Source organism: Pan troglodytes, chromosome 2 (genome assembly GCF_028858775.2).
Source record: "Pan troglodytes isolate AG18354 chromosome 2, NHGRI_mPanTro3-v2.0_pri, whole genome shotgun sequence".
Classification (NCBI taxonomy): domain Eukaryota; kingdom Metazoa; phylum Chordata; class Mammalia; order Primates; family Hominidae; genus Pan; species Pan troglodytes.
Window position 1 is genome coordinate 80,013,769 of NC_086015.1, and position 113,735 is coordinate 80,127,503.

Below are 113,735 nucleotides of genomic sequence, written 5' to 3' on the forward strand. Positions count from 1 at the left end.
TATATAATAACAATGCATGCAATTATATATATATATATATTTTTTTTTTTTTTTTTTTTTTGAGAGAGTCTTGCTCTGTCACCCAGGCTGGAGTGCAGTGGTGCAATCTCAGCTCACTGCAACCTCCACCTCCTCCCTGGTTCAAGCAATTCTCCTGTCCAAGCCTCCCGAGTAGCTGGGACTACAGGCGTGTGCCACCACGTCCAGCTAATTTTTTGTATTTTTAGTAGAGATAGGGTTTCACCGTGTTAGCAAGGAGGGTCTCCATCTCCTGACCTCATGATCCACCTGCCTCAGCCTCCCAAAGTGTTGGGATTACAGGCTTGAGCCAAGGCACCCAGCCAATTACATACTTTAATATATACAAGGCTATGTATGCTTACAAATAAGTGAAACAAATGGCAACAATAACACAAGACATAGGAATATGAGAGAAACTGGTATTACATTTCTATTAGAAGGCAGTCGAAGTAACTGAACTGGTATAGTGTTATTTGAAGGTGGACTTGGATTTGTTGCAGGTCTATACTGCAAACTCCAGGGCAACTAGTAAAAACCAAAGTATAAAAATGCTAAAAGAGAAAACAGGCCAGGTATAGTGGCTCTTGCCAAGGTAGAAAGATGGCTTGAGTCCAGGAGTTAGAGACTATCCTGAGCAATACAGTGAGACCCTCTCCCTACAGAAAAGAAAAGGCCAGGTATGGTGGTGCATACTTGTAGTCCTAGCTAATTGCATACTTGTAGTCCTAGCTAATTGCATACTTGTAGTCCTAGCTAATTGCATACTTGTAGTCCTAGCTAATTGCATACTTGTAGTCCTAGCTAATTGCATACTTGTAGTCCTAGCTAATTGCATACCTGTAGTCCTAGCTAATTGCATACCTGTAGTCCTAGCTAATTGCATACCTGTAGTCCTAGCTAATTGCATACTTGTAGTCCTAGCTAATTGCATACTTGTAGTCCTAGCTAATTGGGAGACTGAGGTGGAAGGATCACTTGAACCCACGAGGTTGAGGCTGCAGAGAGCCATGATCACACCACTGCACTCCAGCCTGGGTGACTGTCTCAATAAAAAAAAAAAAAAAAAAAAGCAACGAGAGGAAACAAAAATCGTATAAAATCATCAACTCCATAAAAGGCAGAAAAAGAGTGGAGGACAAAGCAAGAACAAAGAACAATAGGAGTGAATTGAAAATGATATGGCAAAATTAATCCAACTGTATAATCACTTTGAATGTCAATGGTCTAAATGCACCAATGAAAAGACAAATTGTTAGAGCCCATCAAAACAGAGGCACATCTCACTTTGAGCTTCACTTTATTTTGCTTGGCAACATCACCTTTTTAACAAATTAAAGATTTGTGGCCACGAAGTGCTCGGCAAGCCTGACCAGCACCATTTTTCCAACACCATGGGCTCACTTCACATCTCTGTCACATCTTTTGGCAATCCCCACAATCTTTCAAAGATTTTAGTTATCACATCTGTTATGATCTGTGATCAGTGATTTCTGATGTTACTATTGGAATTGTCTCAGCATGCTGGAACTCTATGGAAGATAGCAAACGCGATGGAAAAATGTTGTGTTTGACTGCTTCATTGACTAGTCATTTCCCTGTCTCTATTTCTCTCTTCCAGCTCCCCATTCCCCAAGATACAATGAAATTAGGCCACTTCACTCTGCAGTGGCCACCATGTGTTCAAGTGAAAAGAAGTGTGCACATCTGTCACTTCAAATCAAAAGGTAGAAATCATCGAGCTTAGTGAAGAAGGCATGTTGGAAGCTAAGACAGGCCAAAGCTAAGCTTCTTGCATCAGCTACCCAAGTTGTGAATGCAAAGAAAAAGTTCTTGAAGGAAGTTATAGGTGCTAATCCAGAGAACACATGAATGATTTTTAAAAAACAAAACAGACTTTTTACTGACACAGAGAAAGTCTGAGTTGTCCACATAGAAGATCAAACCAGCCCCAACATTCCCTTGAGACAAAGCCCAATCCTGAGAAAGGTCCTAACTCTCTTCAATTCTATGGAGGAGAAGAGAGGTGAGGAAGTTGCAGAAGCAATGTTTGAAGCTGGCAGAGGTTGGTATATGAGCTTCTAGGAAAACAGCCATATCTGTGACATTAAAGTGCAAAGTGTGCTGTAAAAATGAGAACAACAAAGCCTGCGTGATAGGACTTCTGTTACAGCATGGTTAAGACCTTCTTGTTGGTAGGCCAGGAGGTAATGGTCACCATTTGTGTCCATATTCTCCTAGACTGAGCATGGAGAAATCTATAATAGTAGCTGGAGAGGTGTAGGTTGTGTGTTCAAGGGAAAAAAGAGTGATTTTGAGGGAACACATAGCCTGCCTCAGCTACTTCAGATTTCTCTCCTATATGGGTTTGTTGATGCCTGCTGAGGTGTGACTTCTGGCAAAAGGTTTTCCCACATTCCTTACATTCATAAGGTTTTTCTCCTGCGTGTGTTCTCTGATGTATACTGAGGCCTGACTTCTGGGAGAAAGTTTTCCTACATTCATTACATCTAAAGGGTTTTTCCCCTGTGTGAGTTCTGTGATGTACAAAGAGTTTTGACTTCTGGGAGAAGGTTTTCCTACATTCTTTACATTCAAATGGCTTCTCACCTGTGTGAGTTCTCTGATGTATGGTGAGAACTGTCTTATTGTAAAAAGTTTTCCTACATTCATCACATTCATAGGGTTTCTCTCCTGAGTGAGTTCCCTGAGGCGTACTGAGGTTTGACTTGTGACAAAAGGTTTTCCCACACTCATTACATTCATAAGGTTTTTCTCCGGTATGGGTTCTATGATGTACAGTGAGGACTGACTTCTGACTGAAGGTTTTTCCACATTTGCTACATTCATAGGGTTTCTCCCCCGTGTGAATAACTTGATGCTTCTGAAGATTTGCCTTCTGATGAAAGGATTTTCCACATTCATTACATTCATAGGGCTTTTCCCCGGTGTGAGTTCTCTGATGTATAATAAGGTATGATTTCTGACAAAAAGTTCTTCCACATTCATTACATCCATACGGTTTTTCCCCTGTGTGAGTTCTCTGGTGTATGGTGAGGAATGACTTGCGATGAAAGGTTTTTCCACATTCATTACATACGTAAGGTTTCTCTCCTGTGTGAGTTCCCTGATGGGTGCTGAGATTTGACTTCTGACGAAAGGTTTTTCCACATTCATTACATTCATAGGGTCTTTCCCCTGTGTGAGTTCTCTTGTGTATCCCAAGGTTTAACTTATTGATAAAGGTTTTCTCACATTCATTACATTCATAGGGTTTTTTGCCAGCATGAGTTCTCTGATGTATAGTTAGGAATGACTTACAGTGAAAGGATTTTCCACATTCATTACATTCATAGGGTTTTTCCCCTGAGTTCTGTGATGTACTGTAAGGTATGACTTGTGGCTATATGTTTTTCCACATTTGTTACATGCATATGGTTTTTCCCCAGCATGAGTTCTCTGATGGACAGTGAGGAATGACTTACAGCAAAAGATTTTCCCACATTCATTGCATTCATAGGGTTTTTCCCCTGTGTGAGTCCTTTGATGGACAGTGAGGAATGACTTACGGTGAAACGTTTTCCCACATTCATTGCATTCATAGGGTTTTTCCCCTGTGTGAGTTCTCTGATGTATCCTGAGGTTCGACTTATTGATAAAGGGTTTTCCACACTCATTACATTCATAGGGTTTTCCCCCTGTGTGTGTTCTCTGATGGACAGTAAGCCTTGACTTATGGCTAAATGCTTTTTCACAATGGTCACATGCATAGGGCTTTTCCCCTGTGTGAGTTCTATGATGTATTGTGAGGTATGACTTCTGGCTAAAGGTTTTTCCACATTCACTACACTGATAGGGCTTTTCCTCTGAGTGAGTTCTGTGATGTAAAGTGAGAAGTGACTTATGGTGAAAAGTTTTTCCACATTCAATACATTTGTAGGGTTTATCCCGTGTGAGTTCTCTGATGTAAAGTGAGGAATGACTTACGGCGAAAGGTTTTTCCACATTCATTGCATCCATAGGGCTTTTCCCCTGTGTGAATTCTCTGATGGATAATGAGGCTGGACTTATAGCTGAACAATTTTTCACACCAGTTACAGGCATAAGGTTTTTCCTCAGTAGGCATCTTGCACTGTATCATAAGGTCTGATTTGCTAATGGAGGGTTTCTCACATTCAACACATTCATAGGGTTTCTCTCCTGTGTGTGTTTGCTGATGTTTAGTGAAGTCAGACTTTCTACAGCAAGTTGGCTGTCCTACCTGAGTTATCCCTTGGACAATAACAGCTGAGTTATTATAGGCTTTCTCATGTTCATTATATTTACCAAAGGTCTGTACTATATGAACCCTCTTATGTATAAAGAACATTGCCTCCGCGTTGAAGGTTTTCCCTTGTTCATTACATTGAAAAGGCTGCAGCAGAGTTTGAATCTTGTGATGCTGAGTAAGATGTTCATGATGTCTGTGGGATCTCCTGGTTATATCAGGGACATGAGGTTTCTCTCCAGACTGTGTCTCCCCAGGCTTAATAGGGAAAAGCATGTTCTGGCAATCATTAAACTGCCCAGGCTTCATTCCTGAACTGTTTCCATTATTTATAACCAGATTTAAAACATGGTTTGTGTTCAAATTAAATGTTTTTCCTAATTCAACTCTCTCCTGAGTTGATGTGTTGCTGTTGGTGATTACAATTTGCCAGAAAAATCTATCATGACTTTCATGGCTCCTTTCAATAAGGTCATCAATGATCTGGACAGCTGAAATGAGAAAAAAGGTATCCATGAACCACACATGAGCATGTCTTACAGAATGCTTGTGTAAAGGTAAAAAAAATTACTTCCTATCTCAGTGGAGTAAGATTTGACAAAAATAAATATGGGTATTGGTTTTATACGCATATGGTTTCTGTTCCTACTGACATAATGTAATAAATCAGTATATTTTCTAATGTTCAATTGAGTTTTTCTTTGCATTTTGAAGTTTTCCTGTTTTTTATTTCACAAAGAATTATTTGGTAATAATATGCATCTACTTCCTACTCATAGGTTTTAATAAGTGCTCATTATTGTCATTTGTTTTCTCTCTTTTTTTCTATTTATTCATATAACAATAGTGGCTGTTTTAATAGCTGCTATTTTTTCTTTATTCTTCTTTGAAGATAGCCAGTTTTTCCTGGGTCAGCAACTGGCAGGTACAGGAGATGGCCATTTTTCTGTCTCCTAAGCATGGAAGTAGCTTGTGGACAGGATTTTGCCTATATGTTAACCTTTCACTCCTCCCTGAGAATGGTTAAATGTGTCTGGAGGTTTTCCAAGCAGAAAATCTCTTATTCCCCATGTTAAACAAAAACAGATCCTGGCAAATTCCTACTGAAACATGACATCCCCTGCTTCCCAGAACCATAATAGGCACAGAAGCTCCAGTCAAAAAACCACACTGGTGATCTGAAGGATTGGTTCTGCAACTCAGGCTGTGCCCGTCATCTTTGAAAAGTGTATTTCTGGTTCCTTCTGAGATCAACAGCCCTGCCCCTCTCCACTCACCAATCGCTGCTTGATAATTCACCATTTTTGAAGGGTTTTATTTTGTGTTTTGGAGTTTCAGATGTCACACAGTTTTATATAAAAATGAAGTTTCCTGTACATTTCTCATCTTCAAATGGTAACTACAAACTCCACTCTCAAACAGAAATCTGAGCCCTTCAACAGGAAATAATTGGTTTCTTTGGACTTGAGACCCAGAATCTTCTGGTTCTCCTCCCAAGTCCAGCACCATCCCTATCCAGGCCCCTATGATGGGTCCTCCTCAGCTTCATAATTTCCTTCTGAGACAGGATCTTACTCTGTTACCAAGGCTGGAGTGCAGTGTTGCTATCATAGCTCACTGAAACTTGAAACTCCTGAGCTCAAGCAATCCTTCCATCTCAGCCTCCCAAGTATAAAAACTGGGATTACAAACCCTTGTCACCATACTCAGCTATTTTTTTTTTTTTTTGTAGGTGGGGGTCTACAAGGATCACTTAAGGCCAGAAGTTTGAGACCAGCCTGGGCAACAGAACAAGACCTCATCTCCACAAACAATAAAAAATTAGCCGGGTGTTGTGGCACACACCTGTAGTCCTAGCTACTTGGGAGGCTAGGGTGTGAGGAACACTTGAGCCCAGGAGTTCATCATTACAGTGAACTATAATCATGCCACTGCACTTCAGTCTGAGAAATAGAGTGAGAACCATCTGTTTAATAAAAAATAAAACAAGAATAAAGCTACGGCTTAAAAAGAAACACCATTTTCATCATCGTTATAATGACTGATTCTTAAAAATCGCTTAAGATACATTCAAAGGATAAATAAATGCATGAATGTCTAAAAAAATTTTTTAAGATACTACATCAGAATAGAGGAAAAGGGGGAAATAGAGAAAATAAATAGCAAAGAAAAAGGCCTAAGGAGAGGATGGCAGGGATTGGATTTGGGGTAAATAGAAGAAGATACTCAGAAAAATAAGAGACTGGGATATATGCATGAGAGTTACCCCTGGGGACTATATAATGCACATTTAATGCAGACCAACAGCCTTCAGGTTGAAGACCTAGGGAAAAAAGTGGTGAAAACAAGATAACACTACAAAAATTTGCTGGGCATTACTCCTCCAGGCCTCCCTGCCCGGTATTCACTGACTGACCTGAAAGTCTCAGGTTTGGGGTTTCTTCTACTATCCATGGCTCTGCTCCTTGCTCTAGCTTGAAGATCATCTCAGGTTTGGTAATGCAATGCCCTGGTAACGAGAAACAATGGAAGACTTTGTCAAACCACTAAGTCAAATCCTTCTCAGAATGACAACAGCTGGGTTTCAGGGACTGTGCAATGAAGGAGCCAATTGGAACATTTCATTAGAGTAGTGACACATTTTTCATCAACTGGAAGCTTACAAGTAAATATTATTACACCTTAAAAGGGTTCCTATATTTACCAGCAACAAAATACATTCCTGGGAGTTACTGGGAAGTTTCACTCATCCAATGATACCAGGCTGCTGTAGGTCTCCAGCATCACGTCCCTGTACAGGGTCCTCTGAGCGTCATCCAGGTCCTGCCACTCCTCCCAGGTGAAGTGCACAGCTACCTCCTCGAAGGACACCAACTCCTGTAATGATACCAGGTTGTTGTAGGTCTCCAGCATCACGTTCCTGTACAGGGTCCTCTAAGCATCATCCAGGTCCTGCCACTCCTCCCAGGTGAAGTGCACAGCCACATCTTCAAAGGACACCAACCCCTGTAATGGCACATTTTTCCTCAAGTCAAAGCATCAGCCCAGGGTCAAAAGAACAAGAATCTGGGAATTCACTCCTTTGTGTGTCCATGTGTCTTATGTATTTTACATAAGATGTAGTTTGTTTTGCACTGTTTATGGTGGGAGAAGGAGTAATCACAGTAGAAATATGCTTCCACTGTAATAACTTATGAATTAATAAAATTGTATTACAAAGTTCACCTTATAGATCTAGAACCACCCTTATTGCTAGCGATAAAAGTATAAACAAAATGCAAGACCCTCTCTCTACAAAAATAATAAAAAAAAATAGGCATAATGCTGCATGCCTGTAGTCCTGGCTACTCTGGAAGCTGAGGCTGAAGGATTGCTTGAGCCCAGGAGTTTGACAGTGCAGTGAGTTATGATCACACCACTGCACTCCAGCCTGGCCAACAGAGAGCCTACCTCTCAAAAAAAAAAAAAAAGAATAAAATTCTACTCCTCAAAGGAGCTCATGATCTGGTTATGAATATATAAGTATAAACACATACTGGGAATAATGTTTAGGTGAACTCATTGAGACACAAGTTCAATGCAGACTAAGATAAGAGAGAAGGAGAAAATAAGTTTTGTTAATTTTGCACCATGAGGTTCCACTTTACTGAAAAATCAGGTGTTTGGCTCTTCCACATGAACCATGAATTCTCATGACTATGAGAAAGTATCAGAAGTCTACTCACAAAGGCAAAGAGAACACACACCACTTTAATGGAACTCTGGACAGCACCATGCCTAGATGAATGATCCTGGGCAGTGAGGAAAGCTAAATGCAATATTTAAGGAACTGATTATGCAGTGATTCTGCATTTAAATATTTGATGCTATTTCAAAAATTCTTATGCGCCTATCGTTTTTACATTATATTACTTCCTCAGTATCCATGGGGACTGATTCCAAGATACCCCCAGATATCAAAATCCACAGATTGGATAACTCTGCTATATAAACTATTCTCATATTTGCATATAACTTATGCACATCCTCCTGCATACAGTCATGAGCTGCACAATAACATTTCAGTCAATGATGAAACATGTATATCACAATAGTCCCATAAGATGATGATGAAACATACACAGAAACCTGATACTGGCATTGCAGATGAAGTGCAGAAAATGATATTCAATAATGGCTCTGAGCCATCTGTTTACCTATATACCAAAAACATAAATAAAAATATACATATCATGTAGGTTTTCGTAACACTATGATGTTCACAAAACAATGAAATTACCCAAAGATGCATTTTTCAGAAAGTAATCCCATCAGTAAGCCATGCATGACTGAACTTTAACTCTTTAGATTACATATAATACTGAAGACAATGTAATGCTACATAAATGGCTGTTATACTGTACTGTTTAGGAAATAATGACAAGAAAAATTTCTGCAGATGCTCTGCACAGAGACAACCATCTATTTTTGTGGGAATATTTTCAATCTGAAGTTGGCTGAATCCACAGATGCAAAACCCATGGATACAAAAGGGTGAATATACTTAAATTAAAAGCATATACACTGGCATTTCAAAATTTCCTTTCTACGGGACAAAAAATTGCTGTATCCACCCAGGGTGAACACAGCCACTTCACATACAGGTGTAAATAAGGAGGTCCAGTAAGGACAGAAAAGTTACATGACCATATTGGCATTTTAACAGCCATCCCTGAGGAAGAGAATGGGAAAGGGCTTAAGGGAAAGCCAGAAGGGAGTAAAGAGGAAGACAGATGACCACCTACATCAGGACATGGAGTGTAAGAATACACAATAGGGAAGCAGTTCTTAAGAGGAAAAAAATGTAGAAACAGGATTTGGTACCAATTTGCTGTGCAGTGGGTAAAAAGGGGAGTTTTGTTTCCAAGTTATCTGCCATGATCCAGCTAGTTTGGTACTGGTGTTGTGAAGTGAAATTTGCAAAAAATAAAAGAATACAATAACCAGAAGTGACACAGGCTTGGACATATCATGTGTGAAACATCTGAGGTTCCATATGTGGGAATGTCCAACTGGCAACTGGGAAAATGGCTCCAGTGGTTCAGAAGAGAGATCAAAACTAAAGATAAAGATTTGGAAATTACCAGAATTTCAATGGTACCTGAATCCATCAGACCAAATGAAAATAAGAGAATGAAAGAATAAAAGAAACAAGTACAGAATCTACAGAAACACTAACATTTACACAGGAAGAGAAATAGACTGTGAAGACCAAGAAGGAACTTTCTGAGTTTATTCCACGAATAAAGAAAAGTTCAATATTCGGAAGTCTACTAATATAATCCATCATGATCACAGTCCTGTGGAAAAAAAATCCTTTAACTGTGCATATAGGCATTGAGAAGATAGTTTTAGAAACACATTCCAGGTTCCTATTTCTGCATGTAAGAAGCTTGGAAGTAACCAATAATTACTTTACAATAATTAATTTTAATAACAATCTTAACAAATTAATATGACACAATCTTAACAACAAATAAAAAGCTGAAGAGACTAAAATATCAACAGTTCTTTCTAGATTTGAAACTCAGGGGAGGACACAGGGCAAACCACTGCCCCCAGGACTGCAGAGACAGAGAAGTGAATATAGGACTTAATGGCTTACAGGAAAATGGACTCACTACTGAAACCAACTTTGGAACCAGTGCTGGAGTAGAAAAACTCAAACCGTAACTGGTGAACGGCTGGAGGATCCGTGTGGACAACTCTAAGTGTTAAAAACTACAAAGAGATAGAGTTATTGTGGGGGAGGGGGCACAATACTGTAAAATTGTCTCATGGAGCTTCACCAGGCTCCTGTGACAAATACCTGAGAAAACTCCCCTCCTGCTTCAACCTTTCGGAAGGAAAAAAGGAAAACCATTTTGAAATATGTCAGAGCACCCAGTTCTTAACAAGGCTTGTCCACAGGAGAAACTACTTAACTTCAGCCTAATCCGCTCTAGTATAATCAGAGACTAAATAACCTAGGGGAAGGGAATTATCCCCTTCCACTGCAGCCCATTCTAATCATGTTCCGCCCAAGGTGGAAAATTAATTAACAGAGGAACACTTCTGAGGTTCACAGTATAGACCCAATCATAGCATTCCAGAACACGGCTGCTGGGGTCTGCGTGTTTGTCCCTCACATATGATACCAAAACACTGCTCCTGAGGTCTGAATGTTTCTCCCTCACATAGAATTCCACAACACTGCTACGAGGGTCTGAATGTTTGTCCCTCACAATGCTGCTGTGGTCTGTTTTTTTTTTCTGTCTTTTTAAAATTACTTTATTAATATTTATTTTTAATTGACACATGACATTGCAAGTTTTTGTAATGTAAAATGTCAGGGACAAACATTCAGACCAATGCAGTAGCGTTCTGGAATCCTATGTAAGGGACAAACATTGAGACTCTCGCAGTAGTGTCCTGGAATCCTATCTGAGGGACAAACATTCAGACCCCAGCAGCAGTGTTCTGAAATCCTATGTGAGGGACAAAGTATGCATACACTGTGAAAAGGTCACATCTAGCTAATTAACAAATACATCAATTCACATAGCTATCATTTTTCTGGTGAATACACATAACATTAACTTTCTATTTCTCAAGAATGCAATAGGTCGTCATCAATTACAATCACCTTGCTCTACAATACATCTCCTGAAATTTATTCCTTCTATCTAACCCTAAGTATGTATCCTCTGATTAACATCACCGCAACTCCCCTTTACCCCTAGCTCTGATACAACCATTGTACTTTGTAATTCTATGAGATCAACTTTTTTATATACCAGTAGGAGTCATGTCATGATACATTTGTCTTTCTGTGCCTGGCTTATTTCACTTAATGTGTTGTCCCCCAGGTTCATCCATGTTGTTCAAAAATGACAGGGTTTTCTTTTTTTTTTTTTACTGCCAAATAATATACCAGATTTTCTTTCTTTTTTTAATATATTGTCCGTATTGAATTATTTATATATATATTTTTATCATACTTTAAGATCTAGGATACATGTGCACAACGTGCAGGTTTCTTACATATGTATACGTGTGCCATGTTGGTGTGCTGCACCCAGTAACTCGTAATTTACATTAGGTATATCTCCTAATGCTATCCCACCCTGCTCCCCCTACCCCACAACAGGCCCCGGTGTGTGATGTTCCCCTTCCTGTGTCCATGTGTTCTCATTGTTCAATTCCCACCTATGAGTGAGAACATGTGGTGTTTGGTTTTTTGTTCTTGAGACAGTTTGCTCAGAATGATGTTTTCCAGCTTCATCTATGTCCCTACAAAGGACATGAACTCATCATTTTTTATGGCTGCATAGTATTCCATGGTGTATATGTGCCACATTTTCTTAATCCAGTCTATCATTGTTGGACATTTGGACATTTCAGTTGGTTCCAAGTCTTTGCTATTGTGAGTAGCACCACAATAAACATACGTGTGCATGTGTCTTTATAGTAGCATGATTTATATTCTGTTGGGTATAATTCCAGTAATGGGATGGCTGGGTCAAATGGTATTTCTAGTTCTAGATCCCTGAGAAATCACCACACTGTCTTCCACAATGGTTGAACTACTTTACAATCCCACCAACAGTGTAAAAGTGTTCCTATTTCTCCACATCCTCTCCAGCACCTGTTTCCTGACTTTTTAATGATCGCCATTCTAACTAGTGTGAGATGATATCTCATTGTGATTTTGATTTGCATTTCTCTGATGGCCAGTGATGATGAGCATTTTTTCATGTGTCTGTTGGCTGCATAAATGACTTCTTTTGAGAAGTGTCTGTTCATATCCTTCGCCCACTTGTTGATGGGTTTTTTTCTTGTAAATTTGAGTTCTTTGTAGATTCTGGATATTAGCCCTTTGTCAGATGAGTAGATTGCAAACATTTTCTCCCATTCTGTAGGCTGCCTGTTCACTCTGATGTCTTTTGCTGCGCAGAAGCTCGTTAGTTTAATTAGATCCCATTTGTCAATTTTGGCTTTTGTTGCCATTGCTTTTGGTGTTTTAGACATGAAGTCCTTGCCCATGCCTATGTCCTCAATGGTATTGCCTAGGTTTTCTTCTAGGGTTTTTATGGTTTTAGGTCTAACATTTAAGTCTTTAATCCATCTTGAATTAATTTTTTTATAAGGTGTAAGGAAGGGATCTGGTTTCAGCTTTCTACATATGGCTAGCCAGTTTTCCCAGCACCATTTGTTAAATAGGGAATCCTTTCCCATTTCTTTTGTCAGGTTTGTCAAAGATCAGATAGTTGTAGATGTGTGGTATTATTTCTGAGGGCTCTGTTCTGTTCCATTGGTCTATATCTCTGTTTTGGTACCAGTACCATGCTGTTTTGGTTGCTGTATCCTTGTAGTATAGTTTGAAGTCTGGTAGCGTGATGCCTCCAGCTTTGTTCTTTTGGCTTAGGACTGACTTGGCAATGTGGGCTCTTTTTTGGTTCTATATCAACTTTAAAGTAGTTTTTTCCAATTCTGTGAAGAAAATCATTGGTAGCTTGATGGGGATGGCATTGAATCTATAAATTACCTTGGGCAGTATGGCGATTTTCACGATATTGATTCTTCCTATCCATGAGCATGCAATGTTCTTCTACTGGTTTGTGTCCTCTTTTATTTTGTTGAGCAGTGGTTTGTAGTTCTCCTTGAAGACCTCCTTCACATCCACTGTAAGTTGGATTCCTAGGTAATTTATTCTCTTTGAAGCAAATTTGAATGGGAGTTCACTCATGATTTGGCTCTCTGTTTTCCTGTTATTGGTGTATAAGAATGCTTGTGATTTTTGTACATTGACTTTGTATCCTGAGACTTCGCTGAAGTTGCTTATCAGCTTAAGGAGATTTTGGGCTGAGATGATGGGGTTTTCTAGATATACAAACATGTCATCTGCAAACAGGGACAATTTGACTTCCAAGAAATAACTAAGATCAGAGCAGAAGTGAAGGAGATACAGAGACATAAAAAACCCTTCAAAAAAATCAATGAATCCAGGAGCTGGTTTTTTGAAAAGATCAACAAAATTGATAGACCACTAGCAAGACTGATAAAGAAGAAAAGAGAGAAGAATCAAATAGACACAATAAAAAATGATAAAGGGGATAGCACCACTGATCCCACAGAAATACAAACTACCATCAGAGAATTCTGTAAACACCTCTACGCAAATAAACTAGAAAATCTAGAAGAAATGGATAAATTCCTCGACACATAAACCCTCTCAAGACTAAACCAGGAGGAAGTTGAATCTCTTAATAGACCAATAACAGGCTCTGAAACTGAGGCAATAATAGCTTACCAACCAAAAAGAGTCCAGAACCAGACGGAATCACAGCTGAATCCTACCAGAGGTGCAAGGACGAGCTGGTATCATTCCTTCTGAAACTATTCCAATCAATAGAAAAAGAGGGAATCCTCCCTAACTCATTTTATGAGGCCAGCATCATCCTGATACCAAAGCCTGGACGAGACATAATCAAAGAAGAGAATTTTAGACCAATATCCCTGATGAACATCAATGCAAAAATCCTCAATAAAATACTTGCAAAACCTAATCCAGCAGCACATCAAAAAGCTTATTGACCATGATCAAGATGGCTTCATCCCTGGGATGCAAGGCTGGTTCAACATATGCAAATCAATAAACGTAATCCAGCATATAAACAGAATCAAAGACAAAAACTGCATGATTATCTCAATACATGCAGAAAAGGCCTTCAACAAAATTCAACAGCCCTTCACGCTAAAAAACTCTCAATGAATTAGGTATTGATGCGACATATCTAAAAATAATAAGAGCTATTCTTGACAAACACACAGCCAATATCATACTGAATGGGCAAAAACTGGAAGGATTCCCTTTGAAAACAGGCACAAACAGGGATGCCTTCTCTCATCACTCCTATTCAACATAGTGTTGGAAGTTCTGGCCAGGGCTATCAGGCAGGATAAAGAAATACAGAGTATTCAATTAGGAAAAGAGGAGGTCAAATTGTCCCTGTTTGCAGGGGTCTCTTTGCCCTCACATAAGATTCCAGAACACTACTGCTGTGGTCCGAGTGTTTGTCCCTCACATAGGATTCCAGAACACTGCTGCTGTGGTCTGCTTGTCCCTCACATAGGATTCCAGAACACTGCTACAAGGGTCTGAATGTTTGTCCATCACATAAGATTCCACAACACTGCTGCTAGGGTCTGAGTGATTGTCCCTCACATAGGATTCCAAAACACTGCTACGAGGGTCTGAATGGTTTGTCCCCCGCATAGGATTCCAGAACACCATGGCGAGGGTCTGAATGTTTGTCCCTCACGTAGGCTTCCAGACCACTCCTGCTGTGGTCCGAATGTTTTTCCCTCACTTAGGATTACAGAACACTGCTAGTGTGTTCTGAATCTTTGACCCTTACATAGAATTCCAGAACACTGCTGCTGGGTTCCAAGTGTCTGTCCTTCATATAGGATTCCAGAACACTTCAACGAGGGTCTGAATGTTTGTCCCTCACATAGGATTCAACAACACTCCTGCTGTGGTCTGAATGTTTGTCCCTCACATACGATTCCGGAACACTGCTGCTGGGTTCTGAGTGTTTGTCCCTCACATAGGACTCCACAACACTGCTGCTGTGGTCTGAATATTTGTTCCTCACATAGGATTCCAGAACACTGCTACGAGGGTCTGAATATCTGTCCCTAACATAGGATTCCAGAACATTCCTGCTGTGGTCTGAATGTTAGTCCCTCACATAGGATTCCAAAACACTGCTGCTGGGTTCTGAGTATTTCCCCTCACTTAGGATTCCAGAACACTGCTATGAGGGCCTGGATGAGTGCCCCTCACTAGGACTCCAGAACAATGCTGCTGGAGTCTGAATGTTGATACCTCACATAAGACTCCAGAACAATCCTGCTGTGGTCTGAATGTTTGTGACTCACATAGGATTCCAGAACACTCCTGCTGTGGTCTGAATGTTTGTCCCTCACATAGGATTCCAGAACACTGCTGTTGGGTTCTGAGAGTTTGTCTCTCACATAGGACTCCAGAATACTGCTACGAGGGTCTGAATGTTTGCCCCTCATGCAGGATGCCAGAACACTGCTGCTGGGGTCTGAATATTTATCTCTCACATAGGATTCCAGAACACTGCTATGAGGGTCTGAATGTTTGTCCCTCAAATAGGATTCGAGAACACTCCTGCTGTAGTCTGATTGTCCCTCACAAAGGATTCCAGAACACTCCTGCTGTGGTCTGAAAGTTTGTCCCTCACACAGGATTCCAGAACACTCCTGCTGTGGTCTGAATGTTTGTCCCTCACATAGGATTCCAGAACACTGCTGCTAGGTTCTGAGTGTCTGTCCCTCACATAAGATTCCAGAACACTGCTACGAGGGTCTGATTGTTTGTCCCTCACATAGGATTCCAGAGGACTCCTGCTGTGGTCTGATTGTTTGTCCCTCACAAAGGATTCCAGAACACTCCTGCTGTGGTCTGTATGTTTGTTCCTCACACAGGATTCCAGAACACTCCTGCTGTGGTCTGAATGTTCATCCCTCACATAGGATTCCAGACCAATGCTGCTGGGGTCTGAATTGTTGTCCCTGACATATGATTCCAGAACACTGTTATGAGGCTCTGAATGTTTGTCTATCACATAGGAATCCAGAACACTCCTACTGTGGTCTGAAAGTTTGTTCCTCACATAGGATTCCAGAACACTGCTGCAGTGGTCTGAATATTTGAATCTCACAAAGGATTGCAGGACACTCCTCCTGTGATCTGAATGTTTGCCCCTCATATAGGATTCCAGAACACTGCTGCTGGGTTCTGAGTTTTTGTCCCTCACATAGGATTCCTGAACACTGCACCAAGGGTCAGAATGTTTGTCCCTCACAAAGGATTCCAGAACACTGCTGCTGGGGTCTGGATCTTTGTCCCTCAAACAAGATTCCAGAACACTGCTGGTGTGGTCTGAATGTTTGTTCCTCACAAAGGATTCCAGAACACTCCTGCTGTGGTCTGAATATTTATCCTTCACATAGGATTCCAGAACAATACTGCTGGGTTCTGAGTGTTTGTCCCTCACATAAGACTCCACAACACTGCTGCTGTGGTCTGAATATTTGTTCCTAACAGGATTCCAGAACAGTGCTACGAGGGTCTATTTGTCCCTCACATAGGATTCAAGAACACGCCTGCTGTGGTCTGAAAGTTTGTCCCTCACATAGGATTCCAGAACAATGCTGCTGGGGTCTGAAGCGTTGTCCCTGACATAGGATTCCAGAACACTGTTACGAGGCTCTGAATGTTTGTCCATCACATAGGAATCCAGAACACTCCTACTACGGTCTCAAAGTTTGTTCCTCACATAGGATTCCAGAACACTGCTGCAGTGGTCTGAATATATGAATCTCACAAAGGATTCCAGGACACCCCTCCTGTGATCTGAATGTTTCTCCCTCACATAGGATTCCAAAACACTGCTGCTGGGTTCTGACTGTTTGTCCCTCACATAGGATTCCTGAACACTGCGCCAAGGGTCAGAATGTTTGCTCCTCACATAGGATTTCAGAACATTCCTGCTGTGGTCTGAATGTTTATCCCTCACATAGGATACCAGAACAATACTGGTGGGTTCTGAGTGTTTGTCCCTCACACAGGACTCCACAACATTGCTGCTGTGCTCTGAATGTTTGTCCCTAACAGGATTCCAGAACAGTGCTATGAGGGTCTGAATATTTGTCCCTCACACAGGATTCCAGAACACTCCTGCTGTGGTCTGAATGTTTCTCCTTCACATAGGATTCCAGAACACTGCTGCTAGGTTCTGATTGTGTGTCCCTCACATAGGATTCCAGAACGCCGCTATGAAGGTCTGAAAGTTTGTCCCTCACATAGGATTCCAGAACACTACTGCTGGGGTCTGAATGTTTGTCCCTCACATACGATTCCAGAACACTGTTACGAGGGTCTGAATGTTTGTTCCTCACATAGGATTCCAGAACACTCCTGCTGTGGTCTGAATGTTTGTCCACACATAGGATTCCAGAACACTACTGTTGGGTTCTGAGTGATTGTCCCTCACATAGGACTCCAGAACACTGCTACGAGGGTCTGAATGTTTGTCCCTCACATAGGATTCCTGAACACTGCTACGAGGGTCTGAATGTTTCTCCCTCACACAGGATTCCAGAACACTCCTGCTGTGGTCTGAATGTCTGTCCCTCACACAGGATTCCAGAACACTCCTGCTGTGGTAGGAATGTTTGTCCTTCACATAGGATTCCAGAACACTGCTGCTAGGTCCTGAGTATCTGTCCCTCACATAGGATTACACAAAACATTACAAGGGTCTGAATGTTTGTCCCTCACATAGGATTTCAGAACACTCCTGCTTTGGTCTGATTGTTTGTCCCTAACAAAGGATTCCAGAACACTCCTGATGTGGTATGAATGTTTGTCCCTCACACAGGATTCCAGAACACTCCAACTGTAGTCTGAATGTTTGTCCCTCACATAGAATTCCTGAACACTACTGCTAGGTTCTCAGTGTCTGTCCCTCACATAGGATTCCAGAACAATGCTACGAGGGTCTGAAAGTTTGTCCCTCACATAGGATTCTAGAACACTGCTGCTGGGGTTGGAATGTTTGTTCCTCACATCGGATTCTAGAACAGTGTTACGAGGGTCTGAATGTTTGTCCCTCACATAGGATTCCAAGTCAATCCTACTGTGGGCTGAAAGTTTGTTCCTTACATAGGATTCCAGAACACTGCTGCTGTGGTCTGAATGTTTGACCCTCACATAGGATTCCAGGACACCCCTCCTGTGGTCTGAATGTCCCTCACATAGGATTCCGCAACACTGCTGCCGGGCTTTGAGTGTTTGTCCCTCACATAGGATTCCACAACACTGCTACAAGGGTCTGAATGTCCCTCATATAGGATTCCAGAACACTGCTGCTGTGGTCTGAATCCTTGTCCCTCACATAGGATTCCAGAACACTGCTACGAGGGTCTGAATGTTTTTCCCTCACATAGGATTCCAGAAAACTGCTTCTGGTGTCTGAATGTTTGTCCCTCACATAGGATTACAGAACACTGCTACGACGGTCTGAATGTTCGTCCTTCACAAAGGATTCCAGAACACTCCTTCTGTGGTCTCAATGTTTCTCCCTCACATAGGATTACAGAACACTCCTGCTGTGGTCTGAATGTTTTTCCCTCATGTAGGATTACAGAACACTTCTGCAGTGGTCTGAATGTTTGCACCTCACATAGGATTCTAGAATACTGCTCCTGGGATCTGAGTTTTTGCCCCTCACATAGGATTCCAGAATATGGCTACTAGGGTCTGAATGTTTGTCCCTCACATAGGATTCCACAACACTGCTGTTGGGGTCTGAATGTTTGTACCTCACATAGGATTCCAGAACGCTGATGCTGAGGTCTGTTTTTCCCTTACATAGGATTCCGGAACACTGCTACGAGGGTCTGAATGTTTGTCCATCACATAGGATTCCAGAGCACTGCTACGAGTGACTGAATGCTTCTCCCTCACATAGGATTCCAGAACACTCCTGCTGTGGTCTGAATGTTTGTCCCTCACACAGCATTCAAGAACACTTCTGCTGGGGTCTGAATGTTTGTCCCTCACATAGGGTTCCAAAACACTCCTGCTGTGGTCTGAATGTTTGCCCCTCACATAGGACTCCAGAACACTCCTGCTGTGGTCTGAATGTTAGTCCTCACATAGGATTCCAGAAAACTGCTGCTGGGTTTTAAGTGTTTGTCCCTCACATAGGATTCCAGAACACTGCTGCTGGGTTCTGCGTCTTTGTCCCTCACGTAGGATTCCACAACACTGCTACAAGGCTCTGAATATTTGTCCCTCACATAGGACACCAGTACCCTGCTGCTAGGGTCTGAATATTCCTCCTTTATGTAGGATTCTAGAACACTGCTACAAGCGTCTGAATGTTTGTCCCTCACATGGGATTCCAGAACACTCCTGCTGTGGTCTGAATGTTTGTCCCTCACATAGGATTCCAGAACACTACTGGTGGGTTTTGAGTTTTTGTCCCTCACACAGGATTCCAGAACACTGCTATGAGGGTCTGAATGTTTTCCCTCACATAGGATTACAGAACACTGCAGCTGGGGTCTGAATATTTTTCCCTCAGATAAGATTCCAGAACAATCCTGCTGGGGTCTGAATGTTTGTCCCTCACATGGGATTCCTGAACACTGCTGCTGCGTTCTGCGTTTTTGTCCCTCACATAGGATTCCACAACACTGCTATGAGGCTCTGAATGTTTGTCCCTCACATAGGATACCAGTACCCTGCTGCTAGGGTCTGAATGTTCCTCCCTCAAATAGGATACTAGAACACTGCTACAAGGGTCTGAATGTTTGTCCCTCACATAGGATTGCAGAACACTCCTGCTGTGGTCTGAATGTTTGTCCCTCACATAGGATTCCAGAACACTGCTGGTGGGTTCTGAGTTTCTGTCACTCACAAAGGATCCCAGAACACTGCTATGAGGGTCTGAATGTTTGTCCCTCACATAGGATTACAGAACACTGCTGCTGTGGTCTGAATGTTTGTCCCTCACATAGGATTCCAGAACTATGTTATGAGGGTCTGAATGTTTGCCCTCACACAGGATTCCAGAACACTCCTACTGTGGTCTGAATGCTTGTTCCTCACATAGGATTCCAGAAAACTGCTATGAGGGTCCGAATGTTTGCCCCTCAAATAGTATTCCAGAACACTGCTGCTGGTGTCTGAATGTTTATTCCTCACAAAGGATTCCAGAGCACTGCTAGGAGCGTCTGAATGCTTGTCCCTCACATAGGATTCCAGAACACTTCCGCTGTGGTCTGAATGCTTGTACCCCACATAGTACTCAAGAACACTGCTGCTGGGGTCTGAATGTTTGTCCCTCACATAGGATTCCAGAACACTGCTGCTGGGTTCTGAGTATTTGTCCCTCACATAGGACACCAGAACACGCCTGTTGTGGTCTGAATGTTTATCTCTCACATAGGATTCCATAACACTCCTGCTGTGGTGTGAATGTTTGTCCCTCACATAGGATTTCAGAACACTCCTGCTGTGTTCTGAATATTTGCCCTCACATAGGATTCCAGAACACTACTGTTGGGTTCTGAGTGTTTGTCCCTCACATAGGATTCCAGAACAATGCTATGACTGTATGAATGTTTGTCCCTCAGATAAGATTTGAGAACACTGCTGCTGGATTCTGAGTGTTTCTCCCTCACGTAAGATTTCAGAACACTACTACGATGGTATGAATGATTTTCCCTCACATGGGATTCCAAAACACTGCTGCTGGGATGTGAATGTTTGTCCCTCACATGGGATTCCAGAACACTGTTATGAAGGTCTGAACGTTTGTCCCTCACATATGATTCCAGAACACTCCTACTGTGATCTTAATGTATGTTCCTCACATGGGATTCCAGAACACTCCTGCTGTGGTCTAACCCTCACATAGGACTCTAGAACACTCCTGCTGTGGTCTGAATATCTGTCCCCCACATAGCATTCCAGAACACTATTGCTGGGTACTGAGTGTCCCTCACATAGGAATCCAGAACACTGCTACAAGGGTCTGAATGTTTTTCCCTCACATAGGATTCCAGAACACTGCTGCTGGGTTCTGAGTGTTTGTCCCTCAGATAAGATTCCAGAACACGGCTACGAGGGTCTGAATGTTTGTCCCTCACATAGGATTCCAGAACACTGCTTCGAGGGTCTAAATGTCTGTCCCTCGCATAAGATTCCAGCACACTGCTACGCGGTTCTGAATGTCCTCACATAGGATTCAAGAGCACTCCTGCTGTGGTCTGAATATTTGTCCCTCACATGGGATTCCAGCACCTGCTACGCGGTTCTGAATGTTGTTTGTCCCTCACATAGGATTCCAGAGCACTCCTGCTGTGGTCTGAATATCTGTCCCTCACATGGGATTCCAGAACACTGCTACGAGGGTCTGAATGTCCCTCACATAGGATTCCAGAACACTCCTGCTGGGGTCTGAATGTTTGTCCCTCACACAGGATTCCAGAGCACTCCGCTGTGGTCTTAATGTTTTTTAATCACATAGGATTCCAGAACACTGCTACAAGGGTCTGAATGTTTGTCCCTCACATAGGATTCCAGAACACTCCTGCTATGGTCTGAATGTTTGTCCCTCACATAGGATTCTAGAACATTCACATTGGGGTCTGAATGTTTGCCCTTAACATAGGATTTCAGAACACTGCTCCTGGGGTCTGAATGTTTGTCCTTCAAACAGGATTCAAGAACACTCCTGCTGTGGTCTGAAAGTTTGTCCCTCACATAGGATTCCAGATCTCTCCTGCTGTGGTCTGAAAGTTTGTCCCTCACATAGGATTCCAGAACACTGCTGCCTTGGTCTGAATGTCCCTCACAGAGGATTCCAGAACACTTTTGCTGGTGTCTGAATGTTTATACCTCACATAGGATTCCAGAACACTGCTATGAGGGTCTCAAAGTTTGTCCCTCACATAGGATTCCAGAACACTGCTGCTACGGTCTGAATATCTGTCCGTCACATAGGATTCCAGAATACTGCTGCTGGGTTTTGAATGTCTGTCCCTCACATAGAATTCCAGAACACTGCTGCGAGTGTCCGAATGTTTGTCCCTCACATGGGATTCCAGAACACTGCCGCGAGGGTCTAAATGTCTGTCCCTCACATAACATTCCAGCACACTGCTACGAGGTTCTGAATGTTTGTCCCTCACATAGGATTACAGAGCACTCCTGCTGTGGTCTGAATGTTTCTCCCTCACATACAATTCCTGAACACTGCTACGAGGGTCTGAATGTTTGTCCTTCACATAGGATTCGAGAACACTCCTGCTGCGGTCTGAATGTTTGTCCCTCACACAGGACTCCAGAACACTGCTGCTGTGGTCTGAATGTTTGTCCCTCACATAGGATTCCAGAACACTGCTGCTGGGCTCTCAATGTTTGTTCCTCACATAGGATTCCAGAACACTCCTGCTGTGGTCTGAATGTTTGTCCCTCACATAGGATTCCTGAACACTGCTACGAGGGTCTGAATGTTTGTCCCTCACATAGGATTCCAGAACACTCCTGCTGGGGTCTGAATGTTTGTCCCTCACATAGGATTCCAGAACACTGCTGTGTGATCTGAATGTTTGTCCCTCACATAGGATTCCAGAACACTTCTGCTGTGGTCTGATAGTTTGTTCCTCACATAGGATTCCAGAACACTGCTACAAGGTTCTGAATGTTTGTCCCTCACATAGGATTCCAGACACGGCTACGAGGGTCTGAATGTTCTTCCCGCACACAGGATTCTAGAACACTCCAGCTGGGGTCTGAGTGTTTGTCCCTGACATAGGATTCCTGAACACTGCTGCTGCCGCTAGAGTCGTTGCGAGTGTCTGAATGTTTGACCTTCACCAAACACCAAATGTCCTGGCACTTTAGTCTTGGACTTTCCAGCCTCCAGATCTGTGAGCAATAATCTCTGTTGTTTATGAATTACTCAGTCTAAAGTATTTTGTTATAGCCACCTAAAGAGACGAAGAGAGCGTCACCTGCCCTGACACCTCATTACCACATTACTGAAGCTATATGAACAGCAGTCACTTTTAGTGAGTACTTCATGCCTGGAATTAAGGGGAAAAAATTACAAGGCATACTAAAAGGCAAAAAAAGAAAAAAAAATACAATTTGTAGCAACAGAGCAAGCTTCAGAAGCAGACAAAGCTATGATTTTGGAATTTTTTTTTTAAACCTCTGGAGAATATGCTAAGGGCTCTAATGAATGAAGTAGACAGCATGCAAGTGTAGATGGGTAATGTAATCAGAAAGACATGGTAAGAACCATCAACGTAATGTAGTGATAAAAAATGTGGTAAATAACTGAAGAATACCTCTGATGGCTTATTAGTAGACTAGACTCAGCTGAGTAAAGAATCTCCGAGCTTGAGGATTTATCAACAGAAACTTCAAAAACTAAAAAAGAAAAACACTGCAATGAACAGAAGATGATATCCAAGACTGTGGGACAACTACAAAAGGTGAAACAGGATAATGAGAATACCAGGAGGAGAAGAAATAGAAGAAAGATCTGCAACAACCATGTCTGAGAACTTCCAGTATTAATGTCAGACACCAAACCAAAGATCCAGGAAGCCCCGAGAACACCAGGCAGGATAAATGCCAACAACCTACACTTGGACATAAAATTTTCAAACTATATGAAATAAAAGATAAAGGAAAACTCTGAAAGAAACCAGAGGTGGGGCAGAAAACATCTTACCTACAGAGACACCAAGATAAGAACTGCATTCAACATTGCAGAAACTGTGAAAGCAAGAAGACAGTGAAATGGAAAATTCAAAATGTTGACAGAAAAAAACCCACCAACCTAAGTTTCTGTACCCACTGAAACCACCCTTCAAAAGTGAAGGAGAATTGGAGAATTAAGGCCTTCCTCAGAAAAATAAAAATTCAAGAAACTTGTTGCCAGGAGACCTGTCTTGCAAGAAATGTTAAATGAAATTCTTTAGAGGGAAACAAAAGATATAAAACTGAAACCTGGATCAACATTTTCTTAAAAAGAGCATTAAAGAAAGAATTGTGGTACAATAAAAACTTATGTATTTATTCTTAATTGATCTGACCAAGAAGTTTATAGATAATAATAAATACACACAGATAGATTATGTATGCTTATACACAAGTGAAATGAGTAACGCTAATACAAGGAATGGAATGGAAGGATGGGAGGGAGGAATTGTGGTACAATAAAAACATGTATTTATTCATAATTGATCTGACCAATAAGTTTGTAGATAATAATAAATACACACAGATAGATTATGTATGCTTATACACAAGTAAAATAACGAATAATAATACAAGGAATGGAATGGAAGGATGGGAGGGAGGAATCAGGTGTTTTCTTTGTTAAGCAGGTAGTCACCCGTGAAGTGGGACAGTGTTATCTGAAAGTGGACTTGAATTCGTTGTAAATGTATATTGAGGAATTAGGTGTTTTCTTTGTTAAGCAGGTAGTCTTATTTGTGGGACAGTGGGATAGTGTTATTTGAAAGTGGACTTGAATTGGTTGTAAATGTATATTGCAAATTCTATGGCAACTAGTTAAAAAAAGTTTTAAAAAAAGAAGTACATGCTAAGAAAGACAGGGAAAATGTAGTCATCTAAAATCATCAATGAAAACTGCAAAGGGCAGAAAAAGAGTGGTAGACAAGAGAATGAAGACTAAGGAGAATGAATAGAAAACAGTAACAAATACAGTAGATATTAATCCAATGATATCAATAATCACTTTGAATGTTAATGGTATGAATGTACCAATTCAAAGACAGAGATTGTCAGAGTCTATCAAAAGACAGACACATCTCGTTTCACTGCACTTGCTTTATTGTGTTCTGTGACCACGTTTTTTACATATTGAAGGTTTGTGGCCACCCTGCAATAAGCAGGTCTCACTGGCAACATTTTTCCTACAGCATGTGCTCACTTCACGTCTCTCTGTCACATTTTGGTCATTCTCACAGTAATTTAAGCTTTTTATTATTGAATCTGTTATGGTGATCTGTAATCAGTGATCTTTAATGCTACTATTGTCACTGTTTTGGGAACCACAAATCACACCCGGATAAGACAGCAAACAACTGACAAACATGTGTGTTCTGACTACTCCACCAACGGGCCATTTCTCTTTCTCTCTTTTTCTCAGGCTTCTTTTTATTAATATTAAAATGTGGCCAATTAATAACCCTACAATAGCCTCTATGTGTTCAAGTGAAAGAAGAGTTGCATGTCTGTCACTTTAAACCAAAAGGAAGAAATAATTAAGCTTAGTGAGGAAGGTATGCTATAAGCAAGACAGGCCAGTAGCTAGACCTCATGCAACAAACACTTAGCCAAGTTGTGAATGCAAAGGAAGTGTTCTTGAAAGAAATTTAAAGTACTACTCCAGTGAACACATGAATGATAAAAAGCTAAACAATCTTGCTGCTGTTATGAAGAAAGTTTAATTGGTCTAGATAGAAGATTAAAAAAAAATTCCATTAAGCCTAAGCCTAACTCTCCTTTTTCTTTTTTTTTTTTTCTTTTTTTTTTGAGACGGAGTTTCGTTCTTCTTGCCCAAGCTAGAGTGCAATGGCACGATCTCGGCTCATTGCAACCTCTGCCTCCCAAGTTCAAGCATTCTCCTGCCTCAGCCTCCCGAGTAGCTGGGATTACAGGCATGCGCCACCACGCCCGGCTAATGTTTTGTATTTTTAGTAGAGACGGGGTTTCTCCACGTTGGTCACACTGGTGTCGAACTCCCGAACTCAGGTGATCTGCCTGCCTCGGCCTCCCAAAGTGCTGGGATTACAGGCGTGACAGCCACCGCACCCGGCCTCTCTTCAATTCTATGAAGGCTCAGAGAGGTGAGGCAGCTGCAAAAGAAAAGTCTGAAGCTAGAAGAGCTTGTTTCATGAGGTTTAGGGAAAAAAGTCATCTCCGTAACATAAAAGTGCAAGATAAAGCAGCAAGTACTGATGGAAAAGCTGCAGAAAGCTATCTAGAAGATAACTGATTAAGATGGCTACACTAAACAGATTTTCAGTGGAGACAAAACAGCCTTCTGTTAGAAGGAGATGCCATCTAGGATGTTCCCAGCAAGAGAGGAGTTGATGCCTGGCTTTAAGGATTCAAATGACATGCTGACTCTTTTGTTAAGGGCTAATGCATCTGGTGATGTTAACTTGAAACCAATGATGATTTACTATTCTGAAAATCCAAGGGCCCTGAAGAATTATTATAAAACAGCTCTGCCCGTACTCTACAAATGGGAACAAAGCCTGGATGACAGACTATCTGTTTACAAATATGGTTTACTAAATATCTTAAGCCCACTGTTGACACCTACTGCTCAAGAAATAAGATTCCTTTCAAAGTATTACCGCTAACTGACAATGCTCCTGGTACTCAAGGGCTTTTACAGAGATGTATAAAGAGCTGAATATTGTTTTCATGCCTACTAACCCAACATTCATTCTGCTGCCCTTGGATCAAAGAATAATTTCAACTTTCAAGTCTTATCACTTAAAAAATATATTTCATAAAGCTATAGCTTCTCTAGAAAGTGATTCCTTTGATGGATCTGGGCAAAATAATTGAAAATCTACTCAAAAAGATTCACCATTCTAGATGCCATTGAGAACATTCATGATTTAATAAAGAAGATCAAAATAGCAACATTAGGAGAAGTTGGGGATGGGCATGGTGGCTCACGCCTGTAATCCCAGCACTTTGGGAGGCCAAGGCGGGTGGATCACAAGGTCAGGAATTTGAGACCAGCCTGGCCAACATAGTGAAACCCTGTCTCTACTAAAAACAAAAAAAAAAATTAGCTGGGCCTGGTGGGGGGTGCCTGTAATCCAAAATACGTGGGAGGCTGAGGCAGGAGAATTGCTTGAACCCGGGAGGCGGAGGTTGCAGTGAGCTGAGATCGTGTTGTCACTGCACTCCAGCCCAGGCAAGACTCCATCTCAAAAAAAAAAAAAAAAAGAGAGAGAGAGAAGTTGGCAACATTATTCCAACCCTCACAGATGACACTGAGGGGTTCACGACTTCTGTGGAGGAAGTTATTGCAGATATAGTGGAAATAACAAGAGCACTAGAATCAGAGACAGAGCCTGAAGATGTGGTGAGACTGCAGCAGCCTCGGGAGAAAACGTGAGTGGATGAGTTGCTTCCACGGATGAGCAAAGAACGTGGTTTCTTGAGATGAAATCTACTCGTGGTGAAGACAGTGTAAACATTGTTGAGATGACAACAGATTTAGAATAAACTCAGTTGGTACAGCAGAAGGAGGGCTTGACAGGATTGAACCCAATGATTTACAATAATACATAAACTTAGTTGGTACAGCAGTACGAAGGCCTGACAGGATTGAATCCAATTTTGAAAGTTCTACTGTGGGTAAAAAGCTCTCAAACAACATCGTATGCTACAGATAATTCTTTTGTGAAAGGGAGAGTCAATTGACACAGCAAACTTCAATGTTGTATTATTTTAAGAAATTGCCACAGCCACCCCAACCCTCAGCAATCACCACCTTACATTAAGGCAAGACCCTCCATCAGCAAGAAGACTGCAACTTGGCCAGGTGCAGTGGTTCACACCTGTCATCCCAACACTTTGGGAGGCCAAGGTGGGGGGATTGCTTGAGCCCAGGACGTCAAGGCAACATGGCAAAACCCCATCTCTACAAAAAAAAAAAAAATTAGCTGCACATGGTGGCATGCACCTGTAGTCCCAGCTAGTCAGGAGTCTGAGGTGGGGGTTTGATTGAGCAGGAGGTTGAGGCTGCAACTACTCCAGCCTGAGCCACAGAGTAAAACCCTATCACACACACAAAAAAAGACTGCAGCTTGCTGAAGGCTCAGATGACTGTTAGCACTTGTTAACAATAAAGTATTTGTAAACTAAGGTGTGTACACTTTGTAGACATATGCTATTGCAAACTTTATACAGCACAGTATAAACATACTTTTACATGCACTGGGAAACCAAAAGAAATTGTATAACTCACTTTATTGCAGTGGTCTGGAACCAAACCCACATATATCTCTGATGCATGGCCGTCCTGTATTGTACACTTAAAAAAAAACTTAAGAGGGTATATTTTAGGTGAAATGGTCATCTAATTTTTTTTTTTTTTTTTTTTTTTGAGACGGAGTCTTGCTCTGTTGCCCAGGCCAGAGTGCAGTGGCATGATCTCGGCTTACTGCAAGCTCCACCTCTCGGGTTCACACCATTCTCCTGCCTCAGCCTCCCGAGTAGCTGGGACTACAGGCACCCATCATCACACCCAGCTAATTTTCTGTATTTTTAGTAGAAACGGGGTTTCACTGTGTTAGCCAGGATGGTCTTGATCTCCTGACCTCATGATCCACCCGCCTTGGCCTCCCAAAGTGCTGGGATTACAGGCGTGAGCCACCGCTCCCGGTCTCATTTTTTGAAAAGGGTGAGAATGAGAAATATTTGGGGAGTAATGGTCATGTTTATGGCATTATTTGTTTTGATGAGTCCTTGGGTGAATACTTATCTCTGAACTCATTAAGACGTATATATTCAGTGTCAGACGCCTGTAATCCCAGCGCTTTGGGAGGCCAAGGCGGGTGGATCATCTGAGGTCAGGAGTTCGAGACCAGCCTGGCCAACATGGTGAAACCCTGTCTCTACTAAAAAAATACAAAAATTAGCCGGGCATAGGGGTGCACGCCTGTGATCCCAGCTACTCAGGAGGCTGAGGCAGGAGAATTGCTTGAACCCGGGAGGTGGAGGTTGCAGTGAGCCGAGATCGTATCACTGCACTCCAGCCTGGGCAACAAGAGTAAAACCTCCGTCACACACACACACACACACACACACACACACACACACACACACAAGGTATATATTAAATATGTGTAATTTTTGTATGTCAACCACACCTTAATTTTATTTTATTTTTTTTTTGAGACGGAGTCTCGCTCTGTCACCCAGGCTGGAGTCCACTGGCGCAATCTCGGCTCACTGCAAGCTCCACCTCCCAGGTTCACACCATTCTCCTGCCTCAACCTCTGGAGTAGCTAGAACTACAGGCACCCACCACAACGCCCCGCTAATTTTTTCTATTTTTAGTAGATACAGCGTTTCACCATGTTAGCCCGGATGGTCTCGAACTCCTGACATGATCTGCCTGCCTCAGCCTCCCAAAGTGCTGCGATTACAGGTGTGAGCCACCACACCCAGGCAATTTTTATTTTTTTGAGACAGAGTCTCATTCTGTCACCCAGGCTGGAGCGCAGTGGCACTATCTTGGCTCACTGCAACCTCTGCCTCCCAGGTTCAAGCAATTCTCCCGCCTCAGGCTCCTGAGTAGCTGGGACTACAGATGCATGCTATCACACCTGGCTAATTTTTTGATTTTTAATAGAGATGGGATTTCACCATGTTGGCCAGGCTGGTCTCAAACTCCTGACCTCATGTGATCTGCCCACCTCAGCCTCCCAAAGTGCTGGGATTACAGGTGTAAGCCACTGCACCTGGCAATTTTTAAATAGATATAATTAAAAATTAATGAAAAACAGGTATTTGCAAGTTTCCATTTTGGTATATGTTTATTTATCTTTATGTCAGGTTGCTGTGTCAATACACTTAGGAGATCATAGTTTCTAAATTGAAATACATATAAATATGTCTGAAATTTTTTCTTTCTTCTTTTTTTTTGAGACGGAGTCTCACTCTGTCACTGAGGCTGGAGTGCAGTGGTGCAATCTCAGCTCACTGCAACCTCTGCCTCCCAGATTCAAGTGATTGTCCTGCCTCAGCCTCCACAGTAGCTGGGATTACAGGCATCCGCCACGACACCCAGCTAACTTTTATTTTTTTTTTTCTATTTTTAGTAAAGACAGGGTTTCACCATGTTGGCCAGGCTGGTCTCCAACTCCTGACCTCAGATGATCTGCCCGCCTAGGCCTCCCAAAGTGCTGGGATTGCAGGTGTGAGCCACTGTGCCTAGCCTGGAATTTTTTTCTAAAGTTTACATTTCTGAGTTAAGAATGCTTAAAATATTATAAAAACAGAAGCACAATTCATTATGTGTTTCATTAATCACCTTTATTAAAAACAACACAATTGTATTACAATAGGACAAAAAATGTTTAAGCAAATGAAAACAAAATCATGACATACCCAAACTCAGGAGGAGGCAACAAAGGCAGTGCTAAAGGGAAGGTTACAGCTGCAGATGCTTAAATTAAAAAGAAGAAAGATCTCAAACCCATGCTAAAGGGAAGCTTACAGCTGCAGATGCTTAGATTGAAAAGAAGAGAGATCTCAAACCCATGCTAAAGGGAAGCTTATAGCTGCAGGTGCTTAAATTAAAAAGAAGAAAGATCTCAAATCAATAACCTAACATTACACCTGAAGGGAAAAAAAACTAATGACAAACCAAGCAAAAGGAAGAAAATAACAGATTAGAGCAGAGATAAGCAGAATAAGACCAGAAAAAAGAAAGGAAAAAAAAAAAACACTGAGTTTTTTTAAAGATCAATAAAAATTTTAAAACTCACAGCTATATTAAGAAAAAAAGAGAAATCTCAAATACTAAAATCATATATAAAAGAGGTGACAGTACAACAGATGCCACAGAAATGAAAAAGATTACAAGAGACTAATGTCAGCAACCATATGCCACAAAACTGGGCAACCTAGAATAAATTTATAAATTCCTAGAAACACAAACCACCATACTGCATCATGGAGAAATAAAAAATCCAAAGAGACCTGTAACTAGTAAGAAGATTCAACCAGTAATCAAAAACCCCCCAAAAAAGAAAATTCCAGGTCCAGATAACTTCACTGGAGAATTTTACCAAACATTTCAAGACGAATTAATGCCAATCCTCTGCAAAATATTCCAAAAATGTTCAAAAACCAGGAGGGGACATTCCAATCCATTCTATCAGGTCAACATTTATCTGGTTCCACAGCCAGATGAACACCTTTCATAATAAAAACACTCAAAGAATTAGTAATAGATGGAAACTCCTCAGTAAATAAAGATCATACATGAAAAGCTCACAGCTAACATCATACTCAATGGTGAAAAACTAAGAACTTTTCCTCTAGGATCAGGAACAAGATAGCAACATCTCCTCCTCTCACTTCTATTCACCACAGTACTGGAATTTCTACTCAGAATAATTAGGCAAGAGAAAGAAATAAAAAGCATGCGAATTGGAAAGGAAGAAGTACAAAATTTTGTTCACAGACAACAGGATGTAATGTGTAAAAATCCTGAAATTCCACAAAATACTGGTAGAATAATGAAATTCAACAAAGTTTCAGGATACAGTAACACACACAAGTCAGTTGCATTTCTATAAACTAACAATGAACAATCTACAAATAAAATTTTAAAAACAGAGGCCAGGTGCAGTGGCTCACGCTTATAATCCCAGCACTTCGGGAGGCCAAGGCGGGTGGACCACCTGAGGTCAGGAGTTCGTGACCAGCTGGGCCAACCCCATCTCTAATGTAAATAGTAAAACTCTGTCTCTGTTAAAAATACAAAAATTAGCTGGGCATAGTGGCAGACACCTGTAGTCCCAGCTGCTTGGGAGGCTGAGGCAGGAGAATTGCTTCTTGAACTTGGAAGGTGGAGGTTGCAGTCAGCTGAGATTGTGCCACTGCGCTCCAGCCTAGGAAACAGAGTGAGACGCCGTCTCAAAAAAAAGAAAGAAAGGAAAGAAAGAGAAAGAAAAGAAAAAAAGAAAAGAAAAGAAAGAAAAAGAAAACAAAAGAAAAGAAATTTTTAAAAAGAATGACATTTGGCCAGGTGTGGTGGCTCATGCCTGCAATCCCAGCACTTTGGGAGGCTGAGGCGGGCAGATCACCTGAGGTCACAAGTTCAAGACTAGTCTGGTCAATATGGAGAAACCCTGTCTCTACTAAAAATACCAAAAAATTAGCTGGGCGTGGTGGCGTGCACCTGTGATCCCAGCTACTTGAGAGGCTGAGGTTGGAGAATCACTTGAATAAGGAAGGCGGAGGTTGCAGTGAGCTGAGACAGTGCCACTGCACTCCAGCCTGGGAGACAGAGCAAGACTCCATCTCAAAAAAAAAAAAAAGAATTACATTTACAACAGCATTTTAAAAATTAGAAACAAGCTTATCCAAGAGGGCAAAAGATTTGAACGCCGAAAACTACAAAACACTGTCGAAAGAAATTAAACACAAATAAATGAAAAGAAAAGCTGGGTTTGCAGATTAGATGATTTCATCTTGGAATGATGTCAACACTAGTCGAAGTGACCTAGATTCAATACATTCCTTATAAAGATTCCAATGACATTTTTGATAAACAGAAAAACCCATCCTAAAACTCATATGGAATCTCCAGGGCCCATGAATAGGCAAATCAATCTTGAAACAGAACAAAATTAAAGGTATCAAAACAATTACAAAACTGCAATAAGCCAAAAAAAAAAAATGTGGTCATGACATAAAGACACACGACAAACTTATGGACCAACACAACAGATACCTCATAAACCAAACCTGGCATATAGGGTCCAATGATCTTCCACAAGGATGCCAAGACCACTCAATGGTGAAGGACAGTTTCTTCAACAAATGGTGTTGGGAAAACTGTATATCCACATGCAAAACAATGAATTTGGACTCTTACCTTACACCACGTTAAAATTAATTCAAAGTGAATTATAAACCTAAATGTGAAACTAGAATTATCAAACTCCTAGGGAAAACAAATTTGGAAAATGCTTTACGACAATGAATTTGTCAATAATTTTTAGGATATGACATTAAAAGCTCAGGCAGTAAAAGCAAAAACGTAGCAAACCTAAAAGTTTCTGTACCTCAAAGGTCACAACCAACAGGGTAAAAGGCAAACTGTAGAGTAAAAGAAAATACCAGTTGAGCATCCCTTATTTGAAATGCTTGGGATGTGTTTCAGATTTTGTAATATTTGCATTATTCTTACTGGCTGAGCATCTGAAATTCAAACACCTGAGTCTGAGATGCTCCAATAAGCATTTCCTTTGAGTGTCATGTTGGCATTCAAAAAGTTTCAGACTTTGGAGCATTTGGGATTTCAGATTTTTGGATCAGAGACATTCAACCTATAGCTGCACATCATGCATCTCATAAGAAGTGAACATCCAGAATATGTAAAGAACTCCTACAGAGAGACTACCAGAAGTAGAGAGGAGCAAACACATTTTCACACTAGGGCACCTCCTATCTCTCCTGGATTCCAATTAGGGCAGAGTAAGTGCTAGTTCTCTGCCAACCCAGGATTAGGCCCTGCAGCTGCAGTGAAAATAATCACAGAAGAAAACTAAGAAATAAAAAATGGAGAAAGTGAGACATCAAACTAAAATTACTAGAAACACCTAGGAAGAAGGAAAAAGAAACCAAGAAAACAGAAAAACAATCAAACCAGTCAATTAAACCTTGGAGTGACCAGAAGATCAGAGTTTCCTAAAGGAGTGGAAATTTATTGATTTGAAGAGGATTTATTGATTACTGATTTGAAGAGGAAGAAAAACCATTAATGGTCTAAAGCAACAGCCTAGTGTCTGAAGAAGTCAGTAGGGTGAAAACAAGAGCTGACCAGAATGTCCACAGATGGTGACGAGTTTGCAAAATCTTTACTAGACTACTCGTGAGGCTAACTAGAGGCCAAGGAGCCAACCCTGCCCCTGTCCTTACAGAGAGACCCTACACAGGATTCCCAGATACAGATGGAAGGACAACATCTTATCAGGTCCTCTCTGTGCAGATGTGGTTGTCATTCCAAATAATGAGCTCCAGCCCCAAGCCTGTTCCATCCTCAATTGCTTTTGAGTGGCCAATGTGGGCTCTCCGCATACGAGCTACATGTAGGTTCCTTGGGTACCCAGATGGGAGCCGTGAAACACAAACTCTCCATGGTCAGGTCCGTTATCTGTTTTCTGCCTTTTTCCCAGCAGTCCCCAGGCCTCAGCAGCAGTGGTCTACCTCTGCTGATTCTCATTCAGAATCTAAACTTAGGGACAATTAGAACCTGGACCCCAATTCTACCTGAAAGTAACAGAATAACATAATCTATACCATGCAGCATGACTGTTTGCCCAACGTAATGAGGATGAACTGTGATATAATGAATGATCATGACCCTGGCCCAACGTAATGAGAATGGACTGTGAGATAAATGAATGATCATGACCAAAAAACTCCGCTACAACCCAACAACAAAATAAAGTGATTAAAAAGTGGACAAAGAACATTTATCCAAAGATGCAAAGATGATATACAAATAGCCAACAGATATATGAGATATATGAGAAGATGCGTAACATCACTAATCATTAGAGAAATGCAAATAGAAACCACAATGGGACATCACTTCAAACCCAACAGAAAGTAACAAGTGCAGGTGAAACTGAAACCCTTGTACACTGTTGGTGGAAATATGAACTGGCTCCTCAAAAAAAATAAAATAAAATGACCATATGATCCAGCCATCCAACTTCTACAGAGAGACAGAATAACTAGTAGCAGGACCTCAAACAGATATATGCACACCTATGTTCACAGCAGCATTACACAGCCACAAGGTGGAAGAAACCAAAACGTCCATCCAGGAATGGATGGATAAACAAAAGGATATATATATATATATGTATATGTGTGTGTGTGTGTGTGTGTGTGTGTGTGTGTGTGTGTGTATGTACACACAAAGAAATGTTATTCAGCCATAGAAAGGAAGAAAATCCTGACACATCTGACACATAACATGAAACCTACTTAACAAAACAACAAATATTATATAACCCCAGGTATATAAGCCAAATTTTTAGAAACACAAAGTAGAATAGTACTTGCCAGGAGGTGGAAGGAGGGGGAAATTAATAGTTGTTGAATGGGTATAGAGCTTTCCAAGATTAAAAAAAATCTAGAAATCTGCTACACAACACTGTAAATATTCTTAACTCTACAAAACTGTATACTTACAACTGGTTATGATGGTAAATTTTAACGTATGTGTTTGTCACCAAAATTCGAAATAATAAATTATTTATAAAAAATGATCTTTTTTGACACAGGGTCTTACTCTGTTGCCCTGGCAGGAGTGCAATGGCATGATCACAGCTCACTGCAGCCTCGACCTCCCAGGCTCAAGCAACCCTCCCACCTCAGCCTCCCGAATAGTTGGGACTACAGGTGCACACCACGATGTCAGGCTAATTTTTGGTTTGGTTTTTTTGTAGACAGGGTTTTGCCATGTTGCAGGCTGGTCTCCACCTCCTGGGCTCAAGCAATCCACCTCCCTTGGCTTCCCACAGAGCTGAGATTATGAGCATGAGCCACCATGCCCAGCCTATAAAAAATTATTTGAAAAAGCCAAAAGATTAACCGAACTGGAATATTTACAAATATTTAATTAACCCAAAAGAAGTTAGGAAAGAATATATAGAAGATCAAAAGACAGACGAAGGCCAGGCATGGTGGCTCATGCCTGTAATCCCAACACTTTGGGAGGCCAAGGTGGGTAGATTGTTTGAGCTCAGGAGTTCAAGACCAGCCTGTGCAAAATGGCAAAACCCTATCTCTACAAAAAATATAAAAATTAGCCGGTGTGGTGCCATGCACCTGTAGTCCCAGCTACTCAGGGGGCTGAAGTGAGGACTGGTTGGGCCTGGGAGGCAGAGGTTGCAGTGAGCCAAGACTGCACCATTGCACTACAGTCTGGGTCACAGAGCAAGACCCTGTCGTAAAAAAAAAAAAAAAACAAACAAATAGAAAATAAGTAGAAAAATGGCAGACCTAAATCCAACCTTAGTAATGATTAGTTACAATGTAACTGGACAAATACTCTACTTAAGACAGAGACTGCCAGACCTGAGAGGAAAGCAAGACCCAACAATATGGCATCCACAGAGACACAATTTAAACACAAAGACACAAACAAACTATGAGAAAAAATATGCTATGCAGACACTAATCATAAAAAGATGGTATCCAGACACTAATCATAAAAAGCTCCAATGGAGATGTTAACACTAGATGAAAGAAGCTTCAGAACAAAATATATCACCAGAAATAAACAGGGTACTTTCATAAAAATAAAAGAATCAGAGAGGATGATATTAAAATTATAAATTATGCCTCAAAGTGCACATGAAGTACACACACACACAGAGCCTCAAAGTACGTGAATCAAAAACAACAGAACAAAAGCAGGAAACTGACAATCCACAATTATAGCTGGTGAATTAATACTGCTCTCTCAGTAACTGACGGAACAACCAAATAAAAAAAATAGGAAAAATACAGATCTAAATGACAAAATCCTGACCCAAATGGTATTTATGAAGCACACAGTTGAGCACTACCAGGACAGACTGTATGTCCATCTATTGAGAAAAGGTTCAAGCCTGAAATAGTATACGAAGTATGTTGTCTCAACGCTTGAAATTAAATTAGAAACCAACAACAAATAGATATCCAGAAAAGCCTCAAATGTCTGAAAACCAAGTAATAAACTTTGAAACACCCTGTGAGTCAAAAAAAGTATTCACAAGGGGAACTGGAATGTATTTGGAACAAACTTGTTATAAAAATCACATTTCTGGTAGACTAAAGGTGACAACTTCTTTCCTGCTCCTCTCTCTGTGAGAACCAATTCCCCTTGACAGTCTACTGACTTATTTGGCCAACAGAAGGTGACAAAGGTGGTATTTGGGGACTTCAGAAGCCAGGCTGAGAGAACGGAACACTTATCCAGGAGAAAGCCAGTCACCAGGCAGGAAATCCCACTTCCCTGAGACCCCCATGATGGAAACCATACGGCCAGTCCACGACTAGCTACACTCATTGACAGCCCCCAGTAAGCCTCCAGCAACACCCACTCCCAACAACTAGTGAGCCACCCTGCACGCCACACTGCTGTGCTTTCACACAATCCAGCTCGGCTGCTGCCCTGCTGCAACTATGTGTGAGATGTGCTGGCCAACAAGACTCTCTAAGCCAAAAAACAAGTAATAATGAGTTGTTTTAAGCTGCCAAAGTTTTGGGGATGGTTTCTTCAGAATAGATAACTGGAACAGAACATGGCAGCTGGAAATGAGCCGCTGTGGTAATCAGAAGCTACAACATGTGCCACGACTGTGAGGCTGAGCTGTAACTGGGCCTCAAGGAGACCATTCATGCAAGCTGGAAGGGCATCAAGACTCTTGGCGAGGGCCTGAAGGACAGTGAGAAAATGTCATTGGAAACTGGAGAAAAGGCCTGGGAGTTACGTGCTGAGGGACTGTGGGAAAACTACAGCCACAACATGGAAACTGAAAGGGCACTGTACCATCTCAGGGATCTGCCTAAGGAGACATCTGAGAAGAACGTGGAAAGTGCTACCAGCCTCCCCTAACTGTCACTGAATAAATATGACAGGAGAGGGACATGATCTAAAGAATGAGGTTCAGTTTTCAGACAGAATTTAGAGAAAATATAAAGAAATAATTTATTGTCTCAAAAGGCCAAAGTAAAAAAAAAAGGAAAGAAAAGAAAAGGAAAAAAAATGAAAAAGAAGCCACTGAATACTCTATTGACCATAAGAAAAAGGCAGAGAAAGTTGGTCAATGGCAACCCAGGCACTGAAGGAAAAAGAACATGGAGAATGACAAAAACCCAGAGGGAGGAGTAAAAAGGCACAAACGCCATTCTCAGGGACCAGGACCCAGCGTCGTTCTCAGGGACCAGGACTGGGCACTAATCAGAGACCTGCGACAGGTGCCCCATGGGAATGACCAACCGTTAGACGGGGCCTGCAGGGCAGCACCTACCTCCTGCCTCCCACCAACCCCATCTAAAGAGAAATGCCGACTGTTTTCACACCAGTCCCCTCACTGAGGCTGAGTGTGTGGGCGCAGATGACAGGCCACCACAGCCTGATTCAGTCCTCACTGTGGCTGAGTGTGTCGGGGGGCAGATGACAGGCCACCACAACCTGATTCAGTCCTCACTGCGGCTGAGTGTGTGGGGGGGTAGACGACAGCCCACCACAACCTGATTCAGTCCTCACTGCGGCTGAGTGTGTCGGGGGGTAGATGACAGGCCACCACAACCTCATTCAGTCCTCACTGCGGCTGAGTGTTGGGGGGGTAGATGACAGGCCACCACAACCTCATTCGGTCCTCACTGCGGCTGAGTGTGTCGGGGGGCAGATGACAGGCCACCACAACCTCATTCAGTCCTCACTGTGGCTGAGTGTGTCGGGGGGCAGATGACAGGCCACCACAACCTCATTCAGTCCTCACTGCAGCTGAGTGTGTCGGGGGGCAGATGACAGGCCACCACAACCTGATTCAGTCCTCATTGCAGCTGAGTGTGTGGGGGGGTAGATGACAGGCCATCACAACCTGATTCAGTCCTCACTGTGGCTGTGTGGGGGGACAGATGACAGGCCACCACAACCTCATTCAGTTCTCACTGTCGCTGAGTGTGTGGGGGGACAGATGACAGGCCGCCACAACCTGATTCAGTCCTCACTGCGGCTGAGTGTGTGGGTGAAGATGACAGGCCACCACAATCACAACCTGATTCAGGATTCAGTTGGGCTCCAGCCAGTGCCATAAGGAAAACCATTCTGGGGCTCTTGAGAGGGGCAAAGCATAATTTGCATGTGGGAGAAATGTTAATAGTTTGTGGCCAGAGGACAAGCTGTGGTTTATTAGACTGCTGCAGGTTCCTACTATGCTTCTCATCAAAAGGGGGAATCTAATCCCCTTCCCCACTTGAATCGTGGCTGGTCTCAGTGATGAGTATGACTGGACAGTGTGACAGGAGAGATGCTCTGGGACTTCTGAGGGGCGATCATGAGAGGCCTTACAGCTTCTGCCTGGGCCTCTTGGACACACGCCCTGGGAGAAGCCAGACAAACCTGACTACCTGGTGATGCCAGACTGGGAGGAAGTCTGTGCTGGCCACAAAGAGACGGCTGGGTGCCTACTCCACGTCCCCAGCCACTAGAGTCCTTCTGGGTGCCTGCTCCACGTCCCCAGCCACTAGAGTCCTTCCAGATGAGACCAGACACATCATGAAGCAGCCAACCCACACCACCCTGTCCAGTGTCTTGACCCAGAAAATTGTGACATATAAAAGGATAAATTCCTGGTTTAAGCCAGCAAGGTTACTGGTACGTTGTTACATCACAGATAATTAAAACGTTGAAAAACTCATGAGAGATCACAAGTAGAACCTTGATCTGAAACATGGCATGTGGAGATTTATATTGAGTATTAGGTTAAAAATGCAAGAATGGAGTATAGTTAATATTTTACGTTAAAGCTAAAACTACAATTGCCTACTTAAAATTTTCAGTTAATTAGGTTGTCACTTTTTGTTCTTAACCAAGAAATCAACTAGTTTTAGTCCATAAACAGAACTGATGCACACATCCGTTTTTCCTTACTCATTTTAAGCGGCTATCTGAAATAGGAAGCATAATATAACCTTTAAAGAATCTGAAAACATGACAGAAATGTTTAAACTATAAACATATATTGTATATGTTAGCATATTGTATACATTGCATATTAACGTAAGCTAGAATCATTGACATAAATTTATATAAACAAAAGGTAGAAAATATGACAATGTGCTTCTTGTTTTTTGTCTTTGCATATTTCTTTATTGGCCCTTGTCAAACGTGTCCCACTAACTCCTGAACGCTTTCTCTCTCCCCATGGATTCCTAAGGATGTCACCACAGTGCTGGCCAGATGCACAGGTCACAGGGGACTGAACCTCACCACCCCACAAACACCCCCTTCAGGTTTTGCCAAGAATGGCACTGTAAATGTAACAAAGCTTCTGTGCTTGTTAGTGAACACCAACTCAGCTCTTCTCCTGTATTCAGAAATCAGGATGAAATGAAAACAAGAAGCAGGCCGGGCATGGTGGCTCACGCCTGTAATCCCAGCACTTTGGGAGGCCGAGGCGGGCAGATCACCTGAGGTCGGGAGTTCGAGACCACCCTGATCAAAACGGAGAAACCCCATCTCTACTAAAAATACAAAATTAGCCGGGTGTGGTGGCACATGCCTGTAATACCAGCTACTCAGGAGACTGAGGCAGGAGAATTGCTTGAACCTGGGAGGTGGAGGCTGCGGTGAGCCAAGATCGCACCACTGCACTCCAGCATGGGCAACAAGAGCGAAACTCTGTCTCAAAAGAAAAAAAAATTGAAAATAAAAGAACAACCAAACAAAAGTAACAGGGCTTGACACCAGATGAGCCTGAATCTAAGCAAGAAAAGCCCAGAAGAAATCCCATTTTGGGTCACTGGCTGCATGGTAGTAATACCATACACATAAGGGAAGAGAGGAGGATATGGCTTTCACTTTGAATTTTTTGAGCTTAAGGTAACTTTTGGATAGCAACAAAAAGGCATTCAACAGAGAGTTAAACCTATGATGGAAAGACTAAAGAGGTCTAAGCTGTAGAGAAACAGGACTGCAAACCACAAAGGGCTGAATCAGTCAAGGAGAACTGCAGGGTGGGATGAACAGGGACCAACAGAACATTTGGATAAGCTGTTGAGAAGAAAGGAGAATTCAGAGAAAAAGAACTGTCAGTGAGGTCATAATAGGAACTGTTACAGTGAACTAAATATGGCCTGGGAAGGACTCTGTAATTCTAGATTTGAGTCCCTGTGGACAAACTGCAACCTAACTTAATAGGTAGAAACACTGAAAACCTAACTTAGGAGTATGTGCCTGTAACAACAGCTCAGTCCTGGCCAATCCCAACAGCCAAACTTCTGCCACTCACACACTGCTGAGTGTTCAGCTGTGTTCAAATAAGGCAAATGCTAAGCACTGTAACCAGTCCAGTTGTTTCTGGACCTCACTGCTGAGAACTGTAACGGACCCAGTTGGCTTCTGGACCTCACTCCTCACTTCAGATTTCTGTACATCACATTCCCTTTATTGTCTATAAATCTTCCACCATGTGGCTGTGCTGGAGTCTCACCCAATCTGCTGTGATTCTGGGGGCTGCCTGACTCCTGAATCATTCATTGCTCAATTAAGCTCCTTTAAATTTAATTCAGCTGAAGATTTTCTTTTACTAGATGGTGTCAGAAGTGGGATCTGCCGGAGCAGGACTGCTAGGGCCTCCGGAGCAATAGTGTGGTGAGCAGGGTTGCTAGGGCTTCTAATGACCCCCAAGAGTGCTGAGGTACAAGCAAGGCACCTGCAAGGACCCCTTTGTGATGTCAGCAGGCGCCCATGTGGAGCAGTCCCTACGGAGACACTGGCTGCAGTGGGGAGGAGTGGCTGGGGCTGTTGTGCGCTCCTCGAAGCTGGTGGAGCCAGGAACGGGTGGGAGCCCCGCCCCTTCTAAATTGGCAGGCAGGAGCCCCACCCTCCCAGGCACAGCTGCAGCCATGCAGCCATGACTGCAGACCTGGGCATCTCTGCACTCTCAGAGGCCCAGCAAGACCCCCTGCCCCTGCAGGCTCAGTCATACCTGGTCCTGCCACCTGGCGTGTCTCTGCTCCCAGAGCCCACTCCAAATTTGGATCCAAGTTGAGGCCAAACCCAGGCACAGTCGCAACCCGGCCCAGTGTGTGCAAGCTCAGGGCAGTGCTGACATGCCAGCCCCCTGTCACCTCGGCTCCCTCCAGACTTTGGGCACTGATGAGCACAGGAGGGAGGTTGAGGTGGGGCTAAGTGTGGCTCAGCACTGGCCTGCAGGCACTCCTCAGCTCAAACAGCCTGGGCACTGTGGGCACAGCTACCCACCATGGGTCTCCTCTCAGCTGCTGAGAGCTGAACAGACATCAGGATGACCTACCTGCAGAAAGGAGCTACCCACTGCAGGTCTCCTCTGAGCTGTACCGTTGCTCAATAAAGCACCTCTTCACCTTGTCACCTTCTACTTGCCCACATACCTCATTCTTCCTGGATGCAGGACAAGAACTCGGGACCTGCCAACCAGCAGGGCTGAAAGAGGTGTAACATAAACAGGGCTGAAACGTGCCCCTTGCTTGCCAAATTGCAGGCAAGAAGAAGAGAAAAAAGAAGGAGAGAAGAGCTGTGGCCCTTCAGGAAGCCCAGACCTAGGAGCTCCCCAAGCCAGGGCTATGACACCTTCTTTGGGGCTCTGCAGTTCCTGCATCTCCAAGCTTCCGGGCGCCACTGCATTCCCTGATACCCACAGTGGAAGCTGTTTGCAGTCGGCCTGGTCCAGCTGCAGCCTCACAGGAAGCTGGCACCTGTGTCAGTGCCTGGAACTGCCCACCCCACCGCAGCTGGCATGCTTGGCTGTGTGCAGTGGCCAGATCCCATGCTCGCTTGCTCACACACCCCTCACTGCTCTGTACCCAGCTCGCCCTTGGCAGGCGTGGGATCCAGACAACTAGCATGAGCCGAGTGGACGGAACGAACCCAGTGGGCCTGAGCAAAACACAGGTAAAGGCGACACCAGCCAGAGGTTTCAGGCAGAAAAGTGACACCCCAGGATTCAGTAACACTTGTGCCCTTTGACCTCTCAGAGCAGCTGGGGATCATGGTAAATTCTCTCTCGGATTTCAGAGCTCCATGGATTTGTGTTTTGAGCTGAGTTTCTTTGAGCAAATTTCTGTTCCAAATAGGCTTTAGAAGTTATGACAGAAACGGGACTGGGTCCAGAATCAGATTTGATCCAGTAGTTAACTGGCTTGAATCCAGTTCCAGTTAGAGGCCTCCTACATCTGACTGGGTCAGAAGGAAAGTGGAGTAAATGATAATATTGGAACGGTTGTAAAATTTGGCTTTTGGAAATTCACAGGGATTTTTGTGTTCTACCCCTTTGTTTCATTTTTCTCGCATGCTTAGGTAGGAAAAAAAAATCATTGGCTAAGTTAATCAAGGGAACCTAGGAGTAAAGCCAATATTTTAGGTAAAAATAGGATCCTTAATTTCTGGAAAACTAAGTTCCTTCTGGCTAATACATTAGGCCTGGGAAGCAGCGAAGTCTTACAGAAATGGCAAAATCTTACTAAAGATAACTTACAGTGGAACATTCCAAATGAATAATGCCCTGAAGTGCATTTAAAAATGAGGGCTCCCAAATTAGTCTCATCTAGGGATGCCTATTAATATGCAGAAGCTTCTAAAAAGATTTAGAGATGGCACGGCCCATCTGGGAGCAAGTTTGAGTCTTACCAGTTTGATACTGGATGCCAAGCAAAGTGGCTCATGTCTGTTTTGTCACATGTATTTTGCTCTGGACAGAATGAAAAATGTTAATTTGGTTACTCCAAGCAACCCCTTGAACAGCATCTTGCAAAGCTGAGTGGATTCTTCCTGTGGTTCCATGATTTTCCATTGTGATGCAGCTTGGACCCCAGAGCTATAATGTGGTGAGGAGGGCGACAGAGCAAGACGCTATCTTTAAAAAAAAAAAATGGGCAGGCGCAGTGGCTCATGCCTGTAATCCCAACACTTGGGGAGGCTGAGGCAGGTGGATCACCTGAGGTCAGGAGTTCAGGGCCAGCCTGACCAACAAGGAAAAACCCCGTCTCTACTAAAAACACAAAATTAGCTGGGCATGGTGGCGCATGCCTCTAATCCCAGCTACTCAGGAGGCTGGGGCGGGAGAATCTCTTGAACCCGGGAGGCAGGGGGTTGCAGTGAACTGAGATCACACCATTGCACTCCAGCCTGGGCAACAAGAGGGAAAATCCATCTCAAAAAAAAAAAAAAGAATAATAGATTTGTCTATAAGGTTTTATGAAAAATTGGGTGACATTTGGCTTTCTCTCTTTAAAGAAGATTTTCAGGTAATATTAAAAAATAATGAAAAATTTGTTTGCCTTGTAAATAAACTACCAAAAAAAAAAAACAGGAAAAACAAGAGGCAGATTGTTTGGGAAGGTAAGTCTTCCCTCTATCAATGAGTAAAGATTTTTGCCCTTTAAAAATTTTTTAAGTCATGATTTTAGGTAAATGAATGACTTACGGTGACCTGGAATTCTATTTCATAACATCAAGTGTTTAAACCTTTAATATATTTAATAGGCTTCCCAAAATCAAATTTCAACTTCAAAATTGTCTTCTCTGACCTCTAACTTTGGGATGCTACAGAGGCCCCTGAAGCACCCAAGAGAGAGGTAAACAGGACTATTTAACATGTTAAGTCACATGGGAAGCACTGTCAAAATAAAAAATAATGTTGAACCTTCTTCAGGTTATATTTAGTGTATGTCATCAATCCATTCTAAAATTGTATAGAATTTCTAAAATTCTTGTTTTTTTTGTTTGTTTGTTTGTTTGTTTGTTTTTTTCTGAGACGGAGTCTTGCTCTGTCACCCAGGCTGGAGTACAGTGGTGCGATCTTGGCTCATTGCAAGCTCCGCCTCCCAGGTTCACATCATTTTCCTGCCTCAGCCTCCCAAGTAGCTGGGACTACAGGCGCCCACCACCACGCCTGGTTAATTTTTGTATTTTTAGTAGAGATGGGGTTTCGCCGTGTTAGCCAGGATGGTCTTGATTTCCTGACCTCGTGATCCGTCCACCTCAGCCTCCCAAAGTGCTGGGATTACAGGCGTGAGCCACTGCACCTGGCCAGGATTTCTAAAATTCTAATATGTCTATATGCTATCTATCATAATTACCTGTTTTGTTTTGTTTTGAGACAGAGTTTCACTCTTGTCACCCAGGCTGGAGTGCAATGGTGTGATCAAGGCTCACTGAAGCCTCCACCTCCTGGGTTCAAGAGATTCTCCTGCCTCAGCCTCACAAGTACCTGGGATTACAGACACCTGCCACCACACCAGGCTAATTTTTTTTTATTTTTAGTAGGGACAGGGTTTTACCATGTTGGCCAGGCTGGTCTCAAACTCCTGACCTCAGGTGATCCACCTAGCTTGGCCTCCCAAACAGCTGGGATTACAGGCATGAGCCACCACATCCACCCTAATTATGGTTATTAAGTTATTGTAAACCACAGAAATAACCAAATTTCCTTGTCAATTGTCTTTAACTATAACTATTTAAAGTCATTTCCACAGTTAATTGCTTAATGGTGATGCAGTTTCTAAAAATTTCACAAGCATGCAAAATTCTAGAATATGGTGTCTCTTAGAAGATTCATGAAAGAATGAAAAGGACCCTGAAAAACACTCATGAACACAGGTTTCTAATAACTTTAATATCATGGGTAAATATTCCCCATAAGTTCCCCGATTCCCCAAGAACTGGACTGGTTAAGAATTCCCAAAAGTTACGCTGGGTGCAGTGGCTCACGTCTGCAATCCCAGCACTTTGGGAGGCTGAGGCCAGTGGATCACTTCAGGTCAGGAGTTTGAGACCAGCCTGGCCAATGGTGAAACCCTGCCTCTACTAAAAATACAAAAATTAGCCGGGTGTGGTGATGTGCACCTGCAATCCCAGCTACTCGGGAGGCTGAGGAGGAGAATCGCTTGAACCCAGGAGGCGGAGGTTGCAGTGAGCCAAGATCGTGCCACTGCACTACAGCCTAGGTAACAGATGAGACTCTGTCTCAAAAAAAATAAAAAATAAAAAATTCCCAAAAGTTTAATAAAAAGACCAACTGGTTTATAAAACTGCTAACCCAAGTAAAACAAAAATTGAATACCAAGGAAATATTTTGCCAGATTTGCATGCTAAATCACCAATACTGAAATTGTTTAGATATATAATTTAAATAAACTCCATGGTCTAAGTCAAATTACCTATAACTCTTCAGTTACCAGTGCCATGCACCTAATTTGGAGAAACAGCTGGTATTCAAGAGGATGTAAGTCTAATGTTAATTAAGCACGGACTTATGAAGAACCAGGATGGCTGCCTTGTCCTTCTTAAGTCCTTAAAGCTTCTGTTGTTAAAAGTTCTGCATTCCATAACTCATCATGGAAAAGATAAAATGATCCAAATTAAATATATTGCTGTGGTGATTTCTAAATTGCTAAAATAGTTTATAACCAATGTTTGGTTTGTCAAACCTATATTCCTAGGAAAACAATCAAAACTTCAGGTACATTTGGTTACCCGATGGGCCATTTAAACATTTTATAAAGGGATTTCATTCAGTTTTCATTTTCAGTGCATGTTTTCTGATTGTATAAAAGCTCTTCCATGCAAGAAGGTTGATGTTGAAACAGTAGATTATTATGCTGAAGTGTATTTTCACCAGTAAAGAAAGCCTTTTATGGTTCACTGAGGACAGTCAACCCCTTCACAATCTAGAATCTGATGACTGGATCTTCTGAGAACATCAGAGAAGGACTGCCCTTGCCATCCACATGACAGCAAAACTTTAAAACCATAAACTTTGGGTTCATAGTCTCACAATTCAGAAGGGTCCCTCCACACTCGGAACCGTATACCCATTGGAACCCTTAAGGTAAAGCTAACAAGGGCAGTTTCTCCCCCAGAAGAAGATGGCATCCTTAATGTGAACAGCTTTTACCAAGATCACAGATCAAGACTTCTCTACTATCATGAGACTCTTATCTTAAGTATCTGTGCAGCTGCTAACACTTATGGCATATGGAGAAAACATGGGGTATTATAAAGATTTGGTTGTAGGGAATTAACAAAAAACCAACTTAGTTAAGCAAGTAAACTCTTTATCTAACTCATTCTTTAATCTATTTGATTTTAGGTGGTTTGATTTACAGGGACCCTGAGTAAGGAGCATATGCCAAATTCTTGGTGATATCCCAGCAGTCATAAGAGTCTCCCTGGTGCACTGTACTTCCTCAAATGTTTTAAGAGTTTGCATGCAGCCATGTCTAAAATGTCAAATGGTATCTCTTCAACTGGAATGACAAGAGATTTTAAAAAATGTGCAACTATAAGGACACTGTAACCTATGAGTGACATGCTAAACCAGAAACCCAAAACAATGGGAGTGACGTGCTAAAACCGGAACCCAAAACAATGGGAGTGACATGCTAAAACCGAAACCCAAAACAATGGGAGTGACATGCTAAACCAAAAACCCAAAACAATGGGAGTGACATGCTAAAACCGGAACCCAAAACAATGGCAGTGACGTGATAAAACCAGAAACCAAAAACAAATGGGAGTGACGTGCTAAAACCAGAAACGAAAAACAATGGGAGTGATGTGCTAAAACCGGAACCTAAAACAATGGGAGTGACCTGCTAAACTAGAAACCCAAAACAATGAGAGTGATGTGCTGAAACCAGAACCCAAAACATAAAACCGGAACCCAAAACAATGGGAGTGATGTGCTAAAACCGGAACCCAAAACAATGGGAGTAACCTGCTAAACTAGAAACCCAAAACAATAGGATTGACGTGCTAAAACCGGAACCCAAAACAATGGGAGTGACTTGCGAAAACCAGAACCCAAAATAATGGGAATGACGTGCTAAACCAGAAACCCAAAACAATGGGAGTGACGTGCTAACACCGGAACCCAAAACAATGGGAGTGACATGCTAAAACTGGAACCCAAAACAATGGGAGTGTCATGCTAAACCAGAAACCCAAAACAATGGGAATGACGTGCTAAAACTGGAACCCAAAACAATGGGAGTGACGTGTTAAAATGGAACCCAAAACAATGCGAGTGACATGCTAAAACTGGAAACCAAAACAATGGGAGTGACGTGCTAAAACCAGAAACCAAAGAAAATGGGAGTGATTTGCTAAAACCGGAAACCAAAAACAATGGGAGTGACGTGCTAAAACCGGAACCCAAAACAATGTGACTGATGTGCAAAAACCAGAACCCAAAACAATGGGAGTGACCTGCTAAACTAGAAACCCAAAACAATGGGAGTGATGTGCTAAAACCGGAACCCAAAACAATGGGAGTGACGTGCTGAAACCCGAACCCAAAACAATGGGAGTATCCTGCTAAACCAGAAACGCAAAACAATGGCAGTGACCTGCTAAAACCGGAACCCAAAACAATGGGAGTGACGTGCTAAAACCGGAACCCAAACAATGGGAGTGATCTGCTAAAACCGGAACCCAAAACAATGGGAGTGATGTCCTAGACCAGAAACCCAAAACAGTGGGAGTGACGTGCTAAAACCGGAACGCAAAACAATGGCAGTGACGTGCTCAACCAGAAACCCAAAACAGTGGGAGTGACATGCTAAAACCAGAAAACAAAACAATGGGAGTGACCTGCTAAAACCAGAAACCAAAAACAATGGGAGTGACTTGCTAAAACCAGAACCCAAAACAATGGGAGTGTCCTGCTAAACCAGATACCCAAAACAATGGGAGTGACGTGCTAAAACCGGAACCCAAAACAATGTGAGTGATGTGTAAAACCCGTAAACCAAAACAATGGGAGTGCCCTGCTAAACCAGAAACCCAAAACAATGGGAGTGACATGCTAAAACCGGAACCGAAAACAATGGGAGTGCCGTGCTAAAACCGGAACCCAAAACAATGGGAGTGCCGTGCTAGGAATCCAAAACAATGGGAGTGATGTGCTAAAACCAGAACCCAAAACGATGGGAGTGATTTGCTAAAACCAGAAACCTAAAACAATGGGAGTGATATGCTAAAACTGGAACCCAAAACAATGGGAGTGATGTGCTAAACCAGAAACCCAAAACAATGGGAGTGATGTGCTAAAACCGGAACCCAAAACAATGGGAGTGACGTGCTAAACCAGAAACCCAAAACAATGGGAGTGACGTGCTAAAACCGGAACCCAAAACAATGGGAGTGATGTGCTAAAACCAGAACCCAAAACAAAGGGAGTGTCCTGCTAAACCAGAAATCCAAAACAATGGGAGTGACATGCTAAAACCGGAACCCAAAACAATGGGAAACATGTGCTAAACCGGAACCCAAAACAATGGGAGTGATGTGCTAAACTAGAAACCCAAAACAACGGGAGTGACGTGCTAAAACCAGAACCCAAAACAATGGGAGAGACGTGCTAAACCAGAACCCAAAGCAATGGGAGTGACATGCTAAAACCGGAACCCAAAACCATGGGAGAGATGTGCTAAACCAGAACCCAAAGCAATGGGAGTGACGTGCTAAAACCGGAACCCAAAACCATGGGAGTGTCGTGCTAAACCAGAAACCCAAAACAATGGGAGTGATGTGCTAAAACCGGAACCCAAAACAATGGGAGTGACGTGCGAACACCAGAACCCAAAACAATGGGAGTGTCCTGCTAAACCAGAAACCCAAAACAATGGGAGTGACATGCTAAAACCGGAACCCAAAACAATGGGAGAGATGTGCTAAACCAGAACCCAAAACAATGGGAGTGACATGCTAAAACCAGAACCCAAAACAATGGGAGTGACGTGCTAAAACCGGAACCCAAGACAATGGGAGTGACGTGCTAAACCCAGAAACCCAAAAAATGGGAGTCACGTGCTAAAACTGGAACCCAAAACAATGGGAGTGATGTGCTAAACCGGAAACCCAAAATAATGGTAACTAAGGGTGGTGCTAAGGCCCTACATTTTGGTCACACTCTCAACTAAGTGAGAACTTGACTAAAGAGGAGGAATTTTTTTTTTCTGAGATAGAGTCTTGCTCTGTCCCCAGGTGGAGTGCAGTGGCAAGATCTTGGCTCATTGCAAGTTCCGCCTCCTGGGTTCAGGCCATTCTGCCTCAGCCTCCCAAGTAGCTGGGACTACAGGTGCCCACCACCACGCTCGGCTAATTTTTGTATTTTCAGTAGAGACGGGGTTTCACCGTATTAGCCAGGACGGTCTCAATCTCCTGACCTTGTGATCCACCCACCTCGGCCTCCCAAAGAGCTGGGATTACAGGTGTGAGCCACCACGCCCAGCCAAAAGGAGGAATTTTTTAAGCAAAATTATGAGAGGCCATTGTTTTAAACTAAGCTCATGCAATAGGTTCCAACAGACCAAACCAAACCAAAATGGAGTTACTCATGCTAAATGTAACATAATCAAACTAAGACTTTAGGGAAACACATAAATCCTAGAACAAACCAGGTTTTGTTTTTCTCCTGTAAACAGGACGTTCCAGCATAAGAAGGTACCTTCTACTCAAGTCCTTGGTCCACCTTTTCAAAACTCACTGGTCTATTTCCCAGTGGGTTTCTAAAGCAAGTAAGTACATTTGCAATGGTAATAGTGACACCAGTGACTGAAGTTTTGGCCAATCTCTCAAAATTGAGAAAATAACCACAGGGAAGGAATTGTTAAAGTGAACTAAGTATGGCCTGAGAAGGACTCCATAATTCCATATATGAGTCCTTGTGGATGAACTGCAACCTACCTTAATAGGTAGACAAGAATGAAAACCTAACTTGAGAGTATGCACCTGGAACAACAGCTGCGTCTTGGCCAATCCCAGTGGCCAAACTTCAACCACTCAGGCACTGCCAAGTGTTCAAACTGTGTTCAAACAAGGCAAATGCTGAGTTGTTTCTGTACCTCACTTCTGATTTCGGTATGCCACTTCCCTTTTGTCTATAAATCTTCTTCCACCACATGACTGTGCTGGAGTCTCTGTGAATCTGCTGTGTTTCTGGGGACTCTCCGATTCATGAATCGTTTATTGCTCAACTAAACTCCTTTAAAGTTTTTCTTTTAACAGAACTAACACAGAAGAATTTCCAGATCATGAACAGACATTTTGTAATACCCAAAGTTGTGTTAACATGAATAGACTCTTCCTTAGATACCTAACCTTATTTTTAATATGAATAGACTCTCCCTTAGCTGAGAAAACCGGACAAACTCCATTTGGCTCCTTCATTTACAAGACATCAAGGGCTCCTTACCCACTCCTTTTCCTCAAGGACTTTAACTTGTGCAAGCTGACTTTCAACATATCAAAGACTGCAATTAACTGATAAGCGCTGAGGCAAGCGATGTCTGCAGTTCCCAGCAATTTACTCAGAGATAGTATCATAAAGCCCGCACATTTGTCCGGCAGCTAACGCCCAGAGCCCCCTCACCTATCACTTTGTGGTGAATTTAAAGCCCCTGCACCGGGAACAGTTTGTTTTCCTGTAACCATCTGTCTTTTTAACTTTTTTGTCTGTTTTTTCTTCTGTAAAGTTGCTGCAGCTAGAATCCCCCCTCCCCTCTCTAAACCAAAGTATAAAAGAAAATCTAGCCTCTTCTCCGGGGCCGAGAGAATTTCGTGCGTTAGCCGTCTCACAGTCGCCGGCTAATAAAGGACTCCTGAATTCGTCTCAAAGTGTGGCGTTTCTCTCTAACTCGCTCGGATACGACAGTTTCAACTATGGTAGAAGACTCGAGTAAGGCAAACACAGTCCCCCTAAATTTGACTATTATTTAGGTTAATGGTGAGTTTAGAAGAAATAAGTTAGGACTACACAGAGTGGGCTAAAGTGCAAATAAACACTGGAAGTATTTCCCAGAAAATATCACTTTGAACAGGCTGCTGCACACCCTGCATGTAGAGATAAACTAAGATAAAGGTGTGGAGAGTTATTTAAGGATCTGTGGTTAACTCAGTTCTCAAGATGTTCCGGGTTTCATCCATGAATCAAGGAGGACCTCCCAAAAGCTGTTTGGGACCACACTCTTTGAGCAAGGAGCATACCTTACGATGGAAGCTGTGCTTTAGCAGCAGATGACCATTTCCACTGCACAACATGCTGTGCTTTAGCGGAAGATGACTGTTTCCACTGCACAACACTACAAGTGTTTACTGCCAGGCTGGTGTGAAATATGTTCCACCACAGCAAGGAGCATACCTTATGATGGAAGCTGTGCTTTAGCGGCAGATGACCATTTCCACTGCACAACACACTGTGCTTTAGCGGCAGATGACCATTTCCACTGCACAACACGCCGTGCTTTAGCGGAAGATGACCGTTTCCACTGCACAACACTACAAGTATTTACTGCCAGGCCGGTGTGAAATATGTTCCAGCACATAACCTATGTCACCACTGAAGGTGGTGGTTCAGACTTGGTGCACGCAAGCTTTCCTGTCCCACAAGAACACAGCATGCTCTCTTCTCGGGTTCCATTCCAATCACGTAACAACCATGACTGCCTTTTTTGTCACTGCATCAGAAAGATCAGAGGAAAATTTGCACTCAACTTAGACAACTCTAAGCTCTTATAACCTGTCTATATCTACAGGTCAGCTTTATCTTAATTTATGTATATTTCCTTCAACCTGAGTTTTACTTATTTCCACTTTTCCTTTTTAATTCACAGACACCCATAAACTCAGAAAACACAGTGTAAAACAAAGTGAAGAAAAAATAAACAACTCACCAGAGATTTATTCGTTTCTTGTAGCTCTTGGAAACACCCAGAGGACACTGGAAACATAGCTGGGAGAGAAGGCAAATGACGTGAATTAAGGAGAGAACTGGTGTGGTGTGGTCCCAGATTCTTCTGCCCAACACTCTAGACACATTACCTGGAAAAGCCCTCCTCCCTCCTGAAAAAGAAAAACTTTCCCATGGGAGAAGAGTCCTTCAAGCCTCATTAGGGGCAGCAAAGACTCAAGATAAGATACATCTACAAGTACATTAATTGGTAGACATTAGATGCACAATTTATTTTGAATAAAAATATGTATTACCTACTAATTTAGCAACAATATTACCTAAAGATATAATCTAATAATTTAATACAAAGAAACATGATAAGTTCACTAAAATAAATGTTATAGAAATATACTGGGCTGTATTAACTATTTTCCTATTAATATGTGGATTCCACAAATAACTTCATATGAGTGTTCCCATGACAGTACATCTTGCTTTTCTATACCTGAACATCATGGAAAGTGCATCTTGCAACCCAGCAATTTTGGCCTACAATTACTTTTTTTTAAATGTACATAATATGTATTTCCTGCAGTACACCATTCTACTCATGTTTCCCAATAACACCTTTCCCTGTATCCAAGCCCTCATATTATGCTCTGACAATAAATTGGGCTTTTCCATCTGACTTGTCCAGTGAATGGACAATGGAAAATGTGATGCAAATATCCATTGGTTCTTGCCTTTTTGGACACAGTCATATTGTGAGGAGGTCTGGAGCTACCCTGGTGGAGACACAGGGCCTAGCCAAGAGTCACCACAAGCCGCCAGATTGTGAAGGAAACTATCTTAAACCAACCAGGCTCAGTCAAGGCACCAGGTGACCAAGGCCTCTTTTGTGATCCAGGCAACGTAAATATATCAACTACCCAGCTGAACCCACCACACCAAAATGCAGATCCACAGAACTTCAAACAAATAAAATGGTGGTTGTTTTTTATAAGCCAGTAAGGTTTAATTAGTTCCTTAAACAGCAAGTATTAACTGTTACACCTAAGTGAACAGAATTCAATATGTTTTTAACAAAATTACGTAGGGGGAGAAAGTCTTAAATTACAAATCAAATACAATCAACAGAACTTCACAATCTAATGCTAAAGCTAAATTTGGTGATGGACTAGGTTTAATATACCTCAAACGCTGGAAACAACGAGGAAAGGCTGAAGGAATGGGACCGTGTTTGGAGAGTATTTTAATCTTCTCAGGTATGACAGGTCACTCCTGTACCCCAGACCACACTTTCAGGCCCCTTCAAATAAGGAATATTTCCTAGGTCCTTGCCTGTTCTTCTCAGCCGAATTCACCTCAACCTTCTGAAAGTTCGTCCAAACCTTCCACTGTCACCTAGTCTTTGCAAATCTTGTGCATTCTAGGGAGTAGAATTAATATTTCCCGAGCGAGGAAAACTGAGATCTTCACCTGTGACCTTTTATCCTCCTCTGAAGCACCAGTGAGAGGTTAGACCAGAGGGCTGTTCTTTCAAGTGCGCTTCTTATTCATAGGGAACCCTCCCTTTCAAACTTTATAACACACGGTTAAGACTGAAGTACCCTTAAGGCTGAAGACCATCATCCAGTACCCCATCTCCCTCGCGGCATCAGTGAGTTCTTCCCTGGAAACTAGGTCTCGTATAAACTTCTGTAAACGCAACCCAGGAGGACTAGGCAGGTCACACAGTGAAGGAGGGAACCAGAAACTTCACTTGCTAAAGAGACACCGGGAAACCCAACTAATACAAACGCCCAGTTTAAGACTCGAGGCGCACGCGTTTCGCACTACTCCTCTGGGAATGGGGAACGTCTCCCGAGAACTGTGTGTTAGCACTGGGACAGATGGGCAAACTGAGCGTCATGCGGGTTGGTAACTGGGTCCCTCAGTGGCAGGACAGAAGCGCAGCCTGCAGACTCCGGGCCCAGGGCCACCGGCCTCGCCTACCCGCTCCTGCGCCTCTAGAACCCGCTTCACTGCCGGGATCCCACGCCTGTCCTCCCAGCCCTCGCCAGGGTCCGCGGCCCGCACCTGCACTTCAGGCCCTGCCCGCCCGCGATGCGCCCACGCGTCTGCTCCCACAACTGGGGAACACTGGTCCGGCCCCCCGGGATCCCTCGAGGCCCACGGGTTCCTCTTCGCCCTCGCACCGACCCGCAGGGACATAGAACCAAGCCCCAGGCTGGCCCAGCTACAAGACCGCCTCTGGGTGCCGCACTTCCGGAGGAAAATGGCGGAGTGGGCGGGGCGGCGCATGCGCAGAGAGAAAAGCTGGTTCCCAGGGTCCTTGATGGTAACATCATTGGAAGGTGACACTACATTTCCCATGAGGCTCTGCGGTCCCCCGTTAGGAACCCACGCCGGACATTCTGTTTTGCCCAGCAGTGAGTCCAGTTACCCAGAGACCCGGACTTAATGGATCAGGACTGGTCCCTACCCAGGTGACACAGATGTGGCATTCTGGTTCTTTATTAAATCCTGGTTTCACAGCCTGGGACATTGTGAAAATAATGGAGAAATTTCAATAGAGGCCAATTAGTCTATGCTATTAATGAGTAACTTTTTTTTTTTTTTTTTTTTGAGACGGAGTCTCACTCTGTCGCCCAGGCTGGAGAGCAATGGTGCGATCTCGGCTCACTGCAACCTCCGCTTCCCGGGTTCAAGCGATTCTCCTGCCTCAGCCTCCTGAGTAGCTGGGATTACAGGCGCGCGCCACCACACTCGCCTAATTTTTGTATTTTTATTAGAGACGGGGTTTCACCATGTTGGTCAGGCTGGTCTCGAACTCCTGACCTCGTGATCCGCCCTCCTCGGCCTCCCAAAGTGCTGGGATTACAGGCGTGAGCCACTGCGCCCAGCCCTCAAGTCTATTTTTTATAAATGCATTCGAAAGCATGAAAAAAATCATGTCTCTATTTTACTTTAAAATTTTAAAAACACAACTAATGAATATGGTAATTCTCTTCCAATCCGTTATCTTTTCTCTCACTAAACTAATTTATAAGCCTTCAATTTACACAGTTACAAAAAATGCTCTAGTGCATATACTGGGATAAAATAACAGGGTCATAAGACAGGTGCACTCCATAATCTTTGTGACAACTTACACTTCCAGTGTCTGATAAATATTTGCCCATAAACTCCCACGTTTCATCCATCCACCAATCAATCAAATCTAGCTATCTTTGTTTATTTATTGTGAGAAAGACCTGAACTTTGCCTTTCCTTCCCTGATTTCTGCCACAAACTAGGCAAGGATTTCTGCCTAGGGGTTTCTCAGAGCTCCGGCTACCACCGAGGTTCCTAACAGGGAAACGCAGGCTTGAATGCTCAGGGTTGATGTGGGAGTGCGTGTGAAACGGGGGTGGGGTGAAAGGGCAGTGAAGTTTGTAGGTGGGCAGATGGGGGTGTGAAGGGCTTTCAGGTAAGAGGCACGCAGGAGACTGGGAGAGGCAGCGAAAGCACCTCACGCCTCAGATCACCAGAAGACGCTCCCACCAGCGCCGTGACAGTTTGCCAATGCCACGGCAGCACGGGAAGTCCCCACCCCTTGCCATGGAAACAGCTGGAAGTTACTGCCCATTTCTAGCTATTTCTGAATAACCCGCCCCTTAATTAGCATGCCATTAAAAGTGAATTATAAAAATGACTGCAAGCCACCCCCAGGCTGCTACTCTGGGAGCACAACCCACGGAGGGCTCCCTGCCCTGCAGGAGTGGACGCAGGGCTGTAACACCGCCAGTGCCTCCGTAGAGCTGCTTTCTTCCACCACAGGCTTGCTTTTGGATTCCTTCCTGAGCGACGCCAAGAACCTGCCCTTCCTCAGTGTGACTCTTGCCTAAAACCTATCCTTGGTTTTCTCTTTTCCTAAGCATGCCCTGACTTGTTCTTTCATCTCCTCTGATCTTGGAATTGCTCCTCAGTGACTCTATTCTGCAGATCCAGAAAACTCAACCTTAATCTTCCCAGAGCCCTGTTGTCTCCAATATCGGAATCTCTAGCCTTGCTTTCTCAGACGCCTAGATTACAGGCCTCTCTCTTGAACACCTATTGGTATGGTATCTGGGGATCCTTTAAATACACGATGATTGGCAGGGGTTACATAGCGGAAATCAGTGCCTGACAATTTGCCTTCCAGGATATGGACTGTCATTCCCTCTCTTCGTGGGCCTCAGTCTCTTATCCATAAAAGTAGAGATTGTAATACTCATTTGAATTGCAGATACCTCAACTCGAACCCACCTAATATAATGTAAAAGCCAAGACTGCAACCCCTTTCCTCACCCCGTGAAGGTAAAGTCCTCAGAGCCAAGGAGAGAAGGCTCAGGGATGGTACCTGGGTGTCTCCAACGCTAACCATGTATTGCAGTTTTTAGTGTTCAAGTTTAAGCTTCCCCAGCTTTAATTCTATTGTAACAAGATTTATTTTTGTAATTCCATTTTTGGATTCTTGATTTCTTGGTAAAGAAATACAGTTATTTTTGTATACCAATCTTATATAGTGTTACATTCTTAAATTTGTTCATGAGTCCTAATACTTTTTAGTAAATTTCTTACGATTTTCTAAATGCAAGATCATGTCATCTGTACATAAAGATAACTGTACTTCTTCCTTTCCAATCTGGATGCCGTTTATTTATTTACGTTGCCAAGTTGTCCCAGCTACCACTGTTATCAAGTAAAAGGGTCTCACTGCCCAAAGCACTAGAAGCCGGTACCATGACACTGAGTTTTCGAGAAAAGAAAAAGTTTAAAGTCAAACCAAAACCTATGGGGTACAGGCCGGGCACAGTGGCTCATGCCTGTAATCCCAGCACTTTGGGAGACCGAGGCGGGCGGATCGCGAGGTCAGGAGATCGAGACCATCCTGGCTAACACAGTGAAACCCCATCTCTACTAAAAATACAAAAAACAAAAGTTAGCCGGGAGTGATGGCGGGCGCCTGTAGTCCCAGCTACTCGGGAGGCTGAGGCGGGAGAACGGCGTGAACCCGGGAGGCGGAGCTTGCAGTGAGCCGAGATCACGTCACTGCACTCCAGCCTGGGCAACAGAGCGAGACTCCGTCTCAAAACAAAAACAAAAACAAAAACAAAAACAAAAAACCTATGGGATACAGTAAAAACACTACTACAGTACTAAGAGGTAAATTTATAGCAAAAAGCACCTACATCAAAAAAAGTAGAAAATTTCAAATAAACAACCTAATAATGCATCTTAAATAATTAGAAAAGCAAGAGCAAACCAAAACCAAAATTAGTAGAAGGAAACACAGCAAAGATCAGAGCAGAAGTAAATGAAATTTAAATTTAAAAATATAAAATATCAATGAAATGAAAAGTTAATATTTTTTAAAAGACCAACAAAATCAACAAACATTTAACCAGACTAAGAAAAAAGAGAGAAGACTCAAATACATAAAACCAGAGATTAAAAAGGAGATACTACAACTGATACTGTGGAAATTCAAAGAATCATTAGAAACTATTATGACTGACTATATTCCAATAAATTGAAAAACTTGGAAGAAATGGCCAGGCACCGTGGCTCATGCCTGTAATCCCAACACTTTGGGAGGCCAAGGCAGGTGATCACCTGAGGTTAGGAGTTCAAGACCAGCCTGGCCAACATGGTGAAACCCCATCTCTACTAAAAATACAAAAATTAGCCAGGCATGGTGGCATGCACCAGTACTCCCAGCTACTCCAGAGGCTGAGGCAGGAAAATCACTTGAACCTGAGAGGCAGAGGTTGCAGTGACCTGAGATTGTACCACGCTCCAGCCTGGGTGACAGAGCAAGACTCCATCTCAAAAAAAAAGAAAACAAAGAAACAACCAAACAACAAACCTAGAAGAAATGGATAAATGAAATTGAAGCCATAATAAAACATCTCCTAGCAAAGAAAAGCCTGGATCCAATGGCTTCACTGGCTTCACTGATTAATTTCACCAAACATTGAAGGCAGAATTACTATCAATCCTACTCAAACTATTCCAAAAAACAGAGAAGGCTGTAGTATTTCCAAACTCATCCTATGAAAAAGACCATTCATCATGTCTAAGTGGGATTTATCCCGAGGATGCCAACATGGTTCAACATATGCAAATCAATCAATGTGACACACCATATCAACAGAATGAAGGACAAAAACCATATGATAATTTCAATTGGTGCTGAAAAGCATTTAATAAAATCCAACATCCCTGTGATAAAAAGAAACCCTCAAAAAAAACTAGATATAGAAGGAACATACCACAACACAATAAAAACCATATGCAACAGACCCACAGCCAGTATCATCCTGAACAGGGAAAAGCTGAAAGCCTTTCTTCTAAGATCTGGAACAAGACAAGAATGTCCACTTCCAACACTGTTACTCAACATAGTACTGGAAGTCCTAGCTAGAGCAATTCAGACAAGAGAGAAACAATAAAAGGGATCCAAATTGGAAAGAAGTAAAATTATTACTGTTTTCTTGTTTGCAGATGATTTGATCTTATATTTGGAAAAACCTAAGGACTCCACCAAAAAACTATTAGAACTGATCAAAAAATTCAGAGTCACAGGATACAAAATCAAACTACAAAAGTCGGTAGCATTTCTAAATGACAAAAATGAACAATCTAAAGAAGAAAATCAAGAATGTAATCCCATTTATAATAGCTACAAATAAAATAAAATATCTGGGAACAAACATAACAGAAGAAGTGAAAGATCTCTACAATGAAAACTATAAAACATCGATGCAAAAAAATTAAAGAGGACACCAAAAAAAAATGGAAAGATAGTCCATGTTCATTGATTGGAAGAGTAAATATTGTTAAAATACCCATACTTCACAAAGCAATCTACAGATTCAATGCAATCTCTATTGAAATACCAATAACACTCTTCACAGAAATAGAAAACAAATCCTAAAATTTATACGAAACCATAAAAGACCCAGAATACCGAAAGCCATCCTGAGCAAAAAGAACAAAACTGGAAGAATCACATCACCTGACTTTAAATTATAGTACAGAGCAATTGTAAACAAAACAGCATGGTACTGGCATAAAACAGACACATAGACCAATGGAACAGAATAGAGAACCCAGAAATAAATCCATACATTTACAATTAACTCATTTTCAATGAAGGTGCCAAGAATATACATGGGGGAGAGGACAGTCTCTTCAACAAATTTTGCTGGGAAAACTAGATATTCATTGGCAGAAATTTTTTTTTTTTTTTTTTTGAGATGGAGTCTAGCTCTGTTGCTCAGGCTGGAGTGCAGTGGCGTGATCTGGGCTCACTGCAAGCTCCACCTCCTGGGTTCACACCATTCTCCTCCTCAGCCTCCCAAGTAGCTGGGAGTACAGGCGCCCGCCACCATGCCTGGCTAAATTTTTGTTTGTATTTTTAGTAGAGACGGAGTTTCACCGTGTTAGTCAGGATGGTCTCGATCTCCTGCCCTCATGATCCACCCACCTCGGCATCCCAAAGTCATTGGCAGAATAATTAAACTAGAACCCTCTCTTGCACTATATACAAAAATCAAATCCAAATGGGTTAAAGACTTAAATCAAAGACACGAAACTGCTGAAAGAAAACATTAGGGAAACTCACCAGGAAATTGGTCTGGGCACAGATTTCTTGAGTAATACTCCAAAAGCTCAGGCAACCAAAGCAAAAATGAACAAGTGGTATCACATCAAGTTCAAAGTTTTCTGCATAGTAAAGAAAACAATGGGCAAAGTGAAAAGACAATCCACAGAATGGAAGAAAATATTTTCAAACTATATATCTGACAAGGGATTAATAACCAGAATATATAAGGAGCTCAAACAACTCTATAAGAAAAAAACTAACAATCCAATTATTTAAATGGGCAAAAGATCTGAACAGACATTTCTCAAAAGAAGGCACACAGCTCAGGTGCAGTGGCTCACACCTGTAATTCCAGCACTTTGGGGAGCCAAGACAGGTGGACCACTTGAGCCCAGGAGTTCAAGACCAAACTGAACAACATAGCAAATAATTTTAAAAACTACCTGGGCATGGTGATGCATGCCTGTGGTCCCAGCTACTCAGGAGGCTGAGGTGGGAGGATTGCTTGAACCCTGGCAGTCAACACTACATTAAGCCATGATCATACTACTGCTCTCCAGCCTGGGTGACAGAGTGAGACCCTGTCTCAAAAAATGAGCAAAAACAAAAAAGAAGATACATAAATGTCAAATAGGGATATGAAAAGATGCTCAATATCATTGATCATCAGAGAACTTGAAATCAAAACTACAACAAGATATCATCTTACCCCATTAAAATGGCTTTTATGCAAAAGACAGGCAATAACAAATGCTTGCAAGAACGTGGGGAAAAGGGAACACTCTTACTCTGTTGGGGGAAGGTAAATTAGTACATTCACTATGGAGAACAATATGGAGGTCCCTCAAAAAATTAAAAATAGAACTATCATATGATCCAGCAATCCCACTGCTGAGTATATACCCAAGAGAGGGAAAATTAGTATATCAAAGAGATATCTGCATTCCCATATTTATTTCAGCATTATTCATAATAGCCAAGATTTGGAAGCAACCTAAGTGTGCATCAACAGATGAAGGGATAAAGAAAATGTAGTACATATACACAATGGAGTACTCTTCGGCCATGAAAAAGAATAAGATTCTGTCATTTGCAACAACATGGATGGAACTAAAGGATATTATGTTAAGTACAATGAGCCAGGCACAGAAAGACAGACTTTGCATGTTCTCACTCATTTGTGGGAGCTAAAAATTAAAACAATTGAACTCATCAAGATAGAGAGTAGACTGAGAGTTTCCAGAGGCTGGGAAGAGTAGCGGTGTTACGGGATCTTTGGAGTGTTACTTTTCTGGACAGAAACCTCTATGGCTGGTGGCACCTTTGCCTGCATTTTGCTGGGCCCCGCCCACTCAGCCTGGCAGGCTGTGCTCAGCTCATGCTACCAGGTTGGATCCCATGCCTGCCAAGGGAGACTGCATGGAGTGGCAAGGGGTGTGTGAGTGAGCATGGGGTCTGGCCACTGTGCAGTCAGACTTGCTGGCTGCTGCAGTGGGGCAGGTGGCTCCAGGTGCCAACACGGGTGCCAGCTCTCCACAAGGCTGTGGCTGGACCACGGGCACCGCAAGCAGCTTCCACAGCTGGCACACTGGGAACACAGTGGCACCCAGAAGCTTGGAGATACCAGGAACCACAGGGCCCTAAAGAGGGAATCACAGCCCTGGCTCGGGGAGCTCCCAGGTCTGGGCTCCCCAAAGGGCCACAGCTCTTCTTTCCTTCTCTTTGCCCACAATGTGGCGAGCAAGGGGCATGTCTCAGCCCTGCTTGTGTTACAGCTCTTTCAGCCTCTTCCCTAGGATTTGTCATAATTAATTCCCATATCGTCTTATTTTTTTACATGTGTTTCAACTTCAGAAGATGTATGGATCTAAACACAACATGATGTGTTAGCTAGCTTCCATATGAGTTTCTCCCTGTTTCACCACTATGTAGCCTAAAGTTATTCCGTCATCCATGACTATCCTGGCTAAAGAGTCTGAAGATCTTTATTTGGTAGCTATGGCTTCAGCTAGTTCATTTGCTAAGTTACCTAGAGTGGTTGACAGATTTCTAATTATACGTTCATGAGAGGTTACTCCCCACCATTGCAAGAGACTTCTGCCAAACATAGGCCAAAATTCATCTCCTTGGTTTGCAGGTACGGTTTGTCTAATCCTGGAAAATAATTTCGATGAACTACTTCAGCGTTCAGAAACATTGGAGTTATAAATAGAAAGAGGAAGAGCCACATAACCTAATAGACAATTACCTCTCATATGCCAGTGGTCAACACATTCATAAGCCCATGGGTGCTTGATCCAGGGACCACACAGGTTCCCTGACGGATTCTGAAATTTAAGGCTTTGGTTTACTGGTAAAAGAGACAGGTTAAAGTACATGTCTTCAGTCTTGAGTAGAGTGTAATCAGTCTGATTTTTTTTTTTAATGAGATGAACATCAGGTAAAGACCTTGACAAGAAGGAACAGAAATCCCGAGATTCTATAATCATAATAATCAAATTGTAATTGCTAGTTTAAGTAGTCCTTCAAAAATACATCTCATTCCTGACAGGAAAAAGCAAGTTTTTAAAAATATGTTATATCTGGGTTAACTAGGGAACACTTGGAGCCAGGAAATAATTCAGGATTCAGCCCAAATTATAGGCAAATAATAAAAACTCGGAAACAATGATCAGGGCTGGAATCTAATAACATATGTCATAGTTTTCTTTTGGAACATAAATTTTCTCTCTCTAGTCCATCATTTTATCAAAGACAAATCATAGTAGGACAAATACGTGTGCAAAATAAGTTTTAGTCTTATCATGCCTGGTCTGATTATTTGCATAAAGTGCAGTAAGAATATTTATTGACCATATAGGCTTCTTAAAATTGGCTTTGTTGGAACTTTTTAATAAGGAATCTTAGACTTTTAAAAGCCTTGAGGCTAGCCAAGTCAAAGATTTGCATCAGACTGTGTCTGTAATACTTTTTTTTAACCTACTTTTTTTTATTATACTTTAAGTTCTGGGGTACACGTGCAGAACGTGCAGGTTTGTTACATAGGTATACATGTGCTGTGGTGGTTTGCTGCACCCATCAACCCATCACCTATATTAGGTATTTGTCCTAATGCTATCCCTCCCCCCGCCCCCACCCCCCAACACGCCCCAGTGTGTGATGTTCCCCTCCCTGTGTCCATGTGTTCTCGTTGTTCAACTCCCACTTATGAGTGAGAACATGTGGTGTTTTGTTTTCTGTTCTTGTGTTAGTTTGCTGAGAATGATGGTTTCCAGCTTCATCCATGTCCCTACAAAGGACATGAACTTATCCTTTTTTATGGCTGCATAGTATTCCATGGTGTATATGTGCCACATTTTCTTTATCCAGTCTATAATTGATAGGCATTTGGGTTGGTTCCAAGTCTTTGTTATTGTGAACAGTCCTGCAATAAACATACGTGTGCATGTGTCTTTATGGTAGAATGATTTATAATCCTTTGGGTATATATCCAGTAATGGGATTGCTGGGCCAAATGATATTTCTAGTTCTAGGTCCTTGAGGAATAGCCACACTGTCTTCCACAATGGTTGAACTAAGTTACCCTCCCACCAATAGTGTAAAAGCATTCCTATTTCTCCACACCCTCTCCAGTATCTGTTGTTTCCTGACTTTTTAATGATCGCCATTCTAACTGGCATGAGATGGTATCTCATTGCGGTTTTGATTTGCATTTCTCTAATGACTCATGATGATGAGCTTTTTTTCATATGTTTGTTGGTTGCATAATTGTCCTCTTTTAAGAAGTGTCTGTTCACATCCTTTGCCCACTTTTTGATAGGATTTTTTTTTTTTTTTTGTAAATTTGTTTAAGTTCTTTGTAGATTCTGGATATTAGCCCTTTGTCAGATGGATAGATTGCAAAAATTTTGTCCCATTTTGTAGGTTGCCATTCACTCTCATAGTTTCTTTTGCTGTCCAGAAGCTCTTTAGTTTAATTAGGTCCCATTTGTCAATTTTGGCTTTTGTTGCCATTGTTTTTGGTGTTTTAGTCATGAAGTCTTTGCCCATGCCTATGTCCTGAATGGTATTGCCTAGGTTTTCCTCTAGGGTTTTTATGGCTTTAGGTCTTAGGTTTAAGTCTTTAATCCATCTTGAGTTAATTTTTATATAAGGTGTAAGGAAGGGATCCACTTTCAGCTTCCTGCCCAAGGCTAGCCAGTTTTCCCAACACCATTTATTAAATAGGGATTCCTTTCCCCAGTGCTTGTTTTTCTCAGGTTTGTCAAAGATCAGATGGCTGTAGATGTGTGGTGTTATTCCTGAGGGTTCTGTTCTGTTCCTTTGATCTATATATCTATTTTGGTACCAGTACCATGCTGTTTTGGTTACCGTAGCCTTGTAGTATAGTTTGAAGTCAGGTAGCATGATGCTTCCAGCTTTGTTCTTTTTGCTTAGGATTGTCTTGGCTATTTGGGTTCTTTTTTGATTCCATATGAAATTTAAAGTATATTTTTCCAATTCCATGGAGAAAGTCAATGGTAGTTTAATGGGGATAGCAGTGAATCTATAAATTACTTTGGGTAGTATGGCCATTTTCACGATATTGATTCTTCCTATTTATGAGCATGGAATGTTTTTCCATTTGTTTGTGTCCTCTCTTATTTCTTTGAGGAGTGGTTTGTAGTTCTCCTTGAAGAGGTCCTTCACATCCTTGTAAGTTGTATTCCTAGGTACTTCATTCTTGTTGTAGCAATGGTGAATGGGAGTTCACTCATAGTTTGGCTCTCTGTTTGTCTGTTATTGGTGTATAGGAAAGCTTGTGATTTTTGCACATTGATTTTGTATCCTGAAACTTTGCTGAAGTAGCTTATCAGCTTAAGGAGATTTTGGGCTGAGACGATGGGGTTTTCTAAATATATAATCATGTCATCTGCAGACAGAGACAATTTGACTTCCTCTTTTCCTAATTGAATACCCTTTATTTCTTTCTCTTGCCTGATTACCCTGGCCAGAACTTCCAACACTATGTTGAATAGGAGTATTGAGAGAGGGCATCCTTGTCTTGTGCTGATTTTCAAAGGGAATGCTTCCAGTTTTTGCACATTCAGTATGTTATTGGCTATGGGTTTGTCATAAATAGCACTTAATATTTTGAGATACGTTCCATCAATACCAGTTTATTGAGAGTTTTTAGCATGAAGGGCTGTTGAATTTTGTCAAAGGCCTTTTCTGCATCTATTGAGATAATCATGTAGTTTTTGTCATTGATTACGTTTATGTGATGGATTACATTTATTGATTTGCATGTTGAACCAGCCTTGCATCCCAGTGATGAAGCCAACTTGATCATGATGGACAAGCTTTTTGATGTGCTGCTGGATTCAGTTTTCCAGTATTTTATTCAGGATTTCTGCATTGATGTTCATCAGGGATATTGGCCTAAAATTTTCTTTTTTGTTGTGTCCCTGCCAGGTTTTGGTATCAAGATGATCCTGGCCTCATAAAATGAGTTAGAGACGATTCTCTCTTTTTCTATTGTTTGGAATAGTTTCAGAAGGAATGGTACCAGCTCGTCTTTGTACCTCTGGTAGAATTTGGCTGTGAATCCGTCTGGTCCTGGACTTTTTTTGGTTGGTAGGCTATTAATTAATGCCTCAATTTCAGAACTTGTTATTTGTCTATTCAGGAATTTGACTTCTTCCTGGTTTAGTCTTGGGAGGGTGTATGTGTCCAGGAATTTATCCATTTCTTCTAGATTTTCTAGTTTATTTGCATAGAGGTGTTTCTTTATTAGTCTGCTAGTGGTCTATTTTGTTGATCTTTTCAAAAAACCAGCTCCTGGATTCATTGATTTTTTTGAAGAGTTTTTCCTGTCTCTATCTCCTTCAGTTCTGCTCTGATCTTATTTATGTCTTGTCTTCTGCTAGCTTTTGAATTTGTTTGCTCTTGCTTCTCTAGTTCTTTTAATTTTGATGTTAAGGTGTCAATTTTAGATCTTTCCTGCTTTCTCTTGTGGGCATTTAGTGCTATAAATTTCCCTCTACACACTGTTTTAAATGTGTCCCAGAGATTCTGGTACGTTGTGTCTTTGTTCCCATTGGTTTCAAAGAACATCTTTATTTCTGCCTTCATTTCGTTATTTACCCAGTAGTCATTCAGGAGCAGCTTGCTCAGTTTCCATGTAGTTGTGAGGTTTTGAGGAGTTTCTTAATCCTGCATTCTAATTTGATTGCATTGTGGTCTGAGAGACTGTTTGTTATGATTTCTGTTCTTTCGCATTTCCTGAGGAGTGCTTTACTTCCAATTATGTGGTCAGTTTTTGAATAAGTGCAATGTGGTGCTGAGAAGAAGGCATATTCTGTTGATTTGGGGTCGAGAGGTCTGTAGATGTCTATTAGGTCCACTTGGTCCAGAGCTGAGTTCAAGTCCTGGATATTCTTGTTAATCTTCTGTCTCAATGATCTAATATTGACAGTAGAGTGTTAAAGTCTCCCACTATTATTGTGTGGGAGTCTAAGTCTCTTTGCAGGTCTATAAGAACTTGCTTTATGAATCTGAGTGCTCCTGTATTGGGTGATTATATGTCTAGGATTGTTAGCTCTCCTTGTTGCATTGATCTCTTTACCATTATGTAATGCCCTTCTTTTCTCTTTTGATCTTTGTTGGCTTAAAGTCTGTTTTATCAGAAACTAGGATTGCAACCCCTGACTTTTGTTGCTTTCCACTTTCTTGGTAAGTGTTCCTCCATCCCTTTATTTTGAGCCTATATGTATGAGATAGGTCTCCTGAATACAGGACATTGATGGGTCTTGACTCTTTATCCAATTTGCCAGTCTGTGTCTTTTAATTGGGGGCATTTAGCTCATTTACATTTAAGGTTAATATTGTTATGTGTGAATTTGATCCTGTCATTATGATACTAGCTGGTTATTTTGCTCGTTAGTTGATGCAGTTTTTTCATAGTGTCAATGGTCTTTACAATTTGGTATGTTTTTGCAGTGGCTGGTAACAGTTGTTCCTTTCTGTGTTTAGTGCTTCCTTCAGGAGCTCTTGTAAGGCAGGCCTGGTGGTGAGAAAATCTTAAAGCATTTGCTTGTCGGTAAAGGATTTTATTCCTCCTTCACTTATGAAGCTTAGTTTGGCTGGATATGAAATTCTGGCTTGAAAATTCTTTTCTTTAGGAATGTTGAATATTGGCCCCTACTCTCTTCTGGCTTGTAGGGTTTCTGCCAAGAGATCAGCTGTTAGTCTGATGGGCTTCCCTTTGTGGATAACTCAAGCTTTCTCTCTGGCTGCCCTTAACATTTTTTCCGTCATTTCAACCTTGATGAGTCTGACGATTTTCTGTCTTGGGGTCACTCTTCTTGAGGAGTATCTTAGTGGTGTTCTCTGTATTTCCTGAATTTGAATGTTGGCCTGTCTTGCTAGGTTGGGGAAATTCTCCTGGATAATATCCTTAAGAGTGTTTTCCAACTTGGTTCCATTCTCCCCGTCACTTTCAGGTACACCAATCAAACGTAGATTAAGTCTTTTCACATAGTCCTCTATTTCTTGGAGGCTTTTTTCATTTCTTTTTACTCTTTTTTCTCTAATCTTGTCTTCTTGCTTTATTTCATTGAGTTGATCTTCAATCTCTGATATCCTTTCTTCTGCTTGATTGATTCAGCTATTGATACTTGTGTATGCTTCCTGAAGTTCTTGTGCTGGGTTTTTCAGCTCCATCAGGTCATTTTTGTTCTTCTCTAAACTGGTTATTCTAGTTAGCAATTCATCTAACCTTTTTTTTCCAGGTTCTTAGCTTCCTTGCATTGGGTTAGAACATGCTCCTTTAGCTCAGAGGAGTTTGTTATTATCCGCCTTCTGAAGCCTACTTCTGTCAATTTGTCAAACTCACGGTCTGTCCAGTTTTGTTCCCTTGCTGGCGGGGAGTTGTGATCCTTTGGAGGAGAAGAGGCATTCTGGCTTTTGGAGTTTTCAGCCTTTTTGCACTGGTTTCTCCCCATTTTTGTGGATTTATCTACCTTTGGCCTTTGATGTTGGTGATGTTGATACTATTCCTTTCTGTTTGTTAGTTTTCCTTCTAACAGTCAGGTCCCTCTGCTGCAGGTCTGCTGAAGTTTGCTGGAGGTCCACTCCAGACCCTGTTTGCCTGGGTATCACCAGTGGAGGTTCAGTTGGAAATGCATGAATCACCCGCCTTCTGCATTGATCTCACTGGGAGCTGCTGGCCGGAGCTGTTCCTATTCGGACATCTTGCCAGCTCTCCTGGAATACTTTTATGAATGGGTGTAGTCCTCTCTTCTCAAGGTCCCCAAATATCTTGAGGTTCCTGGGCCCATCAGAAAGTGACATTCTTTACTTCTTACCACAAGGACAGCAACTTTGTAAAGGACCCTTGTAGACAAGACACCAAGCCAGTCATTCTAAGGGGCTTTGTATTGGTGCTATAAAGTCAACCTCAATTCCTTAAAGTGGTCTGGTTGTATCTGCCATTCGAGTCAAAGCCTTGATAAAACAGTGTCTCCAATTGAATCCTGTTACCAAAAACAGATTCTTATTGAACTTATGCAAATAATTATATTGCTAAAATTTAAGAATGCTCATGAATGCCTTCTGAATTCTGGAGAAATCAGTTAGAGAGACAGATAAATGGCTCAAATTTTTGTTCACAATATAGTTTATCTAATGTATTGTAAGTTAAAAATAGCTGAAAAGAAAAAAAATTATTGACTTTGGAAAACAAAACATAAAGAGAATCAACAATGTTTCCAATGAAAGGGCCATGAATAGAATCTTTTCTGTCTTTTATAAGTTCAGTCCCATGTAACTAAATCTTGTTCTGCTTGATTTCAAATAGAAATTCTCATTCAGCTTTTTGTGTTTTGCTTGATTTCAATTAGAAATTCTCATTCAGCTTTTTAGAGTCCTGGAAGATTTTCCTAGTCCAGTGGTATGATCCCCAAAGTTACCAGAAACCGTATTTAAGAGAACTTGTCAGAGTCCTTTCCATTAAAAGTAATTTAGATGATAGCTGATTTGAAAGGCTTTTTTTTTTCTCTTTTTTTCTGAGACATGGTCTGGCTCTATCACTCAGGATGGAGCACAGTGGCATGACCTTGGTTCACCGCAATCTCTCCCACCCAAACTCAAGCCATCCTCCTACCTCAGCCTCCCAAGTAGTTGGGACCATAGGCATGCACCACCATGCCTGGCTAATTTTTGTATTTTTGTAGAGACAGGGTTTTACCATGTTGCCCAGGCTGCTCTCAAACTTCTGAGTTCAAGCAATTCACCCACCTCAGCCTTGCAAAGTGCTGGGATTCTTATATGGGTGAGCCACCGTGCCCTGCACCATGCCCAGAACCAAGCCCTGCACAGTGTCCAGCACCGCGCCCGGCCTATAAAGGGTTTCAGAGAAGAACTTTAAACAATCACCGTGGATGACAAAAACTTAGAATAGCCTTTGGTTAAAATCCGGTGGAAGTTCTCAACTGGCAAGAAAATTTAGTTATTTCTATTATATGTAGCATTTTAAGATAACAGCCAGAATCATGACTAATGGCAACACATCAGATCCATCAGACTTTCACAAATTTTATATAATCTTTAGAATATTTATATTAATAATATATCTATACACATACAACTTTAGAAAAGATATAACATCATCAAAATTATCACTGATACCATATTAGATTTTTATAATTTATATAACATTTAAAACATTTATATTAATAACATACCTATAAATGTAACCAAAAGAAGATTTAGGCCAGGCACAGTGGCTCATGCCTGTAATCCCAACACTTTGGGAGACCAAGTTGGACAGATTTTCTGAGGTCAGGGGCTTGAAACCAGCCTGGCCAATGTGGCGAAACCTTGTCTCTACTAAAAATACAAAATTAGCCGGGCATGGTGGCATGTGTCTGTAGTCCCAGCTACTTGGGAGGTTGAGGCAGGAGAATCGCTTGAACCTTGGGGCAGAGGTTGCAGTGAATCAAGATCATGCCACTGCACTCCAGCCTGGGTGACAAAGCAAGATTCTGTCTCACAGAAAAAAATATTTTTTATTTTATTATTTTTTTGAGACAGGGTCTCACCCTGTTGCCCAGGCTGGAGTGTAGTGGTACAATCATGGCTCACTGCAGCCTCAACCTCCCAGGCTCAGGTGATCCTCCACCTTAGCTTCCCAAGTAGCCAGGACTATGGGCATGTGCCACCACACCTACCTAGTTTTTGTGTTTTTAGTGGAGATGGGGTTTTGCCATTTTGCCCAGGCTGGACTTGAACTACTGGGTTCAAGTGATCCACCCACCTTGGCCTCCCAAAGTGCTGGAATTATAGGCATGAGCCGCTGCACAGAGCCACATGTCATTTTTAAATAACAGCCATTCATTTAAGTAGCATGACAACCAAAAGACATCAAAAGCGACATAGAAGATTACATGGATGTGAAAACTGAAAACCCTCAGTTTTCCCGAGTAATTAAAAAAACAATAAAGGCAACACATGGATTATTTTGATACAATCTAAAATCTTTATTAGAGGCCAGTCATTTAAAGGGTAAAAGCTCCTGTGGCATAATTGTGTCTTCTTATGGGAAGCTAATTTAAATCACTTGGAAGTCAAACCCGATGACAAGGAGACTTGAATTTAATTAGACATACAAAGAGTGTGTCCAGGGCCATGAGTGAGCATAATATTACAGAGGAATGTAAAGAGGAAAACCAGAGCATATAGCAGTGGGGATCCATAGCTCACAGTGATAGCATGGAAGTTTCCTGGTTACATGAAGTAATTAAGACATATTTAAAAGCCAAGAGTACAAAGTTAGACCTGATGAAAAAGCAGAAGGAGTTATCATCCCAGCCAAGCAGAAAAGCCAAACCTTCTCTCCCTTTTCAAGAAGGAACAGAAGACAATGATGTGATCTGTGACTCATGTGTAACATGAAAATACAGGAAAAGTTGAACTTCTGATATACAAATCTGAAAAGTTTTTATAGTAACAGATTTCAGGATTAAAAGTCAATATTTATTACCTCTTATTAAGAGCAAATAAATACTTTAAGAAAATCTTGTTGTTTTAACCAAAATTTTTAGTTTTGTATCACTATGTTTTTAATATTATAGCTAATTTAAATAAACTTTATAAACAATCTATTTGAGATCAATCAGTTTTGACCTCGAGGTAAGATTTACATAAACTTTTAATAACCTTGTATAATTTTTTCCATCTTTCCCAACTTTTTATACACATTTAGTTTTATCTATCTTTTTTATTCCTTCAATTTAAAATAATCCTTAAAAATCTCTAAGCGAATTTACTTTCTCTGAAACAAAAACCGGTATACATTTTGCATACAGAATTGTTTCTCTTGTATCTAGTAGTCTTAATAACATACATCTACCACGATATTAACACTTAGTAACCCTTATTTTAATAAAAAACCTAGGAAGCAAGAAATCTTGAATTGTCATATAGCAGTATCTTACAGATGAGAATGATTTCATAATTTAGAATTACGTGTTCCTAAAACATATTTATTTTTTAAGATGGAGTTTCGCTCTTGTTGCCCAGGCTGGAGTGCAATGGCGTGATCTCGGCTCACTGCAATCTCCGCTCCCCAGGTTCAAGCAATTCTCCAGCCTCAGCCTCCCGAGTAGCTGGGTTTACAGGAACCCATCACCACACCTGGCTAATTTTTTGTATTTTTTAGTAGAGATGGGGTTTCACCATGTTGGTCAGGCTGGTCTTGAGTTCCTGACCTCGGGTGAGCCACCCGCCTTGGCCTCCCAAAGGGCTGGGATTACAGGCGTGAGCCATCGCACCTGGGCTAAAACATAAGTTTTTAAATTGGAAATAACCCAGATATTTAATGAGTATCTATTATTTAATTTAACGTAATTAAAATTTCAAAAATAGGCTGGGCATGGTAGCTCATACCTGTAATCCCAACACCTTAGGAGGCCAAGGCAGGAGTATCATGAGACCAGCCTGAGCAAAATAGTGAGATGCTGACTCTACAAAAAAAATAAAAATTAGCTGAGCATGGTGGTGCGTGCCTGTAATTAACAGCTACTTGGGAGGCTGAGGTGGGAGGATCCCTTGAGCGCAGGAGGTCAAGGTTGCAGTGAGCTGTGACCATGTCACTGCACTTCAGCCTGGGTGACAGACAGAGACATTGTCTCAAAAAAATTTCAAAAATACATTAAGATGTCTTGTATAGACATTTATCCATTTACATTTACTTATTTTTAACAGTTTATCTAGAGTATTTGTGAGAACTGAGGTATTAGACAAAGCTAGTCATCATTTCTAGGTTATGTTCTTGTTAACCATCTTATAGCCTGTGAATATCAGGTGTTCACGTAAGTGAGGACTTCAAAGTTAAATACATGGGTATTTTACCAATAACTCAGAAAATTCCATTATTTTTGTTCAACAAACTGTATTAAATTGGTCTTATGTATTTAAAAAATCACATAAACAAATATTCTTTTTTCCTGTGTTTATAGCTTTATAACCTTCATGCCAAATCCTAGCACCTTAAAATATCTAGCAAATGTAAATATAAAACACCTTCAAAAATGTATGCTGACAATTCTGAAGACATTTCTATTTTTATTTTATCAATACTTTTTAAATTATTTGTATTTATAAAAGAACTCTTTTGTCTTGGCACAGTGGTTCATGCCTGTATCCCAGCACTTTGAGAGGCTGAGGCAAGAGGATCACTTGAGCTCAGGAGTTTGAGGCCAGCCTGGGCAACATAGTGAGACCCAATCTCTACTCAGAATAAGATAAAAAATTACCAGGCATGGTGGTGCATGCCTATTGTCCCAGCTACTAGAGAGGATGAGGCAGGAGGATTGCTTGAGCCTGGGAGGTTGAGGTGACAGTCAGCTATGATCCCACTACTGCACTCCAGCCTGGGGAACAGAATGAGGCCTTAGAGAGAGACCTTGTGTCAAAAAGAGAAAAAAATAAAGAATTGTTTCATTCTTTTGTTTTTCTTCAGCCAAGTAACCTTGAATTGGTAACACCACAGACAGTAAGTTTCATCTCAACACCAGTAGACAAGTCATCAGATTCAAAGTAGGCAGGGAAAAAAAAATAGGCAAAAGAGCTGAGATTTTTTCATTTTAGGGTTTTTAAAAATAGTAACTATTTGAGTTCTGAATTTTCTTTCATGTAATTTGGCCATCAGGTTTAAAGTGTGCACTATAGGCCAGGCGCAGTGGCTCGTGCCTGTAATCCCAACACTTTGGGAGGCTGAGGCAGGTGGATCACTTGAGGCCAGGAGTTCGAGACCAGCCTGGCCAACATGACAAAACCCCATCTCTACTGAAAATACAAAAATTAACTGGGTGTGGTGGTGTGCACCTGTAATCCCAGCTATTCAGGAGGCTGAGGCAGGAGAATTGCTCAAACCTGGGAGGTGGAGGTTGCAGTGAGCTGAGATTGTGCCACCGTACTCCAGCCTGGGCAACAGAGCAAGACTCTGTGTCAAAAAGAAAAAAAAAAGTATATATATATATATATATATATATATATATATATATATATATATATGGGCTGGGTGCAGTGGCTCACGTCTGTAATCCCAGCAGTTTGGGAGGCCAAGGCGGTTGGATCTCCTGAGATCAGGAGTTTGAGACCAGCCTGACCAACATAGTGAAACTTCATCTCTACTAAAACCACAAAAATTAGACGGGCGTGGTGGTGCACACCTGTAATCGCAGCTACTCAGGAGGCTGAGACAGGAGAATCACTTGAACCTGCGAAGTGGAGGTTGCAGTGAGCCAAGATCGCACCACTGCACTCCAGCCTGGGAAACAGAGCAAGACTCTGTCTCAAAAAAATGTGTGTGTGTGTGTGTGTGTGTGTGTTTGTGTGTGTGTGTGTGACTAGAATGGTCCATAATATATAGCCAGCTCGAGTCCCAGAAAACCTAGCAAGCTTAAGGTTAGAGCTTCTCATTTTGGCCTTTTCAACATTAAATCTCCTTTAGTAAGCCCTTCCCCTCTAGGGAGATACTTGCTGGAGCACTGCCTGAAGTTGATTTTCTGATGCCCTGTCGTTTCTGTTCTGAATGGTTTATTTCTCATTATAAGAGCTCAGCAAAGCAGGCAGAGTTAAAAAGCAGACATGAAGACTTTTTAAAATCGTGGACTTCATTCCTGCACTGAATCTCAGGTCCCCAGAAAGAGAGAAACACCATGGGACCACAGCAAAGGCAGAAGGAGGAGTGAGAGAGGGAGGTGGACAGAACAACAAAGAGGAGTTGGCTCTCAATTTTTCACATCTGCCATTTTCTTTAGGTTTTTCTAGTTTATGGAGTCTCTTTGTTCCAATTGAGCACACAGATAAACTAGAGGTCGCACAAGCCTTTTGCTGAGACCATCAAAGCCTTTAACCTCTGTTGAGCCAAATATTTTAGACCAAAAATACAGATAGACACACAAAAGCCAGAACCAGACCAGATTGAGTATCTCAGTGGCTGCAGCCTTTATTCCCTTTATTCTTTAGGATTAGAACTCAAACCAGATTCAGGGTTCTAACCCAACCAGGACCCCCCTGGGGTGAAACTGAAACCCCACAGTCTAGACAAGGTTGGGGGTCTTTTTTTATTTTTTTATTTTTATTTTTTTGAGACGGAGTTTCACTCTTGTTGCCCAGGCTGGAGTGCAGTGGTGCAATATCGCCTCACCGCAACCTCCACCTCTCGGGTTTAAGCACTTATCCTGCCTCAGCCTCCCAAGTAGCTGGGATTACAGGCATGTGCTACCATGCCTGGCTAAGTTTGTATTTTTAGTAGAGACGGGGTTTCTCCATGTTGGTCAGGCTGGTCTCAAACTCCCAACCTCAGGTGATCCACCCGTCTAAGCCCCCCAAAGTGTTGGGATTATAGGCATGAGCCACCGCACCTGGCCTGCTTGTTCTTTTCATTTCATCCTGATGTGCGAATACAGGAGAGTGGCTGAGTTGGTGTTCACTAACAAGCACGGAAGCTTTGTTACATTTACAGTGTCATTCTTGGCAAAACCTGAAGTTTTACCTGCCGGGTGCATGCCATTCTCCTGCCTCAGCCTCCTGAGTAGCTGGGACTATAGGCACCCGCCACCTTGCCCAGTTAATTTTTTGTATTTTTAGTAGAGATGGGGTTTCACCATGTTAGCCAGGATGGTCTCGATCTCCTGACCTTATGATCCACCCACCTTGGCCTCCCAGAGTGCTGGGATTACAGGTGTGAGCCACCGCGCCCAGCCAGAAGCTCTGTAATTTCAATGATGATTGTGCTTTTAATCTCTTTCTCGGCATCTGGCTCATGATAAAGTTTCAGGTGTCTTGATGGTATCTAAATCAGCTGTTGATTCGGTCCTGGAGAAACACAAGCATAACCTCAATGCCAAGTTATTATTTTACCTATTTCCCAACTTTTTGTTATTAGATCTCTCCACCAAACCAGTTGTTCTGCTTCTGTCTTTGCAGCTGTTTTCTGTAGATGCTGTTCAGCTGCTGATAACATCTGGCCTTTGGGCAGGCTCAAAAAATTGAAAGTTAATAATGCTAGATTCAATTGTGTATGGGCTGTCCCATAATCCCTCTGTCTCCCCCTTTTTTGTTTTTATTATTAGTTGTTCATCTGTATGAAATCATAACTGAGCATTTTCAATTAGCTGTGTGGAATGAACCATGTATGAAGAATCAGAAATCACATTAATAGGCATATCAAAAGCAGTCAATACCTCAATTACAGCTATAAACTCCACTTTTTGAGCTGAAGTATACGGTGTCTGGAAAACTTTACCTTTTGATCCAGAATAAGAAGCTTTACCATTACTAGACCCATCTGTGAAACAATGAAAATGCTTAGCAGGCTGCAGGTTGTTTACTGCAGGAATTGTAAATGCAAACTGTTCAGTCTTGCTCAGCTAAAAGGGTAGTAAAGAAACAGTCTTTTAAATCTATGACTATTAAAGGACAATTTTTTGGAATTATAGTAGGAGAAGGCAATCCTGGCTGTTACACTCCCATAGGTTGTATAACTGAATTGATGGCTCTTAAGTCAATTAACATTCTCCATTTACCTGATTTTTTTTTAATTACAAAAACTGGAGAATTCCAAGGGGAAAATGTTGGAGCTACGTGCCCATTTTCTAATTGTTCAGTAACTAATTTCTCTAAAGCCTCCAGTTTCTCTTTGCTTAGCAGCCATTATTCTATCCAAGTTGGCTTATCTGTTAACCATTTTAAAGGTATAGGTTCTGGAGGCTTAACAATGGCCACCATCAAAAGTGATATCCTAATCTTTGGCAGGAACTTTGTCTTTCCACTTGAAGCAGTTCTTTCAAACTTTGCAAATTTTTTTCTACTCCCAAACCAGGGACATGCCCCATTTTGTGCATCATATGTTGACTTTGAGGGCCGTATAATTGTTACGGAATGAGAGCTTGTGCTCCGCGTTGTTGTAATAAATCTCTCCCCTATAAATTTATAGGTACAGAGGTTATAATTCATTGAAAAGTCCCAGGTTGTCTGTCGGGCCCTTCACAATACAAAATATAGCTACTTTGATATATTTCTGGGGCTTTACCAACTTCGACTATGTTAAATTGAGTGGGTTGAATTGGCCACGTGGACGGCCAGTGCTGTAGAGAAATGATTGAAATGTCTGCTTCTACCAAAAAAATAGTATCTACCAAACCTTTAAAGTTCTTTCCCTGGATAGTTATTTCACAGGTAGGATGTTTATCAGTAATTGGATTTACCCAATAAGCTGCTTTCCCTTTTTTATTTGTGCTTCCAAATCCTCCTGTTCATTTAATTTCACTTTTTCCCATCCCCACATACAGCACAATCAGGAGCTGATTGTGCTATGCGCACTCCTGGCTCTGCTTTCCAGGGAACAGAAGTAGATATAACAATTTGAATTTCCTCATTGTAATCTGAATCAATGACTCCAGTGTGTATTTGTACCCCTTTTAAACTTAAACTAGACCTTCCTAAAAGTAATCCTATTGTCCCTGCTGGCAATGGTCCACAGACTGCTGTTGGGACCTTTTGCAGGGGTTCCCCAGGCAGAAGGCTCACAGCTTTTGTGCAACATAAATCTACTATGGCACTATGGGCTGTGGCGGGGGACAGACAATGTATGGGGGTGAGGGAATGGCCTGAGCTGGAAATGCCCTGGTTTAGAACAGGGCCTGGGATGGGCCCCTCAGGGAGTTTCCCGAAATCAGGTTCCCTTCTTTATCAAACTTAGAGTGACACTGATTAGCCCAATGTTTTCCTTTTTTACATTTTGGACATATTTCAGGATCAGCAGTTTTCTTTTTTCCCTTATCTGGTGGCCTGACTCACTGATTTTTTCTATATTCTTTTTAGTATGACCATGCTTCCCACAGTTAAAACTAGCTCCAGGAAATGGAGTATTTCCTTTATCCACTCTCAGTCCTGCCATCGCCTGTGCCAACAAAGTAGCTTTATGCAGATTACCTCTGATACCATCACAGGCCTTGAAATAATCAACTGAATGTGCTTTCCCTCTGATAGGTCACAGAGCAGCCTGGCAATCGGGATTAGCATTGTTGAAAGCTAATTACTGCAACACTATATCCTGAGCAGCCAAATCTGTGATCATCTTTTTAAGAGACTCATGTAACCAAGCTATAAAATGCACGTGTGGTTCTCTTGGTCCCTGTTTTATAGCACTAAAGGAAGGGTATTGTTCCCCACCTGAAGTGATTTTTTTCCCAAGCTCTAATGCACGTTCTTCTAAGCTGTTCTAGGGCATCATCCTGCCTGACCAGTTGTGCATCCAAACCAGCCCAGCCACCAACCCCCAAAAGTTGGTCTGCAGTTATATTAATTTGAGGTTAGGCCCAGGCATTGCAAGCAGCCTGAATGGAAGCTTCATCTGCCCACCAAGTTTTAAATTGTAAGAACAGAGCAGGAGTTAGACAAGCTCAAGTAAGAGCATCCCAGTCAGTAGGAATCATCCAACTGGAAACAGCAACATTCTTTAACAGTCCCATTACAAAAGGAGAACCTGGTCCATATTGATTTATGGCTTGTTTAAATTTTTTGAGTAATTTAAAAGGAAAAGGCTCAAATGTAGCTGTAATATTTCCCTGTTGATCTGGGGGTCTAACAGATCATTCTATTCTATTCCATTCTACTCTATTCTAATTCTATTCTATTCTATTCTATTCTATTCTATTCTATTCTATTCTATTCTATTCTATTCTATTCTATTCTATTCTATTCTAACAGGGAACAGCCAAGCCTCTAAATCCCACTCTTGTCTAGCTTGCTGAATTCCTGCCTGAATAGAACTAAGAGTGGTCGCTCAAGGCACTTCTTGAACAGTCACCAGGGCAACTACTTTTCACCCAGTGTCCTCCAGAAAAGAAATATCTGGAGGGTCATTTTCTTCAAAATAATAATGAGGGGGTACAGAAGGGTAGGGATGAACCTCTCCCTCCTTTGCTGCTTTAGCTTTAGGTGGCAAATAAACCTGGTCTGTAACCTCTACTGTTACTTTGTTATACTCTCCTTCCTCCTCATCATCAGTGTGAAAAAGTTCCAAGGTAGAATGAACCACAGCCCACACTTGTCCCATTGTTACTCTGATGCTTCTGAGCTCCCCTTCTTACTCACCATGGGGATTGCTTTAAGAGTACTTGGGTGTCCTCCAGCTAGTTCCACATTCTCCAACCATTGCTCTGGCGATCCTTCAAGCTGTATTCAAGCCCCCATGAATGGGCACCACTTGCCAAGACCAGGTTGGGGAGACTCTAACCCAGCAGCACTAGAGGAATTAAAGACACATACACAGAAATATAGAGGTGTGAAGTGGGAAATCAGGGGTCTCACAGCCTTCAGAGCTGAGAGCCCCAGAGATTTACCCACATATTTATTAACAGCAAGCCAGTCATTAGCACTGTTTCTATAGATATTCAATTAACTAAAAATAACCCTTATGGGAAACGAAGGGGTGGGCTGAATTAAAGGAATAGATTGGGCTAGTTAACTGCAGCAGGAGCATGTCCTTAAGGCACAGATCACTCATGCTATTGTTTGTGTCTTAAGAATGTCTTTAAGCGGTTTTCCACCCTGGGCGGGCCAGGTGTTCCTTGCCCTCCTTCCAGTAAACCCACAACCTTCCAGCGTGGGAGTTATGGCCATCATGAACATGACACAGTGCTGCAGAGATTTTGTTTATGGCCCGTGTTGGGGCCAGTTTATGGCCAGATTTGGAGGGGCTTGTTCCCAACAGTTCCTCAGGGTAAGCATCGCCTAACTCCTGTGGGGACCTTCTTTGGTGGCTCCCCAAGAAGTAAGGAGATGGGAATTGTGCTGTAGAGGTCTACAGCAGCACTGCTTGCTGAGGTGGGGGACAATTGTTGTACATTTGTAAGGGCAGTGGCTGTGATGGGTATGCCTCGGTTTGTTGAGGGGCTTGAGGCAGGCCCCCTTCCTATTTTCTGAAAGAGGTTGTCCATCTTTGCCAAATTTAGAATGACACGGACTTGCCTAGTGATTGCCTTTCTTACACAGGGACATACATTGGGACTTTTCTGTTGATTGATGGTAGTAGTTTTTGTCTTTTGAGTTCCTTTCTACATTCCTTTCTTGTGTCCAATTTGCCCACAATTAAGGCAAGAGCCTGAGAAATGAAGCACATTTTTTCTTACTCTTAATCTAGCCATAGCCTGAGCTAAAAGAGTAGCCTTATGTAAGTTACCTCCAATGCCATCACAAGCCTTAATATATTTCATTAAATGAGCCTTCTCTCTCAGGGGTCTAATAGCAGTTTGACACTCTGCATTAGCATTGTTGGTATGCAAGCAGCTGTATTACAACATCCTGAGCTGTTTTTATCATTTATGGCTTTATATACAGCCTCTTGGAGCCGAGCAATAAAATTAATATATGGTTCTTTAGGTCCTTGTCAGACAGAACTGAAATAAGGACACTTTCCCCTGTAACATTTATCCTTTTCTATGCCTGTAAGCACATGAAGCACAGCTGAACAATGGCAACATCTTCCATTACTGCTTGATTCTCTAAACAACCCCAGTTAGGGCCAACTCATATTAACTGATAAAAGAAAACAGGCACAAGTGGCTGCACTTGTGTGTTTTCTTTTGACTGAGTTTGAGCTTCATCAGCCTACCAAGTTTTAAACTGCAAGTACTGAGCTGGAGTGAGAACAGGTTTTGTCAAAGTATCCTAATTATATGGTATTAATCTATTATCAAGAGCCATTTTTAATAAAGCTTGCACAAAAAGAGAGTTCAGTCCATATTGACTAATGGCTTGCTTAAATTCTTTAGTACCTTAAAAGAAAAAGCAGCCTAATTAGCTATATTCTGTCCTACTTGCTGGATTATAGTAATGGGAAATTGCCATGCTTCAAGGTCTCCCTTGGCTTTAGCTTTTTGAATAGAATTTTGTATAGCACCACCAATTGCTCCAGGTTTTAATGTTGCAACTACAGGAGCAGTAAGTTTTTCAGCTAATTTATTTTCTCACCCATTTAGGGGAGAGAGAGGAGGTGGCCATTCACTTAATTCAGCAGGCGGAGCCAACGGGCTAGTAAAACATACTTTTTAAAGTTTTTCTTTCTTTTCTTTAATCTCCTCCGGTAGCTGTTCCTCACACTCAGAATTTGAAGTTAGTTTTTTACACTCATCCTCCTCTTCCTCATCTGAATCTGCCTCATGATCCGTTTGAAGTGGCTCAAGGGCTGCCTTTATTAGCGCCCACACTGACCATACAGAAACTGGAATTTCTGCTCCATCTTTATATGCCTTTTAAAAATCTCTTCCAATTCTCTCCCATTCATCCAACTTCATAGTCCTTTGTTCTGGAAACCATGGGCAAAACTGCTTTACTGTACTAAAGAGTGATAACAAATTCTAAGTACTAACTTTCACTCCCATCTTTGTAATAAATGCCTTAAGAAATTTAAACAAGTAGAATGTCTGCTTTCACTTTGTCTCATTGTTACCCTGGTTCTTCTGAGCACTCAGCTTTTCCGCCGAGCTTCTTTTAGATGTCCCCAGGTGTCTTTTGATGATGTGTCCTCTGCTTTCACATGCTCTAGCCTTCCTTCACCGGGGTCTTTGTTGCCCCATGTTGGGCACCCGGAATGTTGGGGTGATCAGACCCAACACTAGGTTGTGGGGGTGACAAAGTCCGGTAGAGTCAAAGGAATGAGAAAAAGACAGTTTGAGAGAGAAAGTGGGACCAGGGGACCATCACAAGTGTGGAGTCTGCGAAGTCCCCAAGCTCTGGGAGCCCATGCTATTTATTGGCGCTCAAACAAAGAAACAGGTGGTGAGGATGTGGAGGTTGAAAGGAAACGGTGTATCAAGTGAATGAGAAACATATGGCCCTGCCTCAGCTTCTCTCCCAACACTCAGCTTTTCTCCCAACACATTCCCCTTAAGAACAGGAATAAAATAGGGATGCCTGTTCTCACCACTCCTGTTCAACAAGTCCTAGCCAGAGCAATCAGGCAAGAGAAAGAGATAAAAGGCATCCAAATAGGAAATGAAATCAAATTATCTCTCTTCACTGATGATATGATTCTACACCTAGAAAACCATAAAGACTGTGCCAAAAGGCTCCTAGAACTGATAAACAACTTCAGCAAAGTTTCAGGATTAAAAAAAATCAACATACAAAAAGAAGTAGCATTTCCATACAGCAAAAATGTTTAAACTGAGAGGTAAATCAAGAATGCAATCCTGTTTACAATAGCAACCCCCAAAATAGAATAAAATAAAATAAAATAAAATAAAGCAAGAATATGTCTAACCAAGGAGGTAAAGGATATCTAAGAGGAGAACTACAAAACACTGCAGAAAGAAATCATAGATGACAAAACAAATGGAAAACCATTCCACGCTTACGGATTAGAAAGATCAATATTGTTAAAATGGCTTATACTGCCAAAAGCAATCTACACATTCAACACTATTCCTATCAAACAACCAATGTCATTTTTTACAGAATTAGAAAAAAACTATTCTAAATTTCATATGGATTTTTAAAGAGCCCAGACAACCAAAGGAAACCTAAGCAAAAAAAAAACAAAGCTGGAGACATCACATTACTTGACTTCATACTATACTCTAAGGCCACAGTAGACAAAGTAGCATGGTACTGATATGAAAACAGACACAAAGACCAATGAAACAGAATAGAGAACCCCAAAATAAACACATGCACCTACAGCCATCAGCTTTCCCAGGGTAACACAAAGAGAGCCAAGCGGCACCTGCACATTACACTGTGGGAGAAAAACCCAAGCTCAAGAAACCCCAACTTGTATTATGGGAAGTTCACTTGGCTGTACCCTTCCCCAGAGGGAGAAATTATCTGCATTATACTAGACAGTAAATAAACTTTTCCTTTGTCCAGAAGGAGGTACTAGTTTTCTATTCCAAGGCTGTTTTCCATACAAACATGCTTGAAAACAATCATTTGGAACAAGATAGTCAGCATCCATACTTGCAAAATGTGCAGAAGTTAAAGAGACCCAAAAATTGTTTATCTACCAATTTCTATTTTTTTAAAATCATATTGTCCCCATATAATATGCTTTCAATATGTGATCATATTCTGAAATTGTCTTAGCATTTACCCCCACTTCTGAGTCCAGAAGGATACAATAAATTTAATTTAATTTAGTAACACTTCAAATAGTAGTGATTGTAATAGCAGAGCTAGTTTGTAGCATAAAGAAAAAATAATAATATTATTAGGTGACACAAATAATACTAGTCATCATTTGTAAGTGTCATGGTAAGTACAGTGATTATTTTCTTTTCTTCTGACTCTTTTTTATTTTATTTTATTTTATTTTCCATAGGTTATTGGGGTACGGTGGTATTTGGTTTCATGAGTAAGTTCTTTAGTGGTGATTTGTGAGATTTTGGTGCATCCACCACCCTAGCAGTGTACACTGCACCCTATTTGTAATCTTTTATCCCTCACCCCCCTCCCTATTAAATAATAGACAAAAAATAATGGGTTTAGAATAAATGAGTTCAAATAAATTGTCAAACCTATGTGGGAAAAGTGGAATCGGTTTCTGAGAAAAAGCAAAAACTCAACAGAAATGCTGATAAAGCATCATCCCTTCACGGCTAGAGCTGCCAGGACACCAGAACACCAAAATCAGCTAGGGAAATTTTGTAGAAGTCCTACATGTACTAATTGTTCTGTGAATACACAGAGATATAATTATAAATGTTACCTGCATGTAGAGTAAAGATGAGAAGGCATTGGTCATGGTGGCAGCTACTCAGGAGTTACAAAGCAGACGTGGTTCCAGGACAGTATATGTCAGGGTAGAGCTGTCCTTGGAGGCTATTAGGAGCTGGTCATGGCACAGACATTGTAAGTCAGATGGTCTCATTACTTTCAATGACAAAACCAAAATTACTTTTGCATCAGCCTAATACAACGGCCTGGCAAGAGCACAGAAAAAGTCCCTGTGCTGTTATGTGGGGACTTCTGATGCAGCACAATTCCTTCATCCCCTTCTCCAAAACCCCCTCTTCCAATTCCACTGAAGAGAAAATCTGATGGAAGTCCTGTGTAAGCAGGCTCAGATATATCTACCACTATAGATAGTAGAGGTGATTCACAAATCCAAGCCTATCAAATACATCATAAATAAGTTACACATTTAATTTTTTTTTTGAAATTAGGGATCATGATATGAAAGTTATCAGAATCAAAACTGTCACTAATGTTTAAAAAGAAAAGAAAAAACCTGCACAAATAGATTCAGAGAAGGCCTTAAGAGAGGGTTCTCATGCTTCTAGGCCTGATAACAAAAACTATCACAAAATACCACAAAAACGACAACCTTGCACACAGGCCATAGCAACCTTACACAAAATATACTTCTGTGAGGACATCTATCCAGCAACTGCCTGCCCAACCTTCAACTGACATCGACCTTGTTGTTTATCTTTATAGTCAAAGACAACTGTATCAAAATAATTATATAAGCCTCTTCATTTTTCCTTTATTTATTTTTTTCTACTCCCCCATACTTCCAGGTTGATCGTTTTTCTTTTAAAGAACTTGTCTTCCTTTACCATTTGAATCTACATAGTTTACTTTGTCATGCATATTCCCATTGAAATGCCCTCCTCCCTAAGATGTGTCTTTTTCCTTTAAAGAGCCTTTCTCTGTTTGTTATTTAGGTTTACAATGAGAAGGGGTCTAAAGTATTTTTGTAAAATTTTTACTGTCTTTCTAGGAAAAAATCACTGACTTACAGTATTTATATTGACTTATTTACATTCCTGGGGATGAGGAATTAAAGATTTCACAGATTTTCTTATTGAGAAGATCCAAGTTTTCATGTGAGCAAAACCCAATATGTAAATTGATATGTAAATTATGCTGCAGATAATATAGTCAAATGTTTACTTGTATTTAATTTGTTACACATGAATATTGCATATGTAAGATAATATACTAAGAAATTATCACATTTAATGAAATGCTTTAATCAAATTCCTGATTGAATTTTTGATATCAATATCTTTTTCATTGTTTAATCCATCTTTAGAGTGAACAGGGCTGTCTAGGCCAAAGTCCTCACTTCTATCTAAATTGTCTGAGTTACAGAACTTTTTGAATTTATTATGTTGTCACAGGAAGTTTCCTATTGCTTGTTTAAAGGAGTCTCTCTCAATATGATGCAGAATCCAAAAGCACTGAAGGGCATACAGCCTGAGTTTCTGTTACTGAAGCCAAAGGTTGCCAATTTCTTGTAGATCCTGCTACAGTTAAACTTCATTTACGTAATCATTAAAGCTGCATTTATTCCCTCACTTGAAATTTTGATTTCACACTATTAAGACTAATCCTCTAAGTCTTTGCTAAGTTATGTTCCTCCTTTTCTTGTAGCTTGACTCTGATGATCTCTATATGCAACATCAATTGACATAAATTAAAGTACATTCAGGGCAAGAGTTTCCTTAAATATTACTTTGCTATTCAAAATAATCACAAAAGCACTCATCGTAGGAAAACTTGTGAGGATTCAAATATAGGGAAATACTTTTTCTTTGTAAGGCATAATTCTGTAAAGAAATTCACCTTAATTTGAATATATATGGGAAAATATCCTTGTTCACTAATAGTCTATGTTCACTCTGTTTTCTTCCCTCATAGACCAGCCAGTTCACTATTATTCTCCAAATGATGTGTGCCTCTCTAGAGTCCAGACTATCTGCGTACCTAATTTTTCCCACAAATTACTGTTTTAAATTGCACTGAATTCAATTTAAGGGGATGTCATTTATAAACAGTGCAAATATATACTGCATGAGGGATCTTAGAAATCATATGCACGGTTTGATCCATAAGCTCATATGAGCGTGCAATGTCAACTTTTTTCATGTTTTTTTAAAATCCACTTAAATTCTATTTTAAGCCACCATCTGTCTGTGCTGTTAGGGCAGTTAGCCTTAAATCATTTTAAGATGCTCCGTTCTAAGTACTGTGATAGTGATAGAGATGTCACCAGTCAGGAGTCCTAGGAAGCTGACTCCGAGATGGAGATTTGCATGCAAGGAAGTTGAAATGGATATTCCCAACACCTGTGGGAGAGTGAAAGCAATAGGATTGGGCAGAGCAGGAGTCGGCTGGAATGCAATCACTATCATGGCCGCAGCCCACTCTACAGGGATCTTGGTGAGTTTACCTAACGACCTCAAATTGGAGCACGCAAGCCAGGCCATTATATTTCTGTACCAAGCAGTTCTCGGATGTGGGATGCCTTGAGAAGGCACATGAACTTGGATGAAGGAACTTTACTGTGCTGTGAGTATTGTTGCCAGGAGTCAGCTGTCAACACTCCTAGGAGACGGGGAATTATGCTTTAGTCACTGAGGTGGCATCTAGTGCCAGACCACACCCTTGTTAAACAGAGCCAGAATGTGGAGGATGGATGGTGGGTTTAACATTTGGGGCTTGACGTCTTGTCCCCACAAGCTGCTGCTGGCCTCTTCCTTGTCCATTTCTGTGTGGCCTGTTTAGGCCCACTGGCTTCCTGCTGCTTCTTTACCAGTTTGGAATGCAAAAATCTACTTGTAATTTGGCCCATGGTCTCTTCTGCTTAGACATATCCTTGTAGCTATTTTTTTTTAAAGATGACTATGCCTTCTAGAATATTTCTAAGAAACTGCTCACCACTGCTCACCAAGAGGCCTTTGCTTTTTCCTCTTAACCATGGGAAAGGAATGTAGGGGTGTAGGGAGTGGATATTTTCTAACCTGGAAAAAACTCATTTTACCATACATATTTTTGTTAGCGAATTCCTTCTTTGCACTTACTCCACAGTCTTTCCAAATTCTCCCAAATCCTCAAGCTTTTAAAAACAAAAGACAGAAATGATAGCAGGTTATTATTTTTTTTCCACCAAACCTTTTCTTTCTATTCCTTCACATCAGTGAGCTTAGAGTAACTACTCCTGGAACTGGGAAAGGGACTTGGGAAAAGAAAAAAAAGGCTCTCAAAGTTTAACATCACAAAACATTATAGTCACTGCTATTTTATTATTTATTTATTTGTTTGTTTGTTTGTTTTTGAGATGGTGTCCTGTTCTGCCACCAGGCTGGAGTGCAGTGGTGCCATCTCGGCTCACTGTAACCTCCGCATCTTGGGTTCAAGCGATTCTCCTGCCTCACCCTCCTGAGTAGCTGGGACTACAGGCCTGTGCCACCACACCCAGCTAATTTTTGTATTTTTAGTAGAGATGGGGATTCACCGTGTTAGCCAGGATGATCTCTATCTCCTGACCTTGTGATCCGCCCGCCTCGGACTCCCAAAGTGCTGGGATTACAGGCGTGAGCCACTGCGCGCGGCCTTCCTTTGTAATTTTTACATCATATATCCCCTGTGTTAGACCAAAAGCTTGTAAAAGACAGAAGACATACACCATTTATAGTTCAATTAGAGATGTTTACTGATAAAACTGATTCTTCGATCTGAGGATGGCATTTGTAGTTACAGTAATGTAGATGACAATCTAAGTTATGTTCAATAAACTGTGTCACTGATATCTCAATCTACAGCTAACTTTAATTTTTGAAAAGCAGAGGAGTGGGTTGTATAGGTTTAGAAATACATCCATTAAGCTAGTTAAGTGATGTAGATTCAAACCTGCAACTCACTGGAATATTTACCAAATTAACTATTCATTATCTAAAGGAGCCATATAAACAAGGTACTTTTTAAAATTCAAAATTATGTAAGGTTTTATTTCCTTTTTATACTGTTATGAATTGGATTGTAGAGGTTATAAGGTAAAATTACTTTTACGGTAAAACATACAACACATTGTCACAAGAGGGCAGCCTTTGAACATGAATTGCTTCTCAGGCATTCCTTGAAATTTTGAGACAGTTACTTTAATTCACACAACTAACTAATAAAACAGAGGATCTAAGAAGATACTTTGACTTATGCATATTGTTACTTTTTTATTACTGCTAGTGGAAGATGTAATCTATAAGGAAGGCAAGGGCTGAATTTGTTTTATGTAAAAAGACAAATTTCTTTGGGTTGTAGCTTTCAAACATCAAGATAGTAGGTCGATGTCTAAATGAGTGTATCAAATTTCTCACACTAGCACATGTAAATCCACCTCTTATCTACCCAAAATTCTAACCAAGCAAAGGCAAGTTGGAAGAACCAGACAAATGTAAGTCCCTAGGATGCATAAATGCCACTGGATTTTATGTTTTTAATTTTCAACCTCCCAGGTTTCACTAAGAGACATGCTATTTGGAGAGGCTGCTCAAGTGTAATTGTATGATGTCTCTGTGTACGGTTGGTCTGGACCTCTCTCTGTCCAATGGTTGCCCTCAACTGATTAGAGCCACCTCTCTAAAGATCACGCTTATGTCCCTGGAGCAGTCCACAGCACTATCAATGTGTGACCTCCACCTTGTTCCAATTAAGATTTCTGTACTTACTGAATTGGAAAACATACAGGTGTTTTTTGCCTGGTCACTTGTGGTTTTACAACACTCCCTCGCTTCCCCACCACTGCCCCAGGTGATTTTGATGCCAGCCAAAATGTGAGAACTACTGGCAGCTGCTGGCAGACAGCAACAAAGGCCCAAAACCTCTGTGTGATTTCAAGACCCGTATCTTGTTTTCAGCTGTATTTCCTTCTTCTCACAGCTGAGCCCCCTCCTCCTCCCTCACCACCTGTAGGCTATGCTTTCCAGCCTGTGTCCAGGATTAGTCCTGGGGTAAGGCACGTGGGGTTTAAGGCGCTCTCTCTTCAGTCTTATTTCTGCACCATCTCTGACAGATATATTCTAGTTGTAATCATGGGGCTACCTCCTTTTATTTCCAGTCCCATGCTCATTTTCTCTATCACATTCTACCTTGTAATAACCTAAATCTTCTGGTGGGCAAGCTTCTTCCTCAAACAAATTTGTGTTTATGAGTTCCTGGCTTTGGGGATCCAGGTATTGCTACTGCCTTGAATGAGGAGACTGCGTCCTTCTGTCTGGATTTCTTGAGTTTCTGGATCGTAAACCGTATTAGGGCCCATTTTTCCTAGAATTGGAGCCTCTACTTTGTTCTTGCTACTTTAGTTCACCCAGAAAACATGAACTCTGCCTGAATTTCAAAGTGTTGGCTAGTTTAAATATCCTTTTGTGAGACTTTTGTCTTTCTGCGGGGTGATTTTTTCATCTTACATACCATTGCTAATCCTTTTATCTTGAATGTAATTGAAATAGTTTTAATCTGTGTTACCAGCAACAAGAACCCCTTTTATGAGATGAAGAAGGCAGGTCAGTCTCATAACATGTGTCCCCCTCCTTGTGTTGAATTTATGTCAGAGGCAGGCTCTTTCCTGTTTGATGTCTCTCACCAAATTCCAGTGTTTATGTCCTAGGAGGTGCCCAATAAATTCTAGAGTTGATACAAGCTGTAATTTTAGAGAAATTAAATTAAGTTGCTTAATTTAATTTAATTTAAGCAACTTTTGCTTAAATTAAGCAACTTAATTTCTCTAAAATTAAGCCCAAAGCAAGTAGAATTAGATTATATACAACCTAATCAACCTTTTTCTTTTTTTTTTTTTCCTGAGGATGACCAAGATTTGGGCTTCATTGACAATAGTTGTCCCCTAAATATTTATACTCAAAATCTAGGATCACCAGTACAATGTTGAATAGAGGTGATGAACACACACATCCTTTTCTTGTCCTAATCTATGTGGTTTAAACATTTACGCTTTCACCCTTAAATGTAATATTGTTTATATGTTATGTTGTGGATGCTTTCCATCCCTTTGAAAAAATTTCTTTTTTTAGCTTGCTGAGAGTTTTTTTTTTTTTTAATCAGCAATAGATATTTCTCCAAAGAATATATCCAAATGACCAACAGGTACCTGGAAAAAATGCTTAACATCACTAATCATCAGGGAAATGCAAATCAAAACCACAAAGAGATATTGCCTCAAACCTGTTAGAATGGTCTTAGAAAAAGATAACTAGTGTTAACAATGGGGAGAAATTGGAACACTTGTGCAGTGTTTCTGGGAATGTAAAACTGTGCAGCCTCTATGGAAAACAGTATGGTGGTTCCTCAAAAAAATTAAGAAAATAGAACTGCCATATGATCTAGCAATCTCACTTCAGGTTATTTATCTGAAAGAATTGAAATTGGGATGATTCTCAGGCTCATTGTAGCATTATTTACACTAATCAAAATGTGGAAATAAGTTTAATGTCTATTGGCAGATGAATAGATAAAGATAATGTGGTATATTCATACAACGGAATATTATTCAGCTTTAAAACAAGAAAGCCCGGCAATATGCAACATGGATGAACCTAGAGGACAGTAATGCTAAGTAAAGTAAATCAGTCACAGAAGGACAAGCCATATGATTCCACTTGTATAAAGTATCTAAGATAGCCAAATTCATTAGAATCACAGATTAGAATGGTGATAGCTCTTTAAGTTGAAATCAATTTTGCATTCCTGTGTTTTGTAGTTTTGGTGTCAGGATTCTGACTCATAAAACAAGTTTGGAATTTCCCCCTTCTTTATTTCTTAAATAATTTAAAATTTTTTTTTTAAACATTTGAAAGAATTCACCAGCAAAACTCTTTGGATCTGGAGTTTGCTTATTTTTTTATTTTCTTTAGTTTTATGTTTATGTGCAGGTATTTGACAATTAATTTAATTACTTTAATAAATGTCAATTACTTCAAAAGTTCCATTTAATCTTGTGAATTTTTTTATGTTTTTTTTTTCAAGGAATTCACCCTTTCATCCAAGTAATGAAAATTGGTATAAAATGTTTCACAATATTCCATTATCTAGTTAATGTCTCTTGTGTCTACAAATGTACAATCTCATTAATCCCTGATATTTGTAATTTGAGTTTTCTTTCTTTCTCACAGAACTAACTTTTGGCCATGTTAACTTTCTCCTGTGTCTGTTTTCTGTCTCATTGATTTCTAATTTCTGTTTTATTTCCTTTCTTCTACTTGTTTTGGACTTAATTTGCTCTCTTGTTTTAGATTTTCTTTTTAAGGTAGAAAATTAGTTCACTTGTCAAGATTTTAGAATAAGCATTTATACAAAAAATTTACTTTGGGTCTGCTTAACTTTATCCCACACATTTTGATATAGTATATTTTTATTTCTCTTCAGTTCAATGTATTTTAAGGTGTTTCTTATGATTTCTTCCTTGAGCTAAAGAGCATTTTAAGGTGTATTTAAATCCTCCAATAGTGTGGACTTTCCTGGATAGCTTGTTTTTACCCATTTCAACTCATTTTCATTATGGTCAGAAAGCATACTTACTATGATTACAGTGTTTTGAAACTTCTTGAGAGATATTTTGTGGTCTATAGTCTACTGATAAATGTTTCATGTGTAGCATAATAGAACATATATTCTATCGTGTTGGTCAATATCGATTAGGTCAAGCTGTTGTCAAAATTATTTTATCTTAACTTTCTTTAATTATTCTATCAGTTAGCAATATAGCATTATGTCTTCATAATTACTTGACATTTTATCATTATGAAATAGCTTTCTGTTGTAATATTGCTTGTTTGGAGGTCTACGTTTTCTTATATTAACATAGCCACATAAGATTTCTTGTGCTTGTTGTTTCCATGGTATACTTGGAAATTATTTTACTCTCAACTTATCTATACCATAATATTTGGCATGCATCTCTTATAGGTACTTTTATTATCCAGTTGGACAATCTGGTGTTTTATTTGGAGTATTTAAATTACATTTGAAATAATTATTGATAAGGTTTGATTTAAGCCTACTATTTTGCTTTTTTTTTTTTTTTTTTTTAATTGAGACGGAGTCTTGCTCTGTCGCCCAGGCTGGAGTGCAGTGGCGCGATCTCGGCTCACTGCAAGCTCCGCCTCCCGGGTTCCCGCCATTCTCCTGCCTCAGCCTCATAAGTAGCTGGGACCACAGGCGCTGCCACCACGCCCGGCTAATTTTTTGTATTTTTAGTAGAGACGGGGTTTCACCGTGTTAGCCAGGATGGTCTCGATCTCCTGACCTTGTGATCCACCCGCCTCGGCCTCCCCAAGTGCTGGGATTACAGGCGTGAGCCACTGCACCCGGCCTATTTTGCTCTTATGTTCTATTTGTTCCATCATTTTTTGCTCCTCTGTTCTTTCTTTCATGCCTTTTTATATCAACTGAACAACACTCAGTGTTCCATTTTAATTCCTTTATTGGCATTTTAGAAGAATATCTTCATATAATGTGGTGGTTCTCTAGGGATTATAATAAGCATCCTGGGCCTATCACACTCCACTTAGTGTGTTAATAGTCAACGTTTTCATGTAACATGAAGAAATGTTGCAGCAAAATTGTTGTGTTTAGTCTTCTGTCAGAGCTATTAACTTAGAATATTTTACTCCACATACATTATCAATAGTACACTTAATTTTTTATTTAAACCATCAGTTGTTATAAAACTAAAAGAAAAAAGCCTTAGTTTTTCATGTTTATGCACTTGGCATTCCTAGAGCTTCTCCTTGCTTCCTGTAGGTCCTAATTTCCATCTGTTGTTATCTTTCTTTAGCCTAAAACATTTCCGTTTGCATTTCTTGTATTTAGGTCTGCTAATGACAAATATTCGAAGCTTTCTTTTATCTGAATAAATCTTTATTTTCTCGACAATGACTTTTTCTAGTTATAGAATTTGGAGTTGACAGGTTTTTTTTTATTTTGAAGATGTAGTTTCATTGCTTTTTAAACTGTCATTTCTGATGACAGGTCATCTATTTGTTTCCATGTATGTAAATTATTTTCTCCCTCCCTTTAGCTACTTTCAAGATTTACTCTTTTTTAGCCCAGTGGTTTGACTATGGTATGTCTACATTTGGTTCTCTTTATTTTTATTCTGTTCTTTGAGTTTCTTAAACCTGTAAGTTGATATATGCTGACAGTTAGGAAAACTTTTTGTCTTTACTTTTTCAAATAGCTTTTTCTGTCTCCTTTTGTTCTTCTCTACTCTTTCTAGGACTCCAATTATATTAGTTCTAGACTGGCCCTATTTTTATTATTTTTCTTCCTCTGTATTTTTAACTGTATTGGGAAATTGTTCTTGATCTGTTTTTAAGTGCACTGATAGTTTTTTCTGCCATCTTTAATTTACTGGTATATGCATACAATGACATTTTTATATAAGATATTCTGTCTCTCAGTTCTAAAATTTGTCCTATTATTTGTTTATCACTTTTACTTCTCTGTTGAGATTCTCCATATATTCCCTCTTATGATCATCTATTCCTTAAATCCTTGAATATGCTTATAATAGCTTATTTTACATTTCTTATCTTCTAATCCCAGCATGTGGACCATTTCAATGTCTTAATCCATTGTTTACTTTTTTTCTTATGCGTCATATTTTCCTGGTTCTATGTCTAGGCAGGTTAAATTATATGTTAGATTATGTGGATGATATTTTGTAGAGATAGGTTCTTTTATTTTCCTTTGAAGACTGACTCTTTTCTAACATTAGTCTTCTTTCTGTAGTCAAACACCAAACTTTCACTCCTGAGCTATGTGCAATGGTTGAAATCTCTGCTCTGTACTAGCAATTTAGCTGTTGTTTTCTGCTGGATTCTATGGAGTCTCTTTTTATGAATGTGAAATGTAGCAGCCATCATATATCTGAATGAAGTTTAAGTGCTGATTTTAGATTTTTACTCTGTGACATTCTCCTCTGTGACTTTCAGTTGTGTGAGATTTCCTCCCATGTCACACAGATTTCCCAGTTCTTCTTTTCTGTCAGCCTGGAACTCTGTGCTCTTATCCTCAAGCTAGTAAAACTCATCGCTTTACTCGTAGACATCTAATTTTGCACAGACCAGGGAGTGTCATCAGGTGTGAAGTTGCATTGATGCAAATTTAAATCATTGCAATTTTCTTTATTCAATGGTCAAATACTTCATCAGTGGTTGAATATTCTGGTATTTCTGCCTGTTTTCTGTTTCTCATTACCATCAAATGTGCATTTAATTTTTTTTAGAGTTTATAGTTTTTTTCCCTGCATTTGAGTTAGACATGAGCTACCACCACATTTTGTAATTCAAACTTTTTGTCTAACAGTGTTTTAAAAAACTCTTTATTTGGAGGGAATTCTCAAATTTCTAAATACTCTACAAACATTAGGATCAGGGCTCACATTCCCAGTTTCCCTTGTAGCCAGATGTGCATATGAAACATGGCCTCAGCTAATTAAGCATACCCACATATTTGAAAGTAAGAAAAGTGTTAAGAGGAACTGTAGATGTCATTTTAGTTGATGCAAGGGTGGAAAAAAAAATAACCAACTTTCACTGGTGAACTTTGTCTTCAATCATTGTTTTCCTGAGGGTAAGTGGCTAATTTTCTGGCCTAGAGGTGGAATTGGTGTGTTGGTAACAATTGATTTGATGATAACCTGCTTTTGTCTTTTTAAAAATTGCTAATCCACTGTTGTCTCTGGTCCTGTTTTATACTTATGCAGTGTATAATTTCTCGTGCAAAATTTGGTTGTTTCTCAGCTTAAACTGGATTTTGATGAGCAGTTTTCACCTTCAAATGAAAGAAATGGCTTTGGTTGATGTTAGACAAAAATAACAAGAGGGAATTAAAGAAATATATTTGTCATCTTGTAACATTACATAAATGAAACTTTGAAAATTCAACAATTCTGCTTCATAAAAAAATAGAAAGTTTCTACTGTTTTTCATTATTTTCAAAGCTATATCATTAAATGACATTTCTGCCTCATAGAAGATTTTTAGAACTATGTAATAACATACTGACCATTAGGAGAGAAATGAATAAAGACGGACAGAAGTAAGCACTGTGTGGTAACGTAGATGGTGCACAGTTGTGTGCATGGAGCCCTAATACATTTGACCATGGAATTTATACAATAAATGTTAGTTTCCTGTGAACCTGCTAATTAATATGACTTTCGCAGACATTTCATTAACCTAAACAGTTTAGGTTTCCTGTAGATAGACTGCATGTATTCTCATCTTTAACCTTTCCATAATGTTCCCTAATTACAGATGTCATTGGTTCTTAATAGCAAAAGAACAGCAGTAGCTTATAAAGTTATATTATTTGTTTTTTACTAATATGTGAAGTGATTTTGTCTTTCATTTCACCTCTAGAGCTAATTATGTATTCTAGGTTAACAAAAATTCCAGATTATACCATCATTAATTTAAACTTTACAATGAACTCATTATTTCCATTTATTACTAGCCTGCATTATAGCAATATTTAGCTAATGAATTCTCAAAATATTTCTTGAAAGGTGAAAGAGTACCTCAAGTAAAAGGTGTAATTAATTTATTTATCAGAATTTTAAATTAAGTGTTCTGTTTAATCTGAAAGGGGTACCAATGAAGTTAGGGCGTAAGGACCCTGTGGTTAATAAAATGGCAAGAATTAAAAAGGATTATTACATTTTTTCCTCATACTATGATGGCTATAATTTTTTAAAACAGTAGAAATGTTTAATTTTTAAAGGCTGCTAGTGTCTATTTTATTGAAAGATGTGAGCTCTTCAGTTCAACTTGTTGTTTGAAATTTGAACAGCTTTTTCTTGCTCTTGTTCAATACAGTTATTAAACAGTCCAGGCAGGCCTCCGGAGTTACATATATGCATGTGGCTCTATGTGTATATATACATAGAAATACAAATAGCATATAATCAATTGACATAAGACGTTTGCTTTTGATGAAAATTCTTCTAAAAGTGAATATAAATTAATAGCATATGGAGCCTACAAAAATTGTCTAATAGGCAAGTAGGCAAAGATAATCTGTGAACAAAAAGTTTGCTGAAACACACTTTTTTTTACATGTAATAACTTTATACTGAAGGGTTTCCAGAAATATATAATGTTATAGGGCACTTATCCCAAGACACACGAAGGAGACAAGGGATACAGCTAGGATGGAAGTGAAAATAAAAGACAAATAGAGATAGATACTTAAGTGGAAATGAAACACCGCATGTTCTCACTCATAGGTGGGAATTGAACAATGAGAACACATGGACACAGGAAGGGGAACATCACACACTGGGGACTGTTGTGGGGTGGGGGGAGGGGGGAGGGATAGCATTAGGAGATATACCTAATGCCAAATGACGAGTTAATGGGTGCAGCACACCAACATGGCGCATGTATACATATGTAACTAAACTGCACGTTGTGCACATGTACCCTAAAACTTAAAGTATAAAAAGAAAATCATCAAACAGGTGGTAATTTCAAAACATGGCTTTTCCAGGCAGCAAATTTTCTGAATGTATCGCAAAAGAAGATAAATCATGTGTCTATGTAGATCATGCCAATGAAATAATAAAGGTTACTTATTAGAATATTGAAAGTGGTTGATAATAAATAAATTATTTATATTTATGGTAAAAGCAATAAACTTGATTTTTAGTGGGTTCAATGACTTCTGGAAAATATCCTCTCACAGATTTTCTCAGAGTGTCTAGTTGGCAAAAGCACAGCTCCAAATAGCTATTTCCGTCAACATCTACAGAACATTTACAGTTTGATTTCCGAAAGTTTCCATTTCTACTGATCTTACAAATTTGTAAAATGAATGCCCAGCACGACAAAATATTAAGTGATAAAATTAATTGGATCCTACAAGTGAAAATCTAGGCAAGGAAAATCTTCTTCCTTCTTAATGAATGATTTTTACGTCTCTTCATTCATGTCCTTCTAGGTAGAGCAACACTCTGGAGAACTTCCTTTGAGGCATTTCACCACCACAGTAAGTGTGATGCATGACTAATTAGTCCACCCACAGGGGGCTGGTGAAATTAAATTGGAAGTTGTTTCCTAACTGGCATATCTTGGACTAAAATTAATCTAATAACAGCTTTCATAAGAGAGCATAAGCTTAAAAGACAACATTTTTCATTCAACTTTACCAAACAAAGTGCAAATTTAGGTCTCCAGTTGCAAAGTTTGGTTGTGTGTGGATTGTACAGTGAAGGTACCAGTGGACAACAGTTGCTCCTCAAGCAAGTTTATACAAAAGCTTTGGGAGAAGTCCAACTCTAGATAAAATTCTAACGTATTTCATGCTTGTGTTCAGAGTTTCTTTTTCTCTCTCCAAGGTAACCCACATATCGAAAGACATATGGGTTGTGGGTAGAACTTCCTAAAATTGCTGGTGAGAAGTGTGCCATGCATAAACATACTTCACTAGCTTGAATTTTCTATTAGTCTCACAGGCAACAATTACAATCCTGTATGTTTTTCTATCTCCACACACTCCTGTACATAGAAAGACCAAGTAACATCCCTGGTTAAGATATGTACAGGTTACAAGACATGTCTAAACATATTCACCAAGAGGTTTATTATTTTCACAGTGGCATTCACTAAATCAGTTGTCAGTGTAGCAGTACTCAAGGAATAAGCGGGGTCTTTACTTTATCGAAGTTTGGAGTCCACTCCAAGTTAGATCACTGAAACACATAACTATAGATAAGGTCACTCAAAAGCACAAATCCAGGTTATAAATATTCAGTAGTAATTTATCTGCATTTAGCAATTTGAATGCTGGGAAGTGTAGCCCAGAAAATCAATCGACATGGAACTATTAAAGAGGCATGTATGGCACCTGTACTTTGAATCTCTTCAGACTCAGGTTAAACAGGAGACACAGTAGCTCATGTATACTGCAATAACCCTTCCTCATTGCCTTTTTATCTATGAACCTGCCCTTTTCAGTGTTATCTAGATGCCTGAAGGTATGAATACCCTTGATCTTGGTAAAAAATGGTACCACCAGTTAGCAAAATCTCACTGATCAGTGTCTATGTTACCTCACTGAGTTAGCCTTTTGTGTTGTCATGGCCCAGGATAACAATGTTGACACAGTCCAAACCAGTAGTTGGAAAGTTAATGTTGGATGCATCTTTGACAATTGATGGAATGACCTGAACTCAAATGTGAGGCAGTGGAGACTCAAGAATGCTATGCGGGCAGTTAGTGATCTGTGGAGATACTAAATGAAATATATGGAAGGACTTGTAATCTTGCAACTATGCTTTTATGTGTTTTTTGACATAAACAGTTTCTATTTATGATGGAGCTGCAGAGTCCATTTCCCATGAAGTTCCCACAGTGTTAACTAATACAGTCATGTGTCACTTAATGACAGGGGTATGTCTGAGAAATGCATTCCTCGACAATTTTATTATTGTATGAACATGGCAGAGTTTACTTACACAAACCTAAATGCTATAGCTGATTACATACCTAGGTTATGTGGTATAGCCTATTCCTCCTAGGCTACAAACCTGTGCAGCATGTTACTGTACTGAATACTGTAGGCAGTTGTAACACAACAGTTAAGTATATCTATGCTTACTTATATCTATACAGTAAGTGTATCTATACATGTCTAAACATACAAGAGGTACAGTAAAAATAGAGTTATGATTTTATTGCACCAGTGTCATATATGTGCACCATCCTTGACCAAAATGTTATGTGATGCATGATTGTAACAAAAGAATTAATTAAAGATAATATTGAAGTGCCTATTGAGATTTCAATGAAGAAAGGAATATTTGTAAATTCTGATTACCTTAAGTGAGAACTGACTTTCTTCCTGTTTCCATGGCTGTTCTTGTGAAAGAGGATAGCTTTCCAAAGACCTGAAATCTCTGACAAATCTTGCAATTCTCTATTGCCTGCGTTATGAAGGTCACCTGGTATCAAATGAGGCAAAATGGTAGATTATAAAGACCTGTACTTTCTTGTCAGTTCCTAAACATAGCAAGCATTGGTCTGTCTTGAACACTTCTGCAGTTATAAACTAGCCTTGGGTCATGATTTTCTGCCTTTTTATCATAGACAAGATTTAATTTAGGAGATGTGCATTTAATGTGTAATGTGAATAGTAAGTGCCACTTATGAAGCCCTATTTTCTTCCAGCCATTTTAATTGTCAAATCTGTCCAGTCAAGATGCATTGTTAGAGGCTTCACTGACAACACCGTCTGTATGTGTGTCTGTATGTGTGTGTGTGTGTGTATACATACATATGATTGAGCAGGATTTAATGTAAGTCAAAACAGTCTCAAATTTCTTAGGACAATACAGCTTCCTTGGCCATTCCCTTGGAGCTCCGGGTTGAGGAGCTGGTGATGTGTATTTCTTTTGCATGTTCTCCACATTATCCCTATGCAGGCCTTCCATGGGCTTGGTTTTGGAACCAGTGATGAGGAATATCATTAGAATTGTTGTGCTCAAAAAGATTCCTCCATTCTTCTGTACAAGCAACGGCAATTTTCCCAGACCAATATTTCTTCTTCTGAAATGGTAAATTTTGAATATTAACTGGTTACTATAATCCCATAAAATAACAAAGTTTGAGTCCTATGAACTGTGTTTTAGGCTAAAGTTGTGTTTTATGCTAAATCATCATTTACTCCTTGTATGATTTTTTTTTTTTTTTTTTGAGACAGAGTCTCACACGGTTACCCAGGCTGGAGTACAGTGGTGCAATTTTGGCTTACTGCAAGCTCCGCCTCCCAGGTTCACACCATTCTCCTGCCTCAGCCTCCTGAGTAGCTGGGACTACAGGTGCCTGCCACCATGCCCGGCTAATTGTTTTTTAAGATTAAGGGCAAAATCAAAGGTGCTCCCCTATATTACATTCATAAATAAGGATGATTAAAGCAAGCTATTTATTTATTAGAAACACATACTCCAAATTTAGCGTCTAAGACATGACAACCTTTCAAGAGACATCAATTTACTTTTTAGTGTCTATAGCTATCTTTGTATTCATGTTATTGGTGTCCATAGTATTTCATTAGATGTTCTGGGTAAATTGATAAATGAAAATAATGTATATGATAAGGAGAACAACCTAGGCCTCCTGGAGGGCCCCTTACAACTCAGCTGGTGTTAGCAGAAATGCCGGGTGCAATGGTGAGAAACAACCTTTCAAAAGTGTTGAGCAGTTTTTCAGGTAGAGGAATATGTATGCCAATCCAGGCAGCAAGATAAGTGGAGGTCAGTTAAAAGATCAGGCTGTGATTACACGTTATTTTTTAGGTTTCTACTGAGAGGAAATATAACACTCAGTTATTTTCTCCGTATATCTCTGGTTATTTTGTCACAACCTTTTATGTAAGCTGCTACCAAACGCTGGGTTATCCAAGATCTGTGGGTCGTATTCAATATTTGCTTTTCCCTCAACTACTAACACATTTGATTCCCTTTGTAACTTTCTCCCCTATTTCTCCTTTCAACCTGTTTTCTCAAACCTCAGTGAGTTAATGAGCCTCCCTGTATACTCTCATACCCTGTTTCATCTCTAAGCTCCCTTGACCTGAAGAGATTTCCTTTTCCTACTAGTATAGTCATCTCATTCCCTAATTTATTTCTTCTTATTTCTCTCTATATTTTTTATTCTTTTAGGCACAGCTCATGCCTCATGACTTTCAAAAAGTTTTTCTTCTGATATTCCCAGCTTGAATTAGGTATATCCTAATCAGTTTCCTTAGACTTACCACTCTGCATATTATTTGCTTGCAATCTGTCTTAGGCTGGGAATTAGCTGCTTGTAGGCAGGGGCTAGAATTTATTTACTCTTATGTCCATAATGCCTGACAGAAGACCTATTCTCACACACAAATTGTAAGGCCATAATTCCTGAGAACATATGTATATTGTAGTGACTCATAAAGGCTTGAAATAAATTTTTAAAATGATGAATTGGGAAGTCCATGAACTTGATATCTCGATGTAGAAGAAAAGCAAGGGCAGATGAAGAAGTTATACAGGATACTTGAAATACCAGAAGAATATAGTCAGAGAGCAATAAATTAATCCTGGATTTTTAGATGTGAAGAAGTTCTGAGAAATATTTGAAGACGTGGCTCTAGGAATCAGTACATAACAGAGACCAGTAGCCAGAGTCAGAGCTTTTCAGAGTGAAGAAATTGCATTGCAGGGGGAAGGGCTGTTGTATACTAAACAGAAATTGTCATTAAATGGAAGACTAAGCAAGAGGCTGATGATCCGTGGATGAGAGACACAAAAAGGTGTGGAGATAGACGTAGATGCCATAATGTACAAAGAAGATATTTTTGTGCCAGGAAGAAAGAATAGGTCCAGAATGTAATAAAAGATAAATCGTTAACTATGTTGTAATGTGGTCTGAGAACTTACTGAAGGCATAGCCATTGATATTAACTTCCACTTTGCTTCCAGACAAAAGATTTTATTTTATTTTATTTTATTAATTTATTTTTTTAATGTATGGGTTTTTTTTTATTATACTTTAAGTTTTAGGGTACATGTGCACAATGTGCAGGTTAGTTACATATGTATACATGTGCCATGCTGGTGTGCTGCACCCATTAACTCGTCATTTAGCATTAGGTATATCTCCTAATGCTATCCCTCCCCCCACCCCCCACCCCACAAGAGTCCCCAGAGCGTGATGTTCCCCTTCCTGTGTCCATGTGTTCTCATTGTTCAATTCGCACCTATGAGTGGGAATATGCGGTGTTTGGTTTTCTGTTCTTGTGATAGTTTACTGAGAATGATGATTTCCAATTTCATCCATGTCCCTACAAAGGACATGAACTCATCATTTTTTATGGCTGCATAGTATTCCACGGTGCATATGTGCCACATTTTCTTAATCCAGTCTATCATTGTTGGACATTTGGGTTGGTTCCAAGTCTTTGTTATTGTGAATAGAGCTGCAATAAACATACATGTGCATGTGTCTTTATAGCAGCATGATTTATAGTCCTTTGGGTATATACCCAGTAATGGGATGGCTGGGTGAAATGGTATTTCTAGTTCTAGATCCCTGAGGAATCGCCACACTGACTTCCACAATGGTTGAACTAGTTTACAGTCCCACCAACAGTGTAAAAGTGTTCCTATTTCTCCACATCCTCCCCAGCACCTGTTGTTTCCTGAGTTTTGAATGATTGCCATTCAAACTGGTGTGAGATGGTATCTCATTGTGGTTTTGATTTGCATTTCTCTGATGGCCAGTGATGGTGAGCATTTTTTCATGTGTTTTTTGGCTGCATAAATGTCTTCTTTTGAGAAGTGTCTGTTCATGTCTTTCACCCAATTTTGATGGGGTTGTTTGTTTTTTTCTTGTAAATTTGTTTGAGTTCATTGTAGATTCTGGATATTAGCCCTTTGTCAGATGAGTAGGTTGCGAAAATTTTCTCCCATTTTGTAGGTTGCCTGTTCACTCTGATGGTAGTTTCTTTTGCTGTGCAGAAGCTCTTTAGTTTAATTAGATCCCATTTGTCAATTTTGGCTTTTGTTGCCATTGCTTTTGGTGTTTTAGACATGAAGTCCTTGCCCATGCCTATGTCCTGAATGGTAATGCCTAGGGTTTCTTCTAGAGTTTTTATGGTTTTTGGTCTAACGTTTTAGTCTTTAATCCACCTTGAATTAATTTTCATATAAGGTGTAAGGAAGGGATCCAGTTTCAGCTTTCTACATATGGCTAGCCAGTTTTCCCAGCACCATTTATTAAATAGGGAATCGTTTCCCCATTGCTTGTTTTTCTCAGGTTTTTCAAAGATCAGATAGTTGTAGATATGTGGCGTTATTTCTGAGGGCTCTGTTCTGTTCCATTGGTCTATATTTCTGTTTTGGTACCAGTACCATGCTGTTTTTGTTACTGTAGCCTTGTAGTATAGTTTGAAGTCAGGTAGCGTGATGCCTCCAGCTCTGTTCTTTTGGCTTAGGATTGACGTGGTGATGCGGGCCCTTTTTTGGTTCCATACGAACTTTAAAGTAGTTTTTTTCCAATTCTGTGAAGAAAGTCATTGGTAGCTTGATGGGGATGACATTGAATCTATAAATTACCTTGGGCAGTATGGCCATTTTCACGATATTGATTCTTCTTACCCATGAGCATGGAATGTTCTTCCATTTCTTTGTGTCCTCTTTTATTTCACTGAGCAGTGCTTTGTAGTTCTCCTTGAAGAGGTCCTTCAGATCCCTTGTAAGTTGGATTCCTAGGTATTTTATTCTCTTTGAAGCAATTGTGAATGGGAGTTCACTCATGATTTGGCTCTCTGTCTGTCTGTTATTGGTGTATAAGAATGCTTGTAATTTTTGTACATTGATTTTATATCCTGAGACTTTGCTGAAGTTGCTTATCAGCCTAAGGAGATTTTGGGCTGAGATGATGGGGTTTTCTAGATATACAATCGTGTCATCTGCAAACAGGGATAATTTGAATTCCTCTTTTCCTAATTGAATACCCTTTATTTCCTTCTCCTGCCTAATTGCCCTGGCCAGAATTTCCAACACTATGTTGAATAGGAGTGGTGAGAGAGGGCATCCCTGTCTTGTGTCAGTTTTCAAAGGGAATGCTTCCAGTTTTTGCCCATTCAGTATGATATTGGCTGTGGGTTTGTCATAGATAGCTCTTATTATTTTGAGATACGTCCCATCGATACCTAATTTATTGAGAGTTTTTAGCATGAAGAGTTGTTGAATTTTGTCAAAGGCCTTTTCTGCATCTATTGAGATAATCATGTGGTTTTTGTCTTTGGTTCTGTTTATATGCTGGATTACATTTATTGATTTTCATATGTCGAACCAGCTTTGCATCCCAGGGATGAAGCCCACTTGATCATGGTGGATAAGCTTTTTGATGTGCTGCTGGATTCGGTTTGCCAGTATTTTATTGAGGATTTTTGCATCAATGTTCATCAAGGATATTGGTCTAAAATTCTCTTTTTTGGTTGTGTCTCTGCCCGGCTTTGGTATCAGGATGATGCTGGCCTCATAAAATGAGTTAGGGAGGATTCCCTCTTTTTCCGTTGATTGGAATACTTTCAGAAGGAATGGTACCAGTTCCTCCTTGTACCTCTGGTAGAATTCAGCTGTGAATCCATCTGGTCCTGGACACTTTTTGGTTGGTAAGCCATTGATTATTGCCACAATTTCAGAACCTGTTATTGTTCTGTTCAGAGATTCAACTTCTTCCTGGTTTAGTCTTGGGAGGGTGTATGTGTCGAGGAATTTATCCATTTCTTCTAGATTTTCTAGTTTATTTGTGTAGAGGTGTCTGTAGTATTCTCTGATGGTAGTTTGTATTTCTGTGGGATCTGTGGTGATATCCCCTTTATCATTTTTTATTGCATCTATTTCATTCTTCTCTCTTTTCCTCTTTATTAGTCTTGCTAGCGGTCTATCAATTTTGTTGATCCTTTCAAAAAACCAGCTCCTGGATTCATTAATTTTTTGAAGGGTTTTTTGTGTCTCTATTTCCTTCAGTTCTGCTCTGATTTTAGTTATTTCTTGCCTTCTGCTAGCTTTTGAATGTGTTTGCTCTTCCTTTTCTAGTTCTTTTAATTGTGATGTTAGGGTGTCAATTTTGGATCTTTCCTCCTTTCTCCTGTGGGCATTTAGTGCTATAAATTTCCCTCTACACACTGCTTTGAATGTGTCCCAGAGATTCCTCTATGTTGTATCTTTGTTCTCGTTGGTTTCAAAGAACATCTTTATTTCTGCCTTCGTTTCGTTATGTACCCAGTAGTCATTCAGGAGCAGGTTGTTCAGTTTCTATGTAGTTGAGCGGTTTTGAGTGAGTTTCTTAATCCTGAGTTCTAGTTTGATTGCACTGTGGTCTGAGAGTTTGTTATAATTTCTGTTCTTTTACATTTGTTGAGGAGAGCTTTACTTCCAACTATGTGGTCAATTTTGGAATAGGTGTGGTGTGGTGCTGAAAAAAATGTATATTCTGTTGATTTGGGGTGGAGAGTTCTGTAGATGTCTATTAGGTCCGCTTGGTGCAGAGCTGAGTTCAATTCCTGGGTATCCTTGTTAACTTTCTGTCTTGTTCATCTGTCTAATGTTGACAGTGGGGTGTTAAAGTCTCCCCTTATTATTGTGTAGGAGTCTAAGTCTCTTTGTAGGTCATCAGCACTTACTTTATGAATCTGGGTCCTCCTGTATTGGGTGAATATATATTCAGGATAGTTAGTTCATGTTGAATTGATCCCTTTACCATTATGTAATGGCCTTCTTTGTCTCTTTTGATCTTTGTTGGTTTAAAGTCTGTTTTATCAGAGGCTAGGATTGCAACCCCTGCCTTTTTTTGTTTTCCATTTGCTTGGTAGATCTTCCTCCATCCTTTTATTTTGAGCCTATGTGTGTCTCTGCACGTGAGATGTGTTTCCTGAATACAGCACACTGATGGGTCTTGACTCTTTATCCAATTTGCCAGTCTGTGTCTTTTAATTGGAGCATTTAGTCCATTTACATTTAAAGTTAATATTGTTATGTGTGAATTTGATGCTGTCATTATGATGTTAGCTGGTTATTTTGCTCATTAGTTGATGCAGTTTCTTCCTAGCTTGGATGGTCTTTACAATTTGGCATGATTTTGCAGTGGCTGGTACCAGTTGTTCCTTTCCATGTTTAGTGCTTCCTTCAGGAGCTTTTTAGGCAGGCCTGGTGGTGACAAAATCTCTCAGCATTTGCTTGTCTGTTAAGGATTTTATTTATCCTTCACTTATGAAGCTTAGTTTGGCTGGATATGAAATTCTGGGTTGAAAATTCTTTTATTTAAGAATATTGAATATTGGTCCCACTCTCTTCTGGCTTGTAGAGTTTCTGCTGAGAGATACGCTGTTAGTCTTATGGGCTTCCCTTTGTGGGTAACCTGACCTTTCTCTCTGGCTGCACTTAACATTTTTTCCTTCATTTCAACTGTGATGAATCTGACAATTATGTGTCTTGCAGTTGCTCTTCTCAAGGAGTATCTTTGTGGCATTGTCTGTATTTCCTGAATTTGAATGTTGGCCTGCCTTGCTAGATTGGGGAAGTTCTCCTGGATAATATCCTGCAGAGTGTTTTCCAACTTGGTTCCATTCTCCTTGTAACTTTCAGGTACACCAATCAGATGTAGATTTGGTCTTTTCACACAGTCCCATATTTCTTGGAGGCTTTGTTCATTTCTTTTTATTCTTTTTTCTCTAAACTTCCCTTCTCACTTCATTTCATTCATTTCATCTTCTATCACTGATACCCTTTCTTCCAGTTGATCACATCAGCTCCTGAGCCTTCTGCATTCTTCACATATTTCTGAAGCCTTGGCTTTCAGCTCCATCAGGTCCTTTAAGCACTTCTCTTTATTGGTTATTCTAGTTATGCATTGGTCTAAATTTTTTTCAAAGTTTTTAACTTCTTTGCCTTTGGTTTGAATTTCCTCCTGTAACTCGGAGTAGTTTGATCTTCTGAAGCCTTCTTCTGTCAACTCATCAAAGTCATTCTCCATCCAGCTTTGTTCTGTTGCTGGTGAGGAGCTGCATTCCTTTGGAGGAGGAGAGGCGCTCTGATTTTTAGAGTTTCCAGTTTTTCTGCTCTGTTTTTTCCCCATCTTTGTGGTTTTATCTACTTTTGGTCTTTGATGATGGTGATGTACAGATGGGTTTTTGGTGTCGACGTCCTTTCTGTTTGTTAGTTTTCCTTCTAACAGACAGGACCCTCAGCTGCAGGTCTGTTGGAGTTTGCTAGAGGTCCACTCCAGACCCTGTTTGCCTGGGTACCAGCAGTGGTCGCTGCAGAACAGCAGTTTTTCATGAACCGTGATTGCTGCTGTCTGATCATTCCTCTGGAAGTTTTGTCTCAGAGGAGTACCCGGCCATGTGAGGTGTCAGTCTGCCCCTACTGGGGGGTGTCTCCCAGTTAGGCTGCTCGGGGGTCAGGGGTCAGGGACCCACTTGAGGAGGCAGTCTGCCCATTCTCAGATCTCCAGCTGCGTGCTGGGAGAACCACTGCTGTCTTCAAAGCTGTCAGACAGGTACATTTGAGTCTGCAGAGGTTACTGCTGTGTTTTTGTTTGTCTGTGCCCTGCCCCCAGAGGTGGAGCCTACAGAGGCAGGCAGGCCTCCTTGAGCTGTGGTGGGCTCCACCCAGTTTGAGATTCCTGGCTGCTTTTTTTACCTAAGCAAGCCTGGGCAACGGTGGGCACCCCTCCTCCAGCCTCGCTGCTGCCTTGCAGTTTGATCCCAGACTGCTGTGCTAGCAATCAGCGAGACTCTGTGGGTGTATGACCCTCTGAGCCATGTGCGGGATATAATCTCCTGGTGCGCCGATTTTTAAGCCCATTGGAAAAGCACAGTATTCAGGTGGGAGTGGCCCAGTTTTCCAGGTGCTGCCTTTCACCCTTTTCTTTGACTAGGAAAGAGAACTCCCTGACCCCTTACGCTTCCCGAGTGAGGCAGTGCCTTGCCCTGCTTCGGCTCACACACGGTGTGCTGCACCCACTGACCTGCGCCCACTGTCTGGCACTCCCTAGTGAGATGAACCCAGTACCTCAGATGGAAATGCAGAAATCACCCGTCTTCTGCATCGCTGATGCTGGGAGCTGTAGACTGGAGCTGTTCCTATTCGGCCATCTTGGCTCCCCCTCGAAAAGACTTTAAATATCTTAAAATTTGCATTTGATATTGTATGATTCATCAAGACAGAAAGTAAAGCTGTAGTTGCCCTGGGAGGGCGGGGAATGGGGAGTCACTGTTTAATGGGTACAGGATTTCCATTTTACAAGACAAAAAGAATTATGGAGATGGGTCGTGATGATGCTTGCACAACATTGTGAATACATTTAATAACACTGAATTGTATACTTAACAGTGGTTAAGATGCAAATTGTTGAGTGTATTTTGCCACAATTAAAAAATGGAAAACAATAGTATTTGAAGATATAGCCCATTTCATCTGGTAGCTAGCTGTATGTGTCTGCTCAGCTGTGGATAGATATTTATGCTGTCTCTGAACTGTAGGTTACTGGTATTCTCTAAGGTATAGGAAAATTGATCTTATGTGGCTAACTGAGGTGGATATAGTTGTATCAGTCAGACAGTAGTGATATAATCATGATAGTTTACATTTAACAGAATTTACTTGTGTTATACTTTAGAAAGCACTTCATAGATATTATTACTTAATACCATTTTCCCCTTACCATATTTGTCTCTCCTTTCTCTGCTGACTTCAGAAAATGTCTGTTCTACACTACTCAATTCATCTCCTTATCTGTGTCAAAATTTTAAGTCTCAGAGTCTCCAAAAAAATTCCAGATAATCTCATCAGCTTTTGGTCATTGATTAATCGATGCCCTTAGAGGCTTTCCCTTCCCTTTCTCAATTTAACATAGCTTCCAAATACACTTGCCAGTAAAACAGAGTTGTTTATATGGTTTTGTATTTCTTCCTGTTGAATTATGAACATTTTTTCATATTGACATTGATTTCCATCTGGCCATGAAATACTCGAGGTGAAGAAAATGAAACAAAATGGTTAATATTTATCAAGAGCCAGGTACTGTTTTAAGTTTCCTAGAAGCATAAACTAGTGTGATGCTCACCAGCTCATATGAGAGGCAAAAATGGATGAAACTATAAAACCAAGTCACAGAGTTAAGGGAAATTTCCCAAGATCACACAGCCACTAAGGATATGAACTAGATTTTGACTTCAGGCTATTTACCCCAGAGCCTGTGCTTTCAACCATCATTTGTACTGCTTCCCTAAATTATACTTGACTAGACTGTGACATCAAATTTCACCTATGACACTGATTATCTGGGGAACTCTGCAACTTATTCTGAATATGACTCAGTTTCTTTTCTGTACAGAGATAAAGTCAGTATATACCTCATAGATTCGTTATAAGGATTATAAGAAATGACACGTGAGAAGGCTTTAAAAGGACTTGGAAAGCAATAAGCTTTTTTGTTTTCAGTCATTTTTCAATAGGTTATCAGTGTCATGAATGGTTCATGATAAATGACTTTGGGCTCAGTGAGTAACTGAAATGTTGTTGCTTAATAGTGTGTTTAATATTAATATAATAGTAATAAATGTTGTTATTGTTGAGTAATAGTTATTTTTCTTTTCACTGCTTTTCTTTCCCAGTGTTTTAGTCAGAGACTTAAGCCTCCTCAAGTGTGTACACATTTCTTAAATTTGTTGAAAAGTACCAAATTTAAGATATCTTGCATTTTTCTCTTCCTTAGTAAACACTAAATTCCATCACGCAGCAGAAAAAGGGCTCTGTTATTGTTGGTACAATGGTTTAATATTCACTTTTATTCCCTGTGTGGTAGTTCTGATTTAATTGCTATTTAGAATAAAACTTGTTCTTATTGCTTTCATAATTATAAAATAGTTATAATTGCTTTCATAATTATAAAATTTGTGTTTTAATGCCTTCTACACATATACTGTGCTTTTCTTTATTTCCTTATATCTTTTACTGTTTCATAATCCTGGTATTTGAAATCTCATTAAGTGTTATTTGGGGATTTGCTGGGAATGTCATCTACATAGTAATGTCTCAAGTTTGTAGCATCTTTAAAACATAATAGGAGATGGAATTCACAGCAGAGTAATAAGCCTCCTGCTTTAGACAATGTATTTGTGATTGGTATGACTTTGTTCCCAGAGGCAGTTAGCAACACAATATTATGGCTATGAGTACAAGGAAAACAAACAAATTCTTTAAAATCTCCTTTAAAAAAACAGTGCCCGAGCCTAACCAGTATCATGCATGGAATCCATTTCCACCTCTTCATATGGAAGCAGCTCTGGGTGGACATCTAGAAAGTTGGATAACTATTTATCACATATGGTCTGCAAAGGGAGAGATTTATAAGAAAGTGTTAAATTTAATCCATAGGAAAGCAAAATCAAAAATCAATGAATTTTCCATTTGTAGTTTTCTCTAGGGGCTCTACTCTCAAGATGGCTTAAATGCATTAGAATTCAATGACTAGGCACAAGTGTTTGTTAGTGACATCAAAGCAAGGTAAACATTCCTGCTCTATGAGTCCAAGCACAGGGACACTTGGTTTTCTTTGGAAGGATATCATAAAGGCAATGTTTATGAGTAATCTCCCATTGTCTTTTCTTCTGTAGAATTCAATGGTATGTACTATAATTTAGAAACAAAAACTACTTAAAGACCACTTGCTAAGTTTCATGTATTTCAAATTCTCAGATCCTGAGTGTTTAAATATGCCTATATTTCTTCATGAAAAAAAAATAATCTTTGCCAAGTTAGAAAAAGAAAAAGTCATATTCCCATTTTTAACTAAATGTAGTCAGAAATTTGGACAGTTTTTAGCCTTCAATACATTATGTAATTTGGGTAATAGGCTGAATAAAAGTAAGGAACTTCAGTTAAATTCAGAGAGAAACTAGTAATTGTTTCTAAGACTCAAATGTATAGAACGGATCTCTGATAATAAGGATAAGACCCTCAAAGGTGACCCAAAATGGGTAATTGTGGGATTCTTTTGGGAGGAATCATCATAGACTCTTACTGCTATAAATACAGTCAAATGTCAGATAAATATACTCCACTGAAATGTTTTCTAGGAATGATGTTGGAACCAATGTTGGTAATTTTGAAAGTCATGGAGACGATTTCAGATGATAGAAGTTGGGCAACTATCCCAGGTTTAATAAATAAGCAGATGGTGAGTTCCAAAATTGCTGTATCAATGAATCTTATATTGATCCTGAGCACAATTTCAGGAAGGTCCATTAAATGGGTCTTTTGAGAGCACTTAGGATAAAAGGCTGGCAGCAGGGATTCACTAAGAGCAATGGTGCCGAGCTTGCCTCTTTGACATTGTTATCTGACTGATAAAGGTAGGCTATAGCGGGACACAATACAGATATTTCCAGGGTAAAGCTGTTGAGCTGCTGTAATTTTCCTTGCCTCTTTGCTATCTTCTCCTATAGTCAACTCCTGAGGAAAGGATAGTTGACTTTTAATCTAGAAATGTATGTTAATTAGCAAAAACAAACAAATGAAACCATAAACTGTCCTTTAGGCTTCTCTCTGCTCAGTTATTAGATCATATGAATGTGCCCTTAGGAAACACAGAAGGCCCACACTATTATAGAGACAAATTTCTTACATTCTCTGCTGTTTAATGCTCTTCAAAAGACTTACATACTTCAGCAATTTGATTGCCAACTACTTGAACACAGGGACCAAAGTATTTATTAAAAATTTTGCATATTATTAGGGCATTAACTTTTAAGTATTCGATTGTTAAGACAATGCATATTATTATAAACCATAGAAGGCATACTTATTACCTCCTTAAGAACCAGTCTCTATTTCTCTGGTTCATAGAACTCCCAGGTCATAGAGGGATTGGACATTTGTGTCTTCATTTGGCCCTCTTCAGCCCTAGGATAAATAGTGATTAATCTAAGCCAATGGTTTCAGCTCTGTCTGACCCAATGCCTCTACTTCATAAGAAATTCTTCAAAGACCCGTTCACTATTCTAAACTATTAGAATAAACACAATGTATGCATTCAAGTTGTTGAAAATATTAATGTTATGCTGCAGCTAACAAAGAAGAAATAATTTACTGTCAATATATAATCCAAAATGTATATAATTGTGCCAGAATATTTACATATCAAATACAATAGAACATGATGAAATTTTCATATCTTCACCCATACCTTGAAACATTGTAAATATAAAGCTACAAATATAGTTTCATTGAATAACCAAATACCAAAACTGCCATTTCTATTGTTGACATGATTGATCTGCATTGGTAAATGTAATAGATACTTTCTGTTTGCTGCTTGTCCCCTGTTATACTCCCCTATTTACTGGCTTTTGTCCAAGTGGAATGGTCCATATTGAATATCTCAATAGGTTCCCTTGCTCATTACCTTCTATGCATGTTCATGAGATTAAAGGGAAGGAGGAAATGGGATTGGGGGTTATTGCCTAAACTCCCTCTCTGCTAGGTCTCCTTGACCAATCTTTTTCATAAGAAAATCAGTGTTTCCTTGTGTGATCAGGGCAGTTTACTCCCCGGAACTCTGCCTGCTGCTACTAACCCAGAGTTATTGTGGGGTGTGATTTCTGTGATTCCTTCACCCTTCTCCCCTGATATTTTCGTAAGTAGTCTCTTTGGAAATAAACCCATGTTAAATTATCTTAGTTTGGGTGTGTTCTCTTTTTCCTATTGAGACTGTGAAATGAGTATCTAAATGAAAAAATCTACCATCTTTTCTCATGTACATAGTTTCATTCCTGCAAAATTCATGGCATATTAAAACCATGCAAAAGTACTTGGCACTTAGGCAGTTACATTTCGGTTTGTATAATTAAACAAAGCAGGTTATTCACCTTCATTACGTTAGAAAGTCATTCAGGACATATAGCAATCCTTGATTAGGAGCGGCTATCCCATGTTACTGGACATTTGGCATCTCTGTTTTCCAATTCTGAAAGTTCTTCCTTAAAGTTCCAAAATGCCCTCACTTATTCTTTCCTGCCATTGGATTTTGTCACATTCAGTTGTAAGGCTGGGAATGCCATAGCCATCTTGAAAACATAGCTAGAGAGATAAGAGAATCACAAAGAAGTGGATCATGTTGAATTAACTAACCACTGATACCATCTATTTGTTGTGCGATTTGGTAAAATTTGCTCCTTGTTTTTTTCTACAATTAGTTGACTATTCTGTTACTTGAAGCTAAAAACATTTTTTTTCTTTTCTTTCTTTCTTTCTTTCTTTCTTTCTTTTTTTTTTTTTTTTTTTTGACAGAGTCTTACTCTGTTGCCCAGGCTGGAGTGCAATGGCATGATCTTGGCTCACTGCAACCTCTGCTTGTCTGGTTCAAGCAATTCTCCCACCTCAGCCTCCCAAGTAGTGGGATTACAGGCACATGCCACCACACTCGGATAATTTTTGTATTTTTAGTAGAGATGGGGTTTCACCATGTTTGCCAGGCTGGTCTCAAACTCCTGACCTCAAGTGATGCACCCGCCTTGGCCTCCCAAAGTGCTGGGATTACAGGCGTGAGCCACTGACCCTGGCCAAAAACATTTTAACCAATAGCAAAGCACATTATTTCATTTCATTTTTTCAAAAGTTGCCAGTAATTTCAATTAAAAATATTATATAACATGCTTAATGCAATACAAATGCTTTTCAATGTACAATGGGGTTAAGTCTTGATAAGCTGATCATAAATTGAAAATACTGTAAGTTAAAAATGTATTTAATATGCCTAACATACTGCACATCACAGCTTAGCCTGGCATACCTTTAATATGCTCAGAACACTTACATCAGCTGACAGCTGGGCAAAATCATTGAATACAAAACCCATTTTATAATAAAGTATTGGATATTTTATGTAATTTGTTGAATATTGTACTGAAAGTGAAAAGCAGAATAGTTATATTCTATTCAAAGCTATCACTTTTGCTTCAACATAATGTTAAAAAAATCATAAATTGAACCATTATAAGTTGGTGACCATCTGTGTATATGTATATGCATGTGTATCTATATAAATACGTATGTTTATATATATGTGTGCATATATATCCTCTGTGTGTGAGTGTGTGTGTGTGTGTGTGTGTGTATGAAATTGCAGGAAAGTAAAATTTCTTATAGATATAGCATTGTTAACATGTTGGTACCTATCCTCCTGAGATGTAAATTTTTACATGGATAGATGTGTACATTTACAGTTGTACACAAAGAGAAACATATTCTGTCGGCTCTTTGTTTTTCTGCAGTTTCATTCAACACTATCTGGTTTATATGGATGATTACATATATAATGCTAGGATGAAGGTTCTTCTCTATAACTTTGAAACTTCCTTGATTATCAACCCTTGGCATATTCTTGGAATAGGATTTTATTTTAGAATTAAGATCCTTGTTTCAGGACTCTAGCCTGTTAACACACAGAGCCAATAATTATTCAGAATGGTTGGGTTAGTTCACATTCCCACAGATGGGACTCAAATGTCCAGGCTGCACAGCCTCATTAACACTAGATTTTCTGGACATTTTATATAGTATTTCATCTGATATAAAAAGTAGAATTCTAATTTAATTATGGTTGTTAATTTATTTTTCTTTTTAGTCATTAGGAAAATGTTTAACTATATGGAAAGCCAGGAAAGGGTTTTTTTTTAAAAGGTAGCACTTCAGAAATATTTGTGATACTTAATTTTTAAAAATTAACTCCAAAAGAATCTTGAAATGTCTCTTTAATGAAATAGGACATAAATACTGGTCACATTAGTGAAAAACATGTGTTTAAAATTAAAATACCTGTAGCAATCCTGTAAATATTAATAATTTTTTTAAAGAATGACATCTTCAAAATATAAATGTTCTAAACTTATAATTAGTTAAATATGTCTCTATTAGTACATATAGATATATATATCTAAATAAATTTGAAGATTTCAAATTCCAGGTACAATATAATTTTTTTCTATCCTGTGATTTGTCATTCAGGATTTTGTAATTTG

General features: G+C 40.4%; 1 protein-coding gene across 1 annotated transcript; it reads right to left on the bottom strand.

Moving 5' to 3' along the window:
• Positions 1–2,174: 2,174 nt before the first annotated feature.
• ZNF717 (zinc finger protein 717) lies at positions 2,175–54,417 on the bottom strand. Its single transcript, XM_054680803.2, is given in 10 exon segments — positions 2,175–2,839; positions 2,842–3,048; positions 3,050–3,387; positions 3,390–3,967; positions 3,969–4,776; positions 6,702–6,794; positions 7,036–7,162; positions 52,176–52,234; positions 53,367–53,394; positions 54,254–54,417. Coding segments are annotated over 8 exon segments (2,736 nt in total). The 5' UTR covers positions 52,233–52,234; positions 53,367–53,394; positions 54,254–54,417; the 3' UTR covers positions 2,175–2,311.
• Between the last annotated feature and the right edge of the window lie 59,318 nt (positions 54,418–113,735).